The sequence below is a fragment of the Glycine max genome, chromosome 2 (assembly GCF_000004515.6).
Source record: "Glycine max cultivar Williams 82 chromosome 2, Glycine_max_v4.0, whole genome shotgun sequence".
Classification (NCBI taxonomy): Eukaryota; Viridiplantae; Streptophyta; class Magnoliopsida; order Fabales; family Fabaceae; genus Glycine; species Glycine max.
The window spans coordinates 49,940,103-50,080,266 of NC_016089.4; the positions used below are offsets into that span (position 1 = coordinate 49,940,103).

Sequence of the window (140,164 nt, forward strand, 5' to 3'; positions counted from 1 at the left end):
TAATGAAAAAACGAGGCAGTTAAAACATATTATTTAAATCACTTCATTTTTTGTTTTAAAAAAATCACTTCATTTTTTTCAATAGGGGAAAATATCATTTTATTTTATTTTGAGTAAATGAAAAAATTTATTTTATCTTAAAAAATCATTTTTATTTGGGAGCGAACGAATTTGGATTAAATTCCTTTTTATTATATAGTTCAAAAACTTGTAATGTCTCCAGCATAAGAAAATAATACTTGCTGATGTTTTTGGGTTTTCTTAATTTATGTCTCACTTTTTTCTTTGTTAGAATTTTATTTTATGTCTCTCCTAGTGATGCTAATAAAGGAATGAAAAAGGAAAAAAAGAAGAAGAGGTAATGGGTATTGAAAGCTGGAAATTGAGAAGAAATAATGTTTTTATAATTTAACTAGCATTTTAACTTACATACACTGTACTCAATAAATATTTATTTTTATATAATTAAATTTTTAATAAACAAACATTTAATATAAAAATTATATTTTAAATTTCAATATATAATCCAAATTATAATATATATTTTTAATTATTAATTTCTTAAAAAATATTAAAATTTAATTTAAATTTATATCATAATTAAAATATATTGATAATATAAAAAATTTATATCTTCATTTAATTATTAATTATCATGTAATAGTAAAATTATTGAATTTTATAATAGTTATTTTAATAAATTTATTTAGAGTCATTTTAATTGATTAACAATATAAAATCTTTACATAATAATGTATAAAAATTAAATACTAAAAGTTAATATTAAAAGTATTCTTTTATCTGTAAAAATCGAATAAAATTGCGTGAAGAGTTAGATCTCTTCCTAATATTAAAAGTGAATCGTCTTAATTATGGAAATGAATTTTTAATTTTAATTAAGAATTAACACTAAAAAAACACTTGAGAAAAGGGTACCTGTGTTTTCCTTCATCCTCCATGTGACACAGGATCGTGCTCCAACCCAACTCTGTTCAATAATTAAATTTACCACCGCCATATCAATATCTACCATTTCTGCTGCATCTTTATATATTTCCATCCCATCTACCTTCATCGAGTTTAAGGATAATACCAACATTCACTATAGAATTCTTTTGCACTATTCTCAAATTATCAAACACTTCATGTACCAATTTTTTTTCTTTTTTATTTATTTATCAAACTCCACTGTTAATTCCGTTGATCCTTAACCACGTTGTCCTAGTCATTTCCAACATGCATGCTGAGCTTGATGTATATGTAATTTGGATAAGACTCTTCTCATTTTAACATTTTTAAAAATTAGTAAGAGTGTGTTTATATTTAATTTAATGTACTATATATGTATTGTTCTTAACATATTAAATTTAAATAATGAATACATCATTAATTATTCACTTAAAAAAAGGAGAAGAAAAATAAATGGATAAAAAAAATAATGTTATTGCAAGATACAAGAAAAAGATGAAAAGACATTTAATAAATATGCATATCTTTTGTAGTGGACAAAAAATAAGATTGTGAATCACTTATAATATGTTTGGTTGAAGAGAAGAAAAAAGAAGAAATTGTGTGGGTCTCTTCTAAGTCTCACACTCATGTACTCATTTTTTATTTAAAAATTTATCTTTTATCGGGGTCTTCTCTAATTTCATCTTCTAAACATAGCATATCTTTAATGAAAAGATCTCACGTTTTCAATGATAATAAATTTTAAAGAGCTTGATCAAAACTGGCTTAGCAGTGTCTTGCTCAATGAGAAAACTTTCATGAGTGTAACATTTATCTTTGTTAAATGAGACATGATGATATGTCACTTAATGAGCACGGAATGAGAAATAGTATGTCTCTTAATTAAAAAGACACTTTGACCTAATTACCACTTGGACCTACATTGGACATTGTATGGTAGTTGAAAGCTCTCTCATGGTCTCCTTCATCCATCTTCTTCATTTCTTACTCATTTTTGGCTTCATGAGAAGCTAAACTCATCCTTATTGGGGTTGGATGTAACTAAGTTGACTCTTATATACTATAACTTAATTTGATTTTGTACTTCAATATTACTGTTCTTCTTCCATGCTTAAAGTCTTGTATGGTTTGATCATTTATATTTTGATGTTTAATTTGATTTGTATATTGGAACACACTCTTTAAACCTTGAACTGAAGTCGAGCATCTAATGAACCTTACTGCTATGAACAAGGCTTGGTTTATTAGCTAGTCATCTTAAGATCTTTCATATATTGAATCATGGTTTGAGTGTACTTATGAACTGAAGTGTAAAGTTGATTTAATGTTTATGAGTTGCATGAGAAGGAAGAAGTCTAACCCTGAACAATTTCTCCATATAAGATATGCACATTTTCTGCACTTCGGTTTTGTTGGATTATGTCGGTTTCGAAAGAAGAGGTCACACACAGGGAAAAGGGATGCCGAGAGTAGACTTGTGGTTGATGGACGCCGGGAAGAAACTCTGTGGTGGTTGATGGACGCACGAGATGGTTCTTCCACAACACGATGCTTGAAGATGGTAATGCTTCACGAAAAGAGTCATGAAAACATTCATTGAAATTTCGGGAAAAAAAGAAGAAAGAAATAATTGTGAACAAAGAAAAAAAGAAAAGAGTTAAGAAGAAGAAAGGACGGTGGAGAGAATTTTTTTTTGATCAAGTTACTGGATATATTTGAATGAATAAAAAAAATTAAGCTTAAAAAAACATGATTCAATTTTGGTCCAAAATAAAATATGTGCATGTAAATAATTTTAATATAAACTTTTAATTATATATATATATATATATATATATATATATATATATATATATATATTATGCAATTCGACTAATTGTTTATTTATTCAATATTTTGACTAACTGAATTTACTCATCCATTTTAATACATTTCATTACCATTTTGTTAGTATCAAGAGATTTTATTTTATTGTGATTGATCGATTCTCAACGCAATAGAAGAAAATATAAATACATTAAATAAGAAATCAGTAGTTAAAAAGAATCCTTATATCAAATATATTAGAATTTTTCTTTAAGTTAATAAGACATAATAAGTTACTTTATATATTTAAATGAATAACAAATTTAAGCTTGAAGAAATAAAAGTAAATTATGATTCAAATTTGGTCTAATAAGTTAGAATATTTGCATAGTACTGAACTTTATATAAATTTTTAATTATAATATTTATATTTTCTTTTATTATCAATTTGACCAATGTCCTACTAATTTAATATTTTTATTAAGGTCTTATTTAGATAAATTTTGCTATAAATATCTACGGGATAAGAAAATAAAAAATATTCTCCACATAATTGATCTTAATTTTGGGAGCCACAATGAATTTTAAATATCATTAAACTCCAAATTAAAAATTAGTCCCATAGTCGATCAATACTGTCAGGGTTTACAAAAATACCTCAGGGATTCATTGAGAAATCAAATACTTTAATTATAATAGTTAACAAAATGAATTTTCTTTCCTAAGTTAAAATCAACTTGTGTATTTAACTTTTACAGTAACATTCTCATTTAACTACTTCAAAAACTAAAGTGTACAAATTGATTTTAGTTTATATAGGAGTAACTCAATTCATTTTACCTTTTTCTTCTATAAATGCTTTTAGAGAACTTTATTCAAATAGAACCTAAATGAATGGTTTAATCATATTTAATACATTTAACCATTGGTCAATACTAGAGATTTTTTAATTATATGATTTGCGATCGTCACTGAATTTAATACATTTTACCATTGGTAAATACTAGAGATTTTCTAATTTTAGAATTTGTGGTTGTCGGTCACCGGTCAACACCAATAAAATAAGAAGAAAATGAATGCACACAAAAATAAAATTAAAAACAATAAAATAAATGAAAATACAATTAAAAGGTGTGTATTTGATTGAGTTTTTAAATGATTTTAGATCTTTTGTGATAAAGAAATATTGTAGTATTCAATCAAAATTTACAAATGATATAAATAAGTATTATGGTATTAAATATCACACCCATCCAATAATCTAAGTTGAACTCTTTTGACTCTTTTAGATGTTCTCCAATTATACATAATATCTTCTATTTTCACTAAACATAATTCAAACATTGATCATTTCTTTTTTTCCTATCATACATGTTATTAACTGATTGATAAGTGTATCAATTTTATCATAAATAGTAAATATTAAAACGGAAAACCGACTGTCGAGTCCATATATACTCAATTTGTAGGCAAGAGAAGATGGAGTATAATAGAAATAAAAGAAAGAAAGAAATTGAATTTAAAAGGCAAGAATAATAAAATAAACAAGATGAGTGGAAAAAATGACTTCAGAATGCAATTATGTTGAGGTCTAGCATGCCTAACTATCCTTGATGCAATATTAATGATTTTCTCTATTAACTGCTTTCCTAATTTCCACCCACATCTACTAAGATACTCAATTTTGATCCCTCATGATAAAGAGCCTAATTTATGTATTCTCTCTTCCAAATTCCTATGCTAAGATTGAATAATAAATTACATTAAGTATGAAGATGTATGCAGAGACACAACAAAGTCACTCTATCCCTAGCAATGAATTATTGAGATGTTCTTTCCAAGTTCTTTAAAAATTATCATTTTCCAATGCATAATCCTTAAAAACAAATGCATGGATGACCAAACTACACAATAAAGATGAAGAGCAGAAAAGAGACGATAGAAATTGAAATTGCATTTAATAGATAAGAAGAACAATTACATTACAAGGGCATTGGTTGCTAGGCTCCCAAAAGAGGGGGTTTAGCCTCTCATAGTCTGGAGAGACTTTACACTTCAAAGGCTAAGAAGGGGCTAGATGACTAATAGCAAGAAAAAAGGAAATGATTAAGAAAGAGGGTTTCCCCTCAGGGAGAGGCTCAAACTTTGGATTTCTTCACTGGAGAGCTCTGAGACTCGGTGTGTCTTTCCCTTATGCTTCCTCCTCCTTATACAGGCTCTAGGTAGCTTAATTTTTACACTGACTTCGCGTTTAACCCGAGTTTTCATGCTAAGCGCGCTTTTGGGCTTTGTTGTAGGCTTTTCCACGCGTCAAGCCTGAGTTGCACGCTAAGTGCGGGCATGCGCTAAGCAAGTTGTCTACTTTTTTCATTTTTTTCTTCAAGACTTTTTCTTTCAATTTTTTCCTCAATTTTCCTTCAAAGCACTTGAACTTTTTTTCTCTTGACTTGTGCTTATAAAAAATAGTAAAGATGTTAATTTCTTCATTATTTCATTAAAATCAATAATAAAGTAAATAAATTACACCCACTTATTAGTCAAAATTAACTATCAAATTAGCTCATATTTCACAGTTATCATATGTCTTCACTCTAATCAAGTAAAATATCTTCCTACATTTTTTGTTCTTTAATAAACTTGTTTTCATGAATATATTGTGTCTATTTTTGTTCCAATCTTAAATCCTAAGACATCAATAGGATCATCTCATCCAAGGTATTATTTGTTTTGGTGTTTGATGACTAGTCATGGTTTTATCTTTGTTAAAAGATGTCTTGTTAGATTGAGGAAAACATGTGTTTATGAACTATCCTTGACTTCGACTTATAATCAATGTATAACTTTTTTGATATATTGAAACAAGTCCATAGTTGAGACTAAGGATAAGAATGGTGTGAAATCTCTTTTTAATATCAATGTTCTAACACCATATGTTAAAAAGATAATGTCAAAGGTGTGTTTAAAGACTTTGGATGACTTTTTTTTTATACTTGACCAAAATAGATAAAGACAATCTTCTGAATACACAAAGACAAAGACAATCTTCTAATTCATAGGGAGTGTATTGTGAATCAACTATGTTACAAGAACATTGACGTGGATCACCACTTTTTTCATGCGAATTCAGAAAAATAAAATAAAAAAACAAATTTTCATGCCTTATTTTGTGTGCCTTTTTATGCCTTTTCAATTCATTGTTTCAAAGATAGGTATTCTTGTGAAACTAATTTCCTTGATTGATATGATAATATTTTTTTTTACTTAATTTGCTAGTTTTCATTAGCAGTAACTTGATTATTAATTTAAATTGGGGAGTCACAGAAAATAAAAGAGTATTGAAAAAAGAACTATAATTAATTATTAAATATATGATTGATTGATAAAATTTTCCTTTAAGCATGTGATCATAAGTTTAATGTTTTATTTGTGTTTATGAAAAATCATATGTTGGAAGAAGTCAATGAGAATTTCAATATCTTAAGAATTAATTATGGTTTTTGATTGATGAATATATTGGTTCAGGCAAAAAAATATTAAAAAATTATACGTTTGAATATATTTTTAGTTTTTGTAATTCAGCATTTTTATTTTATTTTTTATTCTTGGAAAATTATCTTTTTGTTTTTAGTGATTACAAATTAGGTCTGTTTTAGTTTTAGTTGTTAAGATATTTTAGATAACACTTTAAATAATGAATAAAAGTTATCTAAAATATCTTAAGTACTAAAAATAAAATAAATATAATTGATAAGTACTAAAAATAATTTTTTTTTTACAAGAATGAAAAACAAAAAAAAAATAACAGAAATTACAAATATATTTAAGTCATAATTATATTGGTTTGATTTTTTTTAATTATTGAAATCTTATAATTTTTTGTAATATTCTCATTGACTAGTGTAATATTAAAGGTTTGCTAAAAATCCATAACATCCTTTCAAGTTTTATAAATTCAAAAATTACTCATAAATTCTTATAATGTAAAAGTTTAAACTATCAAGTCTTGATTATAGTCTTTTAAAATTTATATCAAAATCAACACACTCTTAAATAAATTCAAAATTTAATTATTTTAACATTATATTTAGTATTTAAAAATATTTACTGATATATACAGATTTAGTTAATAAATGCAATTAAGTAAATTCAAAAAGCAATCAGACAAAAGAACAACGATCTCAAAAATTATTTGAACATATTTTTATTTTATTTAAAAGCATAATTTTATTTAAAACTAGCCGTAAAAAAGCAAAAAAAAAAAAAAACTATATTCCCATTTTTATTCTTCACTAATTTGAAATCAAACTGGTAAAAACAATTAATAATAGGGAAAGAAAAAGGAAAGAAAAAAGAAAAAAAAAAGGGGAAGACAGAAAATCATCATCTTCCATTTGCAGAGGCACTATATAATGGTCATACCACATCTCGCAGCTTCTCTCTCGTCTCTCGGCTTTCTCCTTATAAACTTCTTCCGATGTGTTTCTCTCTTTCTCTCTCCGTACTTTTGCTTTCTGCATAAAATTTTGCAATCGGTTTTACAACTGAATTTGCATTTGGTAATCAAATTATTAATTGAAAAAAAGAAGAGAAAAAAAAAAAGGTGGGGAGGCATAGCCAGATGTTGAACCTTCCCTCTGTTCTTAATCTCATTGTGCCTCCCCTCAGATCTCGTCTTAAATCGGTGGGTTTCGACGGAATCTCGATTGAAGTTTTGATCTTTGTTCAATTGAGTCTGCCTTTGGATCTTTGATTATTGAAACTTTTTTTGTGGGTTTTCTCCAGGAGTGCTTTGCCTTCATTGATTCACTGTTTGATGATTGTTGATGAAGGATCCGTTGTTTCCTAACTGAATCCGACAATATCTATTTTTGCATCGTTAATACTGTCTCTCAGTTTGTCTTAATTTAAGGTATTGCTTGTAATGTTTTTTTTTTGTCATGCTAGGGACTATTTGTATTTCAACAATTTGATAAATGATAATGCTTTCATGTTTTTTTTTTATCCTACCCGGATTTATGCGCATTTCATCCCAGACTATGATTTTGTTTTTATCTTGTTTTATGCGCGTCTATAAAAAAAGAAATAAAATTATGCTATAGCCTATAGATATGTGTAAGGAATTGGATTGGATCCGTCAGGAACATGCCTTTTTCTTATACCCTATGGTTAGGTGCTTAAGAAGGTTGGCTTTGTCCATTTCTATTGATGCTGCTGCCACTTGCATTTGTAAGTTTCTTGAGCTGAATGCTAATTGGATGAGACTTGTCTTTTGCTTGTAGATAAAATGCAATCAGATAATGGCAAGTTATTTATCGGTGGAATATCATGGGACACAAATGAAGAGCGGCTCAGGGAGTATTTCTGTACTTATGGGGAAGTTGTGGAAGCAGTGATAATGAAGGATCGGACAACAGGTAGAGCTAGGGGATTTGGTTTCGTTGTTTTTTCTGACCCAGCTGTTGCTGAAATAGTCATAAAAGAGAAGCACAACATTGATGGAAGGATGGTAATTCTTCTTGTTTCCCCCCCTTTTTAAGTCTAAAGCTTGCATTTTGACATTAAATTTTTAAAATGGAGCAGGAGTACGTTAAATTTTTCCACATATTTTATATTCTCTAATCTTTTGATTTTTGTTGTTGTTCTCTTTTCTAAGCATCTGTTTTAAGGATTGACAGATCTTGATAAGTTTTTTTTTTTTTAATTTTCTGATCTACAGTCCATACTCAATACTGTTTCCTCTATTGCTAGGTTGAGGCGAAGAAAGCTGTTCCTAGGGATGATCAGAACATACTGAGTAGAAACAGTGGCAGCATCCATGGTTCTCCTGGTCCAGGTCGCACTAGAAAGATATTTGTTGGAGGTTTAGCATCAACAGTGACAGAGAGTGATTTCAAGAAGTACTTTGATCAGTTTGGGACTATAACAGATGTTGTAGTTATGTATGATCACAACACTCAGAGGCCAAGAGGTTTTGGATTTATCACTTATGATTCTGAGGAGGCAGTTGACAAGGTCTTACTTAAGACGTTTCATGAATTGAATGGTAAAATGGTAGAGGTCAAGCGAGCAGTTCCTAAGGAGTTGTCACCAGGACCAAGCCGCACCCCACTTGGTGGATATAACTATGGTCTTACTAGGGTCAATAGTTTCTTAAATGGCTTCACCCAGGGGTATACTCCAAGTACTGTTGGAGGCTATGGACTTCGAGCGGATGGTAGATTCAGTCCCGTTGCTGGTGGTCGAAGTGGATTTGCTCCATTTGGATCAGGTTATGGAATGAGCATGAATTTTGAGCCTGGTTTGAATGCTGGATTTGGGGGGAATGCAAATTTCAATAGCAATCTTAGCTATGATCGGGGAGTAAATCCTTATTTTATTGGCAGCTCCAATAGGTTTGGAAGTCCCGTTGGATATGAGAGTGGAAATGGAGGAAACAATTCTTTCTTCAGTTCTGTGACTCGAAATTTGTGGGGTAATGGTGGCCTTAGTTCTGCAAATTCCAACGCATACATTGGATCAGGGAGTGGGAGTGTTGGAGGGAACACGTTTGGCAACACTGGAGTCAACTGGGGTTCTTCAGCAATTTCTGGGCAGCAGGGAGGAGGGAACAATATGTCACAAAGTAGTGGCAACCTGGGATATGGAGGTGGTGACAACAGTTATGGTTTGGGGACTGGAGGATATGGAAGAAGCACTGGTGCCGCTTTTGCACCAACATCTTCATACTCTGCATCAAATGGCGGTGTTGATGGGGCTTTTGCAGACTTTTACAATAATAGTTCAGTTTATGGGGACCCCACTTGGCGATCTTCAAATTCTGAGAGAGATGGATCTGGTCCCTTTGGTTATGGATTTGGTGGCGTAGCTTCAGATGTTTCTGCCAAGAGTTCTCCTGGTTATGTTGGTGGTTACACTGTTAATAAGAGGCAGCCAAATAGGGGTAAGAGTTACAATAATTTAGACGAATGCCCTTTTCTAGATGCTAGACATTTTGAGGAAATGTTGTCTGATTGATCTCTGATTAATGTTTTATACTCTTTGTTAAGTTTGCTATTATAATGGAACAATTGTAATTGGTTCTATATACTATGTTCAACCCATCACTTAAATTTAAATAGTTAGGTGAAGTTGTGGATGCATATTTTTGGAAAGCTTGTTTCTCAGAACAGTGTTCAATGACATCCAATCACGGACAATATTGCTCTGTGGTTATTCTATAGAAAGGGCTGACATTGACTAAATAAGTAATTATCTATGTTTGAGTTCATTATACTTTTCCCCATTCTTTGCTTTCCCAACTCCATTCCCTTAATTATTGTATCTGTGTGCCTTATTTTGTTGTATAAGTAAGCTTCTTGGAACACTAGAGCATCTTTAGATAAGCCATAATGTCATTCAGATTCCAGAATTCTAACGACATTACTGTGGTTGGTGTTCCTCACATTTATATGGTTTTTCTTTCTAATCTTGTGTGGAACTGTGGAATATACTTAAAGGATGTGAAAATTGAGAGGTCCCATTGGTATAAAAAAGTAAGTTTCAAATTGAAAGATAGCTATTACTGAAACAAGCAAAGTTAACCTTCGTAGAAATGTGTATGGTTGTCATGGTTCCACAACCTAACTTTGTTTGAGCATGGGTTAGAAGGGAAGAGGGGGGGGGGGGGGGGGTCAGATAACTCAGATTATAGATGGAGTTTCTACCGTACCTAACTGTAGAATAAAAAAGTCCCTAGTTTGAGGGATGAGGAAAGTAAGCAAGGTGGACAGTGTTAATTTATAGTTTTATACAACAACAAAGCCTTATTCCACTAGATGACTGCACATCAATCTTAACATTCTCATTTTTGCTACTCCCACTTTTCTCTCATGTTGTCCCTTTAAAGCCCAACATTCACTGCCATATAGTATAGCTGGACATATAGTTGTGCAATGAAACTTGTCTTTGAGTTGGTAGGTACTTTGTGATCACAAATAACTCCCAATGCCTTTCTCCATTTGAGCCATCCCACTTGTATGACATCCTCATTAATTTTTCCATCATTTTGTATGATTGATCCCGAATATTTAAACTTAGAAAGCTGTGATATGACTTCTTCAATTTTTAATTCCAAGTCATAGTCCTCTTGTTTCTTGCTAAAATTGCAATGCATATACTTTGTCTTACTCCTAGTTAAGCAAAACCCTTGGTTTCCAAAGTCTGCCTCCAAAGTTCAAGCTTAATGTTAATTGCTTCCCTTGAATCCTCAATCAAGATTATATCATCCCCAAAATGCATGCAATTAGGGATAATTTTTTGTATGTCCTTGATAACCGCATCCAAGACTAGATTAAACAAGTAAAGACTCAAGGGCCGAGCCTTGATGTAATCCTGCCCCTATAGTATAGTCCTTAGTTTCTCCACTTGGAGTTCTCACACTAGTATTTACCATTTCATACATGTCTTGTATAGCTTGAATATAAGCCATGCACACACCTTTTTTCTCTCCAAAGTCTTCCATAACACTTCCCTTGGTACTCAATTATAAGCTTTTTCCAAGTTAATAAAAACGATATGTAAGTCTCTTTACTTCTGTACCTTTCTGTCAACCTCTGTAAAAGATAAATAGCTTCTGTTGTAGACCTTTTTGACATAAAATCAAATTGATTCTCTACCATCCTTGTTTCTTCTCTTAATCTATTCTCAATCACCTTTTCCTCTAATTTCATAGTGACTCATAATTTCACAATGTTGATTTATATTTTATAGAAAAGAATAATGAGGGGTATATGCTCTTGTAAATTATGAAGTTCTATTAGTGATTTAGATGTTTATTGGTATAAGTAGAATTTGAATTCTGCTAGAGGCAAGGCTCAACCTTACACATACATTTATGCTGTCCACATGCAGAATTATTTTAATGAAATTAAGTTCTCAAACTAAAAGTATTACATCATTCATGAACAGAAGTTGTAGCGAAGCTGTATAACTTAATAAAGGTGGGGGTTTTAATGGAGATGATCATAATGACTCTTGTCTAATGGCATCTTTTCCAATAAAAACAGTTGGGTATGGATCTGTGGATTCAAAATCTGCATGGTTGATCGTATTTTTGTGAGTTAGCAGATGGAGAAAAAAAAAACAGAAAAAGTTTGTAAACCTGTTGACCATAATTCCATTGAAGTGCTGGAAATTATCATTTTCATATATATAGATAGATATCCTGGGCTCTTTTCTACAGCATTGCCTTCTTTTTCAAGTGTCTTTCACAAAACTTGAAATCAGGGGAAGAAAACTGACTTCTGGATAGCAGTCATAGATGTCATGTAAACATCAGACTAGAACTAGCTCTTCAATGCCCTTTTCCTTCTGAGATGGCTGATAGATTTTAAATGTTTTGCTGAATATGTCTAGAGTATGCAATCATGACTGTGTTGCATGCAATCAAATCTTCATAGGAGAGTTGAATGTTTTGTTGTCTGTTATTCTCTTGGTGCTCTACCCCTCCCACCTAGAGGGCAATATAAGAAGTTTTACCCTCTTGATGTTTAATAGTTAGTCAAGAGAGCTGCTATAACCGCAAGTTCTTTGTAATAGAGTAGAATCTGTTCTACATTATTTTCTTCATTATGATATGTTATACTATGTTCAAATTTTTTCCAGCTATGAATCTTAATTTCTCTAGTCTTGGTGAGTTGCATGGAAGTGCAGGAGCTGATATGAATTTATCTTTGATCTTTTGTCTTTTAGCAAAACTTCTTTTAGCAAAACTTAGCTACAATTCACTTATACTCTTTTTGATGTACGTTCCTTTGTAGTGATCCATTTTTAACATCAACATATAAATTGGATAAATATTGATGGCAGTGTACTTGTGAAGTGTCCTTTCAATTTTTCATTTTCAGTTGTCTTGTATGCCAACACTGATAAACTTGTATATTTACTTCAGGAATTGCTACATAGGAAGATCATTTTGATGACACGAACTTGTAGGTGAAGATAATCCAGTGAAGCAGGTGAATTGTGAATTTTGCACACCACTGTTGTTACTGTATTTCGGTTTAAGACGCAAGATGTTTGGTTTTCTAGAGCTAACTGGAGTGCCTGTTTTGAGGGTTCAGATATAGAGATAGATTACAAGGGAATGTTAAGGCTTGAGTTTTTTGAGTTACTGTTTAGGTTTTGGGATTTGAGTGAGATGTAAAATCTGATTGCGGCATATAGCGGAAGTGTATCATGCATCACTTGTGAGGCAGCAATATAAAAAAGATGGACAGACAACATTTCTTTTTTTCCTTTTATTTTTTTTTTTTGGGGGGGGGGGGGGGGGGGGTAGATTTTTGTCTTGCAAAGTTGTGGGTTTTTCTCAGGAATTGTTTGTTTCTTCATCCATCATTTTGGTTTGCTTTTAGCAGATTGTATCTGAGGTTTTTGTTTATTACTAGTGTGAAAAGGGATACCCATCTAGGGTCCCGTGAATAAGTTACCATATGTTCTGATTCTTTTTCTAAAGGGGAATATTTTATGCTACAAATTCAAACTATATGTGATAAATGGATTTATTTTTCCCCATTTTGTTAACCGCTTTGGTCTCCATTTTTATTAATCTCATTCTGTCGTTTGTTAATTACAAACTCTTCCACTTATCTATAACAATAGATAAAGGAAATATCATTTTTTTAAACCGTTTTGGTCTCCATTTTTATTAACCCCATTCTGTCCTTTGTTAATTACATACTCTCTCACTTAAAATAATAATATTTTTTGGATAATTATGTATCATTTTCAATTGTTGTCCGGTTAAGTGGGGCGTAAGGAGGGTTTTTTTATACGGATTTAACTGTTTCTAAACTGTTCCCACTCTTTCACTTTCCTATTCTCTCTCTTCCACTTCTTTTCCATTCTTCTATCTCCGCATACCACCCACTTTCTCAATGTTTCTTTTATTCACTCCCACAACTCCTTCAAGTAAAGCCTACTCACTCCTTCAGGCTATTCTTTGCTAATTTTTCTTTTTGATTCAGAGAGAATAACTTGCAAAGACAATAGGGTTGTAAATGTGTTATTCCTTTTTTTTTCCTTCTTTTGACAACTTCATTTGGATATGTATAAATATAATTCATTAATTAATTTATCCCTTCAAAACTCTTTGTTTTGTGCATCTTTTCGGGAAGTAGATACATATGGTTACAATTGACGGGTATGCAAGTGTAATACTATCATATGATTATTTGACAGATATGTATTTGTCTTTTTCATTTTGTTTTTCAATAGTTTTCACTTTACTTTTCGTCCTGCATTTTTTAGTCATCTAAGTATACATAAAAGTCCAATCAAAATGATCTAATTTCAGTTTCTCGCACATCGGAAAAAAAAAACCTTGCATTGAAGAATTCGATGGGAATGGGAACAAAAAGAGAAAGGAATTTTGCAGGAAGAAAATGATTATGGTGAAGCTTCGTAGACTCTTGCACGTTGAACCCAAGGGATTACTTTTGTGAACTATTTAGTATTTTATTACACTTGCTTTTATAGATATTATACGACTTTAGTTGAGTTTACCCCATTGCCATTTTTAACACAACTGAGCTAAATCGTTTAAGATAGATTTGTAGAACTTGTAAGCATCATTAATAAAGCAATGCACTGGATAAAGAAATCAAAAGGTTAAATATAGATGAATTCTTTTAGCAATGAGACCAGATTTTTTTTTTTCAGTGGGTATTTGATGTAGACATGACTGAAGTTTATTATATACTACTGTCAAAGCTTTGGTGTTAACTACGAAGTTAGACAGCAGCGGTTGGCTGGTTATGCTGGTGGTATTTAAGATTTGTCAACGGTTTGGTCGTGTTAGCCACTTTTGTCGTAGTCAAGGGTGTCTTATTAATCATCATGATAACATTTTTGAGACCATTTGCATGATGTTCAATATTTTCATAGTAATCCATTGGATTTAGGTGTAATACTTGTCTGTTTAGCACATAAGCTCGGTTTTAGAAATGAAAGTTTTATTTTTTATTATTATTATTATTATTATTGGACTCCTTCTCATTTTACTGAAATTTTTGGTAGATTAGAAACTGTTCCGACCTTCAATTTATCCTCTTGTGAGCTAAAGAAGGAGAATTTTTATACTAGTCTAGATATCTAATCATTGAAGGACTTTTTGGTGGATGGAACAAAATCAAATGATTTTTTGGCTTAATTACTTATTTTATTTTATTATTTATTTTGTTCAATTTCATTTCACTGTTAATAAATGATTTAACTTAGTCTTAATTTTTAAAATGATTCAATTAGGTTTTTTAATTTTCCAAAAAACTCTAACGGCATGAAACCAATTTAGACAAAAAGGATCAAATTGTATTGGTTTTGAAAAATTAAAAAATCAAATTGAATCGTTTATTTTTTTTTAGGGAAATGGAATTGTTTATTACCAATTGGAAAAAATTGAAGAAAATAAATAAATAGTGAAATCAAATAAGTAATTAAACAAATTTTTTCTTAGCTAACGTATTTCATTGCTTATTTTTTTGTTTGTATTTTAGGATTTTATTGCCTTATTGCATTTTTAGAAAATTGTTTGTTTTTCTTTCAAAATACTTGAAAAGGTAGTCAATTGTTATTTTCTGAAATCTGCTTCTGCCTGCTTGCCTTCTTCTTCTTTTAAAGATATTTTGAACATTTTAACTATCTCAGTATATTTTCACTATTTTTTTGTTGTCTTTCGAGTTCCAGTTGTGTATAGGAAAAAAAAATTCATATTTTTATCATTGCATAAATATTTTTGACAAGAAAAATATCATATCCTATAGAAGATATTGTGTAGTTTGGATCAAGAGACAGACAAATCAAAATCAAAAGACTTCGGGAGATTCTTTTTGCTTTAAATATTTGTCAAACAAAAACTTTCTTCCAAAGCATCATTCAAAACAAATATATTTATTAAGAAAAGAAAAATATTTATGCTACCATTTGTGTTGGCTGATTTTGGAAAGTAATATTACATCCACCAGAAGTCAGAAAATCGACATAAGTCGAATAAAGTGAAAACCTTCTATATTAGTAAATTTTCTTCCTCTCTACCCTAGTTTGAGCCTGTTTTTATTTTTGTACTTTGTTTAATACAATTCCTATATTTTATGCCGTTTACACATCAGAATTTATGCAGACCATATCCTTTCATTTGCCCTATTTCTACATTGGGTGATTTCTTTATATAGCTCTGCTGGAAAAAAAGAAAAAGGTATGTAATTGGATAGTGGGAAGCAACGAATAACATACAAGTTCCAACGGGAAGGAATATATATGGTCTTGTCTTTCTCTGACTTTTTATTCTTCTTTTTGTGTGGTACTTGGCCATTAATCTATCATACTTACATGATTTAGATTTTAAAATAAAATAAAATTATAAGCGTTAACCCTAAGTGATTTTTTTGGACTTATTCATAAAAGAATTGATGATAATTAAATTAATATTTTTTTAAAAGTTTTGAAGTGGTTTAGATATTATGAAGTAAAATTACTCTTAAAGCAATTGCTAGTTGATTGAAAATTGAAATTGTTAATGAATATTAATCGAAGCTAATTATAAAAATACTCTTTGGACACCGTGGAACTCCCAATTGATCATGAATTCATTCATGCGTCATATGTCTGAACTATTTGGTAAGAAACATGAATCGAAACGACAAAATTAATCTTTATATATAATTGCAGACCTTGGCATTAATTGGAGAGAAAATGTAATGTATTAGTAAAAGAGAAATTAAAGAGGAATGAAATGTAATAATATATAATAAGAATAATGATGAATGTTAATTGTGGATGGGTTTGTGGGAAGTTCCAATGAGTCCCTCTCTCCTCATCTTGTCTTCCTTGGATTTCCTACAGAAGACAACCCAAGAGTTGACCTCCAAAGCAATGCAAAGCCCAATGAGAGTGGAGAGCCCTAAGCAGTAAGTCAACTTGGCGTAAGATCTGCTTGCCCCCATAACCTCAAATCCCTGAAAGACATTCACAAAGCCAAGGACCACACACGAGTACCCTACAAAGTGATGGTAGGACTTCCAGTATTTTCTGAACTTGTTCCTTGTGTTTGGCCTAAATAACAAGGCCAGAGTCTGCAGACCCCCCAGACAAAACACCGCCATTCCAAGCTTCCGGTGGAGCCTATACTCCACTCCCGGCGACAGTTGCCCCAGCCTGATTCCGATCACAAACCCCACTGTTCCCAGAACGAAACCAAACACTTGCATTCCTACATGCAAATTATTTATTTTCAGTCCAAATTCTTATAAGCAGTTACTACTACTTTAACACAAGTCATTGTCAAACAAGTATTAAATGACTGGCCAAAGAGTTTTTTTTTTTTTTTGTCAAAATCTTTGCTTCTTATTTGATGATATATGGATATGCATGCTTAGATTATATATAACACTTGATTATTTTCATTTATATTTATATTTTTTTCACATCATGTAACGTATTGAGTGTCCAAAGATTAGAATTAAAACTAAATCCAGAACTGCATTAATGTTGTTCTTTTTATTTGTGATCCTCCAAATAAAGAACAGTGATATGTGAATATTTTGTCACTATAAACATTTATATTTTTCTTTTTTTAAAAGCTTTTTAGGTGTCTAGCTACTATATAAAATAACAACATCTATATGGTTATTTTTTAAAAAGAAAAATAGTGAAAATAAAAATATGAATCGGTGAAATTAAAGAAAAAGTATAGTAATATGGAGAATTGAGTTGATGATGATGACCTGCATGAGCATAGAACCATGCAGGGCCGAGTGCTTGAATGTGCCTAAGGTAGCGTGCGGTGATGGCTCCCATTGGTAACAAAATGCCCCACGATATGGCGTTAACGGTGCCATGGATCACTCTCAACGTCGTGAGATCCGTGTGCTGTGGAGCCGACGAACCCGACAATACGTCAAAGGTAACAATGGAAGACAGATCGGTGGAAGTAGTTGGATGAATGGTGGGAGAGTAGCCCTGAACGTACAGCCCCCTGTTCCAAACGAGGTGAATCTTGGTCTTGTTCGTTTGCAGCTTCACCGTGCCCAAGATTTGGATGGCTGCACCGTTGTGCACGGTGGCCATTTTTCCGCCGTACATAGTGGCGGTGGAGGAGAGGAGGTGGATGTCGAGTGGGCGAGAGAGTAGTGGAGATTTTTGAAGCTTCACTGTGGGGTCAAGAATATACGGTAGAAGCACTATTTGGCCTGAGTTTGGGTCCGGGAAGGCTATTAAGGCACGTGTTCCGGTCATTTCGGGTGATGTGGGATTGATGCCCCATCCAACCCACCCAGAAGGTGATATGAAGCTTCCAAAGAAGACTAGTTCTAAGGTTGAGTTGTGAGGGTGGAATGTCCACGCTATGGAGGCTTGCTGGGTTGGGAGGTTCATGCATTTTTTAAACGTTTTCGTGGCGGTTTCCACGGTGCAATGGGATGACAATGCAATGTGGGGAAGGGAACACAGAAGGGAGAGGTAAAGAAGAAGAAGCATGGTGGTGCCGTGGATGGATGAATGGAGAATTGCAGTGAATGATCAGTGATCGATAGGGAGAGAATTAATGGTCCATGCCTTCATGTTGTTTAATTAATGCTTTTGTTAACAATGTTGTGTTTTGTAATGATGGGGGATTTTTTTATTATTAAAAAACTTGGTTGAATTGAGTCGTGAGTTCATCAGAATTAGAATAGATTTCAATTTTTTTTTTTTTAAAAAAAATACTTACATATTATTTTTAATAAGATTTTCATATGAAACGAGAGTCAAACTCATGTTTATTTTTGCTATATCATTATGGATTTTGGGCACGTAATAAGTGAAAATCGTTAGTGCTTTCTTTCTTTGACGTTGGAAATAGTATATGTAGTTTGATGCTTGACTTCGAAGGAAAGACTAGTTGGTGTATGTGCGTTTGGTAGAAATGGGAGAATGTGATTGGTTTTGTATCTAGCGGTGGGAGTAGAGGGCAAATATATAATCAAAACTGAGATATTATTATGTCGATGGAGTGCGGCTACTCCTTTTCATTCTAGTCATTGCATTGTCTTCACAAGATACTGGAGGTTGATGTTTGCATATTGTGCTTCGCTTTGAAGCCATGCCATAATCATTTATGTTCAGAAATTTTACCCAACAATTTTTTTTTAAGCAAATGAAATGAGTGGTTACTCGTCCTTTATTTATGTTCATAATTTGAATTCTAAACTAAGAGGAAAAAAGTTGTAAGGTTATACACATAATTTAGTTTTTATACACGTTTACACATTTTTAATTTGATCTTCATAGGTAAAAACTTATTAAATTAGTTACTATAAATGCAAATTAATGTTATTGATTTGATTTATGTAGTCATGATGCCATACAAACCGTCTTGATTGTTAAGACGCTTTTAAAATTTGAATTTGATTCCTATACATATACAGTGTATTCATAATTAATATATGATCATTATTTATGTAACACATTCAGCATTTTTATTTTGTTTCTTATTCGTCGAGCAATTTTTATAGTAAAGTGAATAAAATAAGAATGTGCTATGCGTATAAAGAACTAATCTAAAAATATGATTTATCAATAGGAACCAAATTAAGAATACATAGACTTTTAGAGTCATTGTCATGACAATATATTAGACTAAAATGATAATATTTTCACATATTTTAGGATCGATTTAACAAGTTTTTACATAAGGGACCAAAACGATGAGAATGTGTAACACATAAAGATTAAATTATTAGTTTAACCAAATTAAAACAATATTGCTATGACTTTTTTGCTATATAGACACAATATGTGTGTTTTTTTTGCTAAATTACTAATTTATTCCATCAATTTATTTATTTTTTTAATTGTTAAAATTGACACAATGTTATTTTTTTGTCAACACCATCGAAATTTGTAATGGAGATGTACTAATTGTACGCCACTTTTTTTTATTATTATGCCACGTATACAAGAAGTTAATGGCGTTCTCATAATTAGACAAAAAGAGCAACATTCTCTAATTTTTGAAAGTTAAGGAACCAAATTGAGTTTTTAATTATGGAAAGATAAAATTTGAACTAATTAAATAAATAGAGGGATCAACTTAGTAATTTAGTTTTTTTTAATTGTTAAGAAAAAAAACCCATTAATTAATGATAGACAACAAAACAATTTTTTAAATAACGATAATATTAAAATAAAAAAAAAGGTACTAGAATACTCTCCTGTATTGACAAGCAAGAGTAAAGTTCAGTCCAGCTAAGTGAAAATAGTTAGTTTTGGAAGCTAAAATGTCTTGCTCTTAGCCCGAAAACTTATTCAGATCTCAATATTGATTTTGGTTGCAGTAAAAAACAATAAAGTTTTACACTAAAGTAAATATATATATATATATATATATATATATATATATATATTTATATGGACAAAAAGGGAGTATAAATTTAACAGAAAATAAAGTCAAACAAACAAATAATTCAAATAATAAGTTAATCAAAATTCGTTTTGTCTTCTGTTTACGGTGAAGTATATTTGATTCTTCCCATTGAGAATGACATTCAGAAGAAAGAAAAAAAAAACACGATCGAGCGACTTCACGTAGCAAAGTGTGACTTGGAGAAATTGAAAAGATTGTTAAAAATCCGGACACTAAGTATTCAACATGGAACTTCACAATTGTCCAAAGCTGTGCATGGACGATCCTTGTGTTCAAGAGTTATTATCTCGCTAATTACTTGTTGTTTATCTGCTTGAAAATGCTCGTCCGCTGAAAAGTAAGGAAGGACAAAATTAGTTAACTCACACGACCAGTTAAAACTATACATATTAGAAGTGAAGCAAGAACTTTTATACCTTTGTCATTATTGAAGTTGTCCAAAAATTGCAAAAGCTTATGTTTGTTGGTAACAAGGATGCTGACAACCTCAGGAGGCTTATTTTGATTTGCAACAAATAGCTGTCAATTAAAACAATTAAATTTAAACTAAGAACATTCAGTTTAGAAGAATCTATTTAAAAATATATATTCGCTCCATTCCAATATACACCTTGAAAACGTGGAAGGTGTCCAATTGAATTGTCTTATTTGAATCCTGCAAATTAAGGGGGGAAAAAGTGGACAAATAAATAAGTGCTTTTATTTCATGTATTTGCAAGTCTGAAAATTTTGAGTATAGAAGAAAGCATACTCTTAAGAGATTCATGAGGATCCTCATATTATCCAACGAGCTCACATACTGGACCATTACCGCAGCATTCGAGCGATCCAATAGCATATCCCCCAATAACTGTAACATATTTGATTACTATGATTAGGACAGTACGTCTTAGTGCTGTGTTTAAAATACACCGCTACCATTATATAATCATCAGCACAATCAACATCAAACATTATAGAACAGTTCAACTACTTTCGAACTGTCTGATTCAATGACATTAAACACACTAGTGGATCAGTAGTTGCAGAAGTAATGAGAAAAATATCATGAGAGGTAAAATAAAAGCTTTAGGAACAGTTTCTGTAGAATTTATTCAACTTTATCAATAAGTTTCACAATAAAACTCAGTAATACAAGCCTATTCAATTAAATACGCTTAATTATAATTAAGCTGTCATCAGTCTCGCGTAAAAAACCCTCACAAGCATTTAACTAAATTATTTACCGAAATACGCTCAAGTTTCTAAGCAATGGTGAAATATTGATAAAGAATAGTGACTAATGCAAACAGTTAAAATGGACAGTTGATGTTAGAATGAATTTTAGAATGAATTTCAGACTTGAGGAATCAAGTAATCAACCACAGAAGAAATTATTTATACCTTGATAGCGTACCGTCTAGTGAAATAACTGGTGGATTCCAGCAACTGAGAGTTGTACTCTTTGAAGAACTGACAGCCACAGTAAAACCTTTTAGCTGATAATATCTTAAAATATTGATAAAAATACAATACTTGAAAAGCTATATATTGTATGAAAACAACCAAATTATTTATGTTAGAATAAATTTGTGGACTGTGAAAGAAGCTATATATGGCTTCTTTTAATCAAATAATTGACTCCAATGTGAATAAGTTTTTGATTCATAACTCTATTATATTTTTTTTAATAATCATGATATTGTTTATGAAATTATCTTTACTGAAAAATAATAACAAATCTTTGTCTGAGACCTTCAATTCATATAAGATAAGAAGTATTTTTTTCTAAATACAATTTATTTTATATTTAATGATAAATAAAAATTTAAATTCTGACTTATTTTGATTAAACAATACAAATCGTTATTACTTATGTAAATCATTATTGACTCTATTTATCTTATTACAATTACACATATTGATCGACCAATTATATAAGGTGCCAATCGTTACATTCCGCCGAGAAAGCCACGAACTAAATGACAACTGAAACCTTTGTAATATTGTAATTTAAACTATTACTAACACGCATGTTGCATGGAAGATAAAACAATGATAGGGGAAAATTCTATCCCTCTTCTACCGCCTTGATTGCTTTTACATTCTCTAATTTACAGAGGATGAATACATGTACCTTGCGCATGCATGGCATAAATATATACTAAGTAGACTTTGGCGTACTTACCCAGTCATAATTTTTAGAAAGAAATTCAGCAACTGTAGATTTGTGCCTTGTCAACAACTCCTGTGTACATCAGTCAGGGAATGGATCAGCTTAATTTCAAGCTAATGAATTTGCTGTAAGAGTAAAATAGTAGTACCCAGAACTTTATTAACAAGATATGCATGATATGACAAACATTTGATTTAATCAGAGGCAATATAAGATCGATATGATGGTTGAAAAAATAATCATAAGAGGGGAGAAGAGAAGAGAAAAAGATCCCAAATTTGAATCATTTTTACAAGTATTTCTAATAAAATTATTAAAATAACATTTACTGATAAACAAATATATATTTTAGTTAATCGGTTTTCGTTGTCCAAACCTATTTATACAAAATAATTCTCATAAAACACATTCCCAAATACAAAGAGTTCTTCGAATACATACATTCAAATCAATATAAACCTGGATAGTTTAAGGATATTATTTGTTTGGATGTTGCAGAAAACAAAGGAAAAATATACTATGGATGATACTTTCTCATACATTTCTTTTACAACTTCTCTTTCTCTTTCTTTTTGTATTTTTTTCATCACATATTTCATTTTATCTAGGAAAATGCAAAAAAAAAAAAAGCACTATCCTTTATGCCTTTTGCTCCATTGTCCATTATAGAATCTAGAATATAACAAACGTATATATGCATAAGATATACCAGAGATATATAAATTAGGGCCTTTCTTGCGATGCAAGTAAAATGAAAAACATGTAAATAATGAGAATTAGGCTTAGATTTGTGAATGGAAATTAAAAGACATAGTATCACAAGCATACTTTAAAAGTTGCAACAGCATCTGATGCTATTTCAAAGTTTGGTAGCTGAATATAGTCAAAAAACTTCTTCATGTGCTCTGATTCCAAAACATGCCTAAAAAACATAAATTAAACTAGTCAGAATTTAGAAAAAATGAACAAGAAAGTAAAATTTCAAAGTCAGCCACGCAAGATCCTTTGCTACATTTTTTTTTAATCTCCGAAAGTTAACAATTAAGTATGAGATCTATGTTGACATGAATAATTAATTAAGAGATGATTTAAATTGCGTACCTTGCAACGCTCTGGTGGCGTATGCACTCCCTTGCAACCGCACCATACGTCAAAGCAATGTCACCCTCTTTCTCATAACTAATTAAATAAACTTTCATTAACCATTTATCCAGCACACTGGAACTATATATGAAATAAAAATTGAAAATTCAATGTAGAGTATCACATAAATCATACCCGCCTATGAGCATGTCCACAAGATCTAGATTTTTTTCCAGGTACTGAGAAGCAATTAGTTGCGAATTAACCCGCTGCCTTTGCAAGTTTGCAATCACGTGGGTTGCATCTTGGCGTGCCTACCAACATATACGTATATATGAATTAATTTTTAAATATGCTAGAAATTAAAAAAAAAAAACATATATAACGTAACGGAGGACGGTGAACTATGAAAATGGGTACCCCAAGTTTAAGATTTGACAGATAGAGAATGAAAAGGCGAAATGTGTCATCTTTGAAAAACTCTCGCGTGATCTGAGAACACGCATCGGCATTTGGCTCTGATTCGCCGTTTCCGTAAAGAACAGTCCTTATCTCCAGTATCATTTTGCTTAGGTCTGATAGCTGCAACGCATTTTAAACTAAATTATATATGATTTTGATTGCAACGTCAACATTTAATTATTTTTTATTTTTCACAACATTAATTAAAAAAGTTCGACGAAACTGTAATTTAAAAACCTATCAAATCAGTTTTTTCAAAAGTTGTACGTGTATGTTAATTATGTTGGTGCTGAAGCGTGAATTATGAATGAATGCATACGCAGGTAAGACAAGGTACGTAATTTTAATTATGTGATGGAAGGAAGACATTGATTAATTACCTTCTCTTCGCGTTTACTTTCACGAGTGCATGCATTGGAGTCCAGAAAGATGATGAGTTCCCGGGCGTGGCGCACGAGCTCCACTGGTGTTTTGGGCTTTGGCTTGAAAAGAGCTTTCTTCATCTCTCTGGATTGCAATGTAATTGTTAATTAGGGTTTTGCATTCACATGTCAAATGAAATGAGATTAGGGAAGGGAATTGAAGACGTATTTTTATGTATGTGCGCACAATGTTTGAAACGGTTATTTATTTTGGGAATAAGAAAACCAGGGTGAGTTGTTCAATTCAGAGATCGATACAGATAAATAAAATAGCAACTTAACAATCTGTATGTGCAAACCTGACGCATTATCCCTGCATTCCCTCTCAATATACCTACTAATTTCTTCTTGTTGTTGTTATTATTAACAACTTAGGTTTAAATTTAAATAATAGTAAATAAAAGACCATTCTTCATCGTGTATGTATGTCGTGCGTTTTATTAATATTTTCATAAAAAATATTCCTCTAAATTAGGGACATTTCCCTACCAATTGCAAACATTTCTCAACAAAGTCATTACAGACCAAATTCATTTTTGCTTCTTTATTTAGCCGGCCTAGCCTAGTTATATAGTATCTAATTCCCTAAATTCTGGCATAACAGGAGATGTCAGCATCAAAGTTTCATTATGAAACTGAATTTGTGTACATCCTGTTTTAATATGTTCCCTAATATAAATTATTTTAATATGATCCCAGGAACAAGCAAGATGAACACGTTAAATAACAGAAAAAGTGGCTTTAGTCGAAGAAACCAACAAATGTTCTTGATGAGCAAACAAGTCCATGATAAAAATAAAAAAAATTATCTGAAAGAAGCAGAGGAAAAGGTTGGTTATTCATTTACAGAATATTTTAGTTTAAAGTAGCCGTAGTAATAGTATAGGTCAGAGAGGTGGTGTTACTCACCTGCAACCACAAATCCATATCACGCCTGCCTTTTGTGATGATAAACATTAGTGATCAATTTTTTTTCTGAACAAATTCACGAACAGTAATACTCACATCAGGTGTTTGGTGTTTTTTTTTTTTAAAAAAAAATTGAATATAATAACATAGAGTTTAGAACGCTCACAAAGGGATCTATTTGGTGTAGTGTGAGGGCATTTGCCTCCACTAAGTTTTTCTTTTTACTCATATATGTGTGTAATAAAAACAATACCTTAATTAAAAAATAGGTATTGTTCTTATAAGATAATATAAAAAATATGAGGAAAAAAAAGAATAGATTGATATTAATTTTACTATTTTATCCTTTTAATTTTTAGATTTAATTATTATCTCAGATCTTTAATTTATTTTTTAGGTTTAATTTAATCTCTTTAGTTTTAAGAGGTTCAATGAGATTCTTTATTTTTTTAAAATAAGTTCAATTTAATTTCATTTTTCTTTTATCATTTTAATATTTTCAAAAAATGAAACCAAGTTGTATTCATTTTAAAAAATAAAGACCTAATTATAAATTTTAAAAATAAAGAAACTAAATTGAATCTAATATAAATTATGAGATCAAATTGAACTTTTTAAAAATAATAACATAATTTTTAATGCTCTAACTTGTGTAATAAACATTCAATAGAACATAACTATTATTTTACTAACTTACACTAAATGTTTTGATTTGATCATTTCATCTCAATTCTTAAATAGAGTAATAAATGGATTAATAGATTTTGTTATTTAAGATATTTATATGTAATTAATTTTGTGAAAAAATAGGATGTGCAATCACACGAAAGAAGATAAATGGTTGAATAATTATTTAGTTACATGAATAGAGATATTTTTTTATAATATTGATAATGAAACAATCATATAATATTTTCAATAAAAATGCATAAAGAATCATTATAATTTGTAAAAGCTTAAGTATTCTTTTGTCATACATTATGTATTTTATAAAAACTTATAATATTTATCTTTTGTAAAGATATTAAAAAACTATTTCTTGTTCATACTAAAAAATTCTTATGGAATTGTCACTGCTCACATATTACTCCATCACTCAATCAATTAAGTTCGATCCTTTTAATTTACACCACATGTATCACCAACTAAATTATAAAATATGTTTACATTAAGCTAAACTAAATATCTATTTTTAAAAAATGTTATTGATGAATTTTAAATGTTATAAAAAAGTTTTATGAATTAATAATAAAAATTAGTAAATTAACTATAATTTACTCTTAAAGAACTATAATTTACTTTAACAAAAAAAACTTATTAATCACATTATAAAAATATGCTAAATCGGAGCAAACTATAGTACTCTCTATTTTATCTTTTACAAAAAGAAGAATGCTAGGATTAGCCTCTGAAACACACTCCTCTTAATTGGTCGTCTACCTCACTTCATTTTTTGAAATTTGAAACTTGAACTTGTTTGCCTGTAAGTTTAACAAATTTATATTTTTTAAGACCCAAATTGTCATCTTCAACCATAGAGGCGCTGCCCCTTTTTCATATTTGAAACAAATATAAAAGAAATAAATCAATAACAAGGACACGGGGGCATTGATCCATTGAATGAAGCACCGACAACATGGAAGCTGATGACAGGAGAGGAAAATGAGGGATATAATTGGCAGTGAGTGGAACGAAGAGATTGGTGTGGATTTCTTCTCTGGCTAAATTTATTATCGTTTGGATTATTTCTTGTTGGCATTTCAGATTTAACTATATTATTTAATTTGTTACAGAATCATACCAGTTGGAGACACCTTTATTTGGTTTTCCGAAATTTTTAATAAAAATTTGAGGATACAAAACGAGAAAGTAAGTAAGTTTAAAAAATAGAGAAATCAACCTAAATCAATTAAAAAAAAGGAAGCTATAACGAAGAGGAAAGCATATATACAGCTTTGATTTTGGATGAACCCAATGGTTTGCATCTTAAAATTGAAAAAAAAAAAATAAATATATATATATATATATATATATATATATATATATATATATATATATATATATATATAAAGTTACTAAACTTGGAGAACCAGACAAGTATGTTTGACAGTGTGATCCTAATATTTCTCTTTATTATTATAATAATAATAATAATATCCGGCACTGATATATATTACAGCAATGGTTACGGTCTTCATTTTTTTTCTTGAAGATCTGGTTATTGTCTTAGAAAGCAGAATTCAACATATGTAATTTCAGAGATCATCTTGATTAGAATTTATTAAAAATTACCATTTTAATAAATTTAATTTGTTTCTCATTTAATATAAATTTAAAAAAATATTAATTAAGTAGTAAAACCTACTGAAATTAATATTTTTTAATAAATTCTAACTTATCATAACCAGAGTATCTAGAACAAAGACCCTTCCTCATGGTCTATATAGACGGGACAAGCAATCAATCATGGGTATGATACGTTTCGATAAATGTATATTCTCAATTATATTATTCAAATATATCTTAATTAGTTGAACGTATAATTTATTAGTTAATTTTGTAATAATGATTTTTTTAAGGTAACAACGTAGAATCTTTTAAGTTTTCAAAAAAAAACGTAGAATCTTTTATATACAGGAAAGTTTTTAGGCATATTTGTTGTAATTAAAGATAAGAATTATGATATCAATATGCAACGGAAGATTTTTTATATATATATTGAGATCATCATGCAACGGAAGATTTTTTTTTTCCTTGCAAATTCTTGCGAAATTGATATCATGATATCAATATTCCTGCATTTCCACTCTGCATGGCTTGGCTCGATCACCACCTCAGCAGATGAGATAAAAAAAATGGTCGAAACTATGGTTACTTGCTCCATATTTCTAGCATGTATCTTTTTGTTAAACAAGTTGTTTGATTATTGCTTGTTCTGTATAATTGGTCTTCTTCCCAACCCTACTAAAGGAAGGGCTCGTAAATATGCTTCTCAAGAGAGAGAAAGAAACAAAGAAAGAAGGGCTCCTAATGAAATATAAAAATATGAAGAAAACTTGTAAACTTAAAAGGTGTCATATTTGATAGTTGAGATCGATCATTCTATATCTGTTTAGGATCTTATCATAACTATAGAATCTTGAAATAGTTCTCATATTCTCCTTACACTACTAAAGTAATTTTTTAAGACACCTATTCTACTACGGTTATATAGAAAAAGTAAAAAAGAAAAGAAATATCTAATCAACCAGAATTAATATTGAGTCAACCCAAGTCTCTTAAGCGGTGCAAGGAGGAGCTTTTCCTGCAAATTTGGGCCTGACATTAGCACATTTAGCAACTATTGGATCTCCTTTGAATGTAAGAGCAACATTATTTAGTTCCACGTCCTCACATGGTACAGCTTTGCTACATATAAAAATCACTCCTTCCTTGCTTTTTGAAGTGCCCTTAATATCCGAGAAGGAAACCTTGCGTATCTTTATTTTTGATGGACTCTAAGCCATTTCAAGCATGCGCAAAATAGACAAAAACAATGTATAAGAAACCTCACTCTACTGCATGTTCAGTTATTTAATTTAATAGCAGATCTAATATGATTATAGAGAGGATAATGAATAAATTAAGACATTTAAATTTAAGAATAGCTCCTGAGTTTTATATATATATACCTGTTTTGGGCAATGATTCCAAGGACAATACTCTTGGTCTATGATCACCGGATTCAAGACATCAACCATGGTAATATCTTCAAAATGCATATCAGTGACAAGATAAGTTTGTGAAGAATTAGGCCAAGTCTTGATCCTCACACCATTCTCAGTATTTGTCAAAGTGCAGTTTTTGACTAAAAGATCTTTCACAGGCTCTTCGTTCGTGTACTTGCCAAGGCTTCCAACACTAATGCCATGGCCAGGTCCACAATTCACATTTTGGACAGTTACATGTATGCTGCCATCTCCCAGTGAGACGCAATCATCTCCGGTGGCAATGTTGGTGTTAAGAATTTTCACATCAGTCGATTTTCCAATGTGAATTCCATCAGTGTTGATACTAGTCTCTGGAGCACTGATGTGAAAGCCATCAAATGTGAAGTTGTAGCATCCAAAAAGAATGACATGGAAGCTTTTGCTGTCCTTAGAAGTTATGCCCCGAACCATTGAATGATTCACGAAATTGAAACCAAAATTCTGTTTACAAAAAAATAGACTGAAGTCATTAGCATGTTTTGATAGATGCACTAGTGCTAGCAATTTGAGATTAATTGAAATGGTTATGTTATTTACCATGGAAGGTATCTTGCAATTCGTGTTAGTTCTACAATCATTTTGTTTCCAAGCAATTGCACCTTGACCATCAAAAATACCTTTACCTGATAAGGTAATAAAGTTAGCATATCCAATTTTGACCCATTGCTTAGCCCCGTCTAGTGCATTTGGGTCAGCCGGTGCTTGAATTGTGCCATCAATCTGAATTTCAATGGGAGCCATACAAGGACCTTTTACATCAACTGCTTTCATCTTGTATGTCCCATTTGGAATTAAAATTTTGCTTGCACTTGTTGATGCACATGCTACTTTCCAAGCATCCGTGAAAGCCTTGAGAAAATATATATATAAATTACAAATCAAACACAATAGTGGTAAATAATAATAATCAATAGAATCTTCAACCTTTTTAAAAGTGAATTCAACAAGATGTTACCTGTGTTATATCTGCATCTGGTATTCCGCCAAATTTTTTTATATCGATGCCAACTGATTGAGCTGTACCAGAAATAGTCAACACTAAGTATAAAACAATTGGTGGAATATTCAACTTCATATCCATGTTGTTATTGGTGAACTTTGCTATCTTGTAATGAATTTTGTTTTCAAAACATGGTGGCCGGAACACTATTTATAGTAGAGTTGCAAAGCTTTATAACAGTTAACAAAGTGAACAAACTTCTGTTGTAATTTGTGTGGTTGAGATTGTGAGTTGTGACTTTTTTTTTTCTGAGTGTGAGTTGTAACTATTAATGGCAATTCATTATTACATATTATTTCCCTGTACTAAAATTTATTCCAGAGGGAATAATTTGAGATTTTGTCTTTATAACATCTTTATTTTAGCCGAAATTAGAACTAAAATATTGAAAGACAGATAAGGGATGGTATGTCCGAGAAAGAAAGAGAGTTGCATCCTTTAACCAACAAAGTTAACAATTTCATCTTTGTTCTAGTTAAAGAAAGAATCAATAATTAACATTAGTTTTTTTTTTTACAAGGGATCAATAAGATTAGTTAAGAATTTAATTTGAAATTCCTTATAATAATAATTAATAAAATAATTCATATAACCTATGAAACATTAACCCACTTTAGATAAAGTGTAACGATAATTACCACTAATTAAAAAATAAACAGTTGAGACGATAACTAACAGTAGACTTTGTCAATATATTTATTTTATTTTATCACAATTCTAAATCATTGATTTTCTAATAAAAAATTGAGTGTATTTATTTTCTGTTTCTCGTCATTATTTTAAAATAACAAAATCCTTAATATATAATGTAGACAAGAGACATATATAAAGTATAAGAATGGAAATAGGCTACACCAAACTAGACTTTATTAGATATAAGTCTAATATTTTTTATGTGTCATGTCTTTTTTAAAAGACATGTCATGATATATATAAAAGTTTGACAAGATATATAAACATGTGTAAATGTACACTTTATTTTAATTTAATATTATGATAAAGGTAAAAGTATGTAGGTAAGATTTTGTAAGAATAAAATATACTTGTTTAAGATATTTTTTTGAAAATAAGTCATTCCTATAAATTCAGTGTGTTATTAACTAAATTACACTTATTAGATGATATAAACATATTTTAATTCATGATGACTTATTTTAAAAAAATATTTTATATAATAAAACTCTAAATATGACATAAACATATTTTCAATAAAACTTAATTTATGTATTTTTAAATAAACCAAAAATAAAGTTATCTTCTGTGATACTTAAAAAGGAAATAAGATTGATACTATATTAATGATAATGATTTATATTATATTATTCGTGGTAACTTAGAAAATATACTTTTAATTTGGATTTGTTGTAATTATATACATTATTATGATTAATAAATTTCTATGCATATTTAAATGTATATCATACGCATAATGTATTTGATTTATTTTGAGAATAGTCAAGTCACTTTACCAAATATATTATATACTATGTCTGATATGCTATGATATTTGTGTATTATCTTTAATTAATATGTATCATATCATATATGCGTATTTTATATCTGCGTATCTGTCAATATTTACCAAATATGTGTTTCATATATGTGTATCATATCATTATTAATATTCATCAAATATGTGTATGCGTGCGCACACGTGCATAAATGCACGTAGGTCTTAGTTTGTCAAATATGTATCATATAGTGGGTATTTTTGTAAATTATCTTTATTATTCTACTATTATAGGGTAGTTCTCACCTTTTATTTAATACTAAGCTATTGAGTTTCACTCATGATTTTGTGTATTTATAAATAAATTTAACTCCAATATTTTATCATTTTCATTTTATTTCAGATGAACGAATTTGAATTATTTTAAAGAATAAATCAAAGTAGCAAATTAATTTTGTGATAAAATTTTATTAACTTGAAATCTCATGATGCATTCATATCAAATAATACAATAATTAACCCCTGCACCTCATATTATATAATTATAGAATTATTAGATTATATAATTGTATCATATAAGATATTAATATTGATCATTATTTTTACCGTGAATTACTTTGTACTAATATTGTAGTAAAAAAATACTATATAAGATATTTCAAATTGAATTTATTTGGTTGCAGTTTTTCTTTTAACAAATTTACTTTAGTTGCTACAACAATTATTTGATGCATTAAAATGTTTTTGTAAATAAATTGTTGTTAATCGACATGAAAAAGCAATGGACAGTTTGAAAAATTATGTTAAATAATTAAGAACAAAATCATACAATTACTCAAATAATTTTACAATCAATGCATGTACGGATCATCCAATTAGTAACTAATAATGGAAAGTGTATTAGAGTGATACATAATGTGGTACTAAAATATAGTACCCCGGATAACATCGCTAATTTTATTGCAGAGGGAAAGGGAACTAATTGGATGTGTTTGTGTCTAACATAAATAATTTTCAAGTAAATGTGCTTGCATCAATTATAGGGTAATATTGCTAGTCTATATAGGATTGTTAACATTGTCAATAATAATATCTTCAAGATGAAAACCCTAGGTCATTCTACTAGGAGAAGAAGGCTATGTTTTGATCCATGCACCATTCTTGATGGGATGTTGTTTCTTGCACTTCCACTTGTATTTCCTGGACTTCTCTTTGCATACCAAAAAGCTCATTTCGGAATGAACTTTATAGAATACAATGGAAGCACAGGAAACAATAGTGCGAGTGTTGGAAACAAATTCAGGGTGCAATTTCTGGTTCTGACCCCAATAATGGGTTTTCATCATGGTATTTGCCCAAACTTCCTATGCTGATGACAAGGCCTGGCTCAGAGCTCTTCTTTTTTCATTGTATTGAATAAAAGGGTAGGCTTGAATATAGGGGGTGGGGGTGGTTGACTATGAAATATGATATCGATTCCTCTGAACAATATAGTAGCTTTGAGTTCAAAATACTTTGGATGTCATCTTACTTTTGCTGTAAGATTGGACATTTTTCTATAGCTTCTTCATTCTTCTTTGTCCATCTTTGACTGAGGTCTACAGTGACAAACTAAGAATTAGACTGAGCTTCTTATCAGCCTCTGCTGTTTAAAACTAAGAATTAGACTGCACCTTTGCAAGCGTTATTGTTAAGTCATCCCAAAAAGGATAATTCGGGACACTTCTCAGTACCAACCATTTCTAAAGTGCTGTCACCTTGCTGTTTCTTGTAGATATCTGTTTTGTTTTGTTTTTCTTTTTATTTTACATTCCAAATGTCCCTATAATGTGTTCTAATAAACTTTCCTTCAATCCTTTGGGTTTAGGTAGATCAAGTAGCTGCATCATCTTTCGGTCAGTGTTAAAATCCAAGCAAGAGAGCACTGTTCTGTTAGTCAAAGTCTATCTACCATTTTGGTGAGCTGATCACAATTGATATCTTATGTAACTATTCCTTCAAGCAATTTTACGGTCTTAGGCAAAAAGATATTAAGGGTGTGTTTGAATACCCTTAGTTTAGTTGAACACCAACATCATGCAAACGGTACACACCTTCCAATGCACAAAAATAGGAAGCAAGTTTTTGTGTCTTTTCCGTTGAACATGGGTTTGCAAGTTTCAACTGCAAACTGTTGGAAGTGCATTGGAAAGTGGGAAATGAGTAAAACAAACACACTCCACACTCTAAGCAACCATCAACACTCATCTTATTTCTAGTAAAGTAATGAGCTCCCAGTTATGATGGCAACTTAAAAATAAAAATGAAGACAAGATCCAACAAGGTTGTTCTCTCTAAGGTACAATTAAACATCCACAAACAATCATGCTCAAAGCAGCTTAACACCAGCTTCCCTGATAGAATCAATAACCGCTTTAACCTTACCATGATACTTCTGTTCTCTCTTCAAGTGAACAGAAACTGCAGGAATGTCCTTAAGCAAAAGGCGTTCTGCTAGTATCTTCCCAATCTTTGCAGCTGCAGCGACATCGCGACTAGTTTCCAAGCTTGATCTCAAGGCTTTCTCCTGTGAGCTTGCAGAAGAGGCTACTGTAGCAGTTGGGGTGTGAATCACCTGGGCACTCACATACTTATTGGTAAAATGCATCTTCAGAACATAAGGTTTGAGAAATTGTGTAATCCTGGGAGGCCTCACTGGGGGTGGGATAACCATATTATCTGTCTTGCAATATAATCCTTGTTAATACAAGTATATAACTCAAGAAACCAACAACTATCTCAAAAAAATTATCAAACTCCCATTCACATTGGAAAACTGTATTATCAAACCAGAAGCCAAGCATGAAGCATTTCATTGGTAAATGCAAAATTCAAAATATCAACTAAATATAAACGTTTCCCCCTTTCAACATTCTTCCACTGGTTATATGTATCATGTAAAAATGCAAAATTACTTAAGAATATTCAAAAACAGCTGGAGCAACCCAAAAACTGGAAGATGAGTTATGTGTGAACTATTGGAGGAGTGGTGAGGCAAAGGTAGGAGACGATCATGGGGGCAATAATCTGCTAAAGATGAAGCCAAAAATATGTAAAACGATAAAAAATAAAAAAATAAAAAAAAAAGGAAAAGAAATCATTGGCGATTTTGATCAAACAGTTGAAACGCAAAGTAGTGGGCATTGCTTAACGGGCATAAGAAATGGAAGGAGGCGAAGTGACACAAAACTTGAATTGATACGGAGAGAGAAAGGGGAAACATACCTGAACTGAATCTGATCCAAGAAAACACAAGACAATCTTATTATACTCCAAGAGTCAATTACCCTCGCTCTCGCTCTTGCTCTCACCACCCACTCGGTCAAACAAATATTTAAGTTACCACGCCCTCCTTCTAATTATTTGTTTTAGGGTTTTTCCCCTAAATGTTTGTCTTTTAATCCCAAAACAAATATTTTAATATTTTTACACCAAACAAAAAATAGGATAAATATTTCTTTTTCATCCTTGAATTTGTTGGGTTCAATTAGATTGTTAAAAGATAAAAAATTAAATTTTTATCCCTGAATGTACAACAAAAAACAACAAATAAATCCTATTATTAATTTTCTCTAATAAACTCAAACTGTTGTACTAACCTGATATTATGATGATATAAAAGTAAATGATTATCACATGACATCTATGTGACTGAATTTATTATTATTTTAATTTTTGAACTTAATTACTTACTAATTTTTTTATTCATGAACTTAACATTTATTGTCATTTTGATTCTTGAAAAGTACTTTTCAAATTTTCAATTAAGTCTCATGTTATATAAAATTATTAACACAAATATTATCATATTATCTTATTTCTATTCTTTATGTAATTCTATCATTTAAATTATACTATAAATATCAAACTAATTTACATGTGATTATGTCAAAGTAGTAAGTACTAAATTCACAACATTACTTATAAAACTCTACAAGGTTTCAAACAATATCTTCTATTCAAATCAAATTATTTTCTTATATACTTTTTATTTGTACTAAAATTAAGTTATTAATATGTGTAGAATGTTAGATTAATTAATTAATTTTATGAAAATAATGTTAATGACAATAAGATAATTACAAAAAAACTTGACAATCACAAAAGAAAAAAAATATATAAGTGTGAGAATCATTTTCTTACACATTTTTTCAATGGGACAAATGTATTACATATTATTCCTATATTTTAGTCAGTAAAATTTTCACATCATTATTTAATGATTGAGTATTATGAGACATGATCTATCATAAGTTAAAAATATATTTTGCCTAATATATTCTAAAAAAAAGATAATTGTGGCTCATCATGTTACAATAATATATTTCACTCATTATATTTGTCATATATAAAATAAAAAAATACAATAAAAAATGAGAAACCAAAAATATCTAATTTCATCTTAGATAGAATAAAATAATCTTTACATTTCTTTACTTTTAATTTCATCCTTAATTAAATAAATATGCTGACTTTTAAATATAAATTATTCAAATTATTCATATATTTACATAATATACATTTTTAATTTGATTCTAATGAAAAACCAATTTGATTTTCATATATTTATTCATTTTCAATTCAGTTATATTGTTGATCACTATTACAATATTATTTGTTAAAAAAATTGCTAGAATTTTAACTTAATAAAATATAATAAATTAATTATTAATGATTTGAAATGTAAAATATATAATTATTTTTTATTCAATTTCATTTATTATTATTATTATGCTAATAATTTATATATATGTGACACTCAATTAAAAATTCAAAATTACATTCAGGAATCAAAATGAAGTGTTAAGACCATGGATATATACATTATCTTAAACGGCAAATAACATAAAACAGAGGGAGCATGTCTTTGTAGTTTTCATTGGGCCTTGCCCCCCCAAAAGATGTCCAAACTAAACTATAAAGTGTTGGAAATTGGAATCACAACAATTTACGTTCAACCAATTCAAATTTATGCTATTTCAAATAAAGGTTATTAGGATGCAAAAAAAGAATAAATCAAGAACATATTTTTGCAGTGAATCCCAAAATTTTGATTTATGCAACACAACTTGAGCAGTACGGGAAGGAAGACTACAACTTCAAGACCCAGATTGCGATCTATTCTTGTAATTCCCATATCTTCGAGAAATGCCAGCATCAGATAAGGTATCCCAAACCTACAAATTATTACAAGCTACAACAGTCAATTTCACAAAGTATCAGAGAACGATTAAGAGCACGAAAGTATTGTTCATCAGCCCTTTTCACTTACTTGCAATTTTCCCTTTGAGCCTCCTATAGCCAACAAGAAGGGGTTGTCCTCTGAGAAAGAAATTTTAAAGATAACCCCCTAACAAACATCATAAAAATAAAAATAAAGTCATCAGTGCCAATTTAACAAATATATTATGATTCGTAGAAACTTTCCCATTAGGTATATATGAGTAGAAAAAAACATACTGCTCTCGGAGATTTAGATGCTACACAAGAGGGTTGGTTGTTCGACAAATCCCAAAGTTTTACCTGTGACAAACAATAGCAGTCAAATGAGATGAATTCCAATCTGCAAAGTACAGTATACAGAAAAATAACAAAATTGACTTCACTATTACCGTTTTGTCCATGGATCCAGTGGCAAGGAGCTGCGGGCGTGAAGTCATGTCAACAGGGCACAGGTTAAACTAAAATACATACATAATCAGTTGATATTCTAACCAAAATGTTGAAGATACATACATTGGGTGCCGATGGATTATAGGATACTGAGGTAACAGCTTTGTCATGTGCATGAAGTGTAAATGTAGAACTCAGATCTGATGAGGAATCAGAGTTGGCAGTCCGAATATCAAAACCCTTGACAATACCATCTTCAAGACTCACCTAACAGAACAATTAAATCACTATTAGTGAACCATTACCTGTCCATCCAAGAAATCAAAATTGAAATTTGATCTGACAGAATAAGAATTGTCCCCTCCCCCCCCCCCCCCCCAAAAAAAAAAACCCTTTTTTTGTCTGTTATAAAGTAAATAATCATAAAGTGCTAGTATGCTTAATCAAAAAAATGTAAAGAAAAAAAAAAGAGAAGAAATGTTAGTATGCAGGTCTTAGAAATAACTATAACACACCACAAACGAGTGCTCAGTATGTAGATCCCATGCCAAGCTCTCTACATCAGCTGTGACTGACCACTTATAGCCAGAATGTGATGGCATCCTTCCATCCTTCTGCAAAGTGTAAAAGCTATAAATATTAGATAACTATATGAATTTTTAAACAAAAAAAAAAACAAGATTTTTAATTGGAATGCCTCTTTTAGTACATCAATATACAACCAAAGTGTACAATATAATTTGTAATCAATGGCAGAGCAAAATACAGAAAAGCTGAGTAACAAAGGAATATTGGATCATTACCAAGACAACAGTATGATCAAATGAACCACTAAGAAGAACCTGTGGTGCATGATGATTCCAAGCAACTGCTTGAACCTGTAAGGATAGATGGACAAGAGATAAATCTGAAAGAAATCAGGAAATGTATAATATTTTAAAGTAATAACAGACAAAAAAAAGACATTGCAAAGAATGATTCAACTAAGGAAGGGAGAAATCTTTTCCCTTATAAAATTGTGGAGCATTGCTCAACAAAGACCCAAGAAAGACTTGCAAAGTTGTTTCTCAAATATACATATAGATTGAATAAAGCAGTTAATTCAAAGCTGAAGATTAAATGATTAATTATCAAAACTGTTCCATCTCGGTTCATAATAGTGCAGCAAAAATCACCTCAGTCTATTGATGTTCTAAATCATATATCCAAAGTTCTAAATTATATGATTCTAAAGAAGTGTGTCAACATGAAGAGAAAAAAGTCAGTTTCATCATTAAAATGAATTGACCTAATGACAAAAAAAAAAAAAAAATTATGCTCTAGCTAATTTCTTGCCTTGTCCGAGTGATGCTCCATTGTAATATCACACTTCCCGGCAACCACATCCCAAATCTTCACTCGCTTGTCAGCACCGGCACTTGCTAGTATATTCCTTTTTTTAAGAAAATAAATGTCAAGAGACGTGTCAAGGAAGAGAGTTCAAAAGTAATATATATATGTGTGTGTGTGTGTTTGTAAACTTTTAGGTATCAGAAAGCATCCAGCAGAGAAAATAAAAGCAGAATCCAGTTTGAATTCAACAAACCTGTACTCCTTGTTCCAAGCAAGACCAAGTACTGAGTCAGTGTGACTGTCATCTTTGTATTTGATTGGTTTCTGCAAAAAAACAATTTTAATAAGAGATGACCATACATATTTACTTAAAAAATCTACAAGCATTAAAAAAAATGATGATGAAAGGGTATTCTATCAGTTCCATGAACACTTTCTTGTCAGAAAATCAAGCTTTGAAAAGTGCAGTTGGGACATGTGCAATTTCTGAAAAAAGAAAGTCTAATAAAATAGTAAAAGCAAAAATATGGATTTTCATACTAGTAGCTTCAATCCTCATATGTATAAGACATCTGCAATTTCAGTTCCATCTAAAGCTATTCACAATCCCAAATAAAAAGTTACAAAATTCAGAAAACACCAAAAGATATGCCCAAACCATTGGTTAACAAATATGTACTCAAACTTTCTGAATAACTGATGGCTTGGATAACTTAATTTTGAGGTAATCATGTGATTCTAAGGGATTTAAATTAACAAAAATGTAGAACAAACCTTTTTCCCCTTTTTCTTTTTCTCTTCAAATCCACCCAAAACCACACATGGCTGCACCTCATCAATCTGAGAGCAAAGGAAAATTACAAGGTATTCAGAAAAAAATATCTTTCTTTTTGTATATGAAGTTTCAGACAGCACAGTTAAATTTATATACTCAAACCACTTACAACATCAAGGTCCCAAATTTCTATGGAAGGTTCCATTGAACCAACAGCTATGAAGTTCCCTGTGATCATATTAAAATTATTTTAAGCTAATAAGATAAAGCAAAAATATATCAAGCAGGTATCAAGTAAAATTTTAAGCACAAATTGCAATGGTGGTGATTTCAGGTAGTCCAAACCTAGAAAGTTACTCAAACTTGAGAAATTTTTTTATGGAATACACATCAGAAGTTAACAACACATACTAATCTCACTATTTTCTAATGAAATGCAAATTTTCACACAATTTTTTCACTTCACCTTTGGATGATAAATGAAGGTAGAAATAATCAGAGCATATAATTAAGACGGTTTACAAGTTTTCCTTCAGACTTGTTATATTATCAAGTTTTCTAGGAGCCCTTCAATTCAAGTAATTGATATGTGCTGGGGAGGGAGAAAAGTTGAATTGCACAAAACAAACAATCAAACAACTTGATCAACACAAATACACACGGAAGAGATATCGTGCAAAAGAACCTCTTTCTCCTCCTTTAAGGGGGCAATCGAGCCAAGCTGTGCAGAGTGGAAATGCTGGAATAATGATATTATGGTGAGGATACACGTTCATTTCGCTAGAATCGGCATCCTCGATAACCAAAACCTGGCATTGCAGAAAGAAATAAGTGATAAGTACATATAATATACGAGGACTTGACTTGACTTGACAAGTCATAAAACAACTAACTCACCTCAAGATAACTGACTTCATCCTCAGTACATGCATAAACAATGACAGAATCAGTTGGGTTGATGATCATGTCTTCGAGTTCATCAGAATCATCATCCTGAAGCATCGAGATAATAAGAAGAAGACACACACACGCCGCAACGCTAATAAAATGACAACAAGTGTAACTTACGTTTTTATCTTTGATATATGGATCCATGTCGTTACTGGGATAATAAAGATCACCAATTCCAGAACTGAACACCTCAATTCCTAAATAAATGAAAAGCGTAAGTTTATGCTGCAGCATAAGCAATGAGTGATAATACAGAATGCAGAATTACGTACCTTCATCTTCGTCGTCATAACGGTCCATGTCAAGGTCCTTCAACGCAAGGGTTATTTCGTCACAGCTTCCGGTGGAGGCTTTGCCAACTGCATCAGCTACGTTTAATGCTTGTGCCACAACTTCATCGTTGTTGGCGACTTCATTGTCACTGTCTCCACTGCACATAAAAAATTGGATGTTGGGGTTTTATGATATTTGATGAAAATTTTGTAAGAAGCAAACAAAAGGACCACCTTTTGGTAGTGTGGCTGGCGATGATTTCTTGGATTTCCTCTTCGGGAGGAGGATCAGCCACGACAGGTTCCGACTTCGAAACCCCTTTGGGCACCCACGAAATCGCAGAAATCATTTTATGAGTGAGAGACGACGCAACTCAGGAAAGGGTTTTAAGGAAAAAAGAAAAACATGAAGAAGAACCCTCCCTTTAGCCGTGAAAATTCATGGGCCTTGGCCCAATATAGGCCAACCATGTCTCTATATTATGGGTGATTCTATTTGTACACCTTCAACACCTCTTCCAGAGTTTTTATATATTTTTATTAGTAGGATACGAAAAATAATACTAGATATTACAACACTTCACACATGTTAAAGGGAGGGTTCTTAGTGGTTCATTTGATCATACGAAAAATAATCTAGAAGGGCATGCAGGGACCCGAGCCCCCCTTTCCCTGAAATGTTCCCTGCATACACATTTTTTTAAGTTAATTAGTATAAAATTAATGTTATATTTTATTATTATAATAATGGTTTAAGTTAATTAGTGTAAAAGTATATAAAATTAGTTATATTTTTTATTTTATTATAATGATTAAAATGATAACTAGCATAAAAATAATTATGTATTTGTTATTATTATCATTTAATATAAAAATTAGTTTTAATTTTATGTGTAAAAATAACAATGATGATAATAATAATAATAATAATATATGAAAGGTTATATTTTTTTTTATATTGATTCTATTTATTTATCAATTTTTCATGTGAATTAAAGGGCATGAATATAGACAGTTTTTAAAAGTGTGGGTAGCATACATGTCGTGTATGATATGCGTTTCTCGCATTTAAGTTATATAATTAAAAGGTCATTTCATAAAGAATATTTTTTTCATTTTTTTTATCATAACTAGCTAGGAACCCTATCTAATATATAAATATTTCAACTTGCGTGCCTGATAGCAATCCAAACCAAGGAAGCAGCAGGCCCAAGAAGGCAACCAGGAGGCCCACTGACCTGGAGGACTACGCATGATGACTGTTAGCGTTTTCTTGCTCTGCTGAATGTTAGATATATAAAATGGGCAAGAAATTGTCTCCTACATTTTATCTTCAATAGTGTAGTGTAGAATCCCTATCAATGCCATTTCTAAAGGGAAAAAATATTCACACTATGGTCGAGTATCGTTTGCTAGCTTGAATTATAAAATTGTACCTTAATGCATTACCAATTACATTACATTACATTAATAATAAGGGCGTTTGTGGTGTTGACTTATCTTTGTCTTTGTTTGGTTTCAAATTGGCAGCATCAATTATTCATATGTATATAAATTTGACCTGATTGAAGTTTGATAATATATTGGGCAAGATTCAGTAATATATATATGTATATTGTTGACATAATATATTGCATATTTAATCACCTTAACTTTTTTTTTGTGCACCCAAATTTGTTTTTTATTTATTTTAACATCCAATTTTTTAACTTTTTGTGCATTTTACCGATGATGATGTGTCATTGAAAAGTGTTATCAACTTTTGCAAAATAACGTTATTTTGTTATCAACATAATTTTAAAATGCACAAGAGTTAAAAACTTTGGTGGTAAATTAACTTTGCGAAAAATAAACTTAAGTGATAAAATGCAAAAAATTAAAAATTTGAGTGATAAAATTCATGAAAAAAAACTTAAGTACTAAAATTATAATAATTAAGTGTTAAAATGTAAAATTAAGCATATATTAATCTTATGTATAGTTAAATCTTATCACGCATGTTTTATAATATATATATATATATATATATATATATAATTAAATAATGTTATGTTATACAAAATATTGTTTATTAAGTCAAAATTTATCATTAATTCATGAATGTTGAAAAAAATATCTTCAAAGAACATGAGATATTGAATTGAGTTGAGACAATAATTTAAATTTTTTTTTATAAATAGAAATTAAAGACAGTCAATCTAGACTCCATTGCTATGTTTGTACCATATTGAAATTTAATGACTAATTATTGTAAGTTTGTATTAGTATTAATTATGATTATTAATTTCACAATAGATAAGGATGAAAAAAATCTAATTGAAAGTTACATATTATTATTTGATAAAAAAAATCCCCGTGCAACACGGGTCGGAAAAACTAATTCATATCATGTCACGCAACATTCGTCGCTAGGGCTGGTGGAGCAACATTTGTACGAGGCCGGGACAGTCTTTAGCTGATGAACGTACAAAAAGACTGCGTATGAAGAAGTTTATCCATATTTCCATTTGGAAGATTAATTCCATAGATCTTGTTTAAATATTTACATTTTTGCTTTAATTAGTTGCATGGTGTGTTTTTATCATATCATTTATCAGCATGTGCTTTTTTCTCCTCTTAATATAATTTGTTGTAATCAAACGTTTCCCTAGCCTATTTACTGTAATTAGGAATATAATTTAGGTTATATTAATTAGGACAATAATTTAGACTTTCCTAGCTATCCTAATTATTAGATGATGAATTAGAATTTATTGCTTCCTTTTTTATGTTGGCTTTATATATAAATGATGTACATAGACATTGTGAATATCAATATGGAAAATAATCAGTCTTTCTATATCAGTATCGTGTCAAAGTCATTCCAGTTGGAACAAAAATTGAGTGCTAAGAGGGTGAAAATGGAAGAAATTAGTAATAGAAAAGAAGATTGATAGAAAAAGATGTAAAAGAAGATTGAAGAGGAATGTAATTAAACAGAATGATAAAACCCTAGAGGCATGATGTTCTTGTTCCTACACTTCCTAGACAAATGTTGCCCACCCTAAGGACTGTATATATATCTCAGCATAATAATATAATTAAGACAAAGGCGGGGCTCACATAATATATATATTCGGAGGTGGTGTTGTGCCAATTTGTTCTCATGCATAGTAGCTAGGAGGCGGGGTAAGGTAATTAAGAATGATTGGGTGACTCAGGATATGGTGCCTACGAAACTGTGATATTATTTTATTTGGAGAACAAGTGGAAAAGGCAAAGGGACAGATCGATAATGGGAGGGGTTTGGAGATGTACTAGCTAGCATAACATTAATTGCATGTCTTAGAATTTTTTTCTGTATTTTATTTATTTGTTTGTATTTTGTAATGTCATTTTTGTTTTTATATTGTATTTCTGATTGTAAATTTCTATTTTATGCATTTCATTCTTTTTTGTGATTTTTTTTGTTTTTGTTTTCTACTTTTAAGAGAAAAAGAGATCAAGATGTCACTAAAAGAAAAAAGAAATGCTGAAAGATTTGAGTTATGTATTAAATGCTGAATGGAAAATTCATCTAACTGTTTATAATATAAGGACTTATTAAATGGAAACGATTTTTTCTTATTATCATAAAATAATAATTTTTAACCATATAATTATTCTTATATGATTAATATTAATTTTATAACTCAAATATTAATAATTATGACTATGTCATTGATGTTTATTATTCTCATCATAAGAAACTAAGAACAGTTCTCAAACTTAATATGTTTGCAGGCAGTGATGGATCTAAGAATTTTGGATTGTGAAGAGCAATATTCATGTATTTAAATTAGTATTTTAGTTTATGGAACATAGATGACAATTTTTATTTTATATAAATAAAATTTATATAATAAATAAAGAGTTTTTAATATATAAATTTCATTAAATATAATTAACTGATAAATTATTGATTTAAGTTGTACTGTATTTAGTTCTTTTAAGTAAACTCTTGAATTTGACTTGTTGGATAAAAAATGTGATTGAAGGTGGAGAATTTAATTTAGAACGAAGGACTTAAATTATGATTTAGATTATTTTTAACTATTAATAATTTACTTTTTTAAAAAAATTATTAAATTTAATTGAAAGATGAAGATAAAAGAATGTAGAATGAAAATGATAGACAATTAAAATATTCAAATATTATGTGTGTAAAGATAAAAGAAAGATAGTTTAAAATGAATGAGAGAGAATCTTTTATCAATTACAAATATAATATATAAAATACACATTAAAATGAAAAGAAATAATAATATAAAATTATAAGTGCTTAATTGAGAATAAAAAAAGTGAGACTAGAAATAAATTTGTGGGAGCAATATTTATATTATGAACAAACTTATTTTATTCTATTTTAAATTATAAAAATAAGTAATAATTATACGTACTTATTATATACATAAAAATTAAAAAGCTAGTGGGAACATGCATGCACGTGTTTTTGTTTTTTTGTGGTATGTAGAGAAAATAAATAAGGAAATGAAGGCTCGTGTATGTGTATAAAACTAACAAAATTGTATGTTGTTGGCAATCTCTTTCACTCGCGCCTTTATTGGTTTTTTTCAGTTTAATTTCACCCATTAAGAGAATGCATTAAAGAAAACATATAGCTTAATGCGTTGAATGAAAAAAAAAATTATAAGTGAGTTTGTTTAATTTTAATTTTTTAAATACGTATTTTTTTATATAAGTGTTTTTTAAGAAGTAAATATGATTTGTTTTTTAAAATAAGCAAAAATGATTTTTTTAGCAGCAATTTAGATGAATACATTAAAAAACAAAATATTATTTATTTCAACAAATAAATTTAAATAATCTGTCTAAATATGTGGTGGACTCGATTCTTAACAAACAACAATATTGAAATAGTAGAGCTGATGAACCACTCATTTTAATAATTGATCATACCTTATTGCAAAATTTGAAGCCTGGGCATTTACCACAGAAACTTGCACGAAAGAGTATAGATATTTAGATTAATATAAATTTAACTTAATGTTAGTATAAAATCATCTTTCACTATCATCTAATTATTTACTTTTAATTGGTTAAAAGAAATTTGACTTCCTGAGCATTTGTCACTAGAATCCAACTTTCTTAGATCAATAGCAAGAGTTTATGAATAGGTTATTCATGTCCTATGCCGCGCATTCTTAATTTATTCATTGTCTGTGGTTCCGAATTTGTGTCTGGACTTATTTCGCATATTATTTATTGTTGCTACAAACACGCGACGTACGATTTTGTTAGTTAGTCAGGCTTCATTAAAGTTGATGATTCATACTCTGTTAACGTGTCTTTTCCATTGCTAGTAATGAATGAGATCCACGATTTATCCCATAAAAAGTAAGTAATAACCTCGTCAAATCGAAGACGAAAGATTAGTCAATGCATATGGGTTTTGAGTAAAAGGGGAAAACAAGTGTTGCATAAAATAAGTGGCATCAATTATTTAAACCTCAAATCAAACAAGTAGACGAAGGCAAAGAAAAGAAAAGAAAGAAATTAACATACATGGATTATAAAATAGAGCACGAGGCACATTAGTTTATATTTCATCATCCCAGAGATCAGTGACTTGGGGCTTGGTGGGTCCGCTGATCAAACGGCTCTGATATATTTCATCTATTTTGTGATGATCTTCTTCTGTCAATGCCCAGTCAAAGATCTGCAGATTCTGGTTCATCCTCTCCTTATCGTAGCTCTTTGGCACAAATGTCACACCTTGTTCGTACAACCATCTCAGACTCACCTGGGCTATGGATTTCCCATGCGCCTCTGCAATCTCTTTCAGCACATCATTCTCCATCACTTCATTTGGGCCCTTGCTCGCACCTTTCCTCAGTGGAGAGAACGCAGTTAGTATTATCCCATTTTCTTTGCAGAACTCTCTTAGCTTCTTCTGTTGCCATGCAAGGTTCATCTCCACCTGTAACAGTAGTAATTCATCTTATCATTAATCATTCACATAAACAAAACAAAATACAACAGAGAGAGAGACTTACTTGATCGACCACGGGACGGATGGTAGCAACAGAGAGCAGATTCTGAAGCTTCTTGACAGAGAAGTTGCTGACTCCAATGGCTTTGGTGAGGCCAAGTTTCTGGCACTCTTCCATGGATTCCCACACACCCTTCACATCGAAAGGCAAGAGATCATCTACCTCAATAGGAAAGGAGAACTTCCCTGGCTGAGAACTGAGGGGCCAGTGGATGAGATATAAGTCCAAGTACTCAAGTTGAAGAGTTCTGCATGCCAAAAAGTTGATGAAGTGAGTAATAAGTAAGATTTGGCGATAAAGAAAGTGGGGTTAAATGAAGTTTCTTACTTAAGTGATTTGCGCAAAGCTGGAACGACAAGATGAGGATGATTTTCGGTGACCCAAAGCTTGGAAGTGACAAAGAGGTCTTGGCGGGTGACTAGGCCAAGGTGGATAGCTTCCTTGAGAGCTTCACCGAGAGCCTGTTCAGAGCCATAGGCAGCAGCGGTGTCGAAGTGTCTGTAACCCTGTTTCACGGCCTCAATGATAGCCTCCTTAGTGTCTTTCTTGCATGTGAAGTCAGGGGCAGATCCCATTCCGATCACAGGCACCCTTTGTTGGGCAGAGGAGTTTGGAAACACTATTTTGGGGATTTCAATAGCAGCCGCCATTGTATTACAAATACTATAACCAAGAAGCACCTCTTTTTATAGTGCAACATTGCTTCATATTAATAATTGTTTGGAGGTAGGTGGGTTATGCTGAGCTCTACCCCCATCCCATCCATGCATCGTGTTCTTTTGTTATTAGTATTATTCAAAGCTACTGACCACGAAGCTCAGTCAGATGAGTACAACAGCAACAACAACAACATTGTTTCATCTAATGTATTATATTGTATTCAAAATCCAAATACAATTCCAAGGGCAGACCAGCTTTGACTATGGAATTGGAGGTTAGATGGATTATGCTCAGCTCTACCCCGACCCATTATATTAATTTTTTTATTCAATTAAGCTTTGTGATTGGTGAGTGGTCTAACTAATGTGGGATCTTGGACCTAGTGCATGAATAATAATGGTGGGTGATCCTTTTTGAATAATATTGGATATAGGTTTATATCATCTTAAAGTCTTAAAGATGTGAGTTTAGGCTTAACTTAACTTCAAAAACTAGTTCAAGGGATGAAAGTTATTTCTCATTGATATACACTCTTATATGACTTTATCTTTAGTATATGTGATTTGAATTTTTTCCAATAGTCACTCTAAACAAATGTTTTCAACATTATTCTTTGACTCTTTCTTTCTCTTTTTCTTTTTTATCTTTTAAATCCCAAATGTTTGTTGTCACTTGTTTTACTCATGGCCAGGCATTATTTGTCATTAGGAAAATTTTGCTCCACGCTTTTGCAAATATAATGTTTTTGGCTTTTAGTTTTTGTAAAGGAAAATTGTCAAGCAAACAGTTAGTTATTGTTTTACGTTCTGTTATTGCTTATACAGTCTATCAGGTTTATCTCTTGTTAAGTTTGTTGCAGTTTGTTACTGCTAATATAGTGTATCAGTTTTATCCCTTATTATTGCAGTGTATAAATACTCCTCTTGTAATCATTCATGGTATCAATGAAATCACTTTATTCTCTTTTATCTTATTCATGATCACAAATCCAAATATGGTATCCAGAGCCTTCTAACCATGGCTTCTGAAACTTTCTTCAATCCTCAAATGTTTCAAACTCTGATCTCGATCAAACTTGATGATGAGAATTTTCTAGTGTGGCAACAACAAGTTCTTGCCACAATTCGAGGTTTGAAGCTCAATAAATATCTTCATGAAGAACACGTTCCAAAGAAATTTGAGTCCAAAGAATATGAAGAAGCTGGTACGATCAGTGAAGCCTGTCACAATTTTGAACAATAGGATCAACTACTCGTTTCCTGGCTCCTTACATCGATGTTAGCACCAATCCTCACAAAGATGGTTGGTTTGGAGCAATCATGGCAGATTTGGAAAAAATTAGAAGTCTATTATGCGTCTCAGACTCGTGTGAAGGTAAAAAAATTGAAGGTACAATTGCGTATGATTACGAAAGATAAGTCAATTTCGGAATATTTACTTGCGATCAAGAAAATCGTAGATTCACTAGTTGTGATTGGTTCTGCGATTTCTGATAATGATCATATAGAAGCGATTTTAGATGGCTTGCCTAAAGATTATGATTCTTTTGTTACTTTTGTTACATCGCGTTTAGATCCATACATTGTTGACGATATTGAGGCACTTCTATTGGCTCAAGATGAGCGTTTTGAGAAACATAAGAAAGCTTATTCGAATCTAATTCTGGCTAATACTGCTTCTGGACCTAGTTATTCTTCTGGCAGAGGAAGAGGAGATAATTCAAATTTTAGAGGAGAATATAACAATCGCTGTGGTAGATCCAACTTTCATGGAAGTTACAATTCCAATTGAGGAGGAAGATACAATAATGGAAGAGGCAATGGCAGATCAAACTGGGGACAAAATTCAAATAATTCTTGGAATCAGAACAATAGACCACAATGTCAAATTTGTGGTAAGCCTGGACACTTAGCAATTGATTGCTGGTATAGGTTCAATTAGAATTTTCAAGGTTCTCCTCAAAAAAATCACAGTCAATATCAACGTTTCTCTTAATCTGATCAAGCATTCATGTCAACACCAACAACTATTATGGATCCTGTCTGGTATCCAGACAGCGGAGTAAGCCATCACATCACCAATGATGAGAGTAACTTTTCTGTTAAGACTGATTACACAGGAAATGATTGAGTAAAAATTGATAATGGTTCAGGTTTGATCATTAAGCATATTGGAAATTCTAAATTCTATGATTCTAAATCACACAATCACTTTGTTATGAATCAATTATTACATATTTCATCTATTACAAAGAATCTTCTTAGTATGTTACAAAGAATCAGGTATTCTATTGTCTCAATCAAAATACACAAGAGATCTACTTCATAAAACCAATCTGTTAGACTCTAAATCTCAGCCAACTCCCATGGTTTCTTGTTTAAAGCTTATTGTTGATGGTTCTTTTTCAGTTTAGGATCCTACTCACTATCGAAGCATTGTCAGAGCTCTTCAATACATCATTATAACAAGGCCTGAAATTTCATTCTCCATTAATAAGGTCTGTCAATTTATGCATAGACCACAAGAGCATCATTGGAGTGCAGTGAAACGGATTTTAAGATATCTCCAAGGTTCAATTACATATGGCTTGCATATCAAACCTTCGCAACAACTGCTTATCATGGGTTTTTGTGACTTAGATTGGGGTTCAGACCCTGATGATAGAAAGTCTACCATATGTTACTGTGTGTATCTTGTACCAAATCTTGTATCATGGTCTTCTAGGAAGCAAGTCGTTGTTTCTCGAAGTAGCACTGGGGCTGAGTATAGAGGACTTGCTGCTGTTGCTGCAGATATTTTATGGCTGCAGAATTTGCTCAGAGAGTTGTGTGTTCCAGTTGCATTGCCAAGAATTTATTGTGATAATTTAGGTGTTGTCCACCTTGCTGCGAATCCTATCATGCATTCTCGCACAAAGCATTTTGAGTTGGATTTGCATTTTGTTCGCGATAAAGTCTTGTCGCGCGAGCTTGTTGTTGTTCATCTGCCTGCTGAATTTCAGGTTGTTGATATTCTCACTAAAGTTTATTCAAATCCTCAATTTACAATATTTAGATCCAAACTCAAGGTTTCATCCACTTCCACCATGAGTTTGAAGGGGGTGTAAAGGAAACTTGTCAAGTAGACAGTTAGTTATTATTTTGTTACGTTCGGTTATTGCTGATATAATCTGTTAGTCTTATCTCTTGTCAAGTTGAGTACAGTTTGATACAATTTGTTACTACTGATATAGTCTATCAGTTTTATCCCTTATTATTGTAGTGTATAAATATTCCTCTTGTAATCATTCATAGTATCAATGAAACCACTCTATTCCCTTCTATCTTATTCATGATCACAAATCCTAATAGTTTTCAACAAAATACTGTAATTTTAGTTTTCTTATCACTCTAAATAGTAGTTAGTTTATTTTTTATTAACAGGACATGATGATAATCATTGATCACATAAGCAAATTTCACCCACTATATATCACACCAAGAAATATAATAATTGATGACAAACTTTATAAATATCAAAAACAAAAAAAAAATGTAGAAAAGCTAATGTGTAAAATTAGGTAGCAGTCGATATGGAAAAGTTTGCGTAAATATTGCAGTATTTTGCATGCATATAGTTTAGGATTGAAAGCCTAATGTGTAAAATTAGGTAGCAGTCAATCTTTCACATTAAAATCAGCTAACTCTTTGACTTGTTCAAATTTTCTTTGCTACAGCCCTATAGCTCACCTATTTAGACTTTTGTTGTTGGTGTATAGCTCTCAATCCATTAAGATAAACTAACAGTTAAATTAGTTTATTTTTTTATACTGTTATGTAATTACAAATTAATTTATATTATATGATTAGTAATTTTTTTAATAATAATTTTTAAATCATAGTTTTTAATTAGTTGTCGGTATAAAATATTTTACACTAAACATACATAAAAATTAAACTCAAATTGAAAACAACTCTCATAAAACTTCTCACCTCTAGTAATGGAAATCGAGGATATTGGCTATAAGTTTTCCTCTTTCTTGAGGGATTTAGCCGGGGTTTCAAAAGAGAAATGACTTTACTTGCACTTTAGAATTTGATAGTTGAATATCTCACGGATTACTTTATAATTGACTAATATATTTTATTAGAATACCTTAGAACTAAGGTGCAATATATTTAGATTTTTTTTACAGAAAAAATTATCTACTTGATTAGGTACTGGTAATTAAGATTTTTTTTAAAGTATTGAATATATGATGCATCAATATCATAATAATTTATTCTAAAGCACCTAATTGAATGTTTTTTAAAATTACATAGAATCTTTTAAAAATAAAGGACAAAATAAAAAAAAGAAGTAATTAAACCAATTCCAAAATCCATTTCTCATTTTTGTCTCAACAACCGTCTCTTTAACTCTTGCCATTTTTATCAAAGTTACCCATCAATACTTTGACTTGACTTGTTAGATAAAATTAACTGAAAAAACTAATAATAACTAATAGTTAGAAACTAAAAAATTAACTTGTTAAATTATAAATGTTTAGTATAACTAGCTAGTTAAAAAGTATAAAATTATTAAAAAAATAAAAAAAATCATGCTTTATTTAAAAATAATAAACAAAAAATTTGATAAATATATTAAGGATAATAACGAAAGAAAATATCAAAACTAAAAGTTAGCGTTTTAAAAAATTATTAATTCAAGTTGTATTTCAAAAAATACTAGAAATCACTAAGAAATTATTAAAAAAAGATTTACGGAACAATTAAATAAGTTTTTCAATTAATAAAAAAAAAAACTAAAAACTAACTGAAATAACTTATAAACATAATCTTTATCTAACCTTTATCAGTGTCACATTACAAATCTGGACTATATTACCAATACATCAATCAATAAAACTTATTGGCATAAACTTAAACAAAAAACTTATTTTGATAAATTGAACCTGAGTTTATTGAGATATGCTAAAAAGAGCATGAGTCATAAATTATTTTACATAAGAAAACTCCCTATAGAATTTAACATGATTCCAGATATGATCAGCACATTGTTTTGCCGATTATTAATATTTACACAAAGAGGTCTCAAACTTTTTCTTAATCAGCTATTCATTTATAGCCGCGTAATACTAGTATAATACAAGAACAAATAGACATTCAGAGACTGTACAAGCAAAGAAAAGAACGTTACAGAAGGGTAAAGTAAATAGCATAAGTTTTTTCTCGTATGAGATTGATTTCTTCAGAGCCCCCATGAAAGCGATGTTTAGCCAGTTCCCATCCAAGTGAAGCGATGAATGTGCTAAAAAATGTTGAAGGCATGATACAAGATAAAGTAATTCAATAAAGTGATCTTCTAACCAGACAACGGATTCCCTCTAACTACCAACGTTTCTCAAACGTTTCAGCACATCTTTTTCGCCAGTGAGTTGCCTAACCAAACCTTTTAATTGACCAGAAAAATTCAATACTTCGTGGTAGAATAAAACAAAACCAATATAGTAAAGAATACTATATGATAGAATTTCTAAATCGACCATCTAAGTTTCCCCTATGCGATTAACACAATTTCAGTGAAATGGCATTAGAGCAGATTGATCAAGTACTAAAGTAATAACATACACTAACATATAGTTCTTTCCATAAAAGGGCTTAGGCAACATAAGGTCTGAAATAAATTCTTACTATTGGTATAATCGCGACAATCATGAAGGCCAATCCTCAAATTTGTTTCCCATTCTTTGTTGAATTCCCTTGCTATTTCCATAGCATCCGCCTCTGCCTTTGAATATCCAACAAGCCAGCATTTGTTTCTTGGCAACTTTTTTAACTGCCTCACCAGAACAGTTCCTAGGAATATAAACAGAGGTCATGACCTGATTAAGGTAAAAGTAAAAACATTTTTGGAAAGAAAATCCAATCAGAAAAAATAAATCAGTCCAAAATTGTCAAACTTGCTGTCACAAAAGGTTGACTGTCAGAAGAACTAAATGCACCAAGAATCAAATTCATGATGCTGAAGCTCCCACTACTAACTACTCCAATAACAACAGCACAGAAAAAAACTTCCTCTGCCATATCATGAGAACAGACTGCATCATATACTTCCACTGATGATAACAGAAGGCTAGAAGGAAACTATATAAAAGTTCATATGATGAAGCAAATTATTTGCAACATCCACAGAGAACATAGAGACATTCACATTGCAGTTTGTGATATAGTTTATGTCCTTCTGCAATCCAAATCTTGTATAACAGCATTAACAGGCAATGGCATAATTGCTATTTCCATACAGTGGGTAAACCTATAAACTACGTTTTTGTATTAGCATTTAGCATGAAAAGAGAAGACATATAAGTATAACATTTATCACGCATCAGATGTAAGTTGGAACAAGTATGTGTCACCTATTCTGAAGAGCAACAAACGATAAAAGAATAAATGTCTCTTGAGAGGTTGTGTGTCCATGTGTGTATGTTTTAAGGGTATAAGGTTGTATGCATTTGTGGCATGTGAAAGAGGTCAATAGCATTAGTATTATACTGCCTGTGGTAAACAAATCTTCAGTATCATGATCTTCAAGATTTTGCAAATAATAGCTGTTTACACTTGATCATGCATGCACAATCTCGGTAATTAATATTCAATAGCATTCAGAAGAAGTTAACTTTCTGTAAACGTGAGACTAGTAATCTCGGTAATTAATCTCACCTGGCACTGCTCTACCATATAGAGCCGCTAGTGCCACATATATATCTTCAGGATCTTTTGGTTGAAAATCAAAAACCAGAACCTGAAAAAGCATTTTCATTGCGATTAGATTAGAACTCAAGCTTGAAAATAGACAAAGGCCAACATAAAAAGAACTAAGTCGCAGTCACAAATCATATGAAATTACTGAAAAAAAGGGTCATACTTTACTATTCCCAATAAGCAGTAAAATTAAATTAAACAAATTACAAAAGACTGGTTTGATTGAATTTTGAAGAAAGTGAGACTTACACACACCAAGAACTATGTTGAGCTTATCCATGAATTGAAGGGGTAATTCAATTACTAAATAGTAAGTATAAATAAATATAAGAGAGGGCGCATAGAAATTTACCTGAGAAAGAGAAGAGGGTTTGATGATGACCATGAAATGCTGGAAATCCCATAAATTGAGGGAGTAAGCAGCAGACATAAGCAACTGGGGTGGTCCCTTTGTAGCCCTTAGAGGCATTGCTGCCACGTACACTTCATCTCTGCCTCTTACCATTGCTGAGTTTGACAACAACGATACCATTTTTTCTCTATAAGATTAAAGACACACACAACACCACACAGCACGGCACTAAACTCAACTCTATCCGCTTCAGCTTTTTTATGACAGAGACAGACAACTGGCTCAAATTGCATGTTCATATATATGGGAAGAACATTTCCAGTATCAGGAATTTTTAATTTCATATTTTAAAGTGTTATTTAAATTAAAAAATACCCGTATGATGAGAATGTTTGTTGGTTAATTCTAAAATTCTTATCAAGGGATACATATTGTTATTGTCCTGGGCCACTCCTCTAAACACACCTCAGCCCATTCAGTTTAAAGAGATAAAGCTAAAAGATTTTCTTCTTGTACCTAACATTTTTTTCAATACACCCAACAGTGAGAGGAAAAAATTAAAAATACTCTTCCATAAAATCTCATACAGATTGTCAATCCATATGGAACTTATGGATTGATGATTCATATGATCCATATTATATTAAAAATATATTTTACGAAATAATTTAAAATTAATGACTCATGCAAGCCTCAAACTTGTACCCCGATATATATATATATATATATATATATATATATATGGAAATACAAAAAAACATAAAATGATTTTATTCAATAAACATAAAGGAATTCGAGTGCATAAAAATGTTACAATTAAAAATTTATCAATTAAGGGTATGAAAACATTTTCGACTCAAAACAAGGTCATCCAAAACTCAATAGAATGAACTAAAGACCCAGCAAGTGAAACAAAAATGATAAAAACTACGTGTCCAGAATTTCATGCAATTAATACAAAAACTCATACCCCAATGTCACATTATATCAGAACATTGTGTTCCATCATTCTTTAGCACAAGGTTCTTTAGAGTTATCCACCTAATCATTTGCTCTCATGAATACAAGGTTTAAGATCATCATAGGATTCAAACACAAACAGCACACAAGAAGTGAGTTATCATATTCCTAAACATGTAGAAATAAACAAAAGCGCATACACACACAAACATATTTATATATAATATAAGTATAACAAGCTCAACTTAACATAATTTGCATCATTTTATCACTCATTACTTAACATCACTTGTCTCTAAGGATTTAATCACAAAATCACATTTCACACATTCACATTAATCACATGTTCAAAACAACACATCTCAAATACAATACCGCGTCTCACACTTACACAATTCATTACACAACATCACATAATAAGTCACAATGACCATTGCACAAGCTTTATACAACATATACACTAAGACTTAATCCTATATGCAATGTGATACCATGTCAGTGAAAAACATCACCAGGACACCTAGGACTACATAACAAAATATGTCACACAATGGGTATGCTAAGTCACTCTCACTAAGTGAAATTATAAGGTGACCAGTCAGGGTCACTCTATTTTGTGAAAATGTTACAACTATATGGGATCAACATAAGCTTAAAGAAACACTTAAACCAATTGTATTTACTCCCAAGGCCTAGACTCCAAAGGATTTGTTAGTTTTATTGAGACAGATTCGAGTGTATGTGAGAAAAAGAGAGAGTTTTGGGAGAGAAAAAAGGGAGAACGAATTTGGAAGAAAGAAAGAGTGTAGAGACATATCGTAATTGTAAAAACTAACCTAGTATATCTCTATTTATAGTTAGGGTACTTTAAATCCATTATTAACTCTATTTTTCTTTATTTTATTATTTTATATAAAAAAACTCTATTTATTCTATTTATTTTCTAATACTATGAAACTCTAATTTAATTAACAAAAATCATTTTCTCTCATTTATTTTATTTCTAAAAACTCTATTAATTTTTAAATAAAACTCTTTTTATTTATTATATGAAAAATGAGATGTTATAGTATGAACCATACAGATTATCCGTATGGACCATTAAGATTGGAAATCCGTATGAATCTATATATAGATTGTCAAATCACATAGGCTATATGTAAGGGTAATATTGAAATTATAAAAAATATGTTAGGTGTAAAAAAAAAATGTTTGGTGCAGGACGAAAATCCCTAAAACAAAGTAGGCTTGTGCTATTTGTACTCCCATTTTGCTCTTTGTATGCTCACCCATATTTTTCTTGTAATTTATTTTGACAAAAAACATCATTTTACATAAATTAGTTTTTTTAACGTAGTTATATTCTAATACATTATAAAAATTAATTTTTGTAATTTATTATAAAAATCATTTTCAGAAACTATCGTCATATATTAGAACATACTTACATTATGAAAATTAATTTCTGTAAAATCTAAAAACATAGAAAAAAGGGTATTTTGCGGAATATAAAAGACAAAAGTGAATGTGTGAAGCACAAAAAGAAGGATGTAAATAACATGGGCCAACGAAGTAATATGTTGTCCGAAAGACAATTGAGCCTGTAATACAACATATTTAAGGATGTCACTTCCTACACCTCCAAGTTGTTTCATGCACCATTTTTGGAATGTTTTTTTATACCGATTGGTCATTATGGAAGCCAAAATCTTTAATAATTCTGCAATGTAATTTCATATTTTGAATTCGTCATTCCTGAAGCCAAAAAAGAGGTGTAGGAAACAACTTGGAGATGCAAAAAACAACAACCCATATTTAAAAGTTCACTATATAATCAAGCTTATGGTATGTTTGGATTTTCGTTGATAGTGTTCCAAAATTATGTTTAAGAGTAAAAATCAGTTCAGAATTATGTTTGGCTACCCTCTAAAAATATGTTTGAGATTGGAAAAAACAAGATAATCAGGATACTATTGTAAAGCAAACTTAAGTTTAACCCAAACTTAAAATTATAAAATTTGATCTAAACATACTTTTAAATAAGTTAATACTAAATGTTTTTGAGTAGTAAGTGTGAATGAAGAAGCCTAGTACTGTTTTTCCAGTGTACAATGATAACAATAAAATTTAAATCTAACACATCATATAAATTATTCAAACTCTTCCATGTTAGACGGACTTATATTAGATAAAATCAAATGTGTATAACTCAATTGGTTGATTAGAGTGTGGAGAGTGTTATAAATTTTTTTATAACACATTTAATTCCTATTTAGAAAAAAATATTAGATAAAAATAAATTAAACATATATTAGTGAGAAGGACTTACATGTCTTGATCTTACATTGAATTGAATGTTGTGTGAAGTTACATATGTTTCCCTCATATCATAATAATTGATGGATATCTCTTTCTCTTTGCTGGTTGTTAACCACCTCTAGTTTTAATTTCGCATTTATGCATTCCATTATTTTGCATTTATTCCACTTGTGTATTATTAAGGAGAAAATACAGAAATTGAGAGGAAAATAATTTAAAGCGCCAGTACAACAGATCTCTCTCTCTCTCTCTCAAACCAATATTAGATGCACCTCAATATATTGGATATATCTATATGGTCTATGGTGCCCACCGAGGTTCATTCGAATCTTTAGTACGGGCAGGTCGCCAACGACAGGGATGATGGAACACAAATCATATATGATATAAGATACTAATAATCTACATATATATTTATTTGAACAAAGAAAGTTACCGTGCATGCAGATCGAATCACACAAAGGACCATAACATAATTCATTGGATGGAGAGCTAGCCATGCACACCCCATAGATCAGATTGAAAGACTACATGCCATGTGGTTCTTGTACTGAGTGGTTGGCATTCGCATCACTCATCCCTTCCCTAGCTAGACTTTTTATTAGACCACTAAACAAAGAAAAGACATGCATGGAGCAACAAGACACGATGCAACTAAGAAAAAAATACCCTCTCAAACACTCACTTAAACTGCACATTTCCCCTCTTCACGTTCTTTTACTCTGTTGGAGCCTCTGTGTCCGTGACTGTGACCTCCTCCTTCTTCTCAGCCTCAGCTTCTTCAATCACTTCCTCCTCTTTCTTTTCAGCTGACCCTTCTGTCTCAACCTTCTCCTCACTTTTCTCTGCCGGGGCCTCTTCCTCCTTAGCTTCAGCCTCAGCCTCAGCTTCTTTCTCTTCCTTAATATTAACATCTTCTGCAGCTTCTGGTGTCTTAATCTCAGCAGGATCGGCATTTTCTTTTGTTCCCTCAGCAGCTTCTTGCTTCTCAACTGTTGGCTCTTGTGTGATGGTCTCAGACACAACTTCCTCTGCCACCTCTTTAGTCTGAACTTCAACCGAGGGCTTGTCTTCTGAAGCTGCAGGTCGTGGGGCCTCAGTACTTTCCTCCTTGGTTTGCTCAGTGACCACAGTTTCTGGTGTTGGAGTCTCAACAACTTCTTCTGTGTTCTTCTCCTCGTCAACCTTCAATGATGCCTCTTTTGTGTCCTCTGGGAGGGCAACCTTGGCTGACACAACCTACAATTTCGTATTCCAACAGACAAAGACATATTCTGATGAAAATTCATATTTTGTCTATTAGAATCCCAGCAAAAAAAACTTAATAAGGTGGTGGACATGCAGTTTAAACACTTCTTACTCTTCTTTAACTTGGTAACTATTGGTTAATGTATCACTTCTCATAATTGTCGCAATATAGTAGTATATTATAAGGATACAGATTCAAAGCTGTCAGATTAATATAGATTTAATGCTTCTTTTAATACTCTAACAAATATGATTATATATGACTGGTAGCAGAAGCACATGATTCGTGTGGATTCTTTGTCTGATGACAAACTAATTGAAATTTGCATTTCAGCAACTTTGTACTTTTCTCTATAATTTTCAGAGGAAAACAAGTATATGAACTCTTTTTGACAAGCTATATATTGATAAGATGCCAAGTGAATGCTGTCATTTTACTGGCTTTAATTACGTGACAAGAATTTCAGAAAGAAATTTTTTTTGACGGTTGGAGTATTAAAGCTAAAGAAATGAATAATTTCCTGTCTAAGACAACAGAAAAGCAAGGATACGGGTGAGATCAAACTGAAAATAAAAGAAAGTGATGCCAAAGCAACATAAGATGGAAATTAGAGTAGAGTTACCTCAACAGTGGCCATTGGAATAGCAAAGAATATGCAACTGATTGAAGAGGAGTAAAGTTGAGAGTGATATAGAAAACTAAAAGCTTTTGATGAAAAGAAATGAGCATTAAGAGTGGTTTATATAGAGGTAAAGGCCTCAAGTTGATAAAAGAAACGGAGAGGTGGGGACACTTCAAGAATCTTGGGATTTGACGCCTCCTTCACTGAATGTTAATAAGCATGTTTGGCAATAATGGTGACAAAGGCTTAGAGATGAGGTTATATTATTATATTTAATAATGGTTATTTCAGATCTCTCTACTGGGAGCCTGAATAATGGAGCACGATTTTTCATTGAGATCATCATTCTTTTGGTTCTAACATTTTGTGCTTTGTGCAGTCGGATTTACAGGGGGATTTACCAAATTCAATGCATGGTTATTCAATCATGATTTTGTTGTAAAATAATAAAACCTGCAATGTGCGTGCTTAAAACAAATGGTTCTGTTTAGCTAATTTAACAGTAAATAATATGAATTAAAAAGAGTGTGTGGTCTCTAAAAATGCGGAATTAAAAATGATAATAAGGTTATAACTTATAAGGATGACAAAATGACAGTATAAATGAATATCTTTAAGAATTTACTAAAAAAGATTAATGACAGATTTTTTTTCTTTTGAAAATAGTACAAATCATGTATAAAAAGATTTGATTGGATATCAATTTTTAACTTTCAATTATTATGTACGATCATATTCACTGTGTACTGACTGGTGAAATCAAAAGGGTCATAATATTCGTACCAAAAAACTCTTCTGCTCTCAAAAAATAATTGAAAAAGAAATATAATAATTGTAAAGAAATGGAATGATGCTATAATTTTTTTCTAATATTATTTTATGTCATTTTTATTAATAAATTGAATCACTATCTCGTGTTATGTCTTTTTTTCTATATCTAAACTAAAATAGACATCCAATTATAAAGTATTACTCTCTTGCTTACTAGTTATTTTCTTTCTAATGCATGACATTCATAACTTCATGTAAAATGATTTTATATCATGGATATATAATAATACGGAGACTTGAAATGTTTATTTTTTTTAACAAGATAAGAAATACAAATCATAACTCAAATTTTGAATTTTAATTAGATTAAAGTAATTGACATATTGTAGTTTTATAGATTTTTTTTAATTAGATTAAAAAAAATCTTACTTTCAAGAATTAATACAACAACTTTATACACTTCTAGAAATTCGAACGGTGTTTAACCCTTTAGAAAAATATGAGATGGATTTTTACACATTTCCTCAAACAATAAAATTTGAAAAGAACAAAGTTGGATTTAATTAAGCATTTTATCGTTTTCTTTGGTTACATTTGGTTTGCTAGCAGGAGAGCTCCAAACTCAATTTATAGAGCAAATTCATTTTATTTGGTTACTCTCAAAATATGTTTGTACATGAAAAAATTGCCTAAAAACTAAATTTTATAAAAATAAGACTTGAATTATTTTTGTAAATTCTAACTTAAACCTACACTTACAAACCTGACTCCAAACCTGCTCTGCTTTTTGGGGAACACAAACAGAATAAATAAACAATATCCCTGATATGCTTCTTGACTTCTTTTTATGCCTACTTCTAATACTCTATTGCACATTTTCTCCCACATTTTTTATCCGGTTGAAATACGAGAGGTTGAATAAGTCTTCACTCAACAATTGAGAAGAAAACAAAAGGTGATGAACCGTCAAATTTTTGATATAGAGAATTAGTATTACGAGACACACATGATGAGAAGCTCCAAACTCCACCTTCGTATTCAATGAATGTTCCAAATTCACAATATATCAATCCTTATAGATGCTGTCATGCATGCTGGTAATGAGAAACAGGCTCAATAAAGTTTTATACAAGTACATTATTTTGAATGATCTTAGTAGCACTTATATATACACTCACTACTAAATAGTTACAAGTATGTTATATACAACAAGAAACAATACAAATAGATATAAATAAACGTAAATAACAATAGCATGTTAGCTTTCGAGTGTGGGAAGTCTTAAATTATAATCATAATCTGGATAAAAACTTATCTCTAATTCGAATCACGACTCTAGGTTTCCAATCTGAAAATAACTAGGACTTACCAAATATTTATTTTATTAACATTATGAATATATATAGATTGTAAAAAGAATTAGCATGGGTGTAAAGTGTAAATTGTAAATTTATTTGCTAGCATTAATTTTTTGGGTTTGCAGTGAAATGAAATCTTTCATCGATCCCAAACAAAGAAATAAATTAATGAAGAAGGGATCGTACGGTAGCTGGCAGCAAACGATGGATCCAGTCCAGATCAGACACTGACGCAAATAAAGCAACAAAGCGTCGTTCACCTAAAACTATCTATCTGGGCCTTTGGTCGGCTGGTGGGCCATTGGGCCCATGTTAGTGGGGCCTGCAAGGAGATTCACATCTGCTTCCAATGGCTACATGACACGTGGAAATTACACCGACCAAGTAATAGTCGTTTTGTGGCTGCTTTCTTTTCTTGATTTTGATGTAATGAGACTATAATGGCAAAACCAAAATAGATGAATCATCCACCATTCAAATGTTGTGTGTGCTATTTGCAAAGTTATAATAAATAGCCATTATCTTTTAACACAATTTAAATTATAAAAATATGAATTAATATATTGAGTTATATTAAAAGACTAGAAATATTGTGTTTGTCCGAATAAAACTAAACTTTGATTTTTTAAGTAAAATTTTATATTCAAGCTTTATTAATAAATAAATAAATAAACATCATTAAAAGAAGAGGCCTTGCTAAAAAACATTCTTACAGAAGAATTAATCGTCGACAAATTTAATAAATCTTTCCACCTACTGTAAAAAAAACATTAAAAACTAAGAATGCATTTATATATTAAGGAACAAACTTCAAAAACTAATTATATATCTCCAGATTTAGACTTAAAGGCCTAATTCAATTCGATAAAATCCCACGACCAACATATAAAATGAGAATTGTCTAAACTTTAGGTGAAGCTTGATTTGGGTATTTATTTTTTAATTTTTAAGATTTAGAAAATATATATTGAGAATAAAGTATAAGGTGATATTTGATTTGAATGTTTTTTTGTTTTTCATTTTTAAATAAAATAAAAATAAGAGTTAAAATATATTTGTTTAAAAATTTAGAAAATATTTTTTCTGAAAATATTTTGAAAAACAAATTCAAAACTCTGAAAATAATAAATAATTTTTTTAAGAAATAAAAACGCAATCACATCTTAAACTTAAAATTTTGTATTTACTTTTCTGTCCTAAATTCGAGATTTTAAGTATAACAATGGTAACAAGAATCCTTAACCCACAGTAAAGAATTGTCGATCCTACTGCAGAGGATTTGTTTGCCTCCAACTCCAAAATAGAATGATGAGGCCTACGAAAAACAATTTATGCATCACATCGTCATTCACATTGGAATTATTTACCTAACAACCACACACATAACAGTTACTCTGGTAGCTATAAATCTGGAAACAGACACCTAAAAAAATAAAAGTTATTGCTAAATGTGTTTGTCCAACTCCAAGGTATGAAAAGGTGCAAATAATGCCTTAGTCAAAACTCTAGACAACAATACCATCCTTCTTAATATGTTGCTGACTTCATGACTATGCATTTCTGCAATGCGAAAGTAACAAAAAATTATGATGTTTATTTTATTAGCAAAATATGGCCCGTAAGTAACATTAAGCTTTTATGCTCCACAAGTAAATAATTTTAATGAAAATATGAAATTATCATCCATACTTTTTATGACAGAGTATATGAGAATCCGTGATACAAGTAATTTAGGTCTCGTTTCATATGATACCCTTTGATAAAATTTGAAGTTTTATTTTTATCATAATGTCGTTCAATGTTTAATAAAATATACCAAACTAATATGCTACTATTGTTAATTAATAAAACAAAATCAGGAATTTACTAAAAACCATGAAATATCTAGCTAGTTCGAGCCATCAAATCCCCTAATGAATCGTAACTTGATCGTTCCCTTCCATGTGTACTTAGTTCAATTCTATGAATTGCCTCTAACGTCTCTACAAAAGGCTTTATTTGGAGAAGGTTTTTCGGGAATCTCCCTTCCCTGCCTAGTTACTGGTTAGTTAGTTTTGTTTGTCTTGGACTTTTATATTACATAAATTAAATAGACCGAGATAAATAAAAAATTAAATTAAAACTTGTACAACCTTTGGGCCTGTTTGGAAATGCCCATGATATTCGCACATTCTTTTTGCTCTTTACACTCTTCACTTTTTTTCTCTCTCAAAATATCCCTATTACACTAGTTGTTTGGCTCATAACATAAGTAACAGCCACTGTCTTGCCTCACTTGATGAACTAACACTTTACCTGTGAATGTGATCAAGAAAAGCCAAATAACACACTTTGATCGAGCGTGAAAGCTCTGCAATTATATTTGATCCTAAATCCTAATTATGCCGAACCGGAATTATTGTGATGCGCAAATAACATAATCGCTTGAGAATGACTTGAATACAAGTCCTTTGATGATATCACTCTGTATAACTTTAATTAATCTTTAATGCTATAACAAGGAGGTGAATGAAACTCATTTAACATATGAATGCGTAAGTAAAAATCTTTCTAAAATTTAAAATGGATACCAAGACCATTGTGTATGTTGCGAGAAGAATTTTTTAACAGACACAGGATTTTTTTTCTCTCACAAAAAATAGCAACGCAAGTGATTTAGATAAAAAAAATCAAAAATATTTTAAGAGTACTTTTTTTTTTGACTGTATTTCATTGACTGCATGTATATCATCTTAGTCAAAAAAAGGTTATATTTCCAAAGTGATATGTTTATTTATCAGTAAATAGTAAGATAATTTTTTAATCCTAAAATTTACAAAATTGAAATGAAAATGCACCAAAATTTTTGGTCTCCTTATCAGATGAGTCAATAACTCAATATATATTACTATGTCAGTAACATTTACAAAGATTTCGGATCACCACATGACCATTTCCGAAAATTACCCATAAATTTATCTCTCTTCCTAAAATATTGATCAACAAGACAAACAAGCCATTTTTCCTTTACCATCCCTTGCCTTTTTTTGCTTCCGGTTATTGGTCGTTGTTGGGTTTTGTGAGACACAAACTATTATTGCCTTTTTCAGTTTCACTAATCCCTTCAAAACATTATTATTGCATTGTTTCCTTACGTAGTCTTCGTTGCTTAATTATATCCCATTTGTTTGTTTGTTGGGTTTTTTGGGTCATATATTTTATTGTTGTTCCCTGTGACGGTTGATGAGTTAACCACCTTTCCTGTTGGAGCTGTTTCAAGTTCCAATCGAGAAGATGGGGTTCGATGAAAACAAAGAAACTGGAGAGAAAAGTGGGGCAACGGATCATGCAAATGAAGAACATTATAAAAGTGATGGCGAGCCCTTGAGAAGGCACGTGAGTGATGAGTCCTCTATCCATGCAACTGAAGATGATCATGAGGAGGATGAAGTTGGATCCAAATTACAATTGGGTCCTCAGTGCACTCTGAAAGAGCACCTTGAGAAAGATAAGGTTTGTATCCATGTCTCTGCTGAAATTTATGGTCACGTTTCATCCTTCATTCTTTATTGATTAACTCTCTTCTTTCTTTTGGTTTAATTATGGGATTAATGTAGGACGATGAGAGTTTAAGGAGATGGAAGGAGCAACTCCTTGGAAGTGTGGATGTGAACAATGTTGCAGGTTTATATTCTACTTCGTTTTTCCCTTACAAGCATTTTTTTTTATCAAATTATGATCATCCGTATTCAGAACACATAAGGACATTTGACTTATTCTTTTTAAGTTGGTAGGACTATAGCGCAAGCATGAAAGCTTGTAAATTGTAATATTCAAATTTGCATTATATTTTATTACTAAAATTAATAATATAAGGCTATGTCGTTACTGCTTAATAATTATAATATTAATAATTATAACAACTGTGTTGACTTAGCTAGGCAACTACAGCAAGATTAACATGAGGAACCATGCAAATTGGCATTTTAATTCTGTTCGTGTAATGAACAGTTTGAGGAATCATAATATCCACTATATAGTCCATTAAAACTTCCAAACTAGTAGTTGGGATTTTCTTTTTGTGAACAATAATAATTGGAAGATTTCTTTTATGTGTATGTTGGAGATACTATGTTTGTTATATGTTCTTTTTTTTTTTTTTTCTAAAGCTGCATCAATTATTACGTTAATCTTTCTTTCCAGAAATTCTGGACCCTGAAGTGACTATTACTTGTTTGACTATCATCTCTCCTGATAGAGATGACATTGTTCTTCCCATTCCTGAAAATGGGACTCCAAAGGGTTTATGGTTTACTCTTAAAGAAGGTAGTCATTACCGCTTGAAATTCACCTTCCATGTGAGCAATAATATTGTGTCTGGCTTGAAATACACCAATACTGTTTGGAAGACAGCGGTCAAAGGTAAGTTTTTTTTTTTTTGCCTAATTTATTTCAAATTAAACTTGTAACATGCAAAACTTGAAACACACTCTTACAACAATTCTAATTTCAGTGGATAGCTCAAAAGAGATGCTTGGAACTTTCAGCCCTCAGGCAGAGCCTTACACACATGAGATGCCAGAAGAAACCACACCCTCTGGGCTATTTGCAAGAGGATCATATTCTGCAAGATCAAAGGTAATATTAATTCTAAATACGTTGAACTTGATTGTACAAATATACACATTCACACACACAATTTCATAATAGGATGATATATTCCTCTTAAATGTTGCATAAAATAGTCACGCTATCATGGTTTTGTCATTTCAGTTTATCACTTCCATAATTTCCCAATTACAATTCTTTCTTTCTTTCCTTATTTTTTGCAATGTTTCTTTATTAGAAGTGACATATTGTCTGGATTTAATATATTCTGGTGTTAGTTTCCTTGTACATGGATTACGGTCTGTAGTGGAGTAGAGGTTTGTTGGCCACCAACTTCTTGTGTTGTTCTTAATAGTATTATATATGGCACATATCATCATAGTAATAAATTTGAAGTGGTGCTTTCACTGCATACTATAGAAGAGAATAACATTTATATTTTCTTCTATTGTTGTATGATACAACCATATACCATCATATTTTGCTTTTTGCAGTTTCTTGATGATGACAACAAATGCTACTTGGAGATCAACTATACTTTTGATATTAGGAAGGAATGGGCTTGAACAAGGATGGCAATATACTCAATTTGCATCTGCATTAGTAATTCTTATTCATTTAGTCAAATATTTTTTTTTATTTCTATTGTATTGACTTGAGAAATTCAGATATATGGTAGGTACTAAATTCATGTATGTACTAAAACTATATATTTTTTGGTATTGACTAAAAGAGACAGAGGCAAAAGAGGATTCTTTTGTAACTTTCCCAATAAAAGTGGCCTAGTTGTCTATTTTTTTTTTTTTATATAGTTTTTATATCTCTTCTTAGCTTCATTACTTTTGCCAATCTAAATTTGGGGCACAATAATCTCTTTACTGGTCCGGTTGATTTTGAGTTTTGAAGTAAAGTCGTGGTATGTGGGCCGGGCTTTTCAACCAATGAGTGAAAATGGAAAAATAATCTATATTATTGGGCTACCATAGTTCCGGATAAGAATATTCATAAGAGAAGAAAAAAAATTATATTACGGATTAGCAAATGGGGTATAAAGTCGAAGAAGGACGGAGACAAAAGAAGGGAATGAAGGGTGAGATATAACGGGGTGTACTGTCGAATGTGCAGGAAACATGTTTAGGAGAAAGAAGGAAGTTATAATAAAAGAAGGATAACTTTGAGGATATTAAAAACTATGGGGTGCAGGAAGGAAAAAAATAAGAATTAATAATTTAACTAAAATTGAAAATTTTCAAAATAAAATACTAAATCTCTTTATTTTAAAATAGAAGAATTAAAATTATAAATTTAACAAAATAGGAAGACAAATATTATATGTAATCAGGATAAAAATTACAATCCAACCTAATCCATGAAAAATTGCAAATTGAGTTAGGTTGACCCATCAACTCTTGTAAGAAATAAAATAAAAAACATGTAATTATTTTATTTGTCTTTTAACTTCTTCTTTTTTTAAATTTGATAATCAAATATAATTAAAAAAAGAGAAAAATGTTGTAAAAGTAGTAAATAAAAAAAATACTTAATAGATCATCATAAATAAGTGTAAATGTTAAATATAGTTAAAAAGAAATGATTGATTGATTTATTGAAAATCTAAATCCAACTCAACCCATTTGGGTTGGCTACATAGGTCAAATCATTAGATTTAATTCGTTTTGGCATCATAATTATGATCTCTCGTCTTATTCAATTAACTATTGATCGATGTCCTTCTTCTAGGCTAGTACTCGCCTTATCCATTGGTAGTTACCGTTTCTAATCGCTTTTGTTACATTTGCTGATTAAATTTGAATACATAATTTTTTCTAACATTATTACAGTCCTTTTTTTTTTTTGTTTGAGGAAAACATTACTACAGTCCGTTAGAATTGCATCTAATGAGGATTTTCTAGATAGGTTAGTGTATTGGAAAATCAAAACCTGGTCCGATATATGCCTTGATGGTTACACAAGCCTAATCAACCAATTTAATAACTCTTGAGCATTAAGCCTATTATTACAAGTCTGGAGTTGATCTTGACCATCGTCATTTCGATCTCCACCCTTGGTTGCATCTATATCTCTAGTTTATTTGTATTATGAACAACCTACAAAATATTTTTTAAGATGATTTTGTCCAACATCCATAATGTCCGTTATTATATAGATATGGTGTACTAAAATTATGAGCAATAAACTTTAACTATAAGCATTAATTTTAATTTAATATTATGAAACAAAATTTAGTTAGTTAAACTTTACAGTTTGTTGTCCTCAACCTGGACTAATGATTTGCTTATTGCAACTTAAAAACATTTACATAGAAATAATTTTGTTTGAAACATGTAGGATTTTTCTTAGTTTTACTAAGGATGAAATATAATGAAATGACTTCTTTTTTTTTTATCTGGAAGATATATCCACATCACGCGCATTAATCAAAATATAAAAAATATAACTTGTCTTTTTTATATTAACTATTTTAGCACTAAAAAAACTGCTTGTTTTATAGAATTAGAACTTGAAACACTTGTTAAGTTATAATAGTCCTTTATCAGTTCATTTACGTGCTCGTTGGTGACAAAAAAAAATTAATTATTGTAAAATAATAGAGTTCGAAGACATAACAAGTTATAATGTAAGAAGGAATTCTCAATGGACATTGTCTTTATTTTTCATAGTTATGAAAGCCTTGTGTACCTAATAATTCCTATTATAGGTAAATGATTATTTTAACGTAAATATATGACAATTTAATTTATGAAATGATAAATTAAATGTGAAAAAATATGATAATTATATTTTATTGTATAATTTAATATTAAATTAATTCTGGAACACAGTTCAGATGTTTCACAATTTCAAGAATAAAATGATAATTTAATAGATAAATAAATAAATAAATAACTCTTCTTTTGTAGGTTTTGGGGCATGTGAACAGCATGGTCAGATTTGAGCATTGGTATGTATGTATGGCTAAACGTCAGCTTCATTTTTGGTGATGAAAATAAATAAACTAGAAATGAAGTAGAAACCATTTATGTATGTCGGTTAGCGAGATGATAAAATGGGGAGATGGAAAAATGGTGGGGTAGAGTGCAAGGTTGGTCTATGATGGGTTAAAGAAGTAATTTAGTTAAAGCGGATATGGAAAGGCCACCATACAAGGAGAGAAAAAAAGTGTGTTCCAGAGAAGCATTTCCCATTAAAGTATATTATGTCTTCACCCTCTAGTTAGAAGCATCTCTTTGCTGTAATACCCTTCCAGCTGGTATACGTACCCTCCATTCTATCTTTATATACCCTCCTTCCATTCTCCTTCCTCGTCCTTCACATTCTCCTCTCTGAATTCCTCTTATTCAGGTCTGTGTGCTCTTCTATCTCATTATCTTTCCTTTCCTTTAATTTACTTTTGTTCTGAATGTCACTCAATCTATGGTTAGGTGCAAACTTTTAGCTTTTCTTGCCTTTTCACATTTGAATGCCTTTTTTGTCTCATGGGTGCTTGTGATTTTGGATCAGCTAGTCTAGATCTGTCTCTTTTCATTATGGGGTTCATGAAATTATGTGAATTCTGTCACTGTGTACTTGACTGCTCTAAGTCTAACTCGCCTACATTTGGCTTGGGTTTGTCAACAAGTTTGAAACTTTGTGGGGAAAATGACCTAGTAATGGATTCATTCCATTGGCACTGGTTGCGGGTGATGATTAATAGTTTCAAAAAAGAAAATAGAAAATCTTTCAACATTCATTTCATTAGGTGTCTGTGTCTGATCTCGAATTTAGCATTTGGAAATTTAGTCTTCTGGGAGTTCTGATTTTAACATTTTTCACTAGTGTGAAACAAAAGTAGCACATTTGAAGTGTTCTTCGCCTCTTTCAAATTGTTATATTTTTCATATCATGTTCCGATCCGCAATTCCTTCCGCTTACTCTGGTTCAATTCGCATTCCTAGATCTTCCCTTATGCATTTCATATTCTATTGAATATTTTATTATTTTTCATTTGTTCCTTTATATGTTAACTTTTGCAAGATCTGGTTCCGGCCATTATGTTAGTCTCTAGATATTATTAGTAAGTTGTAGACAACTTTTTAGTGAGATGTAAAGAAGGTTAGGTGGAAAAAAATTAAGAGGTTTATCATTATTTATTTATTGGAGATTGAGTTTGAACTCGGAGCTCATTTTTTATTCGCGCATTATTTAACTTTTTTCGCAGGTTGGTAGGTTTTGTTATGATGAGATCTAACCAATGTGGAGCTCTTTTCTTACAGGAATTTGGAGAGACTGTTGATATAGAAAGGTAGGATAAACCAGTGGCCAAGGAATATATGGCGTTTTCTATGGTTTTCATTGTTAGCAACATTATGCTGCTTTTCAGTTCAGCATTTGCCAAAACTGCTAGTCCTCCCTCTCTGAGCCCAACTCCAGCACCAGCCCCGGCACCCGACTACGTGAACCTCACCGAGTTGCTCAGTGTTGCTGGTCCATTTCACACCTTCCTTGGATACCTTGAGTCCACCAAAGTGATTGACACTTTCCAAAACCAAGCCAACAACACTGAAGAAGGAATTACCATCTTTGTTCCTAAGGACAGTGCCTTCAATGCTGTAAAGAAAACTGTCCTATCCAACCTCACCTCTGACCAGCTAAAGCAAGTGATCCTCTTCCATGCCTTGCCACATTTCTATTCTCTTGCTGAGTTCACAAGCCTTAGCCAAACCAGCTCTACTCCCACATTTGCCGGAGGGGATTACACTTTGAATTTCACTGATGATTCTGGGACAGTGCACATTAGTTCAGGATGGTCTAAGACCAAGGTGAGCAGTGCTGTTCATGCCACAGATCCTGTTGCAATATATCAAGTTGACAAGGTGCTACTCCCTGAGGCCATTCTTGGCACTAATATACCTCCTGCACCTGCTCCTGCACCAACTCCTGATATTGCCCCTGCTGCTGATTCTCCAACTGAACACAGTGCAGATAGCAAAGCATCATCTCCATCATCTACTCATGATGACTCCTCTTCTCACAAGTTCATCAGCTATGGAATCTGGGCCAACCTTGTCTTGGCAACTTTTGGTGTGCTGGTGCTCTTCTGATGGCACTCTTCCTATTGAATATTTAATTTAGATTATATTTATGTATCTACATTTGGTGCCACTTGCTTTGATTTGAATCCATTTTTTTGAACATAAGTGTTATTCAATATATGTATGAATGTGATTTCTTCTATTATACTATTTTTTTGTTAAATCTCGTAGCATGTGGATGTCATGTGATGTGGTTGCCATGTTATTATGACTGTATCTACCTTTTTTGAGAGTTTAATGCCATCACTTAAAGTTAAAGTCTATTCCCAAAGTTGATTTTATTCCCTAAAGGGATGTTTCCGGAAATCAAATGATAATGGGTTGGCTGATTTACAAGCTCTTTTTACGGTTGCTGAAATGGAATTAAAGATGCAGATTTTATATTGGGCCTTTTAACGTTCCAGCTCCTGAAGACCCGGTATTTTTCTTATCCCAGTGGCATGTGACAGGAGATGCGGTTTTGGAAAAAAATAATCAAGGATATATTTTTTCCAATCCAGATCTTGTAACTATAATTAACATGTTTTTTTTTTGGTCCTTGACAGCTTTTTAGGCTGCCTGGTGAATTCATAATTCAAACTCTAATTAATATATACAAAAAGCTTTTTGGTCCTTGTAAGTAAAACTCGCACGGTGTTGAAGTCTTGAAGTCCATTTCCAATGCAACCTTGCTGTATTGGATTGATAGTTCCTTGACGAAAAAGAAAGGTTGATAATTATGAGATGCTAAAGTAATTTTTGGCCAAAAAATCTTTGCAATGTCGTTTTCAAAATAACTACAAAGATAATTGAAAATTGGGTTAAGTATGAGCTAGGCGACTTTGTTTCACCTAATCAGTATGCTATGCGTTGGCTTTTTTGAAGGATACGCTTCTGGAGATGGAATTTAATCTATCTTTTTGGTGACTTAATTAATTTTGAAGCGTATATTCCATTGCTCCTTACCTCTTAGAGGGTGTGGAGGGTCTTGCTTGCCCACTGCATCAAATGAGGCATTAATAAATAATAATATTAAGGGGTTATTATGGTATGGATGCCTATAAAATTAGCCAAAGATGGTCTTCCAGTCTCCTCCCATCTTTTCTTTGCTTGCTAATGCTCACTGTTTGATTCATTATCAGTCAAATGCAATTTGGGTTTGGACTTTGGACCTTTACTGTTGCCAGTTGAACTCCAGGCCAGAAGCCGAGTAAAGTAAAAAATAAGACTATTTCAGAAGTATTTGCTTAAGAGGGATCCAACTGAGGGAAAATCAAATTTATTTAAAATGCAAGTGACTGTGCTTATGATTTTCACAAAATACACTCTTAAAAAGTCCTAATTACAGGCTCATTAAACCTGTCAGTCTCATTACAGGTTCAAAGTGGCAAAACCTGTGAGATACATAGAGGTCCCACCGAAAAACCAAAAGTCTTAATTATTGTGGTTACCAAATAAAATAAAATAAAGAACAACTCCTTGTTTGATTAGTTTGTAAAGGGAAAGTTAAAAAAAAAAAAGTTAACATGATGCCCTTAATATCATGAATAGGGTTTCAAAGATTAACATTGTGTTTGTTTCCAACAATGGAAATCATATTGAGAGGATAGAAATGAGTGTTATTGGTTTGATAGGGACAATAAAGGCAAGAAATATGTTTAAAAATGGTGGAATGTTGTATTATTTTTACTCAACTTTTTATTTTTTTCGTCTTTATTTCTCTTGAATCAAATAACTTTATTTATCATTTTATTTCTCACTTGCTTTTATTTTTCTTTTTTTCATCTACACTATTTTCCTCCTCTCAACCAAACACAACCTAAAACATGAACGGCTTTTTTTTCATATATTTTAAATTTGTTAAGCCTGCTTTCTTATTGTTGGGACTTATTTTACCTGTTATGGTTTGCTTTTGTTTAGTTAATAAGTCGCTATTTGATTTGTTAGGAATCATTTTTATCAATATAATTAATGAATTTATGTGCATGATTTTGAAGGAAAATAATAAGAGAAAAATGAAAAATAAATATTGAAATCTTATAAAAATAGTAGAATTTGAGTTTGCCCCTAAATCTTTGTAAATATTGAGTTTTAAGTAGTTTTTTTAACTTTTGTATAAAAATATCAATACATTGTCTTTTGTTTTGGAATGAAGAATTTCTAATCATATGTTTTCAACTTTAATCATCTAAGAAAACAAATTTTTGGTGTTTAAAAATGCTGAAACTATGCAGTGCTCTAACATCACTAGTATCCCAAATGCGAGTTAACATCCTATCCTAGACGCTTGACCAACTCGTTGAACTCTTATTGCAAAAAAATGTTGAACATTGATAGCGTTCCAGGGTCTCTGATGAGAGAAACACTAGACTACTAACAAAATCACAGCGTTCTTGCATCTTGGATGCTAGGCTTGCGTAGAAGGGACTAAATATGTTACTAGAGAAAAAAATACTAAGAAAATTATTTAGAGACTAAAAACAAAAGGTTTAAAAAGCTTAAGAACCAAAAAGATATTAATCCCTACTTTGTAATTGAACTGTTATTCATTTAAAGAAAGTTTTATTCATGAGATTGAGTAATCTACTCTGTTATCGATGCTTTCTTGCAACTAACCATTGATGAGATTGATCTTAAACGTGTGGACGATGAGAAATCGTATATATGTGATTTGGAGATGCCCTTAGAATCTTAACAACTAAATATTTAATGCATAATTGTCACTTTGGAGGAACCCTTTTAACTTAAGCGCTGTACTACCTTTCATTCTTTTGCAGGAACCTACCATTTCACTCAAAATCTCGTCCATGCCAGAAGACTTATCACTTGAAATCTCAAATCTTAGTCCACCCAATTCAAAATCCCATCTTAGCTGCTAACATTCTGTGGCCATCCCAAACATCCAATCCATCTTATATGTGGTATTAGACAAATTAATAGTAAAGAAGTTAAATACTAATACAACTTTGTGCGAAAAACTTAACATTTGAAAAGAATAGGTGTTTTTAATGTCAGTTAGATAGATATTAGAGTAAATGTCAAAGCGGTTGCATGTGATAGTTAAGGGATTGGACCATACATGAATGATGAATGGAGCTAGCTCTCACGAGGTCGGCTATAGTTCATTTAGCAAAGATATTCACAAGTTCGCCTTTCTTTTTATGATGCACGCCGTTCTATTTGTGTACAATTTTAATTTTTCAACTATCTTCATTGCCTAAGTAAAGCATGCTCCATATTCAACATGACATTTAAAATAATAAAGTTTTCGAATTGATGGTTCAAGATTATATTTAGTTAATAGCGCATGCATACTAACTTATAATTTAATGTGACATTGTCTTGCAAATCTTTCCTATAAAAAATAAATATATTTAATATCTTGAATACTTAGAAAGTATTCAATAATTTGTTTGCCTAATAAATAAGATTAATAGGTTTTTTTTAGAAAAGAAATTAAGATTAATTTTTTCTTTAACTTTTGTATTTGGTTTGATTGCGATGAAAAATAACTTCTTTTTATTGTTTTTGGCTAAGCAAATATCTTCATCTTAGAAATAAACGTACGGAAATGTTAGGTGTGGATTTATATAAAGGAAAGCGGAAATAAATGTTGTTACTGAGTTCCGATTTTAAAAAGAAAAAAAAAACAAAAGAACACGAGATTAAGAACATTGCATATATATAATTTTATATAACAAGGAAAAAATTGTAGACGGTGATGAGAGTTTTTTGGGTTTGTGAAAAAGCAACAAAATAGATAAAAACAATAAGAAGGAAAGAGGAGTGTGGGGATTGTGAATTGACGCCAGATGTCAATTAGCAATTTGGCAATAGCAAAGTAGAGAGTGAAAGAAAAGCATTGCATTTGGTACCGTTTGATAATTGATAGTATTCGCGTTGCATTCCCTTTGTCTTCGCGGGTCCTTTCGTTTTTTTCTCCCCACCGCATTTCCTCTTTCTCACAATCAAACAACACACAAACCTCTCTCTCTCTCTCTCTCCCTAATACGATGACGAAGCCTTTCCATCTCGCTCTCCTTCTCTGACTTTCTCAGGTACGTTTTCTCAATTCTCCTTTCCCAATCTCTTCCTGCCTGCCTTGTCGCAATCTACTGTTGGATCTTTGTAATTTAAATATTCTCGCACCGTTGATTTTCATTTCAATACAAATGTGTTATCTCTATTTGCTTATAAACATTTCATTTTTGTGTGTTGGCTCAGTGTTGTTCCGAGTGTTTGTTGTTTTTCTCCAACCGAGTCGTAGTCGAATATGTCTAGTTTCGTGGGTGTCCTTGTTTCTGATCAATGGCTTCAGAGCCAGTTCACTCAAGTCGAACTTCGAACCCTCAAATCCAAGGTATGTTTCTTTCTTCCCCTCTTCTTATGTTTTTCCTTGACACCACAATTTCGGACTCATAACACGCATTGTGTTTGTTTCTTACGTTCTTTCTAGTATGTGTCGGAAAGGACTCAATCGGGACGTGTTACTGTCGGAAATTTGCCACCCATTTTTAAGAAATTGAAGGCTTTCTCTGAACTGTTCACCGAGGATGAGATTAAGGATGCCTTGGCTGAGTCATATCAGAACATGGATGAAGAGATTGATTTTGAGTCCTTCCTAAGGGTGAGTTTTTGTTTTAAGGTTTCTCAATTCTGCTCCCATTTGTTCATGTGTAATGTGTTTCTTAATTTAACTTTTACTATATGTTGTTAGAATGGTCTGTTTATTGCTTTCCCAATGAAATTGTTGGAAAATATACACTAGAATGTCATTTGATGTTCAAATTGCCTCAACTCTTCACGTGTATATGCACCTTACATGAAACCACAATTTGTGAGTAATTTTGTAGGTATTAATTATATTTATATTGGACCTAGCAACTTATTCGGTGACATTGAATGGCAGGCACATTTAAATCTGCAATCCCGAGCAATAGCTAAAGATGGTGGTTCAAAAAGTTCTTCTTCATTTCTGAAGGCAGCTACAACAACTGTTCATCATGCAATTAATGAATCTGAGAAAGCTTCTTATGTTGCACATATTAATAACTACTTGGCTGAAGATAAATTCATGAGTCAGTTTCTTCCAATTGATCCATCTACAAATGCGTTGTTTGATCTTGCAAAAGATGGAGTCCTTCTTTGGTAGATTTTCAGGACTCAATGTTAGCTCAATTAAAAAAAATGTCCCCCCTTTTTTCTCCCTGACTTTGCTGTTTATTTTTTTTGCTGCAGCAAGCTTATTAATATTGCTGTTCCTGGGACCATAGATGAGCGAGCTATCAACACAAAACGGGTTCTTAATCCATGGGAAAGGAATGAGAACCATACCCTTGGCCTCAATTCGGCCAAGGCTATTGGGTGCACGGTGGTTAATATTGGTACACAGGATTTAATTGAAGGAAGAGTAGGTTCAATCTTTGTTTTGTCCCTCTCTTCATGTTTCCAGTTTCCTTTTTTTTTATTTGACCGACTTTAACTCATTTTTGAAAATTTTCCTGTATGGTTATTTGTAGCCCCATCTGGTACTTGGTTTGATTTCGCAAGTAATCAAGGTAAACTACTGAAACTCCCACCCTTTTCCTTGCTTAATATGGAACTCAGATGAGGAGGTTGAGACCATTTTCATTGGTAAGACATGTAAACTTATGCTGTCTTTTTTGTTTGTTTGACTTTTCATTATGGTGGCAACATTAGATTCAATTGTTAGCTGATCTCAATCTGAAGAAAACTCCTCAACTTGTGGAATTAGTGGAAGATGACAAGGTGATATTGGATAATATTTCTTTTATTTGTAATTTACAAGTACAATGGTTTTCTTTCCTTTACATATTTCAGAAATGTGATTGAAATAAACCTGTGTTATCTTTAACATGCTGGCAGGATGTGGAGGAGCTTATCAGTTTAGCTCCTGATAAGCTCTTGTTGAAATGGATGAATTTCCACTTGAAGAAAGCTGGATATGAGAAACAAGTTACAAACTTCTCTTCTGACCTAAAGGTGAGGGAAATTCTTACTAACTTTCTATGCTGACTTACTCTAATAGAAATATTTCTGGACGTGAATGAAATATGATCCAGTATTTCTTATAAACAACCTTTTATTATACCCACCACTGCCTCCATTTTTGTGCCTTTTAAATCAGTGTAACAAAACTGTGGACCTTCTTGTTATACTCTGTTGGCCTTGACAACCATCTACAAGTTTTCAAGGAAAAGATTCACTATATTGCCCTATCTCATGCCAATTTCTGAATCATTGTGTGGCTATTTTTTATGTGCATGATGTTTGCATAAAGAGATATAATATGATTCTAAGCTGCATGAGTCTATTATGTCTACAATATCTTCTTTTTGCAGGATGGAGAGGCTTATGCTTACTTGCTTAATGCTCTTGCCCCAGAAGTGGCAGGCCCATCTGCCCTAAACACAAGTGATCCAACAGAAAGGGCAAACATGGTTCTTGAGCAGGCAGAGAGATTAGATTGCAAGAGATACCTCACTCCAAAGGACATAGTGGAGGGGTCACCTAATCTCAATCTTGCATTTGTTGCTCAAATTTTCCAGCATAGGTATTGTTCGTTTTAAGAGGTTGCAAATGTGCTAATGATTTCATTATAAATTATGCTGTTTTCTGCCCTTCTATGAATGGGGATGGGTGTGGCTCCTATATCATATAACATTGTCACTAAAGGTTATGTATTTTATCTGTTATGATTATCCTTAAATAGGGCTCTGAGTAATAACTAATAAGTGATGGATCTCGCTAGTTGATTCATTTGTTAGGGACAAGTAATTGGGTTAGTGAAAAGTACAGGATGGATCTTGAACTGATTTAGATTGTGAGTTTCATTTATATAAATCCAATAATCTCTGTTACTTGTACTTTTGTAGGAATGGCCTTACAACAGTTGACAGCCAGAAAATGTCCTTTGCTGAGATGATGACTGATGATGCAGAGACATCTCGGGAAGAACGATGCTTTAGACTATGGATTAACAGTCTTGGAATTTCCACTTATGTCAATAATGTTTTTGAGGATGTCAGAAATGGGTAAGTTTTCCACTGTTCAGTTGGCTCATCATCTGCGTCTTCCATTTTCTTATCATTTTGTTTTTAACTTGTCTTTAAAAAATTTCCTTGATCTTAACTACTGGTTATGATGGTCCTTATTTCCTTTACTACAGATGGGTTCTATTAGAAGTTCTTGACAAGGTTTCAGCTGGATCTGTCAATTGGAAGCTGGCCACAAAGCCTCCTATAAAGATGCCGTTTCGGAAAGTTGAGAACTGCAACCAAGTCATAAAGATTGGGAAGGAACTAAACTTTTCATTAGTGAATGTTGCTGGTAATGATATTGTACAAGGGAATAAGAAGCTCTTATTGGGTGAGTTTCATTTTTTCCCTGCTTTGTAATGATTTGTTATTTCTAGAGAATTTCTTATGATTGTATGGTTGGTTCCCTCTCTTTTAGCATCTGCTTGAATTCTGTTTTGTCCTCATTGCATTGGATATTTTGATGGGTCAACGCATTATTTTATGCTTTTACTCTATAGTTAAATCTGCCCACTGAAGATAATCAATAGCCAAGATATGTCCTTGTGATTTATTACCGAGGAATATCAGAATATTCTGTGTGGTGCATATTCATGTTATACAAATCAAGATATATAATTGTGCGGTACAAAACATAAAGCTCTAACCCTTATTGTGCCACGCCTCCCCATCCCCCCTTTTTCCCCTTCTCATTGTGAATCACTCACTTGTCAGTGTACAAAAAACAGTCCTCTTATCGAAATCTTCTCAACAATGGCCTCCATTTTTGGTTGTATGGAATGCAGTTCCAACCTAAGTCTTAACTCCACCTATCCTTATCCACCAAACTTCTACTTCGAGGTCAGCAAAACAATGTTTCCATTTCCTTTTCTGTGGTGGACGCCACCAAGTTTAAGTTCAAAAAGGAAGACAAGATCTGAACTTTCTTCTTCAAGACTGTCTCTCCTTTCCCATCCCCACCCCACTAGGAAGACTGATTATTCTATCAGATTGATACGATTAAACATTTATTTCTGATCCGATCCTTTAATGAACGAAATAGTTAAAAAAATCTGGAAGATGAACAGTGTAAAATGTGGAAGATGGGCAGTGATGATGTGGCAGCACAATGGATATTGGATAAAATAAAGCCATGTGGAAATTATGGCATGGCTCTCTGTTAGCCACATCATCTCTTAATAGGATTGATTCACTTAAGTTGGGGACTAAAACTAAACACACTGGAATAATGACAGACCAAAATGATAGAAAAAAAATTATGACTAAAAGAAAAAACATATATTATTGGATATTTCTTTTATATTGTAACATTTTCATTTGTCATTGTTTTGTTAAAAATCTGCCCCATTATATGTAGGGAATATTCACCTCCATTTTTTCTCTGTCCCCAGCATTCCTGTGGCAGCTGATGAGGTTTACTATGCTTCAACTTCTGAGAAATTTGAGATCACACTCACAAGGTAAAGAGATTACTGATGCTGATATTCTAAACTGGGCAAACAATAAGGTGAAAAGAGCAGGAAGAACTTCTCAAATGGATAGTTTCAAGGTATAAAACCATCTATTGAGAGTTATGTATGTGTGTGTGCGTGCGCGCACTTATATAGTTCTTGCTACTCTTAATTTTACATTCATCTATAACAATTATCAGTCTTAAATATTTTTGCTGCTCATATTGGGAGAAAAATTACAGGCATATGTTATCAATAGTACTAAAAGTAATTTTATTAAGGCTTTTGATGAAGAAAAGGACTGTTCAGTGTGCATGATGGTTGCTTTGATGTTGGACTACAACTCATTGTTGATATTTTTGTATTGTGCTTCATCAGGATAAGAATCTTTCCAGTGGCATTTTCTTCCTTGAGCTTTTGAGTGCAGTGGAGCCAAGGGTTGTCAACTGGAGTCTTGTTACTAAAGGAGAGACTGGTATGTCAACTTTGTCATGCTATTGAGAAATTGTGCTGGCTAAAATGCAGCTCTTTAATTTCTCATTAAGCATTATATTTGACTATTGGCATTAATATGATGAGAATATGTTATCTTATGAGCAACGATTGAAATGGTCAAATTATTCTGTTATATGAATTACAGGTGAAGATAAGAAGTTGAATGCAACATATATAATCAGTGTCGCCCGAAAACTTGGGTGTTCCATTTTCCTGTTACCTGAGGACATAATAGAGGTACATTTGTCGATGTTAAACATAATTTTGATGATAATTATGCCAATTGTCTATGAAAAGGGGTGTATGGACTTAATTGGTTGCAGTTTGTTGCCAATGAATATGCTTTTATATGACTAGAAATAGATGATGTTTCTGAAATCTTAAAATTGGAACGGTACGTTTCAACAATTGATCTGGTGGATATAATGGAGAGCTTGTCATTTATTCAACGTAAATAACGTACATGGAGCAGCATTTTTCTTCTAGTCCTAAATGTATTTGTTCATTGAGCTTCCTGCCCACATACTTCACTAATCCTGCATTTATTTGGCTGAGAAATTTTGTGACTCTAGCTTATTTTGCATTTAACATGACAGGTCAACCAGAAGATGATTCTCATTTTAGCTGCTAGTATAATGTATTGGAGCCTCAAGAAACCTGAAGAAAACATCACCCCTGAAGCATCGCCTAAAGCTTCAGTAGATGGTGAAAGCGAAACAGATTTAGTTGATGAGGTATCCCATTTAGCCATTGACGAGGTATCCAATTTAGCCATTGATGAGACAACTTCGGAGAATGCTAGCTCTTCTTAAGTTAGTAAAGGTTGAAGTAAACCATACCCAATGGAGAATGAGTGGGAAAAAACACATTTTTGTTTATAGGGAAAAAGGAAGATGCCAACCTCTTGGTTCCCAGCTTGAAAGAAAGCTTATTGTTATGAGAAACTGCAGATAATAGAAGGATCTTGTAAATTCTTCTTTAGAATTTTTTTGTACTTAGGCATATTCTTTGATGAAAATTGCATGCGAGGTTTCCCGATAATAATATGGGAGGAAGGCATCGTTTTATTTTCCGGCTAATTGTTAAGATTATTCTTAATGCGTGCATACAGATACGGGTTGAAGTGGATGAACGGAACCAGTGATGATTATCCACTTCATTTAAGTGGTTTTTCTATTTCAAGTCTTGGATTCAAATATATTTATACAGGTAGTTGATGCTATGGCAATTGGAGATTATGCATGCCAACTTTTTTCTGTTTTGCTCGAAATGCGGATTTATTCTTGGTTTCTTTTCTTAACTTGGTTGTCAATATAGCCAGCAGAATTGTAGAATTATACATCCACCAACGCAACAACAATAACAAAGCATTTTCTTACTTGTTGGAGTTAACTCTGTACGTAATGTTTTTGTTAATAATGTTTATAAACAAATTATTGACCACATTTCTTAATTGTTTTTTTTATCATTTTTCTAGATCTTATCTCTAGTGATTCGACTATCCTTCATTTGTTTTACTTTCCTCATTAGAACTTTTACAAGTCTTATTCACACATTCAAATAATTAAGGCAGGTTTCTACTGTTTTTTATGTTATAAGTGCTATCCCGACGTTTTATTGCCTAAAATTCACCTGTATAGTAAAATTTCTTTCGGGTAATACCTTTTAATTAAAGATAACATCTCAAGTCCTTCTTCATTCCATCCATTACACTTAAATCATTTGATTGACATCTCTTATCTTTTATATAACATGTTTGAATATCGTTAAAATCATAAGCTTTTTCCAAAGCAATAATGTGTTGCTTCACATTCACCAAATCAAAATTGATTTTGACTCATCTTACCACCATCAAAAACATGCTATTGGTCATTCTATATGATGAACCGTGACTTTTAACATTGATGAAAAATGTTTTGGCACATGTCAAACAAGTATCAAATAAGTGTTGGTATAAAAAAAATGTGTCTGACATTATAATACTTCAGCCAAAAGAGGTGTACTTGCTTCATATATCAGTAATTATAAGTACACAAACATTCTACCCTTTTGTTGATCTTTGCAACTTTCATCGTCCGTCATTATTGAGCAGAAGTACTGAACCGATGTTGATGGCTGAACCAAACACATCAACATACATATTCACATTTCAAGAACTGATAACAAAATCATTGTAAACTCGCATAGAAACAAAAAATGAACAAATTAACACACACACACACACATATATATATATAGTCAAACTGTACTCAGAAATTAATGTCTTCAACTCTTCATCTAAACTCATCCCGTATCATTGTAATCAACCTTGTCGTTAGATGAAAAGTAGTAATCGAGTCCACTATATGATTTATGATTTATTATTATTATTATTATTATTTGGATCATGCTAGTGAATATTTTAAATATATTAGCTAAGAAATTAATAAATAAAAAGATTTTATTAGAAATCATAATATTAATATGTCAGAAATATTAAATATTATACTTTTTTAATATATTCAATTTTAATTCTTTAACCAGGGCATTCTTGAAGTAGGTTTTTTGGTTGTTGAAACTTGAAATACTGGTTAGCATAGCTTGTTAGGATATTAAGACAAGAATATAAAAAATCATAGCATGTATTGTTCAATATGCCTGAGTTTCCTTAATGTTGGGTTTTGCTATGCCTCTTGAATTCCTCATGTTTCGATATTAAAAAGAAAAGAAATATATGCTATTGAAATTACGCTGGTTGGTTCTATATGTTTTTGTTGCTTGCTAATTTATTCCTCCTTTGAATCATTGTGTAATTGAGATGCTGAAATGAATCGGTTCAATGTGAGTGAGGAATTGGTGAACTTGAAAAGAAAAAAATAAATGGGAATGGGATCTATTAGTTCGATGTTAGTGAGAAACTTGTGAATTTAAAAAAATTCTTTATAGAGTCACAAGAAAGATGAATTGCATTGGTTCTGGATTTGATTTTGCATTAATTCTATTAGTGTTTATTTGGATTGTTGGAAGTTGAAATTGGAAAAATTGGTTTGAACTTGTTGTTGTTATTGCTGTATTTTTTTGGGATCCTTACAAGGAAGACAAAGGTATTTTGGACAGAAAAAAAAGAGAGAGAAAGTACATGTCTAATAAGAATATAACTGAGAGGGTATCTCATATTCTCCTATCTAATAAAGTCAGCGGAAATTAGTTATTCCGCCTCACCGCTTACAACTCATGAACCCATCAATCCCAACATTTTCAATTTCCTTCCATCTCTAATTTTTCAATGAAAACCATAGCTCAACCATACACCACGTGATCGCATTTATTCATTCATACTCACCGTAATAACCAATACGTCATTTTGATATTTCATTACTTTCCTATTCAGCGTTGGTAAAGCAATAGCGATTTGATATTTGTTATGAGCTTCTTCTTGTCATTGAACTTCCTGTGTAAGAAAATGCATTTAAGTTGATGTTGCCCTTAAGTGGCGACTTGCAACCAAGCAATATTAAGTCCATTATCCATTAGTTGATGTTTCGAAATTTTACCAGCACATGACATTCTTGATTTTATCTAAACAAAATATTTTTAAAATTATGTAACATTAATTGTGCCAGAACTTAAAAAAATCTGTCCAAATTGAACAGGCTAAAAATGAGTTGGGCATTGAAGTACCACAGCAGTGAAATTTGATGTTGATACACATTATAACATTAATTAATAGTTTATGATGTGTCCATATCCACATTTACACTTTATGACCTACAAACAAACATCCTGAAAATGAACAGGGCTTGTGTTGTGGCATGCCCCGAGGGAGAGAAGAATTTAAGGTAATGCATAATTCTGCATTCTGCTCGAGGCAGTGGAGGACGACATTTAGACTTTGGAAGCAACGTGCGTACCCAAAAAAAAAACAAAAAAAAACCAAAAGACAAAAAAGCAAATGCTATTTGTCCTCCATTCTAAGGGAATTTAGCCTTCTGATCCTCTGATCAAGCTCCTTCATCACTTCAGGTTCTTGCTTCTTTCTTTGCTTTGATATGGTATTTGTTGTCATGGAACCTATCTTGTCAAATGCCACCTGCAAAAACATAAGGAAAGTTTAATTCAACAAATGCATGCACCTTCAAATGGTTTTCTTCTTGTGATAACATGGAAAGGAAGGATGTTAAGATAGGAAATAGTAAAAGTTATCTTACTGTCAATAGATCGTCTGGATCAAATAGGTGATGGGTGGTCATCTGCAGAATATTGATTACTTCGCCAACATGATGGGTTAGAACTAATTCATTTTCCTTCATCTGCAATTGGGGGCGACAACTGTTGAAACATCCCTTCCAATGTGTTTTTTCTTTTATCAAAAATCAAGAAAGAACGAAAAGGCTACACTACTGGTACCTTAAAGATTGCCAAGGCCACGTTAAATATAACCTTAGCACCCTCATAGAAGATAACATCCCATACGCGAAGAGCTGTCTGATTCATGGAAGAAGTATTAGTATGTGGAACAATTTAGCATTTGAATGTATAATTTACTGCAGCACTATTCTAACCTCGGAAGGCAGGCTTTTCGAAAAGAGGCAAAGGAACCACTCCGTGGTAACAAGGGAGACATCAAATTCCAAAGCTTCCAAATGAGTCGCAATCCTGCATTTCCATTTCTACAATTTTCAGAAGATACTAAGAAACAAACATACGATACACAGTTAACACATCAAATAAATTTACCTTGGACATTTTTTAGAAAGTAAATCTTTAAACACTCTTTGTTCCACATGGCATCCCGACAAGTTGTTTGTGTAACAGTCGTTAACCAGGACGTTTTCCAACAAGACAGCAAGCATCCAAAATGCATCTTCTTCTGTCTTCATGACAAGCAACAACAATGCTGCAACATAATTTAATCCCTGGAGCAATAATATAGTAGAGTCAATATTTAAGAAAATATGTTCCCAAGTATGCATTTAATTTTTTTAATTTTCAAGTAAATCACATATTATTGTCAACTTCAATTTAACTGAAGAAACTTTGTGGCGCTATATTTTACCCGCCTTAAATTTTTAACCATCAAATATAGTGGCTGAAGTAATTGAGAAAAACAAATGTAGGTAGAACATAGAAACTAATCCACACTTTAGTCACACGATGTTGTTAACTAGTTAGAAGAGAAGGATTGAGAGGCCTGCATTTACTAATTGAAGATAGAACATCTAATTGCAGAAGAAAAAGAATAGAAGCAGAGTTGATTGAATCAAAGAGTAAGACACATAAAAAGATATTTTCTCTTCAAATACCTAATACAAAACATAGGTAGTATCCAATTTCAATTTAACAAGACATAGGTAGTATCCAATTTCAATTTAATAACAAGTCAGAACATTGTCTTTTGTATACTGAGCAGGGGGTCAATACTTCAAAAGAATGGACAGAGCAAACCCACCTGACAATACCCAACATCAGAATCACGGAAAGAATAGGCAACAAGAACACGCCTGAGAGCAGCATGTCCCTCAGGAGTGTCCAGCCATGGGTGACCAGGGAAGGTTCTGGGTAGATCCTGCAAAAATGCTTATATAATGATTAGAAGCCGAATAAATATAATGAACAAAGTAACAAGTAGACAATTTCATATTCTTCTTGAACAAAAATCAATAACCAATCACAATTTTAAGGATCACATCAAAAACCCTGATGACAAGTTCTTTTCCAAACCCATAAAGTACACATTGTTGGACAAGTAAATAAACAACAGCCACATTCCAAAATATATACAAAAGCCTACACAAACTTGATCCCCAATGTCAAACAGTACCAAATACCCACACAAATTCCTATTTCTTTCTAATTAACATTTACTCAAAGCTGCGTTTTGCCTCAACTAAATTTCGTGCACTCAAGAACATGTAAATTATTTGAATGTGATACGCCAATACGGTTCATAGATCCTATAATTGTAAGGGTTACAAACATAGGGCTAACAAATGCTTCAACTCTTAGATCAATATTAAATTTTGCTCATTGGAAGAATAAAGAAAACAAAAACCACACCCACAATCATCCATCAAAATCTGCGGCAAAATTTTGTCTGAAAATCTTTTCACAAGTCACACAATATAAAGTCTAGACAAAGTGATTCCTCCACGAAATTCATTTGAAAATGATCCACATACACACCTGCAAGCACTTGTAAAATAAAGGGTGATGCCCACAACCACAATTAATAAACTTGTAATCAAATACAAAACAAACCCAATTGTGTGATGATTATAAAAACCAAAGGGGGGGGGGGGGGGGGGAGTTGCTCACATGATCTATCTGCCGGGTAGCAGGGGTGACCTTCCCTTCCACTGCTTTGGTCAAATCATCATAATAACTGTCAGGCACGGTGGACTTTTTCTTGGCTGCCCCTGACAAGGAAAACCAAATCTTAGGCCTAAGAACTGGGGGTATCCCCTTCCTGATCAACTTCTTCAAAGTTATAGCATTAGCCATTGCTGAGAATTTCAATGAGGATGTGAGGGCACTGCCTTGCCCTATGGTTGTTTGCAAATACCAATTTGCCCCTTTGCTGGCCTCCAATGCCCACCAAACCCTTCCCTGTTGCCTCACTTTCTCCCTTACCTCATTCAACACATTCACATCATCCACATTCCCTTCAACTGTGAACCCATAAAGGTCTTGGAATTTCACAGTCAGATTTGCTCTCCTGGAATGGATGCTGGGCCTCAAAACTGCAACTTGGGATTGGTATTCAAAGGCAAGGTCTATTTTGCTTTTGGTTCCATACATTTTTTCTTGTGCCAGATCAAGAAAGAATGAAAGATAGCCCACAACAACAAAGGGGGTTTGGCGTGGCTTCGGTGTTCAGACTAGGTTGTCTTTTGAATTGGAAAAAGGAAGGACCTTGTCAAATAAGAAAAATTATCCACTAGTCTGAAACCGTGAAATGGTCCATTTTGTGGACCTGGGTGCTTGAGATTAGGTGAGGAGAGGCTGCAAACAAAATGGGTGAAAAAAGATTTGGTGAAACAAGGGTTGGATTCAAAACTTATAACAAAAGGGGGAATTTTTTTAAAGACACTTTCCGCATCCCCAGGAAGTTTGAGACTTTGATGTATTGAGCTAAAAATCTCTTCTGAGCCTATTGAAAACAAATAATAAATGTAAATTGTGGAAAGAAAAAAATAGGGGGGGTTGAATAGTCAGGTACAGAGAGATAAGATGAGACCCAAGAAAACAAAAGTGGGAAAGAAAATGGAAAAAAAGAAAAAACAATCAGGGAAATTACAGATCCTTTAAGATGAAATGTAAAATACAGAGAGGAATGATGAGGAAAAGTGAAGAAGTCCTGAAATGGGTAATCAGAGTGTTCTAACAAAAGAATGGACTAGAAAGATAGGGACAAGAATAAAAGCCTGAAATTTAGGGGGGAGGAAATTGCATAGAAAGAGTGTAAAAACAAAGAGAACGGAGAAATAGGGGGTGCTGCTGCTGCTGCTGCTGATCTGAGCTGGTGGGTGGCTTTCGCTCTGCTACATACGCTCGCCTGTTTATGTGGTTTTATTTTTCGGGGACTCATTCAAATTTCACCTTTTTCATATATTAAAATATATATATTAGAACGTTAAAGAAGAAGATATTCACCATGTTTATTAAGAATTAAAATGCTTAATTTGATGAGGGAAAAGTTTTCAATATGTTAAATGACATAAATGCATTTTTAAATTTTTTACCTTTTTAAGATAAATAAATATCTGGTGTCTTATTCTTTGAAACTTCTACTATTTTGCATAATTGCATATTCTATTAATTATATTAACACTTATTAAGTATTTTTTTAGAATAAAATGCAAATTTAAACATATAACTCCGCATAGATATCATGAACAGTTTCATTATGTTATGTCTGATAAAAGTAGTTAAAAAGTTATTTGGAAGTTATAAAATTATTTGTAATAAAAAAGTTTGTAGCAGAAAACTTTTAAGTAAATTTATTAGATTATAAATGTTTGATAAAATAAGTATTGAAGTAATTAAAAAAAGAAAAATAATATATTTAAAAAGGATAATGAAATTAAAGAAATATTTAAGAATAAAAAGAAAATAAAATATAAAAAGTCAAATGCTAACTTTTAAAAAAAATTAATAATTTCTAACATTTTTTTAAATCCAGTACTTCAAATAATAATGTGTTTTAAAACACTAACTCTTTTTATATTACATTTTTATCTTCAATATATTTATTCATCTTTTTTTTTATATTTTTTAATAAATTATATTTTTTTTTATTTTATATTTTTCAATTACTTCAATAATTTTTATCAAACACTTATAATTTAATAAAATATTTTTTTAACTTTCAACTATCAATTAGTTTTTTAGTTAATTTTGTCAAATATAACTAACATTAAAAAATGCTAAAAATTAATTTAAAAAAATTATTTATTGAGCAATCAAATAAATTTTTTAATTAGTGAAAAATACTATAAATTAACTAAAATAATTTATCAAACTTAATTTAAGTGGATAAAAATACATAAATTATTATAAATCTGATCACGTCTATCTTGAATTGATACTTATTAAAAAAATACTTTGCATAAATTGTTTAAATATCTCACCTCTAGTCTTAATCTTAATATATGAAAAAGATTCAATTTAAACTTTATCTATTGTGAATATATATATATAAAAAAACAAAATATCAACCAATTTTCAATCTTGAGATTACAAATTTAAAGGTAATTATTATGATAGTAAATAAATTTATTATTTGTGATTAAATAATAATATAAGAATTAATATAATATATATGATAGTTTATAATTACATGATTTTGTAAGAAAATTACATTATTTATATATATTATTTACTCAAAAGATAAATATTAGTATAAATAAAAAATTAAGGAAAAACAATTAAAATAACAGGTACTTCGATAGATGCTAGTATTGTTAAATAAACCAACGATTAGTTATAGAAATTATTTCTTTTATTTGATATTCGAGTAACAATTATTAATTTTCACTATGTTTTTTAAAATAAAAAATTCAAAAAGAAAATTGATGATTCGTGCAGATGAGATACAAGCCATGCACAAACGTAATTTTTTTTTTGTGGTAAAAACTAATTTTGTGTAATGTTAAATTTAGGCATTAATGTAATCATTAAATCTAAATCGACAGATGAAAATGAGACAATTCATATCTTAAATTCATTTTTTAAATTTATTTTATTATGATAGAATTTGAGTTATTCATTTTTTTTATTATTTTAACGGTTGTAATTTGTTAACTGCACGTTATGCATAAAAATGAAAGCAGAAAATTCCGATGCCCCAATTTCACAAAGAAAATGATTGTTTTACTCTCAATTGCTTGTTCAGAAAACGTGCTGGTATAGTGGTATTAAGATATAGCATGATTTTCTTCAATATATATATATATAACATAATTTTAAAAATAGAAAAATAAAATTTATAAATTAAAAAATAAGAGAATTAAAAATATAAATTAAAAAAAAAAGAGGAGAAAAAATATATTATATCTTTTTCTTTACTATTTAAAAATAACATATGCATTTGCCCGCTATTAGTTTTTCCCAAATAAGTACATCACGTTACAAAGTCAAAATCAACTTCAAGGAACAGTTCAAATTTTCAGAATCAAGGATGGTAGTCTCCGATTGCCCATAACGTGCAGAGTGTTAAGAAAAAAATTTCAATATTTAAATATAGTTACATAATAAGTCGTGTCAAAGACTTCGTCCTGATAGTCAGATAAAAAAAAAACAGTAAAATTATTTTTCACCAAAAAGATTAGTATGATGCTATTATACTGTATAGCAAAACACGAGCTTAAGAATCTCCAACATATGCTAAAATAGTGGTTTTTTATCAGAAATAAACTAAAATAGTGGCAAACAACAACACAATTCTTATATATTTCTGAGATTTAATTTCTTTCTTAAAGCGTATTAATTGTTGTTGTTGATTAATTTCTAGAAGTAAAGGGAAATACAGAAAAGGAGAAATGTGAGGACGCGTTGTTTTGTGGACCCACAAAATGATTGTTTGGATTTGAGGAAAACTGAGACAGTGTGGGTAGGCCCGTCATTTCACTAGCGCCAAACGGAAGAAATCACGTGTGGCTGCGTGTCAGCGTGTGAGTATTCTCAAAGGAAGCAGGATATGGATAAGGCTCACAAAAGTTTTACACAACCTACTTGGTTGATTATGATCTTACATGTTACTGAAAATATTTCCTCCTTTTGATTATTTGTTATCAACTTATCATACTATTTAGTTTGTTTTACTTATAAAAAATTTCTAAATCAAAATTAAACTCATAAATATTATTTTAAAAGTATATAGCACTGGCTTTTCATGCCCTTTGGTTAATGTTTTTAGAAAATTAATAGTAATTAAAACCTCAAATGTAGTAGTTATGTTGCCATTAATATTTTGAAACTATTAACAAAAGAAAAAAAAGGTTATTGGACTATTAGTTGTTTTATTGGTTCAGTCAATATGAGTAATTTGGGAGGTACAAATTTGTGTATTGCATGATTTGTTTATTAGATAATTGCCCCAGCAGTTGTTCTTGTGGCATGGGCCGGCTATTGGGCTGGACTGGCCGGTTGATATCGACGTGGGTCCCAATACCTTCTGGAATCGACAAATTTAAGCCATTTTTCATCTTCATCCAGAAATTTTAAATATAACTGTATATGATCAATTAGCATGAATAGTACTATTCCAATCTAAGCAGTAATTTCAAATAATTATAAATCTTGGTAAAACAATTATATATGAATTGTGAAGATTAAGAATTTATTAATGATCACATAATTATTTCAAAAAACCATGTTGTACATTATTTTCTCAAAATCTTGATTATTCAAATACAATTTGATAGTCCATATTTATAAGGGCAAAACTTATAAACAGTTTTACAGGTACTGTTTTTATTGTTATCCAATAGTAACATAACAAGTGTATTATTTTATTAGCGTAAATTAAGAGCATGGTTAATAGAAGTTTTTGAGTTTGGTTCTAGAACTCAAATTTCCATTTCCAATGGATCTAATACTATTTTTGTTTAAAAAAATAATATGCTTGAGATTGATTGAGTTACAGTAAGAATTTTCAAAAATTTCACTTGCATTTTATGTGATATTATGAGATCCACCACAATGATCTAAGAATCTAAAATAGAATCTTTCACTAAAAATGTTCTAAGAGACTTGACTTAGATAAATATTAAAGTTTTTATATTCACACACACGGATCCTTCATTGAGTGGAGAAATCATTTTTAAATACATTGATTTTTAAAAAAAATTCTTTTACCAAACAACTTTTGGATATTTAAAACTAAAAATTAAGAATTTTCAAACAACTTCCACTTTATTCTTTTAATCTCATTTTTTAAGCTTTAACATTAAGCACTTTTTCGGTGAAGGATAAATGGTGAAGAGGAGAAGAGATACAAATTAGTTTGATTGTTTTGTAGAAAAATTAAAAGAAGAAATATCAGGTATTTTTTTAAGGGAAAAAATTATAAGATTATTTATAATATGTATCAAAATTATAAGATTATTTCTATCAATCGTATTTCGTACAAACAAACGTTATTTTGATTTTTTTTAACTCTGAACTTATAAAAGATTCTCGTGGGTTAATTTGTTAGATTAATATTTTGTTATCGTGGGAATTTTAAATTGAGGAAATAACAAAGCATGTTTTAGAAACAGAAAATATAAATAAATAAAAGGAAAGAATAAGTGCATAACACACTGATGAGACCAACCTGATTCCTTTGGTACAAAGATAAAGACCATTCACGTGGTATGTCATTATTATGATATTTTTATTTAATGAAAAACTCCCTATCATTATTATTATGATATTTTTATTTAATGAAAAAAGCTACGAGGAAGAGAGAAAAAATTGTGTATATTCCACAATTTCACCAAATTTATTCTTTTTTAAAATAAAAAAATTCACCAAATTTATTAGAGTAAACATCAATTTGATTTATCAACAGACACAATTACCAATATCATAATAAAAAAACAAAAATCATGAAAAAAAAACACATCAATTTGATCTTTGAAATGCACGTGTATTAGTTAATTGTGTCTATTGTCGAATACTAATGAATTGGCTTAATAAAGTTAAACGGATCTATTTTTTTATATTAATGAAAATTCTGAGTTATTCTATCACATATTAAAGAGGAAAATCTCAACTAAATTAACAGTCAAAACATCATTTTCTACATATAATTACGTGAATCTAATTAAAACAAGAAATGTGATATATATTTCTAAAAAACTCTTTCCTAATAAAAGATGAAAGAAAATTTCATCAAACTAAACTATTAATAGTAACACTATGTAAAACAAGTCTATTTGTATAAAAATTACTCTCACAAATCACAATAGATGTAAGAAATAAAAAAAAAACATGAATAAGATTTACACAATTTAGTCATTTATTCCAAAGTCTCAGTCTTAAAGTTAAACTGATTTAGTTAGTAATACTAAGAAACAAGTTGAACAGTATTATTAATTACATAGACTTTAATATCTCATTTTTCGTAAAATAAATTAAAAGATATTTTATTTAAAAATAAATAAAGTTTTAAAAAAATAATAGGGTTTTTATAATTAAATAAATCAAGAAAAATAATTTTACTAATTAAAATAATGACTTGAAGAAAAATAAAAAATAATTTTAATTTATTCATTTGATAAAGAGTAAAATAGAGTTTTTTTATAAAATAAATAATAAAAAATATAATAAATAATATACTGAGTATATATTAACTATAAATATGCATATTAGGTTAATTTTTATATTTTATGATTATGATACGTCTCTACACTGTTTCAAATTCACTTTTCTTTCCCTCTCAAAATTATCTTTTTTTCTTATATACACTTAAACCTATCTTTAAGAAAACTATATTGATTATATTTCAATAAATATCATGATAATACATTTTATGTATGTAGTGGGTATGCCATGACTAGAATGACGAGCAATGCTTGAGATTCTTGGAGAATGGTTATGATTCCCTTCTTGACATTGAAAAGGTGATTTTGGCAGAAGGCATTATTCTAGAAACCCCGGATTCTAAGTTAGCTTCAAAGTGTGAGTTTCAAATGGATGTTGTCATGTTGTGTCATAGACCAAGTGGAAAATAGGGAACAGAGAAAGAGTACAAGGCCTTGGCTAAGGAGCTGGATTCCATGGTTTCCGAATATCATGTTGTGTTGTTAACAATTGTTGTCCATACCTTCCTTTGAATTACAAGTAACACATTCATTATCTACTCTTCTTGAATTTTTGCTTTAGTTTAGCTTCAATTTAGTTAGAAAATATAGTTTTATAGAATTTTAGGTTGTAAATAAAATTTTAATCATTTTCTCCTAGTTTCTACTATTTTTTTTCAAGGTTTTGGAGTACCAATTGAAAATGTCATTCATGATGTCTCACCTAGCAAACTATGTTTACCCAACAAGACTAATTGTGCAAACAAGGTCATGTAACAGTCCAAAAGTGAAGAAGTGATAAGTCATTAGAAAACTTGCACAACAAAAAGAAACTCAATTAGCAAATAAAGGCCACAAAGTGAAGAAAAGACATTTAGAATTTCAATTGTCTAAGAATTCATCCAAAGAGTTAAAGCTTGCACAACTAGTGGAATCATATTTGAAGTGTCTTTTGAAATTCGTAAAGAACTCACCCAACAAGTATGTCTTGCCCAATGAGTCGATCACACTTTGAAGTGACAAGACAAAAGTTTTGGGCCCGATATAAAATGACATTTTCTTAGGATTGACATAAACTTAAGGTTGTGTGCGATGACTAAAGCTCCCATCTACCTCCATCTTTCATTTTCCTCCATTTTCCTTCAATTTCTCTCTTGCATTTTGTAATTTTAAGGTCTCTCGTGACAATGAGAAGTTAGTTCATCCATTGTTGGGGAATTTGTACACTAAGTTTACTTTTATGTAGTTAATCTTTATATTTATTCAATGTTTATTCCCGTGCTATTGTTTCTTTTTATTTTGATTGTTTGTTTTATGGTTTGATTGACTTTAATTCTTTGTTTTTTATTATCATTAGAATATGCTTGAAAACTGAGTTTTGAACACAACATCTACAGATGAAAAGATGTTTGTTAGTGATCAACCATATGAATATGTTTTATAGTTAAATTGTTATTGGAAAATATTTTTTGACTAAAATTTGAAAGTGATATCCAATGAGTGTCATATCTAGGGATGAAATAACATTTGTTAATCTTGATAAACTTTTGTTTTTGAATCCAAATGGTTTAACTTGACTTGCTAAAAGATTAAGAGTTAAGTTAAACAACTTAGACTTTCTCACATGAGAAATCATTATTAGAACACTATAGTAGGTTAAGGTAGCATTAGAGTCAACATTGGATACATAAAACTTTTATAACTACTAAGTTTAGTGTACTCAAATCTCCAACACTTCATTTAATTTGCATTTGACTCCTTTTGTCCATCAATTATTTGTGTTTTTACTCACCTTTTAATTGATCTATTTTTGTTTTTTAATCATCTTATATTAAAAATCCAAATTATATTTTCTAGTTATTGAGTTTGCACAAATAGTTTGATACAAATAAGACTATGTGGATATAATACTTGGATTTTCCATTTGATACAAATAAGACTGTGGATATAATACTTGGATTTTCCATTTTATACTAATTGCATGATACTTTAATACGCTTGTGAAGGATTTGACCATTCTCAACACATATCTTATAAAATTTCTTAAAAAGGCTTAAGTTCTTCTATTTTGCTACTTGTATTTTAGTTCTGTGACTAATTTGTTGGCTACAAAGGTTTCCTGCTATATATCCTTGTTTTTTTTATAATGACTAATGACAAAAAGGTTTATGAGAATTTAGCGACACATTATGCATAGTCATAATCATACAATGATAATTATAATTTATAAAATATTATTAGGCATGTACTTCAAAAGAATAACAAGTTATTATTTTTTTTTTACCTCTAAAGAAATTGTGGACAGCAGTATCTAACAGTAAGTGTCTAATCTATTATAGGTTCAATTCGTTTACATTATATGTTCAAAAAATTAATATCTATAATTATAGTATCATAAATCTTATTCTCATACTTAATATTAATAGTCTAAAATTTAATCCATTAAACAGGCAATGCTACTCTACTATATTTCAATAATCTTCAATTTAAATGACATTATATTAGTTATTGGAAACAAAACATTATTAAAACGAAATATTAATTATATCTAAAAAATAATGAATTATTAACAAGGCAAAAAATTATAATCGACTGAAGCAAACATCAATAAACTCACATTTGTAACAACTTGAATTTTTTATAATAAAGAAGATAGCAGTATTTAAATAATAAATAAATATAAAAGTTAGGTAGAAATTAATAATAAGCGTGAGAAACATGAGCTTTATTTTTTGCAAAATAGTTAGGTAAAAACTAATAATAATCCGTGAAAAATAAAATTGTCTCAGTAACCTTACAATAAATAACTGAATGAAAATATAAAATTTATAAATAAATCTACACAAATATCAAATAAGAACTTCTTAGCCTTATAATTATATAAAATGTAAATTTAATTGTATAATAAAACAATATCTAATTAAAAGAGAAATTTGACATTCGTTATCTTTAAGAAAAAACATTAAAAATTATTTATTATATTTTTCGAAGTAAATTATTCATTATATTTTAATATAAAAATTATTTATTATATTAAAATATAAAATTGTAAATATTTTTAAATAATTATAACTTTAATTATATGCATAATATTTTTTTTGAGAAAATATGCATAATATTTGTTAACCAGTGCCTTAACCATAATCGTTAACATATCATGATTCTTTCGGTAAAAAAAAAAATATATGATGATTCTTTTTACTTCTTACGTGAATAAAATATGAATTTTGGATAACAATATGAGGATTTTTTTTAAAGGAATATGAACAAGTTATACACCACTACATTCAAATATATATTTTTTCCGCATTTACGCAGATAAAATAATAATTATTTATCGTAAAAAATTATTATTATTATTATTATTTGATTTGTTTATATCTTATTTTTCTAAAAAGAAAAAAGAAAAATCTTATTTGAATCAAATATCTGATCTGGAGATTCTGAACTGCTTACGTTGGCTTAGTTTGCACTTTGCACAGGAGAGTTTTATTTGTTATTTTTGAAAACTATCCTACGTGTAGACTTGTTATTGGATCGATGACTTATATTGTCCAATCACAGACTGACACATGAGAAAAGCGGAAGGTAGAGCAACGACGCCGTTTCCAGTTTCAGCAAAACACACAGTTGAGATTAAAAAGCACAACTTGGTGTGTCGTGTTGTGTTTCATCTCCATCTTTTTCTTCAAATTCCCGTGAAGAGACACTCAGAAAGGTATCTATATATCTATCTACTATCTTTTGATTTTCTGGATCCGTGTTTTTGAGATGAGTGTATGAATTTACCGATTGTTTTTCAGATGAGGTTATCGTTGAGGCATGCTTTGGTGTTTGTGTTAATCGGGGCGTTGTGGAACTTGCAAAGGGCAGAGGGTATCCGATTTGTGATAGACAGAGACGAGTGTTTCTCCCATGATGTGAAGTACGAGGGTGACACTGTTCATGTCTCTTTCGTTGTTATTAAGGCTGATTCTCCCTGGCATTACGGCGACGAAGGTGTCGATCTCGTGGTATGTTCTTTTAAACTCCATCTCATTCCATGTTGCCGCTTTTATTTTCGGCTTCTTTACTCTCAATGGGAACCACTAATACTCAACGTTTCTTTCTTGTGCACTTTTTAAGGGTATTCATATATATGCTATTTGCTATTTGCTATTTGCTATTGTTGATAGGAATTTCTTTCAAAATTCTGTTTAGGGGAGATGGAAGGGAGTAGAACCATTGGTACATGAATACAAAGAAAACCAACAATAATTGCTTTCTCTTACGCCTTCCTGTTGGCTTATTGCTTTAGGGTTTGTTATTGCAACAAACCATCAATTTCATCTTTGAAATCTTACCCTCGCTCTCTCCTAAATGATCCTAATGTGAAAAAACTATGTAAGTAATTTCCCAGGCATTTGAAAACATGCTAAGTAGTCACCACAAATATTAAAAGGCCCTTCAAATTGGTCTCTGAATTTTACTAAAAATACATCACCTCTGATTTTCTGTGCTATTCTTCACTATAACCATGAAACTTTTATTTGTTTCTACATCTCGGGATCCGTTTTTAAGCTTAAACTAAACCCCATTCTGGAAATTTAAATTCATTGACCATGGTCCTTGAAGCTAAAATTATGTTTGTCGAACACCTAATGAAGAAAGGGTTAAGAGATAACTTCACTGTGCAAAACAGTTAAGAGTTTTTAAAGCAAAAGTGTATGTTTGTCAAACACCTAATGAAGCAAAAAGTTTTATCAATGATTAGGAGATAACTTCACTGTTCAAAACAGCAGTTCTTTAATTTAGAGAAGGATGAGTACTTATGGTCATAGAGATGTTGTGCATTATATGTAGCAATTTTCATGTATCACCTTTTACATTTACAATTATATATAAATGGTCCACATTCAGATAGTTATATTTGTAATTTTGTTCTACTTACACAGTTGATAGGAATACCCTTTCTTTGAAATTATCTTTTCTTCCTTTTTCCTTAATACTCTACCTGATCATATGTTGGAATCTCATTACACCACAATGTAAGAATTTCAGGTAAAGGGACCTTCTGGCGAGCAAATTCAAGATTTTCGGGACAAGACCAGTGAGAAGTTTGACTTTGTGGCTCACAAATCCGGGGTCCATAAATTCTGCTTCACCAACAAGTCTCCTTATCATGAAACTGTCGATTTTGATGTACATGTTGGTCACTTCTCTTACTTTGAGCAACATGCAAAAGATGGTAATGCCTCTTCTATGAGGTCCACTTGTATTTGCTGTTTTTTTTTTTTTTAATGTAAAACACTGCTCTTTTAAGTTACATGGAAGTCTAAAAAATGAGAGAACTTTCATTGAAACTTTTTGTGACTGTCTGCAGAGCATTTCACCCCCTTGCTGGAGCAGATTGGGAAGTTGGAGGAAGCTCTATATAACATTCAGTTTGAACAGCATTGGTTAGAGGCTCAGACAGACCGCCAAGCAATAGGTATTATTTATGGTTTACTTTTCTGTTTATCTCACAATTTACATTTTTCTGTGCATAAAATCTTTCATACCCATCAATACATATTACTCGTGTTAAAGGTAAAACCCTAGTTTATGTATGCCATCTTGTTTTCTATTCTTGATACCATTTAATATGAACTAATGTCCCAACATGTGATCATCCTAATTTATTCAGCTACCATACCAAAAGAGACCACCCTGTTGAGAACATTGCTTCCTATCTCTTTGACAATGTTCACTGTTGAGAACATTGATTCTGGTGAAATGTTTCGAACAGAAAAACTAATACACTAAGCATCTTAGTTGATAAAAGCTACAAACTTGTTTCTTCCTTCTATTAACTCTTCTTGACTGCGGATGCAATATGGTGTTATCTTATGTCTGGAATGCAGTGAACGATGCAATGAGCAGAAGAGCAGTACACAAGGCAATTTTTGAATCAGCAGCACTGATTGGGGCTAGTGCGCTGCAAGTCTACCTTCTGCAGCGATTGTTTGAACGAAAGTTGGGTACCTCAAGAGTTTAGAGCTACGAAAATGTTGAGAATCTGTAACAGTACAAATGAGAATGTTCTTTTAAACTTTTCTCCGTTGTCATCACATGGATATTTATACAACTAGTTGTTCAATCCTACTCATAATACATGTGAAAAGATGCCATTTAATGTTTATTATAGTTGATACTTGATTTCCGGTAAAGACTAAAATATGACAGGCTACGTCAAAGCTCCCACCATGCCCTATTCATCTTTTTGTCGTAAATGAGAAGTGCTATAACATATTTTTTAACACTTTTTTTAATTATTCAAAATTTATTGAAATTACAAAATCAAGAGAAAATTAGTAAATATGATGTGAAATTTATCAAACTTTGTTATTTTTAATAAACTTCAATGATAGAGTGGGCTTTTAAAAGAGTGTGTATGTAGCATTTTTCTATTATAAATATATCCTTCACTTCATGGCTCCTGATTAAGCTGTTATGGCTTAAGAGAAATTGATATGTACTTTGTGAGCAAAATCTCTCTCTTATTATCATTTCCCTTTTAAGATTAAAACGATGGTTAAATGTGAGTTGCCGTAGTAACCTACATTCTCAAGTCGCTCCATATTTTAACGGGAATATATCTTTAACTCTATCCAGTATTTAAGAACTTATTATCGCTTAGTACGAGAGAAGTTATTATTGACGATTGGCACATACGTAACAGGAAAATTTCACGATGCGCCCCTTAAATTTGAATCAAAGTATTATGTAAATTAAATTTCAATTTCAACTTTCTATGATTATGATTTTGTTTACCGTGTGACTCGAAAGAGATGTATTATAAAACAGTAAATCCAACAAGAAATATAAAATAGTACGCAGCAGGTGGAATAAATAAGAATATAGTTATACACAAATATCAAACTCTACTGTAAAGTGGAAACAATACAGAGAGAAGTGTATGATGCAATAATATTTGTATCCTAATAAAGCCCAAGTACGGACACTAGGTATAGATATATGAGAAGAGATTCCAGCAGGAGCCATCATATATATATATATATATATAGCTCCAGATATGAACAACTTAACTATCTTACGTTTCGGACCTCTTCATGATTCTGCAGATGTGTTTATACAGCAAAACCATTTTTTCTGCAATGAATAAAAAAGTAACGTAAGGATTGAGCATGAAGCAATGCAAGAAGTGTGTTGACGAAGGTAATTAACTTACATAATGGGACTTGCCAAGAACGACTTGAGGGGGGTTGCATTTTGTTGTGTTATTATGATTTGGGGGAAAGTGGATCTTATTAGCACCAGTCTTTCTCTCATTCCTGGCTTTGTTGAAGATTACTGAGAAATCCTGAGCTGCTGATGGATTATTCACATCCCAGTCCCCAAACTTAGGTAATGCTCTACCCCTCTCCTGCACGTACGTATATATGTATTCAATTTCAAATATTAATTAATGCAATTGCATGCATGCATGCCTACGTACCGCCATGGTCGATCGCTAGCTGCAGAAGAGAGGGAGGAATTGAACGATATATATGGCTTTGGCTTTAACTCAATATATGATGTTGGTTGATCCTTCTCCTTTTCCTTGATTTTCAGTTCCCAAGGCGAAGGAGGAAGAACAAACAATGAGAATTGAGACAGGAGCTAGCGGGGCCAATGCCAATCAAATACACTTTTCACGCCAACCACGCTCAACCATCAAACTCTTTCTTCTCTTTTTTCACGCCTCATTTTAATTACTATAACTGAAACAAAATATTAAATCCACTGATATATTCACCTGTGTCTCACTTAATAGACTATATTTAATTATTTTTTTTTATCATGAACTCTATTTTTTATGTGTTTCACCAAAAAATCTATTAATTGTAAAGTTCTTATAATGTCACATAAATATTATTTTTTTACTTAATCTTTAATTAATTGGTTGCTAAAGTATGTATTTAACTCAATTTCCTAATTTTGTTTGCTGATTTTTGGCTTGAAAAATATCTTTTTATTGATAAAATTTAGTTGAATAATGTTGCTTACTGTAAAAAAAATGTCACATCAAATGTTTTAGCGAAAATTTAAAATATCTTACTTTTAAACAATTCACGTAAACAATTGTTGCAATACTTATAGTAAACACAATTTTTGGAGTTCACATCTCTATATCACATTTTTAATTACACATTTTAAGAGTAATGATACGATAATATTTTTCTTCAACCTCATTTCACTCCATCTTTCTTATCATATCACATATATATCCTATCATATTTACACCTATTAATTATTTTGATATATACTTTTTTCTCTTCTATCTCTACTAAGTGAAAACTAGATTTGCAGTTTTAGCAAATCTTTTTTCTTATTTTAACTTTTAGGAAAATTAATTTTCAACCGCTAAAGTTGATTATAACAGGCACATAAATTAATTTTAACAGATGTTAGACATGTAAGATTCTCTGAGTGTTAGAGTTAACTAAACACTGAAAATTGACTACTTACCATAACGTGTAAATGGGTTAAGAATTTATCCTTCTCTCTTTTCTTGTACAGAGAATTTTCTTTCTCTATTAACAATTCGAAATTTATTTTCTTTTAAAATCCCTATAAGGTGACCACTTTGATTGTTTATACAAAAAAACCTGTTCAAGGCCGTTCGGTAGTTTACATCAAAAAGTAATTCAAGGCAATATAGTATCATAATTAAAATTTGAGAAGCTGAGTAGCGATTACTCATTAGAACCCAAAAGAACAAAAAACTGTCTTGAGTTTTCTTTTTGTATTTTTTAATCAAAATTAAAATTTTAACTTAATACATATAATCGAAGAAAATTTTATTTTTATTAAAAAGTAATTACAAAAAATACTTAAATTTAACATCCAATTTAATTTTTTCCTGTAAAAAAAGAAGTTTACCGAAAATTTCTCTGCTTTTAAAATTCCCAATATCATAAAGACTAATGACTGATTGGATTGTATTTTGTGAAATTAACTAACCGAAGGGCAGTGACAGACACTATGGATACAAAGTTGAGCAAAATTGAATTTATATAAATAAAAGTGGATTGAACTTTCAACCTGGAAACAAGGGATACATAAAATAACAGACAAAATTAAAATAAAAGAGGTTATACAAATTAATGAATAAAATGGGGGAGGGGTCTAAATCTTATTGGAGTGAATTACTACAAGGACCAAATAATTACACCAATATACCTAAAGTAAATATGCAACACAACAGCCAACCTGAGGTGAGCGATTAGGATAATTTGATATGTATATATGTGAATGGTGTTTGGGTTGAAATCAAACATTATCAGTGTTGTCTGGCTTGGAGTGGGAGTGGGGTGCAGGAGGTGAAGGGAAGAAGGTGTTTGAAGCAACTGCACCTGGGGGTGGACTTGGCATCCCATAAACTTGTGGGTTGGTTTGAACCTCTTTCCTTCCTCTGGCTCTTCCAAAGAAGTAACATCCAAAACCCAGAAGAAAGCAGAAGATTATGAAAGGAAGAGAAATCACCACAACCATCCCCATCTTCTCTTCTTCTTAATTAATTGCTTGCTTCTTATGTTAATCTGAGTGAGTGAAATGGTTTGGTAGCGTTGGGAAAGAGTGAGAGTGTTATATACTAATATGGAACTAAAAGTATTGGGAAAGAGACTCAGAAAATGGTTTGGTAACGTTCAAGTTTCTAACGGCCACTTTTCTGTCCCCACCCACATTAGCTGTCTTTAACCTCACTTCACTTTTCCCTCTGGCTTGGTGGGAATTATTCTCTTTATTCTAGTATTTAATTTATTGTGTTCGTGTACCATTTTCTCATGCATATTGCATGTGCCACTCTCATGAAAGTTTTTACTATTATTATTAATTATACTACTTTTCATTTTTTTTATCAACAAACAAAGAAAAGACTTCTTTTTATATTTTTTATATATATTTAAGAGAAGGGCAAAACCCATGTATTTTATAAAGAATAAAATAGAACTTTGGTATCTCGTTTTACTTTAGTCTCCTAAGTTTTAGAAATTTTTAGATTCTTATGATTTCTTTTTATCATATTTTAATCTTTTATAACTATGAGTATATGTAACGATGGCACATGTAACTTTTAAAAATCAAACAGTTTTCTCTAAAAGTATTAATCCCAATACATACTTTTATGAATGTCATAATGTAACGGAGTTCGATCCCATTTGAAAGAGAGATTGATTGTATGATTGAACACGATATTAATGAACTTGTGTTTTAATGCTCAAAATTGAGCGATGATTTATTTTATGAAAGTTATGATGCAATACCCTCTCTATTTTCATCACTCCCGTTATTGCAATTTGTTTTGTACACAAAGTAAAAATACAACTATTAAGCAAATATTCAGGCGTACTTTTGTTTGTTTAAATATTGAAAAAGGCACTAAATAAGAAAAAATAATTTCTCTCACATTTTAGTATAATGCTCTTCAACATGTGTCATACTTGATATCAGAGCAGAACCATAGCTACTTGTTTCTTTTCTTTTTTTTGAAAACGAGGTATTAATATATTGATTTGAATTTCCGGTAGATATTTGGTGATAATCAAGAAAGTGGAGGAAAAATTGTAAGCAAGTATATTGTTTGAAAACAGAAAGGAAGGAAACATTCCAAGTTTCTAACTGCATAACGTCGGATGGAAGGAAACATTCCAAGATGATAAAGTTCAAATAAATTTGATATAAAATATGATAAACTGCGGGTAGAGCCAAAAAGCCACAAATTAGAAACAAAGAATGACCATATTTATCTAAAATTATTTTTATTGTTCACCATTGGCTACCTCAAAACTCATCAGTCCCTTTCTAAACAAAGCATATTGACCTCAAAAATCAAAATAGTCATGGTAAAAAATAAAGACTCTGCAAAGCATTAAATTTCTCTTCCTTGGGAAGCAACTAATAATATCGTAGACATAGCTCACTGGTTGCTAACCGCAAAAGAAAATACAAAACACTTGGATTACATTGGAGGCCTCCCAGAACCAAGCAGCTGACCAATTAGATTAGTCACCTAGCCAAAAAAAAAAAAATCTCCTTAGACAATAAGACAATCACTATTTGCAGTTTCCCATTATTTCAAAAGCAAAAACCATATTGAAGTCAAAACATTGTAATCCACAAGTACTAAAACCCCACTAAGATTTCATCCTAAAACATCTGTCTGAGAAACTATCTTAAAGCATAATAGAGTTTGATGAGAAAAAAAGGATAACTAATATACAACTCAAACCAGCGCCAGTGATAGATCCAAAAGTAAACTTAAGTAACATCTTACATGCCAATATTTTGAAACACAGCGGTCAATGCAACTATTTTCACCCATATTTAGCTCAGACTCCTTGTACCTGAGATGAAAAAGTGGTAAACAGATATTATCATAACATTCACATTGAGCCATAATCAAAATAATGCAACAGCAGATAACTCTTGAGAAATAAGAAACTAATCTCCAAATTGTCAAATTGACTGGACTGGATGACATTTGAAGGGCATCAAACATGACACTTTCTCAAGCAGATTATGCAATCAGAAGAGTTTCCCTACCTATTGTCAACACACTTATTGAAACAGGTCTGGGTCATCCTGAATGGTAAAAACAACAAAAGGTTAGCCAAATGTATTATTATGCAAACAACAAATCTCATAAAACAAATGCAGTCAGATTCTACATTGTACTTGCTTACAACAGCAAACAATATCAAGGCAAGCAAGAGCAGGGAAACCTACTTGTTGAATAATTCGACCCTATATTCCATCTCCTTTTCAGCCATTCCAAATATCTGCTCCATAACCACATGAATTATAGAAACACATCCAAAAACAAGAAAAACTAAATAATCAAATAACACCCAAAAAAACAAATTTAAACTTGGAACCACATTGGGGTATCAAATTAACAACATCAACCACCAGATCAGTTTTACCAGAATTGGAGGAAGAGAAAACAATGCCTACCTGTTCTTTATCAAAGGCAGAGGGCGAGATGTTGGAAGCCATTGTACCCTGAAAATCCCCTAAAAAATAAAATGATGAATTCAGATCACGAAAATCAAGGATTACAGGAAGACAAGAAAGTTTTCTGAATATTCAGAACTAAAATATACGATTGAAGTTTGATAAGAGATTTTTGTGCAACTTAATAGTATCAGGTTAGTAAACAACACTGTGAGTGTGTGTAATATCAAATTCTTTAAATGAATTTGTATATACTATTCGATATTTCTATATATTATAGTCTTCATTTATTATCTTAATTATTTTGAATAAATAATTATTGCTTAGGGAGATGGGATGTGTTGAGGTTATTGATGTTGTACCATGAGACTATTGGACTATAAGACAACATCAGTAAGATGATAGGCTATTAGAATTGGATTAGTGCTGAAGGGTTGAGATAATTTGGATAAGAGAGAGCATCACCATGTAGATTTTCATTATTTCTAATAGATTAAACCAAAGACGAGAACAAGAACAACTAAACATGTAGGGTTTCTTAATAACCTCCAAAAACTTGGAACAAAATGATTGAGAAGCAAATGAGTCATAGCACTAATTTATTGATTGAGTCATTCACCATTCCACCTATCAGGTCCTAAACTTTCCCATTATGTGAAATTTAGGCCAATAGAAACAATGTGAACTGAAAAGGTTTTCAAAAAGGCCATTAACTAAAGTTTAGGCCAGTACCAATATATCCTACAACCCAAATTCGAGGCTAAAATCCCCAACTAACTTGGGGAAATCATTCAACTCCATTCTCATAGACATAATTTTTTCAAACTTAAGGATTGAAATCCTAACAAGTTTGTAAGTACATGCATAGGTGACACTGAACAACAAAGAGATTAAAAAGGGTGAACATCACAACATCAGCAGCTCGATGATGGAAAACTGAATAACAGAACAAAGATTAAGTAACATTCCAATTGAAAGTTAAGGTTCCTGTCCCCCTTTTTCCCTCCTAATCTAGAGTGAGTCACACACGATTTTTCTTATAAAAAAAAACGCTGCGTTAACAAATTCGGTCTTCAATTCCAAATCCCTTACGCTTTGAAGAAAGCGGAGTTGAGGAAACAATGAAAAGAATATGAGAAAAAGAAACTTACAATGGGCCGAGTTGAAGTGTTGAATCTCGATTCACAACACAACACACAGAGGCCGAGAGGGTTAACAAAGACAGAGAGAGAGAGAGCGCGAACAAGTGAGAAGCTTAGGCTAGGGTTCAGAAAAGATGAAGAAAAAGTGATAAAATTGTGGAAGAATGAACTGAAGAAGAATAGTTTATTAATTATATAATTGATGTTTTTAATTATAATTAAAAGTTTAATTAATTATTAAAAATTCAATCATTTTTTAATTATTTAATAAGAAGATTTAAATATATTTTTTATCCTTTGAGTATTTTTTTCGTCTTTTAAATTTAAAATTATTTTTTTAGTCTTAAAATGGATAAAATATTATTTTTAATCTTTCTGTTGTGAATCTATGATTCAAATAAAAAATAACAAATTTAAAATATGATTTTTGATGATTAAAAATTATCATAATTAAATCATTAAAAATTCATCAACTGATTTAATTAATATTGTTGATGTTAAGATTGCAGTAAATAATTGTTTGAAATTGTCACCAACATAAAAAATTAACGTTCTCAATTTAAAATGTGCATGTAGATCCGCATCATTTTTCCTTTCTGCGCCTTTTGGGCTGTTTAACGTAATTTTGGTGCTGGATGTGGCTAAATCATGGGGTCATCTTTACGTTTGAGGGATTAAAAAACATCAGTCTAAATACTGATTGATTTATGTAAGTACAACTACCCTGCAATATTTTTTGCATGTATAATTGAATTGTACGTATACCACAGTAATAATAAATTAGCAGACGCAAGACCAACTACAACTCCCACATTTCCACTCTTTCTTTTTGGCAATTTCAGTTCTGGAACACATTTTTGCAAAGCAAGGGAATCTGTAATCTTGTGTGCTTGGAATAAGAGGTTTTATAATGATTCATTCCAAACCAAAATTAGGATAATATTGCTTCATGTTCTACTTTGATGCTAAGAAAATTTCACTTTCACAAGATGAGACTTAAACCTAACAATTATGTAGCTAAATTTCTCTCCTCTCTTTCCGTCTTGTCCTTGTAATAAATTTGAAACTTGCATGTTCGCTTGCTAAAGAGGGAGGCAAGATCTTTTGAGCTTTGCACCAAACGCTGGTTCTTAAAAGGACATCTACGGAACATAAAATAGGTTTTACAGAAGCTCAACAACAAGGGCAGATGCACCACCTCCACCGTTGCAAATGCCACCAACTCCGTACTTCCCATTCTTCTGCTTCAGTACCTGCAGGTGATGACTTTTAGATTAACTTAATGGAAAAATAACATTCAGAATTGCGGAAAGATCCATACATAGAAAGTCACAATTATAAGTTACTTAAAATATTAGATGATCACTGAAAAAAAATCTTATTTTGTGTTGTAATACCATTCATATAAGATCAAATGATCAAGATTTGTTCATTTCACTCTCACAATAAACTACTTCCCCAGATTGTCAATGTAATTTATTAAAAATATAGAAAGAAAAAAGGAACAAAATAATAAAATTATTACATTATCTTTTTGAATAATTGAACATAAGGAATTTAAATAATTAAACTAAGAATTTAAGAGATGAGCACTATGATAGACTTTTTTTATACAAACACAAGGCAATCTTTCAACATGCATGCTATTATATATTGTAAAATAATCGAAGTTATGAACTGAGCACATACCCCCAAAAGTGTCACCAGAATGCGAGCACCACTGCAACCAAGAGGATGACCCAGTGCAACAGCTCCACCGTGTAAGTTTACTTTTTCCTGCAAAATAATAGTTACTTGAGTAAAAGAAATAAATGGAAGGGTACATCCATTAATGGTCACAATGAAGCTAAATTATGGATTATAGACAAATTTTAACATGTTCTGCACTGTGCAAAGAGGGGTTCTGGACCTACAACAGCATGCACTCTTCAAGACAGACAATTGGAAATAGTTTATTATACATACACTAAAGGATTACAACTTTCACACAGTGACAAGGGGAAAAACTCACCGAGTTAAGTCCAAGAAGTTTCTGATTTGCAAGAGCCACAACCTACAGACAGCAATAAGAAGAATTAAAATTCACGGCATCATGAGTTGAAAAATGACTACAATTAAAAATGACATGAAATCCTACCGCAAAGGCTTCATTAATTTCATAAAAATCAATTTGCGAAGTCTCCAACCCTGCCTTGGCAATAGCTTTGGGAATGGCAAGGGATGGAGCTGTTGTAAATAACTCTGGTTCCTGCACAGCTCAACCTCATATGAATATGAAATTATACTAATAATACATCAAACACTAGAAATAATGTGAATAAAATGATTTTTTCTACTTCTTATTTTTTATAGTCTGAAGATGTAGTTCATATTTAAAATATATTTTATGTACCTGAGCAGCATCAGCATATCCAGTGATTTTTGCAATAACTTGAAGCCCAAGCTTCAGTGCCTTCTCTCCACTCACCAAAACTAGTGCAGCGGCACCATCACTGTTAGCAAGAGCATTTTCATTCACACACACACACACACTAGGAAAAAAGTTAAGCAAATTTCAATAATATATTAACCTTATGCTGGAAGCATTGCCAGCAGTAACAGAACCTCCAGTCTCCTTGAAACTTGGCCGAAGTTTGCGTAACTTGGCAGCATCAAACTGGCATAGGAAAAGGAAAATATAACAATATATTGATTTGTATTCAACTGCAAGTATACACAAAACTAATGACTATAGTAACTAATTTGCAGCTAGAAGTAACATACATATAAATGTTGTTCATGTGAAGAGAAATTTTTTTATAAATTCCAATCCCCACTCTTGATTAATTATTAACCTTAATGGAAGTATTTAGAAAAGATATCATGCGATATCTATATTCTCATGCTTAGAAAACCTATAAAATTTTAATACTCAGGAATTATTGGGTAAACATGCGTTTTCGTAGGCTCACCATATTTATACAAGAACAAGTATTTACAATGGTTCAAGTTATTTATATGGTTACCTTTCCTAGGCCTTCGTCCTTATCAACAACTGTTGATGGTCTTCCCCTTCCACCAGAGACTTCAACTGGAGCAATTTCCCATGAAAAAGCACCACTTTCTTGGGCAGCAATTCCGCGTTCAAAACTCTGAACTGCATAGTTATCCTGAGGGGAAAACAGAGACGTCAACAAAAAATCTACAACAATGGTCCTGCCGAAACCTTTCTGAACGGAAATTAATCATAAAATACCTGGTCATCTCTTGTTAATGCATGGTTATCTGCACATAGCTCAGCACAGACTCCCATGCCAACATCCTTATAGACATCCCACAAACCATCTTTCAACATCCCATCAACAAGTGAATCATGTCCAAGGCGTGATCCTTTCCTGAACTTTTAGTATTGAATCAGTTTATTTCAACACAAGAACTAATCATAAGGAGAGTGTTGAATAAAAGGCAATATTGACCTTGCTTCAGCCAGGTACTTGGGTACATTAGACATGCTTTCCATACCACCAGCCACAACAACATCATTTATGCTTAATTGAATACTCTGTGCAGCAAGCATTGCAGCTGCAATAACCAGAACAAGTTTAATATCCTTTTCCTATATTTTTTAAACAAAATACAAAGAAACAAATAGAATTAATTTTATAATAAACAAACCTTTCATTCCTGATGCACAAACTTTGTTAACAGTAGTACAGATTACTGAATTGGATATTCCTGCTCCAAGAGCAGCTTGTCTTGCAGGAGCTTGCCCCAAATTAGCACTAAGAACATTCCCGAAAAATACTTCTTCCACAAGGGATGGATCAACATTGGCCCTTTTAAGAGCAGCTGCAGATGAACGAAAAATATGTAAACACAAATAATTCAAATGCAATGTAATAAGCACTGACATAGGTTTCCAAAGACATAGTTACCTTCAATAGCTATAGAGCCTAGCTTGGTGGCAGATAGAGATGACAGGGTACCAAGAAATCCACCCATTGGTGTACGTGCAACACCAACAATGCAAACATCTATAGAAATCAAACATATGAAGTCAACTAGCAAATAAAAGGGTATAAAAACACTCTCTATATATAAAAGCCAAAATGTTTGATGAAAGACCTCTTGGCTTGATTGAATCTGAAGATGCTGCTGCTACTGGAGCCATTGATGGATGAAAATGGAATCTGCAATCCAAAAGATTAAATACGGACACATATAGGTATAATTCTCAAGCTAACATGCAAAATCTTTGAGAACAAATTCCATGTACGATCAGAAAATGCATAGCAGAAATTGATCCCATAATATTTAACCATTCAGAAATTTGAAAAGAAAAGAAGCAGGTGGAGATTATAGGAATGTTCCTCCTAGGTTGTTTCTGATATAAATAGAAAAATAGGAACAGATAGTAAAGCAAAAATGATAGTGATGTGGTCGTAAGAGAAACGCGGATCTGATAAAGTGTTGAGCAAAGAAGAAGCTTACGAGAGATAGCTCGGCTGTCGTCGTTCCAAAACCAAGGACAAGTGAAGAATGCTCCCACCGTGTTGCCGAGCAAGCCAAAATCAATTTGCCAATTACTCTTCTTTTTCCCAAGTTTTTCTGCTCGACCATGATTCATGAATATGATTCAATAAACAAGTTACACGATTTTTATTTTTTTTAAATTTAAAAATAATAATGTTCACTATTTAGTAATAAAATTTGAATCTTCCAACCCAATCCCATCAATTTTTAAATTAATTGTTTCTTTTTTTTATTGGTGTGTGATTTATTGAATGCCAACACCCCTAGTTTTTATAATATTATATAATAATAAATTAACTTTTACAATGGTTATCTTTTATGTCATATTTATTATCATGATTTTTTATTGATTAATATTATAAAAAAATTTAAAACTTAATTTATAAAATGATATGATGATAAATATGACATAAAAAATAATTATTATAAAAATCAATTAATTTATTATACACTAAAAAAAATCCTTTACATTAACTTTTTTTAGACTATTTACTTCAATTTGTTTCTTTTCCTCTCTTTTTTTTTCTTACATTCTTTTGGCTTAGGCGACTATGTTAATTTACGGTCGATAACGTAATGATGTTACCAAGAAAGGCAACACAATTGTTTGATAGCATTCTGATTAAGGTGTGTAAAAAAAGCTTTGCTAAGATAGATAAAATTCATTTTGATTTTGTATAAAAGAATTATTTTTAAATTTCCGGTTGAAAAATATCTTCATGCACATGAAAAAAATCGATTACAATGGTGTCTTCTTAAAAATAAATTGATGATTAGTTTAAGGTAATTTCATATACAAGAGTGATTAGTGAATTGGTGATGTTGTTGGTACAGAGCACTGTGCGTGGGGAGCAAAGGCAAGTAGTTGAATAGAGATGATAAGTTAATTAAATTTGGAATCCGGTGCATGCGATGTACACTAATTGTTTTTTTATTTTTCGTATAAAGTCACACGTGCACTCTCAGAGCCACCTACCAATAAACTAAACTAAGTGCATACATATAAACTGTAGGCCTAAAATTAGTTCTGTCTGCTTGGGGTGGAATATCATTTGGTTTACCAGTGTCACATTAAAAATACCTAACATACAAATTTTGTAATTGGAATGAATAAGAAATTAAGTCACATAAGATTCATTGGAAGTTTTGAAATAGGTGATTTGTATGGGTGGATAGTGTTAAGCTTGATCTAGCATAAGAGATACATGACTTGTTTGATATCTATGATCATAACCCCTACATAATTTGTTTATATTTAGTATTAACCAGGTCATTCAAAATGATCCGTCAAGTAACAAATAACAATTATGTGATGGAGTACCCAATCAATTGCTTATCAAGTTTAGCTATTAAAAGGATTTGAAATACACGGTTTAAAGCAATTTACCTAAAGGCCTTTTTTTTGTGTTTGATAAGATTTTTGAGAAGTTTATAAGTTTATTCGACTAATTTATAAATTATTTTGATCAGATAAATTAACTAATTTAAAAGTTTTTAATTTTTCAGTTCCTAATTTATGTCTTATGAACTTTCACTTAGCTTATAACATGTCTTTAAAGGAATGGTGGATGTTCTAGTGAGAATAAAGTCTTACAATGAGAATAAAGTCTTACAATTTGTTTGGTAGCTATGAATAAATAAATAAAAGAGGGAAAATAAAAATAAATGAGAAATATGAGTTGTTACAAGAGAGAAGAGAAATAGAAAAATGTGAAATACACATCTTTCTTTTTCTTTGCTTAACCATAGGAAAAGAACATTAAACTACTTAGAAATGAGAAAGTATGACAATTAATTGCCGTGAAAAATAATTGATTCTAAATAGTAAGAGGTTTAAATATCTTTTTTATCATTCTAATTAACATTTTTATTTTTGTTTTTACCCCTATAAATTTATTTATTTTTTATTTAGTCTTTATAGAATATGTTAATTATATTTTTTATTTTAAAATCACTTTAGATAATAGTTTTTTACGGTTCAAAATATTTTTTATAGTTAAAAGTGTTATTTAAAGTACTTCAAAGATCAAAAAATAAAATAAACATATTTTATAAAGATTAAAATGATTTTTTTATGGTGACAAAAAAAAACTAAATTACAAGCAAAAAATATATTTAAGACATAATAAGATTGATTTATTGTGTTTTTTTTTGACACATTATTTCCTTATTTCTCTTAAATCAAATACTGATATTTCAGATAGATGAATTAAGCTTCCCTACATTTTTGCTTCTTGAGCATTGTTTTTTTTTTCATTTCTGGTTTTGTAATTTTTTTCGTTTTAATTCCTATAAGATGTGATTATTTTATTTTTTATTTTTCAAGTACTTTAGACAATATTTTATAACTGTTTAATGTATTTTTTTTACTGTTTATCTAAAATACTTTAAAAATAAAAAACAAAATATCATAATTTATAATGACTAAAAAAAATTTACAAAAAAAATTAAAAAAAATTACATGATCAAAAATATATTTAAATCTTTAAATTAATTTTAATTTTATTTTCCTATTTTTATTTATTCTATCTCTCACTTATTATTGTTTTCTCCTTACAAACACACCTGGAAGATTGCACAATTATTCAAGTTATGGAAGAACCCCAAGGGGGATAAGCGTCCACATTCGCCCACACCAAGAATAACTTTAATTTAATTGAGAATCTTAATTGCAGGTCCTATAAATAAACAGTCACCCCAGGCATTTGTTTGTGGGTAGAGATAAACCCTAACCTTGTGAGGAGGAAAGTGAGACAAACCAACTTGATTGATTTCCGATACTAACCAATCTCATATTGATGTAATTTATGCTTCCATTGTGGGATTATGATAAATGCGGAAAGGACCAGTGGGAGGAATCTGTCTGAGAAATTGTAGCCATTGAAAGTGTTGAAGCATTCGGAGCCTGCTTTTAATTTGATTTGCTTGGGGACAAACAAAGTTTTAATTTGGGGGTTTTGACAACTGCTAAATAATTGTATTTTGATAATAGAAAATAAGGCAAAATTGTCTTTAAAAATAATTATTTAGCAGTTATTTGCGCTTAAATATTAAAGAATTGATGTTTTGTTGAATTTTGGCTGCAGATATAAAAATTGGAGGTGTAACAAGCAAAGAAGCAAGAAAAATTGAAGAATATAAGAAAATCTAAAGCAGGCCCAGCCCAATACGTGCGCTGAGCGCGCGTCACGCGCTAAGCCCGCGATCCAACAGAAGCTCGCGCTAAGAGCCCACTTGAGCCGCTATAAACTATACATAGAGAGCCAGCCCAAGGGACAAAAGACACCACGACAGAACCCTCTCCTAGGGTTTCATTTACTCCCTCTCTTTTTTTTCACCCATTCTCGTTGTAAAACCGGTCATGAGCCCCACCTAGACGCTCTCGGGAAAGGATAACTTCTGATAGAACAAGAAGAGAAGAAAAGATATCATAATAAAATCATTGCTAGGCATAGAGTGATTGCATTATGCTTATGCGTCAAAGCAAACATCTAGAATTAGAACTTCATGGCATTTGAGGGATAGATAAGTAAAATAGGCTTGCCATTTTTTTTTTATCTAAATCTTTTATCTTTCTTATCTTTCACTTCTCTAATCTTCTTCCTTTTTTTTTTTTTTTAATTTTATCTTTAATCTTTTCCTTTATCTTCTAATTTTATCTTTTCTTATCTTCTATCTTTTTCTATTTTTTATTTTAAATTTATTATCTCTTAGGTTGTAAATTGGGTTTGCATTAATATAAGTACAAACAAAGTCCCTGTGGATTCGACACTCGGACTTCCTTGTGAAAAGTTGGTACACTTGCTAACCTAGTCAACAAATTTTTGGCGCCGGTCATTGTCTTTCTCAATTTTGGGTGAAAAAAAAATCTGGGAAAGAGAAATAGAAGGAAGGACGAATAAAAATATGGTAGTGTGATGTAAAAAGAATCAAAATAAATAAAATGGAAGAAAAAACGTCTAAAAAAAATTTTAATTATCTATGCACTTTACACGTTTTTCTCCTCTAATTAAAAATTAACAATTCCATGACAAATTAACCATTATTTTTTAAAATAAAATAATTGATTATCTGAATTATTTTAATTAGAAAAAAGACAAATAATATCAGTTTTCATACATACTTTACCTGATCTTTCTTTTATGAACGAACTTTCCTTTTTTATGAACGAACTTTCCTTAGCTGATGAGTTTTATTTCTTAAACGCATCTTGTTTTGGTCCTCACTGTCTAAAATAAAAATAGCATAATGCAGCTAAAGAACCCTATTTTATAAAATCAAAAGTTATTTAAGATTAATTTTGTTTTTGTTCGTCATGATATTAATAAGAAATATTTACGGTTGGAATTAGTAATTAATTTATGTCAAAAACCATAAATATACCCAAAGTGAATATTTCTTTTATTTTTATATATAAGATTCAATTATCAAATTTATTAAGATTAAAAAAAATATTAACTTAGTTAATAATAATAAATTTATTTAAAATTTATATTTTTTTAAAATTATCCTTATCATTGATATTTTTTTCTCTTCTAATGAGTTATCAATACATTTTCTTTATTTTTATAATGAAAAATATTTTTAATCTAAAAAAAATTACTACAAAAAATATTATAGATTAAATTTTATAAAAAAATAAATAATATTTTAAATAAACAAAAAAGGTATTTACTTATCGAAATAATTTATTTCATTTCCAACCTGATTTAAATACTACCTTAGCCTACGAACCAACTGCTGAGGACCCACAACCATGCACTTATTTCGTTCACTTCCTAGGAAAATCCAGTTGCAAACAGGAACAGAAGTTGCTTAAGTCAATAAATAATTGATACGTGAGTCATTTAATGTTATTTTTGCAACCACATATCACTTTTTTAACGAGAAATACAGAAGCAAAATATGGATAGGAGTTTGCTTAAGTAAACAAATAATTGATACATCAGTCATTTATTATCTTGCAACCCCATGTCACTCTCTTGCACGTAGGTTTTGGCTATATTTTGTTTTTTATAATTTTCATATTTTTTAATATTTTTATTCTTGCTCGGACTGTTAACCCATTTACTGAGATAGATTTTGTTTAATCATATTTCATCCTAAAATAATTATCATCCTAAGTTATTTTATATAAATTAAGAAAAAATAATAAAAAAAATGAAAAAAATAATAATTTTATAAAATTAATCTTACATCATTAATTTATTTTTAAATTTTATAGTTGATTATTAAATATATAAAAGTATAAGTGAAAAAAATAATTAATATTACATTAAAAAAAATTAAAATAATAATTATTTTGGATTTTTTTCTTAGGAGTAGATATATTACGGTCCAACACAAGCTTTACCACTTTATGATCTTTTTGACGGAGTGTACTTAGAAAACTATATGATTTTTTTCTCTGTCTTGAAGCCATGAAATGCCTTGTATTGTAGTGACATCATATCCAATCATGTTTCTTTAAACTTCGTGAAATTTGCTATGCTTGTGTAATTAAAAAGATTGAACGATTACAAATTACAAATAAGAAAATGAAAATGAGGACAACTTTACACAAGTTTGAAAGAATTGAATTTGTTGGTAACCATTTATATCATTTTCTCAAACTTATCAAGCATTTTTACCCTTTGCATGGATCTGACAAATAGTGTCATAAAAATACCTGCACATCGAAATGCTATATCTATCAGCCTTAAGAATAATTTGAACATGATTAGACAATAACTTGAGAGAAAGCTTTATAATATATAGTCACCTGCACCAATGAAAGATCCATTCGCAATAGTTATGTTGCCTTGGCTGCTCAGAGTGATACCAAGATTTAGCAGAGTTGCTCCTAATACGGTATACATAGTTGCCATTTGTAAAGCCGTTGCTTTCCGAGCAGCTCTTTCAGACTAGCAAATCAAGTTAAATAATTTCAAATTTACAAAACAAAAGTTCCAGAATAACGACCTCCGAATTAGAAAATTGTTCTCATTAGGAAAATGCTTAGAAATACTTGGTCACACATAGCATACACCATGTGAAGAAAAATAAAGATTTAACTATTCAATTGGTCATTATGATTATCTTCATTTTAAGTTGTAGTCCTTATATGAAAAAATTTGTAAGCTTTAATCATATAAAAGTTACATTTCTGTTTGCTAACACTAGAGTCCGGAGAAGTTTGTTGGACGATATACAACTGTTAATAGACACTTTTTGGCGATAATAAATTGCTACAAAAAAATTGTAGAGACTAAAATTTATAATTTTCTAGCATAAGAATTAAAATAAAAAAATGGGGTAAACGATAAGAATCAATAAATAAATAAACTGACCTCAAGCACTCGTACCCGAAGTTTCAGATCCCCTGCCTCAAGTTGCTTTGTAAACTCTTCTATTCTTTGAACTCTGTATGGCATAGACATGGTATAGGTTGTAGCCTAAAAGCATTATACGAGGCAGCGTTATCAATTAAAGTGGATGCACATTAATTGCACAATGCCATAAATAAATGGGATTTTTCTATTATAAGGAAACATCATCCGGAACAAAGGTAAAGGTGTGGTACATCATCTGCTTGCTTTCTTATCTCCTCCACAAGCTGTGGCGCAGTGCGCTGCTTTTGCCTTATCTCTAAAAGCTCCTGTAACGTAGTGAAATGTATGAGCATGCATTTTAATGCACTATGAGAACAATATTTGTTCATGGACGATATGAACTTCGAACCTGTGCGTAGGGTGTAGCAATCTTAGCAAAGGAGAAATTTGGATTGAGTGTGTAACCTATGCCTGTCAGAAAAAATGAAATAAATAGATGATGAAGAAATACAAAGAACTAACTAACATATATCCTTTTGCTGTTTTCTTTACTTATTTCAATAAATTTCAAATTTATACATATTTTGATCAACTTAACATTTAAGCTTATAAGTAAGTTCATAAGAATTTATTGGATATGTATTTAATTTGGTTGTTTACTTAAATGTGTCTTAAATCAGTTAATTTTTTCCCAAGAAAGGATGGGGAGGTTACCATCTTATAATGCATATTCTAATGTGAAATCAATAATAAACGTTAGGACATGTTTAAATTTTTAGAAAGAATGGCCACCAAAGAGATAAAGATAGAGAGGGACAGTAAGAGAATTGAGAAGATGCAAACCTTCAAGTGTTGAAAACGCCCTTAGAACAAAGGCAAAGGTGGATGGAAAACGGAATGGTTGGTCTTGTGCTATTGCAAATAAATCCTGCCACAGAAAGCCCTCAATAATCAATAATAACGTGTGGAGTAGATTCTCTAGATACCAAGAGAAAACAATGATTCTCCACCTTCAGCTTAATCTTTAGTTCGATTGAAACAAACACTCAAACTATTATGAATTCATTGATCCAATATAACAATGTTAACAAACCTCCCCGATTGCAGAAAGGGTCTGCTCCTGATCTGGTGCCTGGCTTAGCAAGTGGTCCAGGAAAAACTGCACAGATCTCCTCACCTGGAAAATAAATTTATCATTTATGAGGTCAATCAAGTGTCAAGACACAAATCAGAATATTTGAAAAGCAGTAGTTGACATTCTTACTGATGACAGGTCCCCAGTAGGTTGGAGGGCTCCGAGCTCTATAAGGCGTTGCATAACCTGCATCATTGTTTCTTGTATAGTTGTATGTTTGTAAAAGTGTGAAACAGGGACACTTAAGTTGATCAATTCAAGTTATGAGCAACGCCAAATTCTTTTTTGCTGGATTGAAATTTACAATTGTAATTGTGCTTAGGCAAAAGCCGTTTTATGTCATTGTGCTTGTTTGAGTTAATTGAGGCAAACTGAGAAAGTTACAATGAAATTGAACAATGGATATCAATTAAACACTTACCAAAATAGCATATCATGATATCAGATATTGATTTCTTATTAGTAAAAAAAAAAACAATATGGATTTAAATAATCTAAGCGTAGTACAAATCAAGACCTTTTTGGCATCTTTTTCATACATAGCATAGAAAAGTTCAAGCAGTCTCTCCCGGGTAAAAGATTTGATCTCTCCCATCATGCCAAAGTCATAATAAATAATCGCTTCGTCCACATCAATAGCAAGATTTCCAGGATGAGGATCGGCATGAAAGAAACCTGTTTTCAATATCTGTAAGGTAAAAAAAAAATGATTATTTATCAACTCAACTTTTTTAGCTACAAAAGTGATGGTAACACCTATCTTCAAGTGACAATTCATTCTTCAATTTTTTATTTTAATATAGGTAGAGGCATTTTACTTATTCTGAGTAACAAAACGAAAACCATATTCAACATCAGATATTACTATTAGATCGTGATTAGGGAGAACCAAGGTGGTGCACCTGAATCAGGTATGCCTCAGTAGCACGTGATGAGATACGTAATCGATCATAACCACGCGAAGTTAAGGTATCCACATAGTCTATTTTGATACCTGTCCCAGGAGTAAAACCAAAGATAGGAGCAGTTGAAAAATATGTTCTCTACCATAATGTCATACACAATATATCACTTTCAAGAGAGAATTATTAGCTCCCACATATACAATATATTATTTCTCATAATACCATAATGTCAGACAATTAAAATGAGAAACAAGGCACATGGCATTAGTTAAGATGAAAACCTGGTACATACTCCATGGTCAACACCTTTAATGCAGTATAATCCCAATATACCAGCTACAACAAAAGAAATGGAGATGTGATCAAAATCCAATTTTTTACAAGACATTAAAAATTTATACAGTTTATAATGGGATGATTGTGTTGCAGCAAGAAACATACAGGTATCCGAACCCACTTTATGTTTCTAAAATCTCGGCGGAACCTGTCAGCATTCTTTCCTTCATTTATATAATCAATTTCTTGATACAAAATACTGCAAAGTAGCATGAACAGCACAATAAAAATTAAGGCATTGGAAACTAAAGTAATGAAGAGAAGGTGAAATGCAATGAACATAATTTAACATATGCTTTGCTTCATGAAATATTGATAACGATGTACTTCAATGCTTATTACTTACGTTTTACATTCTTCATATATTCCAATCCAATCTCTAAGTGGACCACCAAAAGTTTCACTTCTCTGAAAATACTCAGCAATCAACTTTAAGTTTTCTGGACATAACAAACAAGCAAACTTGTGAGAGTAACAAACAATAAAATAGTAATCCTTAAACCCTAAACAAAAGTATTCACTAAAATAGTAATCCTTAAACTCTATGCTGCTATGCATAAATAAGTCTTGGCACCAGATGGTAAAGTTTTTTGTCAATGGCACAAACAAAGTAACCACTACTTACTCAAATCAATGTCGAACAGCTTCTTCAGACCAGGCCTTTGAACTTTGATGACTACTTTTTCTCCATTATGCAGAATAGCACGATGAACCTACAGATAGGCTCCTCCAAAATTGATGTTACTATACTAAGAACAACATTAATAAGCTATTATCATGGTCTACAAGATGGGAGAAGTTAACGTTCTAGTTTGTTCTAATAATGAACAAAGCCACATGCCAACGACACTAGGATATTATCATGTTATATTTATCAAATTTTGACCAATTCGAATAAAGCTACAAGTTCTTAACAATATGAAAAGATCCAGTGTATGAAAATATAAGGTCAAATTAGATTGATCCTTTTTTCCGTACATAAAGTCAGTTTACATTTTGACCCATGCATAATAATGGCTGTAAAGTAATTGGTAAACGCTTTCACGCAGGGGTTAAATTGTGAGTCTTTTTAATGTAAGGATCAAAATGAAAAATATCAAGTATTAGACCAAATTTTTAATTGAACCAAAATAATAAATGCAATGTAATGAGCAGGGCTTGGTTGAATCACCTGACCGAGACTAGCAGCAGCAATTGGCCGATCTTCAAACTCCTCAAATAATATGTTAATGGGAGCTCCCAATTCACTCTCAATGAATTTTCTTGCTTTCTTAGGAGAGAAGGCAGGAACCATGTCCTGTATAATGTTATATTAAGAATTACTTTCTGGTCTTGAATATAGAAAGAAAAAGAAAACTCATGTAAATTGATTAAAAATGTTAGTTCATTTTATTTAACAAAGTTGTTTTCAAAATATTTTTTTATTTAATTGAGATTTTATTTTCAATAATTCTTTATATCAAATTTGAATAAGGGATAGTCTAAGAGAGATTTTTTTGAAATAAATAAGTAAAATTAAATTATATTAACAAACTTTTTAAATTAACATGAACTATTTTTTTGCTTATATTCTTTTAACAAAAAAAGGGGAATCTATACATTAATGATGAATCTGAAAATGAGAAAAACAAAATCTACAGAAATACCTGCAATTTTGCGAGCTCATCCACAAATTCACGTGGAAATAGATCTGACCTTGTTGATGATAACTGGCCAAGTTTAATGAAAGTTGGACCAAGCTGCAATACACGCTCTCTTAACCATGAGGCAGTTTTCCGCCTTCTGCTTTTCTAAATAAAATATTAAAAAACTTCAGGTCAGCAAACAGAAACATGACCAATTGAATAATAATAAAAACACTTGTAATTTATTTCCACCAGCTATGAAATATGAATACATAAATAAATGCAAATACGGCCAAGGAAAATAGTATTTTATTTTTGGCAAGAAACGAAAAGAACCTACGTACGTACCTGCTTTGCCTCTGTGAAACCTCTCAAATATGCCCATTTTGCATTGTCCAACAGAATCCGAATACGCAAAGAAGCCACAAAAGACCAAACATCAATAGATCTCTGCCAGGAACTGTAATTTTCATTGGCCCAACTGAAACCTTCATCTGTGGCTAAAACCTTTAGCTCTTCCAATGAGCTTCTAGATTTCATTGTCTTGCTCAAGGCTGGGATACCATTTTTTCTCACTACCTTTGAAGTTGCTGAACCATTATTCACTGTCTTCTCTAACATTGTCTTTCTTTTCACTAACTCATTTGTTCCATACTCTGAGGCGGCAGGCATTTCTGTCTGTCGCATTTTCACGAGTAACCTATGAAATTGATTGTTCCCTGTGGTCCTTTCATTCTTTGACAATTTTTTAACCGAAATTGAGCCTGAAAAACTAAGATTGTCCAGTGTTCTTCTTTGAGTTGCCAACTTCGTATAGACGTGACAATAACAACCTTGCATTGCCATTGTTTCTGTCATCTAAGATGAATTGAAGTCACCTTAAAAACAAACACAAGGATAAACGGTAAGAAAAAGAGATAGCGCATGACAAGGTCAGATATTTCAAGGTGTTGCAATTTCAGAAGCTTAATTTACAGGACTCGAAGTACGAGATATTTGGAATTAGCCCACATGCAGATTCAGCACCTTAATTATGTTAGGGTGAAACCAATTAGATTAAAGTGTTAAAAAAGAAAAGAGAGAGAAGAAAAGAAAGCGTGTCATCCAAAATTCTGATACCTAAAATGGGGACTTTAACCAAAAGGGGTAAATTTATTAAGATTTTTTTTATTTGGAATCAATTTTAAATTATTACTGAAAGCAGAATAAACTGCATTATGATTTCTGACTTAAAAGTTGTAATATTTTTAATCGAAGGTGTAAAAAAATTTAAGATTTTAATTAATTTTTTTATGCCTTCAAAATTTTATATGTTTTGTTTTTTTATTTTTAAACTTATGACTTTGAAGTCATTTTTTTTTACGTTTAAAGTTTTTTGTTTTAGGATTATTTATTTACTTTTATTTTTTCTTTTGCTTTCAATTTTTTTTAAATTATAAATATTTTTAATTATTTAATTATTAAATAAATATTTTTAATTTTACTTGCTATTAGTTTTATTTAATATCTTGTTTATATTTTTTATATGATTTTTTTAGTATGTTATATCTTTTTTAATATTGTTTTAATTAAAATATTTTATATATTTTTAATATTATTTAGTTTAATATATTTTTTATATTTAAAATTTAGATAATTTTTTTAATAATATTATTGAATTTGATTTTTTTTGTAAATGAAATAAAAAAAAATTAACATAATGATATTTAATATATTTTTTTAATATTTGTTTTATTTTAAATACTTATTTTTAAAAACTAAAATTTTAAAATAAACATTAAAATATATTGTTACAAATATTAACTTATAATTTATGAAATAATATTATTTATTTTTTATAAAGGAATTTACTATTAACAACATCTAATAATTTAGTAATAAAAATAGTAGTTAAATTAAAAATAACATAATACACTAATATAACATAAATAATACAATTAAAGAAAAATATAAGAAGTAAAAACTATATTAATCGTCTACTTGTTTGTATTGACAAATATTATACTTATGTTAAAAAAAATACATAATTTTTATTTAAATGTCTTGAATTTTTAAATTTACTTGTTTTAAAATCTTAAATTTAAGTATTTTATATTATTTCTTTCATTTAAAAAAATTAAATTCAATAAAATTATTAAAAATGATCTAAATCTTAAACATACAAAATATATTAAAAAAACATTATTAAAAAATTATATAAAATATTTTAAATAAAAAAATATTAAAAATATATATAAGATATTAAATAAAACCATATAAAAATTATATACAATATATTAAATAAAATTAATAACAAGTAAAATTAAAATATTTATTTAATAATTAAATTATTAAAATTATTTGTAAATTAAAAAAATTGAAAGCAAAACAAAAGAAAATACAAATAAATATAAAAATTTAAACGTAAAAAAAAATATATATGATTTTGAAGTCATGAATAAAAAAACAAAAAGTCGTAATAGATTTTTATATTTTAACTCAGGAATGGTAACATCAATTAGGACCTATCTCATTTTTTTAATAACTTAAAATCTAAGAAAATTTAAAAGTCCCCTAAAATGGAACTGGCAGCAAGGTGGTAGCCTCATCATATACTAGGGTTGAACTTGGTGAAACATGATTTTGATGCAAAGAAAGAAAATTAAAGGTTGCTAATGGGGAATATGCATCATCAGTCATGACCAACTAACCAATCAAACATAAAACCGATGGATTCCATTACAGGTAAAATCAAACTAAACATGCTGGCAATTTGTAATCGTATTAAACACGAGAGACAACAACAATATTGTATCAACTCAATACAGCAACAAATATTCATTTGGTCTTGAACAAATTAGTTGAGCAACTGGCATGAAACTTGAACAAACTTAGCATGGAATCAAAATTATGGTACCTGTTGCCTCTTTACTTGAGCGAATACAGATTCAGCAAACCTTGGCAGTTACCAGCATACTTACACTGAGATTTTTCATCATTTGCCTTGTACCAACAACCACCAGAAGGAAAAAATGTTAGTATATTATATACGCGGCCAAAGGCAAAATAAGAATGAAAGAGGTACAAGGATGTTGTTGCTTCTAAGTTTCAAACCGAACAGTGCAAGTAACTGACTTTTGATTCAGTTTCGGTGTTAACGACAAAATCGGAAAGAAGCCACACGGTGTGCGTGTAAGGCTCTACTATCTTTTAAAGTCTTTCACTGTTTGCCAATAATCATTAATTGCGTCCTTCTTGTCTAAGCCACAAATGTCATAAACCTTATTTATTCTTCTAACTATTAACCTAACTATGTCACGCTATTATTCTTTTTTTTTTTTTAAAAATATTAAAATGTAATTATATTAATCTTTTAAGTGAAAAGCGACCCAATCACTTACTCGATTGAGATAATAAGTGAAAGAATCAATGATCAAACCACTATTTGACTCGATTTAATCTAATATATATTAAAAGAAATTAAAATTTCATGATCTACTTTAAAAATAATTCAAAAAATCATATCACAGAATAATATAATTCCACTCTAAAACTTATTAATTTAATTTTTATTCTTTGTTTATCATATTACATGTTTTGTTATATTTAATTTAATTTATTATTATATTATGAATTATGTTTTAAGTGATTAATTATTTTCATATGATTTATTATAATTTATTTGTTATTTAATTATTATATTATATTAAATTTGCTAGTAGAATACCAACTAATACAACTTGGCTTAGTTGCAGTTGTGCGTGGGAGAGAGTTCGATTCTTGGCTGGGCTAAGTTTTGCACTTTTATTATTATTATTATTATTATTATTATTATTATTGAACAGCAACTTACTTAATTAGCTATGTACGAAAAGTTTTCAGTTCACCTAGAATAATTATTGGTTATTTTCCCACGGTAAAAAACTTCATTTTTATGAAATCTTTTTCTTCTTTTTTACAACAACAACATGAAAGTAATGTACATTTGTTAAATTATTATGATAAATGCAAAATTATTTTTATATAAATGTTTTACTTCGTGTAAGTGTAAATATATTTATATATTATAGAACACAAAAAATATTTTTTTTTAAAAAGTCATTTTCAACAATGATAGATACAAAAATATATTTTTTAGTTTTTCATTATCACTTAAATAAATAAATAAAACATTTATAAAAGTCTAAAAATCAATACTTAAAACGTGTGTGATAAAAATATGTTTATCTTGATTTTTTCCTTTTAGAATTATATCTTGCAAATAAGAAATCTATATTATCTGCAAATTATTTTCAAAGACATCCTTATTCAAAGCTTCCACTTCAATGCACCATCAGCATCACGAATTATACCTTGTAAAAATCAATGAATCACGTATTGATGCATTCCAACAGAACATTACGAAGCAAATATCTCCTACTACCTCGGTCCTTTACTTTCAGGCTACTGGGGAAAAAGAAATTTTTCCAATGCAGATTACACTCACCATATCCCTCCTTCAATTTGTAATAATTCATAGCATATACCCAATTAAAGCTAATTTTAACTAACATCACCGAAGGCTCAAGCTCAACAGCGGAAATTGATAGCTGAATAGAGAACAATTTCCATTCATTCAATTTCAAACAACACCGCAACAAAATTAAAATCACGAAATTCCATCACAAACTAACAGTTGGTAAATTGTTCGGTACATTCTAATGAGGCTCTTTTTTTGTGCAAGAAAATGAGCTCTTTGACCTTATTAGAAAAATATGCTTTTCAAAGCTGGATGGCAACTACACCGGTTTTTCTAACGTGATTACTTGTACATCTTCTGTATTTTAACAACCGGGATGCCAGCCTATTGTTAGCTTCCAAACAGGAGCAAGCTTGACATATTCTTGCAAGTAAACTTTGTGGAACAACATTTGTGGACAGCAAACTCTGGATAGATAAAGAGAGACAACTATAAAATGTGACAAGATGTTATAGAGCAAAATAGTGTGAAATAATACATGTTAATAAAATATTTGATATATAGAAGTGTTTATATATCATCACCCAAATTTTATTTGTTAATAGTACTTACTTCAAGGTGTATACATAACTTTATTTGTTAGTACTTTTTCCAGGTGCATCCGGAACCTGAATTTTATGTCTTTAATAAGGACAAAATATGGTGCCATTCTACTGTTTGTGTAGAGGAGAGGACTGATGATTTTCTAATTCACTTCTTAGAGCCGAGAGAGCTAAGCCCAAAATATTAAGTTGAACATATACGGCATTTTTTTAAAATGGGGATGATGTCATACGAATACTAAGAAAGTTGTTTTTGAAATCTGGGACCCCAAATCTTGGATCAGAAAATTTTGAGGTGGAAAATAAATGTAGGAATAAGATGCTAAAAAGAACAGAAACTTTTGTAATTAGTACGAGGAAGTTTTTCTGGTGTTTTGTACGGTTTCCATCTGAAAGTCTCAGGTTAAGAAGAGATGGACTAGGATTATCAGCATTTAAATGTATTCACCCTCTGCAGCACATTGAACTTTGTTCCTTTTGTTCACTGCAAAAATTATTTTTAAAGTAATGAACAAGTCAAACTTTTTGGTTGTAGTGAATTGACCACTTGATGCTGCTGAGGCTGAACAAAAAGTAGCTACAGATCTCCTATACAGAACTAAATAGGACTGGAGCCAAAGGTTACATTCAATTCAATACAGATCTCCTAGCCGTTGTTGTTATAGGGATTACGGGAAAGTTTGCAAGGAAAAATATGTTCCCTGCCTCGGATACCGATTCTTCTCAATTTATTATTATAAACTTCTAAAATACACACTAGAGCAAAGTTTCTTCCAATCTTTAATTAGCTGTCACTGCTGATTATGTTCTGTCCTTTGCAGAATTGTATAATCTTTGTCAATGCAATTACTTTAATGACTCAGTTAGAGCTAAGAAATTTGATACTCAGCTGCAAAGTTAATGGGAGATCCTTCTCACCCCCCTAAACACGCATAAATGTTTTTATAAACTTTTCGAAACTCATTCTATTTTGTCATATTCTCTGTAGAAGAAGCTTTAAATTTTAACAATAGTGGATCCAAACCAATTTAATATATATATGTAATGGGCTTGGTCTAAGTGTCCAATGTATATCTTGATTAATAATACTGATTATTAGTCTCAGGGATTTACTGGTTCAGGACTCCTTAATAATTTCTCATTTTTATTTTCATTTCAGTTTTAAATTGTGGATGCTATCGGATTTGCAATTGCATTATAATGATCAAAACTAGAAAAATAAAAAAAAATGAGGGCAATTTGAGCAGCTACCGCAATAATTGCTGTTTAGAAAACCTCCAAAGTTATAACTATGATACTGCGAGTACAATTTTTAAACCTTGATTTTTCAATTTCTTTTATTACTTTTGGAAAACAATATCTTATACATAGGATATTTTATACATTTTACCCTCTAGTTACTGTATCAGTATAAGGTACAAGTTTGATCGATGGGTGGTCATTTTTTAAATTCTATCATTCAATTAGAGGAAAATGATGGTAAACTATTAAATAAAAGGAAACAAGAGGAAATTAATTTAATTATAGCAAAAAAAAGAAATCGTTAATTATATAATCTTCACTTAATGGCATTAAGTTAATGCAAGTTGCTAGAACTGAAATAGTGATAAGGAGTTAAGTAATTTGTACGCAGTTATGAGTTCAAACCTTAAGCCAATGTCCTACTACGATACAAAATCTGCACTTAATGTCTTACAAAATTAAAATATATTGATGAGTCCGAAAAACATTGATTATTATGAACTACTAATTGACCGTGGAAATTAAAACAAGTAGGCAGCATAAAAAAGAATACCAATAAAACATGAGAGGGCAATATTAATTAATATCTAAATCTAATGAATTGAAAAGTGTTTATATGCACACATGCAGATCCCAGCTGGCAGGTAGCACAAACCGGATCTACCCACACTGAAAACAAAGAAACAATAAATAGGTACAGATGTCGGTGGCACCGTTTTATTTGGTTGACATATAGAGAAAAAGAAAAGAATCTTTGAGGCTTTGAGCTGTATACTAGCGACATGATATCATAGAACCAAAAAACCCATAATTAAACCGAACAAGACCATGACCAATCTCACGTGCAATCCGCTGACTCCGTTGCTGTCCTGATCGGCAGCCTTCTGATCTTCCGAGTCGTCGGATGGTCCGTCCGCCGGTGCATCCGCCGCATCGGAATCTTCGCTTCCCTTCTTAGCATTCTTCTTCTTCTTGGCAGGCTTAGGGGATTCCGCAGGTGCTTGGTCTAGGGCGTCGCTGGCCTTGAACAACTCTCTCGGCATCAACACCCTGTTTATCTTATATGCCACGAATGGATCTTGATCTATCAATGTCCCTACTATGCTTGCGGTGTTGACTTTAGTCTTCAGACTCACGTCTTCCCCTTCACTCTTCACTGTGAAGTCGTACTTGTTCGCTCCCTCTGTGGCCAGAGTGTTCATGATTCCGTTGCTCGATTTCAGCATCTGCAGGGACTCGTATACGGGAGTCGCGTGGTACAACAGAAGCGAAACCTTCTGAGCTTCTGTGAGGTTCTTGTACTTTGGCGCGAAACCGCTGATGGCGCTGTCGGTGGGGCAGAAAACCGTTAAGCCCCCGTCAACGTTTTCCTTGAAAGCCGGAAGCGCTTTGGAGCCTCTTAAAAGGTCCGCGAATGCCTTGCAGCCTTGTTTGGACATAATGGAGATCAGATCGATGGCGGAGGGTGCGGCGGTGGGGGCCTCGGCGTCGGCGGAGCTTATGGCGGCGCTGATTTGGAGGACGGAGATGTAGTAGGGCATTTCCTGGACGGATTTGACGTAGAAGGAGTGGAGGGAGCCGTCGTTGTCTTCGGCGGCGAAGCCGACCTTGCCGGCCTTGAGGTTGGTGATGTTGACGTAGCCGGCGGTGCCGGAGGCTGAGCCGGTGGCCTGGAACATGGAGGAGACGAGGGTGGTGCTGTTGTTGATCTGGTGGAGCTTTTTGGCGCCGAAGTAGTCGACGAGGACGTGGAGGGAGAGGACGTTTTTGATGGTGGGGAGGGAGAGGTGCTTGTCGAGGAGGGAGGACATGGCGGCATTGTCGAGGGCCAGGACGGTGATGGTCTGGCGGCGGTTGATCTCTTCGGCGAGGTGGGTGAGGGAGAGATAGTGGTTGAAGGTGGAGAAGCCGGGGTGTTTGGCAAGCATGCGGGTGATGTTGTGGGCGGGGACGCTGGCGGCGGCGGAGGCTAAGAAGAGGAAGAAGAAGAGAAAGAAGAGGTTGTTCATTTTGTTTGAAAGCAGAGAGTAGAGAAGAGAGGAGTGTGTGGGTTTATAACTAAAGGCATAGTATGACAAACAATGGCAGGTTGGAGATGGACCCCATCCGCCAAAGTGGCACCATCTCACTTCTTGGACTAATTTGGCAATTGGGCATCCCACCGACGCTCTTTTTAGGCCCCACTCTCCACTAATGTACGTCTCACTTTCACATTATTTTATTTCCTTTTCCTTTTTCTTTTCAGTGCAGTTGCCAATATTTGTTTTTCCTTTCAATACTATTTTCGATCTACAAGTATTAGTGTTCAAGGTTAACACGTAGTACAGATTAAAGTGTATTTACTAAATATTAAATATTAATATAGTTATTTAATATAAAATATTAATATAGTTTGTTTTTATTCTATTAGAATTTAAATAGGTTAAGGTGAAATATTCTTAGTGAAAATTGAATTTAATTATTTTAAATAAAGATATATGAGAAATATAATTAATAATATTTTAATTTAAAATATATTAAATAATTAAATAAGAAAGGATAAATAACAATTATTTTGAATTTGAAGTAATATATTCTTTATATATATTTTTATTATAAATTAAAATTTATTAAAAAATTTAAAAAAGCTACGAGTAAAACTCATTGAATAAAAAGTGATGAAGTCTACAAAATTTTATAATTTTTATTTGATGGTAGAAAACGTATTAAAAAAACATGTTACAAAACGTTAACGATGAGGACAAATATCACGCTGTTCTATACCTTTGAGATTTAATTTGTTGAAAGCATTCTTGACGTCGAAATATTTTTCAGCAAAAAGAACACTAAATACTATTAATTTACGTAATCCAGGATGAGCCAAATCAAACTTTATCATCACACTAGCAAATCTACAATTATGTTTGTGTATGTTTTTAATAAAAAAAAAAGCAGAAAGAAATAAAATAAAATATAAAATAAAGTGAAATGAAATAAAATTATAATGTTATTACTTAATTATTTTTATGATGAAAAATAAAAAGGAAATATTTATATTACATACTTTCAAATCATAAAAAAATTAAATAAAATAAAATGTATTTCATCCTGTTTTAGTCCTTTCTATCTATGCAAATAATTCAAACAACAAATATTTTTCATATACTTATACAAAAATTTTGCATTGTTATTTTCCTCTAACTTTCAAAAAGACATTAATTTCCTAAACCAAGAGAACTGGACAAATAATAATTGTATTTTCCGATTGTAGAATTAAGAGTAAACAAATACTTTAATTTCTCAAATATATAGACAATATCAAATATTTCAGTCATTTAAGAAATTAACATCCATTTAAATAATAAAAGTGACATTGATTTAATTTTCAATTATAAAAATAAAAAATAATATTAATTTAATTACTCATTTAAATATTCTTCAATAGTGTTTTAATAATTCATAAAATAATAAATTTTATATTATTTTGAGGTTATTTTAATGTTGGTTTTAGTTTAATGAATAAATTAATGTTAATTTAGCATTTATTTGTGATTTATGACGTGGGACTTTAATGAAGTTTTTGAAAGATAGGCAACAAAATCAACTTTCTTTTTTTTAATAATAGTTTTCTTTTAATCCTTCAACGTGGTTATTTTATAATATAGTCTGATTATAAATTTTAATTTAATATAACATTTGATTTTCGACTAGCTTCTAAAATGTATTTTTTTAGTAAGAATTGGACTGAAATTCTCTCAAAAGGTAATTTCATTTTAAAATATATTGTATAATACGATACATTTTGGATAATGACAACGGAAAGGATTCAAGACGAGTGATTTACACTTGTATTTCTAAAAATAAAGATCTGTATTCTGATTTATATATGTAAGGTAATAGTTTTAGTGTCAGTGTTCATACTCAATAAAACAAAATATATCTTTTTTATAGTTTAATAAAATAAATATTCAAAAAATCATATGATTTTTTTAGAGAAGTTAACAAATAATAATAATAAATAGTATAAAATCTAATTATATATATATATATATATATATATATATATATGTGTGTGTGTGTGTGTAAATTAAATATACAGTTAGATAAATGTTTTTTTAACAAATATACACTTAGATATATGAGTACGTACATGAACTGATTCAGGTACTATAGTACTATTCTAAAAGAAAAGTATTAGAGGTCTTATACACTTTTCTACAGAATTCAGTGAAAAATTTATCATATCTATATTAAAACCTACATTTAATAGGTAAAAACATTATTAGCCATTGTAGATAATTTTTATAGATGTCTATTAAATTTAAATCTAATCATTACCCTTGGATAGGGTACTGTAATGCGAGCCACATATGAGATATCTATTTGGCAAAAATGTATCATATGTGCAAGGCCCCCTACCAAATATATATTTATGTTTTAAATTATGTTTTGCGTAATATTAATGACGGCAGTCCTCTGGAGAACACGTTGAAATTATTATTGGTGGCAAAATCATTTATAAAGACCAAAATCTTTTGCCTGTTAGGACAAGTTTTGCTCAATATTCCAATAAACCATTTCAAGCATTTTATTTTTCCTTGTGAAAAGGGCTCCATAATTGTTCAAGACAAATAAATTATGTTTTACATTGGTTGATGCATAGTTGTCACCCTCATCCTTGCAATAATTAAAGGCCGGCCGAACCACCAAATTTGGAATAAAAGGCATCAAATAGCATTATTGTGGGGCAACCAATACTTGTACTGTTTCAATATTTAACAGTAAGGTTGTTGTTCAATTAAGAATGGAGTAAACAGTATCTTGCTCAAAAGAAAGTTATAAAAGCTACCCATGGACATTTGATTCGTTTCTTTGTTTCTGGTTTTAGGATAAGTAATAACCAAAGTTAAAATTAACTGCAACAATGTCAGCCAAAAGAGATAAGGTGATGGTCAAGATTTAATAAAGTTTGAACGGAACAAGCCGGCTACAAAATACACAACTACACAAGAAACTTGTGTGCTAGATCTAGCTTCTATAATGAAGCAAGTTAAAGCAAAGTTGGTTTGATATAGTATCCCACTAGCTTAGTTTTATCAATTGATGCAATAAGTTGTCTAAGGCACTTTGAATCCTACTTAAAAAGATTTTATTCACAGATGGTTTCCACGCTATTACAAAAAAAATAAAAAAAAATCAGGTAATTATGGACCCAAAGGGAAAAATATGAATCAGGCAATTTTATAACATCTACAATCATAAGTGGCTCATCGGTGACAAGTAGAAGTACCTCCATTAATTCCCCTTTTTCTCCCTTTAGTTAGTATGTGATAGCATTCGCAGGATAGCAGATACCCAGATAACAGAGAGTAACATAGCAGATAGCAATATAGCAGATAGCAACATAGCAGATAGCAATATAGCAGATAGCAGTAACGATAGGCCAAGGAGAGTAATTAGGAAACCCACATACCTGCAGGATTATGTGTGAACCTGATCATCGAATCCAGCTGTTAGGTGGTTAGCCTGGCCGTTAGTTCTGTTACAACAAGTTGCAGCTTTATCCAATTGAAAATCGAAAAGTGTATAAATTTGGAAAATAACAAAGCAATGAAATAAGACAGAACTTATCTCTAATTCTAGCTCTCTTAGCCTTCTCTGATCTCAGTCCTCTATCAGTATGCTAATGCCAGAAAATTTAATGGGGAATTCAAGTACGTTTCTAGTTTGGGCAATGTGCGAAGTTCTGTGTGAGAATTCAAGATGAGGACGTATGAATATGTGTCATGTAGCAGGTCACAGCATAGGGAGGAACATCTGAACAAGGTATGCGGTTTTTTTTTTCTTCTTTTTCGGGTCCAAACAATCACATGGCTAAAAAGGTGCTATTTTGCTAGTCTAGATCCATGTGATTGTGCACCCAGCAATATTATTATGATATTTCAAAAATATCCCAAGTGAGTTCTTCTTCTTTCTTTTATCTTTTTTTTTTCACCTTGTTGAATCATTCATTCATTCATTCTGTTGGCTTCTTTGCTTTCATTCATTGCGTGAGAGAAAAAGTTCACTGTGTCTACTTTGGTTGAGGTGAAAATTTTAAAAAAGTACATCGACAAGTAATGGCTGGTGTGATTGTTAAATGCAAAAGTAAGTTATTCTCTTTGATATAGTTTTTTTTTTTTGCGAATAAAACTTACGAATTATGAATCCTTAAGTTATATAAAACTTACGATTGAACAATCCATAAGTAATTTTTTTTAGTTTTTATAAAAATATTTTTTTTTTTATTTTAAATATAACCAGTATTATTATTTAAAATATTTTTAAATAAGTATAATTTTATAATTCATTCGTAAGTATTTGTTTTTATATTTTGGAAGTGGTATTAATTGAAATAATTTAGACTTATAATTTATTTGAGTCGTTGTGCTTTAAAATTGGTTGTTTTTAGTGCTTATAATTTGATGGATTACAATTAAGTTCAATAATATTATCTATTTTAGTATATATGGTTAGATTATCAATTTTTATGTATTATATGCTTATGAATTTTAAGTAAAAAAACTTGATGTTGGTTTTTTAATATATATGACTATCAATTTTAATATTTTATATTATTAAATGCAGTAAAAAAAATTATAAAATTGTGTGATAGTATATGTATGGTGTGGTTAAGGATCGTTTTTGTTATTAAAAATTTTCAATGTTTTATTAAGATGAACGAAAATTAGTGAATGTATGATAATATAATGTCTAAAGAAGTTGATATGAATGAACAAAATGAAGACGAAGCTGGTATGGAATAAGAATATATTGATTGTTCTGATGTCTTAAATACTTCTCAGATATTAATAAGATTTTTTGTTGTTAAAGTAAGTTAATGAATGTCTCTTGAAGACTAAAGATGTATGGATTGCAATGTAGGTGTTTGTTACCTATGATGATGTTTTGAATTGGGCTCGCGTTATTGTTTATGAAATTGGTTTTATGACAGTGATTATGAGGTTAGACACAAATACTGGTATAAAAGGAAGGACGTCATTTGTCTTAATTGGTTGTAAAATGAGTGGTCAGTATAGTGTCGGGAAGAAAATTTTGGTAAGAACAAATACTGGCAGTAGAAAATGTGGGTGTCCCTTTAAGCTGTGTGGGAAACCAGTGGTTGGAGGATAAAGATGGATGGTGAAGTTAGTGTGTGAGAGTCACAATCATGAATTGGTCAAATCATTAGTTGGATATCCATACGCTAGTCGATTGATTAAGGATGAAAAGATTATTATTGTTGATATGACAAAGTCAATAGTAAAACCAAGAAATATTCTGCTAACGTTGAAGAAGCACAATGTTAATAGTTATACAACAATCAACCAAGTATACAATGCAATAAATGCATATCGTTCTTCCATAAGAGACAATAATACTAAAATGCAACAACTAATGAAGCTTCTTGAACGGGATCGGTATATTCATTGGTATAGACTGAAGGCTAAAGATGTTGTACGTGACATCTTTTGGATTTATCATGATGCAGTCAAGCTATGCAATGCCTGTAATTTGGTATTTTTGATTGATAGTACCTATAAAACAAATAGGTACAAACTCTCATTACTTAACTTTATTGGTGTCACACCAACATGGATGACATTATCTATTGATTTTGCCTATTTGGAGGGAGAACGTCTAAATAATGTTGTTTGGACTCTAGAACGGTTTCAAGGTCTTTTTCTTGAATGTAATGTCCTCCCTGTAGTTATTGTTACTGACAGAGATCTAGCATTGATGAATGCAATGAAAACTGTATTCCCTGAGTGTACCAACTTGTTGTGTCAGTTTCACATTGATAAGAATGTGAAGACAAGTGTAAATCCCTGGTTGGTAAAAAAATGCATGAGATTATGCCATGGAAGCGTGTGAGAGTTTGATTGATTGTCCTTCTGAGGAAGAGTTCGATGAGTGCCTTAAGAAGTTTGAAATTGCTTGTTCACCATGGTCAATGTTTTTTTTACTATATCAACCAAACATGGATAATTCCCCACAAAGAAAGATTTGTTAAAGCCTGGACGAATAAAGTGATGCACTTAGGAAACACAACAACTAACAAGTATGAAAATTGTAATTTTTTTTTTGTTGTTTAGGGTTTACGACTTAATGGATAAAAATAGTTGTCGTTGTTTTTTTTGTGTATTTCATATGAAGGGTATCATGATCATGCTGCAACACATTGAAATTAAGGCATCTTTTGAGACAAGTACACATGTGGTTGAATATGTTTTTAAAGTTATCTTATACAAGAAATTACTTGGCATGATATCAAAGTATGCTTTAAATCAAATTGTTGCTAAGTATGAGCGTGTGAGTTATGCTGGTATTGATAGTTCTCGTTATGGATGTGTAATGAGAACTATTCATGGTCTTCCTTGTGCATGCAAGCTAGCTAGATATGTTGTCGGTAACATACCTCTGGGTGTAATCCATATGTTTTGGTGGAGGTTAAGTTTTCCAGACCAAAGGTTATCTAGGCCTAAAGTCAGCATAGTCGAAGAGATGGAAACCACATCCAAGTGGTTTAAAGAACTTGATGTTTGTGGCAAAGTTACTCTAATGAGTAAACTTCAGGAAATTGCCTACCCTAATCTAAAATTTATGTGTCCTCTTCTAGAAAAGATCAAAACAAAAGGTGCTAAAAGAAACCAATGACCAAACATTAAAGATCAACACAACGTGATCCATCTTACTGGAAGTATGTTGATGCATTACATTCTGTGCAAAATAGTAATTTTTCAGTCAAACATAGTGCATCATCATCTGAGTAAGCAATTCCAAGAAGGACTATGCCGACATTGGATCAATTTCATCCATGCATTTCATGATTCCATTGAAAACATTGTTGATGTCAAAGCTGGTGATAACTATGGATATCGTGTAATTGTTGCCTTATTAGGTATGGGTGAAGATTCATGATCTTTGGTGCGCAACCATTTGCTTAAAGAGCTTGCAAAATGGTCTGACGAGTATATCAACCTGCTTGGTGGCATATGCAGATTTGAGGAATTAAAGCGGTTTCTACTTGTTGATGGATTATCCATGGTATATAATAGCTTGTAAAAGGGTGATATATCCTGCAAGTTATATGACGCTGGTCTTAGATGTATCATTCAAATTGTCATACATATAGACTAGGGCGGTAGCTCCCCATGCGTAGCTTTCACTCTGGGTAAGGTCACAAAAGGCATCCAAGAATACCACATGCATGTGTGTGACACTCTTGTTAGCAAAGAGAGTGCAATCTACCAGATGCAATAGATATGCTTGAGCTGCTATAGTCCACTATGTTGTCTCACATTTGCTACGATAAATGTCTCGTAGCCACGATAGTTGAACATATGTCCTATGGCATTGTATTGTCTCAACTCTAGCTTCTTCTGCACTAACTACAAGCAATTCAACTAACAGTAACACGACTTCATCCATATGAAGAACCTCGAAGCTATGGAAGGCGCCTGTGATGGGCAGATGAAGCAACGATGCCACATCATCGAGGGTGATAGTCATCTCTCTTACAGGAAGATGGAAACAACTAGTTTTCTTATGCCACCTTTCCACAAAAGCTTATATAAGTCTCTGATCGCCAATGTTCAAGGAACATGCGATTAAATGACTTAATCATGTGGCAGTGACTAAGCCTTCAATCTTTAGAGCAGGCCTGCCAAATTTCTCAACCTTCCTTCCATGGAAGGATAACTCAGGACGTTCCTGAAAATCAAAATTTAAATCTTGTCAATAGTAATACAAAATACTTATGAAAAAATTATTTATTTAAAAATATAAATACTTCTCCATTCCAAACAGTCACTGCAACATGATGAACATAGCCAATCAAAACTGATGTGTTGTGGGACTCGCCTGAAAAACCCTCGGCATCAGGAACTACATCATCAGCTGCTGCTTCTTCAGGCTGTTGATGGACCTCGTCAGCTGTATGATCCACGTGCTGAACATCCTCAGCAACAAGTGCAACTTGTTGTTGCCTATGTATAGATGTTGTGGGCTTTCGCCACAGGGGGCTTCATTAGCATCATTTCTCACTTCTCTCCCTAAGACTCTTCCTATAATCCTACCTAAATCCCGATCCAAACTTATGATTCTAACCATAATTTGCACATTAAAACAATCATAACAATTTATGTAAGTATTCAAACAATACTTCAATCAATTAGTATTTATTAATTCATAAATAAAAAGTATATTATTTTTTAAATAACTTTTTATTACTTTTATATATTCATAAATGCATATAAAATTTATTTTTTCAAATACATAGACCTCACATAACTAATTCTAGTAAACTAAAATTAATGATCAAAATGTAACTACAGTTTTGGTTTTTATTTCTAACAAATCACTATTTTATTTTTCAACAAATTACTATGGCAATAACTTTTTTAAACTAATGAAATAATTTTAATTTTAAACTTCCAAACACTATTTATATAATATTTAATATTATGAATCTAATAATATATATATATATATATATATATATATATATCAAAAAAAATTTAATTTACAAATTTACTTTTTCTTCTTACACTAAATTGTCAAATATATACCAATAAAAATTTGGAATTTATGATATCTAACAAATTTATAATAAAATTTTCAAAATACCAAATATAATTAAATTACTTATATTTTTAAAAATAATATTAAATCACAATAATATATATACATTGTTTTGAAAATAAACAAACTACTTAACTTCTTTATTAAAAACCAACTTCATAAAATAAATGTAATTATTTAAAAAAAACAAATAAATATTTATTTACTAAAAATTAATTTTTTTAACAAAAATATTAACTTATTTATAATTTTTAAAAAAACATTTAAAACAATAATTATTTATTTAAATATTAAATTAAAAAATATACAGATTAATAATCCATATAAGTCATTGCCAATTTGTATGTTATATAGATTTCACAATCCATTGTATCATAATAAACAAATAGAGGATGAGGGACCTTGAGAACTTACGATGGAGACGACGGAGGGGTAGTCAATGATGGGGGAGCAACGGCGAATGGACTCAGAGAGTGGTTTCACGGTGCAACGGTGGAGCTCTCAAGAAAAAAACAGAATGAACAATAACACAAGCGCAAGGAAAGGGAAAGAATGAGGGAGGCATGATTTTTAAATTTTTAATGAAGGGCATTTTCATCATTCATATAATTTGTTGGGTGCACTAACAATTCTTCAGGGTGCACAAAGAAAAAACCCAATCATAAACCAGCTTAGGGCCTCAAGGGGTTGGCTACTCAAGTTCAAGATATTTGGGCTTTATGTACTTCATTTGCATAATTTGTTATATTCACATTTTTTTTTATAAAAAAAACTATTATTAAAATCTGGTTCAATAATTGTACAAAATTCAACATGTAATTTTCTTTAATAGCAAAGATTTATTAGTTTTGTTAGAAATATTAGTTTAAAAAATTTGAACCTTCAATTTCTCTCTCATTCCTTCTCCCTTCACCTTCATCAACCACTTAGTCAATCTTATATTTCCTACTAGACCAACATATAATATTTTTCAAACAAAAATTCATTGTGAAATATTCTAAAATGGAATGAACGTTTTTAATTTTATCATTTGTTCTAGATTTTTTTTTACAGAATCATTTGTTCTAGATATATACTGTTTATCACGAATAGGAAAAAAATGGCAATCATTTTTCACTGGTTACTTTTTTAAAAATAAAAACAGAAAGAGTTACCAAACTTAGAATATTAATTACAAAATGAATTATATTATAGTTATGTTTGAGAAGTTATTTTAACTCATTTCTAGTTTTTTTTACCAGCAAAAAGTTTGTTTAACTTTATTAATAGTATTTGATAAAAGTTTTTTTTTAAGTAATTTATAACAATTTTTAAGATGTTACACTTCAATAATGTATTTTAAAACGTTATCTTCTAAAAGGGATAAAAATGAAGAAACTGATCTTAATATTTTAAAACCAAACTTATCGTTAATTCATAATTGATTGTAATTATTCTCACACACACAAAAAAAAATTGGTAGCTATGAAACATATATATGGTTAGTTCAAATCTTTTGTTTCGGGTTTTTTCGGCCATCGCAATCCGAATTTTTCTTTTATTTGACCCATTTCATAGAGGAAATTGCGAAACCATGTTTTATTTCAAGTCACACTCCTGATATTTTTCCCTACAATGCAAATTAAATGCCCTTGGAAGACTTTAACAATAAATTAACCTAAAGAGAGAGAATATAAAATAAAATAAATTTTCACGACTTTGCCAAGAAGCAGCCAACTATTTAAGTTGCTTATTCCATAAGGCAAGATAATGATGTTTTGGCATTTCCCCCCTACTGGGTATCACAAGCCAAATTAGTAACCTTTATAATAAAATATGATTGTTCTATTTTATTGAGAGAAATAAGTTGTATCATCGGATTGAGACTAACAATGAAGCGTCTATGTCTTTTAAACTTAACATTTGATCAACAATTGTATATTTCAATGGGAAATTATTGAAATAATCATTATGACGTAATAACAGATGTCTATACATAAAAATTTGGTCATAGTAGCAAGTTGTAACACCTCGTTTTTTTATAAAATAAAAAAATTATTTAAAAATAAATAAAATTTTAGAAAAAATAATGGTATTTTTGTAATTAAACAAATAACAGGAAAATGGTTTTATTAATTAAAATAATAAGTTTTGAAATAAATAAAATAAATATATGTTTTAGAAAATAAAGAGATGTTTTAATGGGTTATTTATTTATTTAAAAGGAGTTAAATAGAGTTCTTTTTTATAAAATAATAAAATAAAGAAAAGTAGAATAAATAATAGACTCAAAGTACCCTGTAAATAAAGATATATTAGGTCAGTTTTTATAATTATGATACATCTTTAGCTCTTTCTTCCTCCCAAATTCATTCTCTCGTTTTCCTCTTCCAAAATTCTCTCTTTTTCCCGCATACACTTAAACATGTCCTATTA

The 140,164-nt window shown here is 31.0% G+C and overlaps 20 protein-coding genes across 25 annotated transcripts; 5 read left to right on the forward strand and 15 right to left on the reverse strand.

The window, feature by feature from the left end:
• Window positions 1–7,200: 7,200 nt before the first annotated feature.
• Window positions 7,201–13,338, forward strand: LOC100799330 (heterogeneous nuclear ribonucleoprotein 1). Of its 2 annotated transcripts, XM_006575683.4 has the most exons (5): window positions 7,201–7,459; window positions 7,561–7,687; window positions 8,058–8,284; window positions 8,527–9,718; window positions 12,707–13,338. In XM_006575683.4, exons 3-5 carry the CDS (start codon window positions 8,063–8,065, stop codon window positions 12,718–12,720), a joined length of 1,428 nt encoding a protein of 475 aa, XP_006575746.1. In that variant the 5' UTR covers window positions 7,201–7,459; window positions 7,561–7,687; window positions 8,058–8,062; the 3' UTR covers window positions 12,721–13,338. The 2 variants fall into 2 exon arrangements, with proteins under 2 accessions (XP_006575746.1, XP_003519672.1); XM_003519624.5 differs by lacking the exon at window positions 7,561–7,687.
• Window positions 13,339–16,462: 3,124 nt separating this feature from the next.
• LOC100799859 (cytochrome b561 and DOMON domain-containing protein At2g04850-like) lies at window positions 16,463–18,321 on the reverse strand. Its single transcript, NM_001317554.1, is given in 2 exon segments — window positions 16,463–17,020; window positions 17,535–18,321. Coding segments are annotated over 2 exon segments (1,194 nt in total). The 5' UTR covers window positions 18,286–18,321; the 3' UTR covers window positions 16,463–16,577.
• Window positions 18,322–20,276: 1,955 nt separating this feature from the next.
• LOC100783621 (putative MO25-like protein At5g47540) lies at window positions 20,277–24,415 on the reverse strand. The gene is made up of 11 exons (XM_003518524.4): window positions 24,293–24,415; window positions 23,871–24,032; window positions 23,646–23,764; window positions 23,469–23,546; window positions 23,196–23,289; window positions 22,380–22,439; window positions 21,596–21,664; window positions 20,964–21,062; window positions 20,823–20,867; window positions 20,629–20,731; window positions 20,277–20,542 (listed from the first exon to the last, which is right to left on the reverse strand). The coding sequence occupies exons 1-11, from the start codon at window positions 24,413–24,415 to the stop codon at window positions 20,433–20,435; spliced, it is 1,062 nt and encodes a 353-aa protein (XP_003518572.1). The 3' UTR covers window positions 20,277–20,432.
• Window positions 24,416–28,302: 3,887 nt separating this feature from the next.
• LOC100784156 (polygalacturonase) lies at window positions 28,303–30,073 on the reverse strand. The gene is made up of 4 exons (XM_041013468.1): window positions 29,948–30,073; window positions 29,530–29,841; window positions 28,915–29,433; window positions 28,303–28,740 (listed from the first exon to the last, which is right to left on the reverse strand). The coding sequence occupies exons 1-4, from the start codon at window positions 30,071–30,073 to the stop codon at window positions 28,522–28,524; spliced, it is 1,176 nt and encodes a 391-aa protein (XP_040869402.1). The 3' UTR covers window positions 28,303–28,521.
• Window positions 30,074–33,422: 3,349 nt separating this feature from the next.
• On the reverse strand, window positions 33,423–34,851 carry LOC100526952 (ribosomal L18/L5e). The gene is made up of 2 exons (NM_001249498.3): window positions 34,707–34,851; window positions 33,423–34,160 (listed from the first exon to the last, which is right to left on the reverse strand). Exon 2 carries the CDS (start codon window positions 34,153–34,155, stop codon window positions 33,811–33,813), a length of 345 nt encoding a protein of 114 aa, NP_001236427.2. The 5' UTR covers window positions 34,156–34,160; window positions 34,707–34,851; the 3' UTR covers window positions 33,423–33,810.
• A 1,427-nt stretch (window positions 34,852–36,278) lies between these two features.
• LOC100800393 (WD40 repeat-containing protein) lies at window positions 36,279–40,800 on the reverse strand. Its single transcript, NM_001255503.3, has 16 exons — window positions 40,659–40,800; window positions 40,425–40,582; window positions 40,270–40,349; window positions 40,099–40,194; window positions 39,887–40,010; window positions 39,371–39,429; window positions 39,201–39,266; window positions 38,680–38,750; window positions 38,430–38,526; window positions 37,898–37,972; window positions 37,610–37,708; window positions 37,218–37,361; window positions 37,094–37,123; window positions 36,942–37,004; window positions 36,754–36,831; window positions 36,279–36,658 (listed from the first exon to the last, which is right to left on the reverse strand). The coding sequence occupies exons 1-16, from the start codon at window positions 40,772–40,774 to the stop codon at window positions 36,581–36,583; spliced, it is 1,434 nt and encodes a 477-aa protein (NP_001242432.2). The 5' UTR covers window positions 40,775–40,800; the 3' UTR covers window positions 36,279–36,580.
• Window positions 40,801–45,860: 5,060 nt separating this feature from the next.
• On the reverse strand, window positions 45,861–47,127 carry CHR6 (chalcone reductase CHR6). Its single transcript, NM_001367007.1, has 3 exons — window positions 46,784–47,127; window positions 46,460–46,703; window positions 45,861–46,383 (listed from the first exon to the last, which is right to left on the reverse strand). The coding sequence occupies exons 1-3, from the start codon at window positions 47,104–47,106 to the stop codon at window positions 46,003–46,005; spliced, it is 948 nt and encodes a 315-aa protein (NP_001353936.1). The 5' UTR covers window positions 47,107–47,127; the 3' UTR covers window positions 45,861–46,002.
• Window positions 47,128–52,115: 4,988 nt separating this feature from the next.
• LOC100306425 (uncharacterized) lies at window positions 52,116–54,540 on the reverse strand. Its single transcript, NM_001251724.2, has 4 exons — window positions 54,212–54,540; window positions 53,818–53,899; window positions 52,789–52,953; window positions 52,116–52,546 (listed from the first exon to the last, which is right to left on the reverse strand). Exons 1-4 carry the CDS (start codon window positions 54,389–54,391, stop codon window positions 52,482–52,484), a joined length of 492 nt encoding a protein of 163 aa, NP_001238653.1. The 5' UTR covers window positions 54,392–54,540; the 3' UTR covers window positions 52,116–52,481.
• A 3,344-nt stretch (window positions 54,541–57,884) lies between these two features.
• LOC100305625 (putative ribonuclease E/G family protein) lies at window positions 57,885–59,454 on the reverse strand. The gene is made up of 2 exons (NM_001251216.2): window positions 59,362–59,454; window positions 57,885–58,729 (listed from the first exon to the last, which is right to left on the reverse strand). The coding sequence occupies exons 1-2, from the start codon at window positions 59,374–59,376 to the stop codon at window positions 58,208–58,210; spliced, it is 537 nt and encodes a 178-aa protein (NP_001238145.2). The 5' UTR covers window positions 59,377–59,454; the 3' UTR covers window positions 57,885–58,207.
• A 5,207-nt stretch (window positions 59,455–64,661) lies between these two features.
• Window positions 64,662–66,996, forward strand: LOC100784684 (rho GDP-dissociation inhibitor 1). Its single transcript, XM_003518526.4, has 5 exons — window positions 64,662–64,982; window positions 65,087–65,153; window positions 65,673–65,891; window positions 65,983–66,107; window positions 66,572–66,996. The coding sequence occupies exons 1-5, from the start codon at window positions 64,764–64,766 to the stop codon at window positions 66,641–66,643; spliced, it is 702 nt and encodes a 233-aa protein (XP_003518574.1). The 5' UTR covers window positions 64,662–64,763; the 3' UTR covers window positions 66,644–66,996.
• Window positions 66,997–69,283: 2,287 nt separating this feature from the next.
• On the forward strand, window positions 69,284–71,320 carry LOC100801468 (fasciclin-like arabinogalactan protein 7-like). 3 transcript variants are annotated; one of them, XM_041006268.1, is made up of 2 exons: window positions 69,284–69,440; window positions 70,297–71,315. In XM_041006268.1, exon 2 carries the CDS (start codon window positions 70,409–70,411, stop codon window positions 71,177–71,179), a length of 771 nt encoding a protein of 256 aa, XP_040862202.1. In that variant the 5' UTR covers window positions 69,284–69,440; window positions 70,297–70,408; the 3' UTR covers window positions 71,180–71,315. The 3 variants fall into 3 exon arrangements, with proteins under 3 accessions (XP_040862202.1, NP_001241262.1, XP_040862205.1); NM_001254333.2 differs by having other exon boundaries at window positions 69,324–69,440; window positions 70,352–71,320; XM_041006271.1 differs by lacking the exon at window positions 69,284–69,440 and adding an exon at window positions 69,462–69,520 and having other exon boundaries at window positions 70,352–71,315.
• Window positions 71,321–74,954: 3,634 nt separating this feature from the next.
• On the forward strand, window positions 74,955–81,375 carry LOC100802004 (fimbrin-5). The gene is made up of 15 exons (XM_003519629.5): window positions 74,955–75,207; window positions 75,374–75,509; window positions 75,606–75,776; window positions 76,059–76,297; window positions 76,388–76,559; window positions 76,669–76,707; window positions 76,850–76,918; window positions 77,036–77,152; window positions 77,512–77,723; window positions 78,046–78,204; window positions 78,339–78,538; window positions 79,599–79,756; window positions 80,037–80,133; window positions 80,299–80,390; window positions 80,750–81,375. Exons 2-15 carry the CDS (start codon window positions 75,423–75,425, stop codon window positions 80,963–80,965), a joined length of 2,028 nt encoding a protein of 675 aa, XP_003519677.1. The 5' UTR covers window positions 74,955–75,207; window positions 75,374–75,422; the 3' UTR covers window positions 80,966–81,375.
• Window positions 81,376–83,826: 2,451 nt separating this feature from the next.
• Window positions 83,827–87,726, reverse strand: LOC100785217 (TBC1 domain family member 2B). 2 transcript variants are annotated; one of them, XM_003518527.5, is made up of 7 exons: window positions 86,448–87,726; window positions 85,582–85,698; window positions 84,870–85,048; window positions 84,695–84,788; window positions 84,540–84,617; window positions 84,341–84,442; window positions 83,827–84,222 (listed from the first exon to the last, which is right to left on the reverse strand). In XM_003518527.5, exons 1-7 carry the CDS (start codon window positions 86,928–86,930, stop codon window positions 84,088–84,090), a joined length of 1,188 nt encoding a protein of 395 aa, XP_003518575.1. In that variant the 5' UTR covers window positions 86,931–87,726; the 3' UTR covers window positions 83,827–84,087. The 2 variants fall into 2 exon arrangements, 1 of the variants encoding a protein (XP_003518575.1); XR_001386210.3 differs by having other exon boundaries at window positions 84,182–84,222; window positions 84,540–84,613.
• Window positions 87,727–96,567: 8,841 nt separating this feature from the next.
• LOC100527418 (emp24/gp25L/p24 domain-containing protein) lies at window positions 96,568–99,100 on the forward strand. 2 transcript variants are annotated; one of them, NM_001248863.2, is made up of 5 exons: window positions 96,568–96,638; window positions 96,724–96,933; window positions 97,961–98,147; window positions 98,283–98,390; window positions 98,803–99,100. In NM_001248863.2, the coding sequence occupies exons 2-5, from the start codon at window positions 96,724–96,726 to the stop codon at window positions 98,934–98,936; spliced, it is 639 nt and encodes a 212-aa protein (NP_001235792.2). In that variant the 5' UTR covers window positions 96,568–96,638; the 3' UTR covers window positions 98,937–99,100. The 2 variants fall into 2 exon arrangements, with proteins under 2 accessions (NP_001235792.2, XP_040861821.1); XM_041005887.1 differs by lacking the exon at window positions 96,568–96,638 and having other exon boundaries at window positions 96,700–96,933; window positions 98,803–99,080.
• Window positions 99,101–99,761: 661 nt separating this feature from the next.
• LOC100802526 (protein NOI4) lies at window positions 99,762–100,735 on the reverse strand. Its single transcript, XM_003519630.5, has 3 exons — window positions 100,398–100,735; window positions 100,131–100,325; window positions 99,762–100,051 (listed from the first exon to the last, which is right to left on the reverse strand). The coding sequence occupies exons 1-3, from the start codon at window positions 100,401–100,403 to the stop codon at window positions 100,010–100,012; spliced, it is 243 nt and encodes an 80-aa protein (XP_003519678.1). The 5' UTR covers window positions 100,404–100,735; the 3' UTR covers window positions 99,762–100,009.
• Window positions 100,736–101,953: 1,218 nt separating this feature from the next.
• Window positions 101,954–102,517, reverse strand: LOC100803585 (uncharacterized). Its single transcript, XM_003519632.4, has one exon. The coding sequence runs from the start codon at window positions 102,440–102,442 to the stop codon at window positions 102,215–102,217; it is 228 nt and encodes a 75-aa protein (XP_003519680.1). The 5' UTR covers window positions 102,443–102,517; the 3' UTR covers window positions 101,954–102,214.
• Window positions 102,518–103,687: 1,170 nt separating this feature from the next.
• LOC100500290 (mitochondrial import inner membrane translocase subunit TIM10) lies at window positions 103,688–106,222 on the reverse strand. The gene is made up of 6 exons (XM_003519633.3): window positions 106,051–106,222; window positions 104,900–104,958; window positions 104,672–104,724; window positions 104,489–104,527; window positions 104,220–104,289; window positions 103,688–103,955 (listed from the first exon to the last, which is right to left on the reverse strand). The coding sequence occupies exons 2-6, from the start codon at window positions 104,939–104,941 to the stop codon at window positions 103,905–103,907; spliced, it is 255 nt and encodes an 84-aa protein (XP_003519681.1). The 5' UTR covers window positions 104,942–104,958; window positions 106,051–106,222; the 3' UTR covers window positions 103,688–103,904.
• A 706-nt stretch (window positions 106,223–106,928) lies between these two features.
• Window positions 106,929–110,665, reverse strand: LOC100804647 (acetyl-CoA acetyltransferase, cytosolic 1). Its single transcript, XM_003519634.5, has 13 exons — window positions 110,512–110,665; window positions 110,146–110,210; window positions 109,956–110,054; window positions 109,696–109,869; window positions 109,497–109,602; window positions 109,277–109,415; window positions 109,047–109,190; window positions 108,612–108,697; window positions 108,434–108,533; window positions 108,179–108,289; window positions 108,053–108,094; window positions 107,731–107,817; window positions 106,929–107,294 (listed from the first exon to the last, which is right to left on the reverse strand). The coding sequence occupies exons 2-13, from the start codon at window positions 110,189–110,191 to the stop codon at window positions 107,205–107,207; spliced, it is 1,224 nt and encodes a 407-aa protein (XP_003519682.1). The 5' UTR covers window positions 110,192–110,210; window positions 110,512–110,665; the 3' UTR covers window positions 106,929–107,204.
• Window positions 110,666–115,970: 5,305 nt separating this feature from the next.
• LOC100785756 (protein ACTIVITY OF BC1 COMPLEX KINASE 7, chloroplastic) lies at window positions 115,971–123,984 on the reverse strand. Its single transcript, XM_003518528.5, has 18 exons — window positions 123,762–123,984; window positions 121,214–121,743; window positions 120,887–121,030; window positions 120,412–120,537; window positions 119,866–119,953; window positions 119,587–119,680; window positions 119,346–119,439; window positions 119,186–119,240; window positions 118,902–118,993; window positions 118,517–118,687; window positions 118,129–118,185; window positions 117,958–118,041; window positions 117,708–117,792; window positions 117,274–117,335; window positions 117,116–117,190; window positions 116,883–116,987; window positions 116,315–116,456; window positions 115,971–116,221 (listed from the first exon to the last, which is right to left on the reverse strand). The coding sequence occupies exons 2-18, from the start codon at window positions 121,721–121,723 to the stop codon at window positions 116,148–116,150; spliced, it is 2,058 nt and encodes a 685-aa protein (XP_003518576.2). The 5' UTR covers window positions 121,724–121,743; window positions 123,762–123,984; the 3' UTR covers window positions 115,971–116,147.
• A 3,739-nt stretch (window positions 123,985–127,723) lies between these two features.
• Window positions 127,724–129,431, reverse strand: LOC100805178 (fasciclin-like arabinogalactan protein 2). Its single transcript, XM_003519635.5, has one exon. The coding sequence runs from the start codon at window positions 129,154–129,156 to the stop codon at window positions 127,936–127,938; it is 1,221 nt and encodes a 406-aa protein (XP_003519683.1). The 5' UTR covers window positions 129,157–129,431; the 3' UTR covers window positions 127,724–127,935.
• Window positions 129,432–140,164: the final 10,733 nt, after the last annotated feature.

What these genes read in the sequence shown, in the direction of transcription:
- LOC100805178 (XM_003519635.5), bottom strand. Translation starts at nt 129,156, where the DNA reads ATGAACAACCTCTTCTTTCTCTTCTTCTTCCTCTTCTTAGCCTCCGCC.
- LOC100526952 (NM_001249498.3), bottom strand. Translation starts at nt 34,155, where the DNA reads ATGGTTATCCCACCCCCAGTGAGGCCTCCCAGGATTACACAATTTCTC.
- LOC100800393 (NM_001255503.3), bottom strand. Translation starts at nt 40,774, where the DNA reads ATGATTTCTGCGATTTCGTGGGTGCCCAAAGGGGTTTCGAAGTCGGAA. An exon ending in TTATGACGACGAAGATGAAG is followed by an intron (nt 40,350 to 40,424) that starts GTACGTAATTCT and finishes TCATTTATTTAG; the next exon opens with GAATTGAGGTGTTCAGTTCT. An exon ending in ATGAAGTCAGTTATCTTGAG is followed by an intron (nt 40,011 to 40,098) that starts GTGAGTTAGTTG and finishes CTGCAATGCCAG; the next exon opens with GTTTTGGTTATCGAGGATGC.
- LOC100803585 (XM_003519632.4), bottom strand. Translation starts at nt 102,442, where the DNA reads ATGGGGATGGTTGTGGTGATTTCTCTTCCTTTCATAATCTTCTGCTTT.
- LOC100784156 (XM_041013468.1), bottom strand. Translation starts at nt 30,073, where the DNA reads ATGGATATGAAGTTGAATATTCCACCAATTGTTTTATACTTAGTGTTG. An exon ending in ATTGCAAGATACCTTCCATG is followed by an intron (nt 29,434 to 29,529) that starts GTAAATAACATA and finishes TTTTGTAAACAG; the next exon opens with AATTTTGGTTTCAATTTCGT. An exon ending in GGAATCATTGCCCAAAACAG is followed by an intron (nt 28,741 to 28,914) that starts GTATATATATAT and finishes GAAATGGCTTAG; the next exon opens with AGTCCATCAAAAATAAAGAT.
- LOC100801468 (XM_041006268.1), top strand. Translation starts at nt 70,409, where the DNA reads ATGGCGTTTTCTATGGTTTTCATTGTTAGCAACATTATGCTGCTTTTC.
- LOC100785756 (XM_003518528.5), bottom strand. Translation starts at nt 121,723, where the DNA reads ATGACAGAAACAATGGCAATGCAAGGTTGTTATTGTCACGTCTATACG. An exon ending in GTTTCACAGAGGCAAAGCAG is followed by an intron (nt 121,031 to 121,213) that starts GTACGTACGTAG and finishes TATTTTATTTAG; the next exon opens with AAAAGCAGAAGGCGGAAAAC. An exon ending in TAAGAAAGCAAGCAGATGAT is followed by an intron (nt 116,988 to 117,115) that starts GTACCACACCTT and finishes TAATGCTTTTAG; the next exon opens with GCTACAACCTATACCATGTC.
- LOC100783621 (XM_003518524.4), bottom strand. Translation starts at nt 24,415, where the DNA reads ATGAAGAAAGCTCTTTTCAAGCCAAAGCCCAAAACACCAGTGGAGCTC. An exon ending in AAAGTAAACGCGAAGAGAAG is followed by an intron (nt 24,033 to 24,292) that starts GTAATTAATCAA and finishes AATGCGTTGCAG; the next exon opens with CTATCAGACCTAAGCAAAAT. An exon ending in TGTCAAATCTTAAACTTGGG is followed by an intron (nt 23,765 to 23,870) that starts GTACCCATTTTC and finishes ATATGTTGGTAG; the next exon opens with GCACGCCAAGATGCAACCCA.
- LOC100527418 (XM_041005887.1), top strand. Translation starts at nt 96,700, where the DNA reads ATGAATTTACCGATTGTTTTTCAGATGAGGTTATCGTTGAGGCATGCT. An exon ending in ACGAAGGTGTCGATCTCGTG is followed by an intron (nt 96,934 to 97,960) that starts GTATGTTCTTTT and finishes TAAGAATTTCAG; the next exon opens with GTAAAGGGACCTTCTGGCGA. An exon ending in TGAGCAACATGCAAAAGATG is followed by an intron (nt 98,148 to 98,282) that starts GTAATGCCTCTT and finishes GACTGTCTGCAG; the next exon opens with AGCATTTCACCCCCTTGCTG.
- LOC100500290 (XM_003519633.3), bottom strand. Translation starts at nt 104,941, where the DNA reads ATGGCTTCCAACATCTCGCCCTCTGCCTTTGATAAAGAACAG. An exon ending in CTGCCTTTGATAAAGAACAG is followed by an intron (nt 104,725 to 104,899) that starts GTAGGCATTGTT and finishes GTTATGGAGCAG; the next exon opens with ATATTTGGAATGGCTGAAAA. An exon ending in GTGTTTCAAAATATTGGCAT is followed by an intron (nt 103,956 to 104,219) that starts GTAAGATGTTAC and finishes TTTTTTGGCTAG; the next exon opens with GTGACTAATCTAATTGGTCA.
- LOC100306425 (NM_001251724.2), bottom strand. Translation starts at nt 54,391, where the DNA reads ATGGTATCGTTGTTGTCAAACTCAGCAATGGTAAGAGGCAGAGATGAA. An exon ending in AACCCTCTTCTCTTTCTCAG is followed by an intron (nt 53,900 to 54,211) that starts GTAAATTTCTAT and finishes ATGCTTTTTCAG; the next exon opens with GTTCTGGTTTTTGATTTTCA. An exon ending in TTGTCGCGATTATACCAATA is followed by an intron (nt 52,547 to 52,788) that starts GTAAGAATTTAT and finishes GTCAATTAAAAG; the next exon opens with GTTTGGTTAGGCAACTCACT.
- LOC100804647 (XM_003519634.5), bottom strand. Translation starts at nt 110,191, where the DNA reads ATGGCTCCAGTAGCAGCAGCATCTTCAGATTCAATCAAGCCAAGAG. An exon ending in AAGTACCTGGCTGAAGCAAG is followed by an intron (nt 109,416 to 109,496) that starts GTCAATATTGCC and finishes CTAAAAGTTCAG; the next exon opens with GAAAGGATCACGCCTTGGAC. An exon ending in AACTTCTTGGACTTAACTCG is followed by an intron (nt 107,818 to 108,052) that starts GTGAGTTTTTCC and finishes ATTATTTTGCAG; the next exon opens with GAAAAAGTAAACTTACACGG.
- CHR6 (NM_001367007.1), bottom strand. Translation starts at nt 47,106, where the DNA reads ATGGCGGCTGCTATTGAAATCCCCAAAATAGTGTTTCCAAACTCCTCT. An exon ending in GCTTTGCGCAAATCACTTAA is followed by an intron (nt 46,704 to 46,783) that starts GTAAGAAACTTC and finishes TTTGGCATGCAG; the next exon opens with AACTCTTCAACTTGAGTACT. An exon ending in TCCGTCCCGTGGTCGATCAA is followed by an intron (nt 46,384 to 46,459) that starts GTAAGTCTCTCT and finishes CTACTGTTACAG; the next exon opens with GTGGAGATGAACCTTGCATG.
- LOC100785217 (XM_003518527.5), bottom strand. Translation starts at nt 86,930, where the DNA reads ATGTATGGAACCAAAAGCAAAATAGACCTTGCCTTTGAATACCAATCC. An exon ending in CTGATGTTGGGTATTGTCAG is followed by an intron (nt 85,049 to 85,581) that starts GTGGGTTTGCTC and finishes TTATTGCTCCAG; the next exon opens with GGATTAAATTATGTTGCAGC. An exon ending in TGGCCTTGGCAATCTTTAAG is followed by an intron (nt 84,443 to 84,539) that starts GTACCAGTAGTG and finishes CCCCAATTGCAG; the next exon opens with ATGAAGGAAAATGAATTAGT.
- LOC100802004 (XM_003519629.5), top strand. Translation starts at nt 75,423, where the DNA reads ATGTCTAGTTTCGTGGGTGTCCTTGTTTCTGATCAATGGCTTCAGAGC. An exon ending in TTCGAACCCTCAAATCCAAG is followed by an intron (nt 75,510 to 75,605) that starts GTATGTTTCTTT and finishes CGTTCTTTCTAG; the next exon opens with TATGTGTCGGAAAGGACTCA. An exon ending in CTCAAATGGATAGTTTCAAG is followed by an intron (nt 79,757 to 80,036) that starts GTATAAAACCAT and finishes GTGCTTCATCAG; the next exon opens with GATAAGAATCTTTCCAGTGG.
- LOC100802526 (XM_003519630.5), bottom strand. An exon ending in TTCTTGGCAAGTCCCATTAT is followed by an intron (nt 100,052 to 100,130) that starts GTAAGTTAATTA and finishes TATTCATTGCAG; the next exon opens with AAAAAATGGTTTTGCTGTAT.
- LOC100784684 (XM_003518526.4), top strand. Translation starts at nt 64,764, where the DNA reads ATGGGGTTCGATGAAAACAAAGAAACTGGAGAGAAAAGTGGGGCAACG. An exon ending in GGATGTGAACAATGTTGCAG is followed by an intron (nt 65,154 to 65,672) that starts GTTTATATTCTA and finishes CTTTCTTTCCAG; the next exon opens with AAATTCTGGACCCTGAAGTG. An exon ending in TTGGAAGACAGCGGTCAAAG is followed by an intron (nt 65,892 to 65,982) that starts GTAAGTTTTTTT and finishes TTCTAATTTCAG; the next exon opens with TGGATAGCTCAAAAGAGATG.
- LOC100799330 (XM_006575683.4), top strand. Translation starts at nt 8,063, where the DNA reads ATGCAATCAGATAATGGCAAGTTATTTATCGGTGGAATATCATGGGAC. An exon ending in ACAACATTGATGGAAGGATG is followed by an intron (nt 8,285 to 8,526) that starts GTAATTCTTCTT and finishes CTCTATTGCTAG; the next exon opens with GTTGAGGCGAAGAAAGCTGT.